The sequence below is a fragment of the Protomyctophum bolini genome (genome assembly GCF_963924005.1).
Source record: "Protomyctophum bolini genome assembly, chromosome: 15".
In the NCBI taxonomy this organism is placed as follows: domain Eukaryota; kingdom Metazoa; phylum Chordata; class Actinopteri; order Myctophiformes; family Myctophidae; genus Protomyctophum; species Protomyctophum bolini.
The window spans coordinates 38,992,719-39,114,614 of NC_137876.1; the positions used below are offsets into that span (position 1 = coordinate 38,992,719).

Below are 121,896 nucleotides of genomic sequence, written 5' to 3' on the forward strand. Positions count from 1 at the left end.
GCTGAAGAGACATGTGGAATAAATATTTGTAAAAACAAAAAAAAGGTTCTTACCGGACACCACTGCAGCAGGTTCTAGACTCGGACAACCAGTCCCTTTGAATAGTTTTAGTAGTCCTTGGGTCCTTGAAGGTCCCCAGGAGCCCTCTTCAGGGCCTCAAACCATACCACACAAGCAGTTTCCTTGAAGGGCCCCTGGGACACAGTCCCACCGGCCCAATGGCTGCTGTGAAGCTTTATGAAGCTGAATTTCAGCTTCACGTCATATGGGTAGCTCCATACATGGAGCCAGCAGAGATCTGATGTCATGCTAATATAGAACTCCATATAAGGATATAGCTGACTCATTGTGACATCACCTCAGTGAGTATCCAGCCAAGCACTATAAAGGATGGCCTTTGAAATGTATTGCACTTCCTTGACCAACTGTCACCAAGAGAGATCTCCATCACATTCCGTAAAGCCAGGATATTTGGCTATACAATCCAGATCTCGGCATTATACAGCGATCTTCAGGGCAATTATTCCTATTTCCTAGCCAACAGGGATCTAGACATCTCGGTTAAATCCTCACCACTGCGGCGGGTTCTAGACTCGGAGAACCAGTCCCTTAATAGTATTTTACATGATCCTTACTTGGGTCCTTTCTACTAAATTAGGATGTATTGCACGAGACCGTGTATACATATACGTCCGGACCGCAGTGCGGATCTCAGCATATCTACTCCGGCAGGACCTTCAGAGGCAGACGCCAGCACTGTGTGCTTTTAGGTTATTCGAGACCAATTCTGCCATCGCCACCCCTCCACTAGATGGAGCACCCAAACAATATCTGCCCAAAATTCAACAGCTGGCCAATGACATAGCCAACCTCACTTTATTAGAGGTGTCAGACCTCAATGAGCTTCTCAAGAAAACCTTCAATATTCAAGATGTTGGAATGATGCCAATGGGAGCTTTGACAGCGGCAACCCCTGCTCAGGCCCCAGAAGAGGCGGTCCCGGTCAAGAAGGAGAAGACGTTTTTTACTGTCAAATTGACAAAACTGAAAGCAGCGGAGAAAGTCAAACTTATAAAAGAAGTGAAGAACTGCATCCTGGGCTTGAATCTAGTGCAAGCTAAGAAACTGGTAGAAGCCCTTCCGCAGGAGATCCGAGCCAATGTTTCCAAAGAGGAGGCAGAGAAACTTAAAGCAGCCCTAGAGGCAGCGGGTGGCACCGTGGTGCTGGATTAGATCTGCACATCTGCCTGTCCACTGTTTGGCTGTAGTCTTTATTTCAGTTTGTCCTTTTTTATACGCTGAAGAAAGGAAGCTGGGGGGACGAAGAAAATGCCTTTGACATTTCCACTTGCTTTATCAGAGGTGAGGCGGTAAAGAACTCGGACTTGAACTTTGTAGGCTGCAGTGAGCCCTGAGCACAGTGACTGCTACTCTGCTTGTCTATGTGTCAACTTGCATGATATGTTTAGTTGTTCATTTGGATTTGTTTGCTGTTGCAACCAAAATGTGTGGGTACAAATCTGCGTAAGGAGAAAATCCCTACATCTGTATGACCAAAAGTATGCGAAAGATGCACAAGTTATGCACTCGTCCGTACTCTGGCCGTTCAGCGTATTCTGTTGTTGTCCTGGAACTTGCATGCGTTTCAAGAAGACTGAGGTTTGCCAGACCTGCAGTAAGATGAAGATATGTCCGTCACAATGCATCGCATCACGACTGTTACGGCCCTATGTGGCGCCTTAGTGTTGTTGTGGTTTGTGTTTAATCCACTGTCAGTGTTTTTCAGTGCTGCATGGTGATTGGAGGGTGGAGTGGAGATTGGAGGAATGGCTTCTGGGCCTCATTTTCAATCAGCCAGCCACCAGCATAAAAGCCTGGGAGAAGCTCCTTGTCAGCCTCTTGCCATCTGTCACCTGTGCTCCTGAATCTAGTCTGTAGCTAGTGTAGTGTCTGTAGGCTGAATCCAGTCTGTAGCTAGTGTAGTGTCTGTAGGCTGAATCCAGTCTGTAGCTAGTGTAGTGTCTGTAGGCTGTGTGCCTTACCTGCTCAGTGCCAAAGGTTTCTTTATGTACTGTGTGCTTAAAGAACAGACCAACTTATAGTCACCTGTGCTGCTGAATCCAGTCTATAAGTGTAGTGTCTGTAGGCTGTGCCATACCTGCTCAGTGCCTTTTTGTACTGTGTTTAAAGAACAGACCAACCTATAGCGATCGTTGTACTCAAACCTATCACAGTATCCCAAACCATTTTCCTGTGTGCATTCTATCATAGAAGGGAAGCTGTACCTGATAAGGGTGTGCTGCCATTTTATTTTGTTGCCCAGTTTTGGCCCATTGTTTCTACTTATTGTTTTTATTTTGCTAGGTAGGGTTGGGGTTGTTGTTTTGGCCTTGGCCACCCTGACGACATACATGCACTTGCCCTATCTCCTAGCTACTGTGAGCTATTTTTCTCAATACATGTAACTCTTCTGTTTACCCTGGTTTGTGATCCTTGTGATAGCTACACATTACTCCTTTGGAGCCAAGACCCAACTTAAGGTCGTAATAGCGACGCATTGTGACCTTGTAGATAGACTATTTTCAAATGGCCGAAAAATATAGGTCTGCCTGAAGTGGTTTATGTATGTTTTGTAATAATAATCTAAATCTATAAAGTAACTAGTAAATAAGGTTTTCAAATAATTGTACAATATTTGCCTCTGAGATTTAGTGGAGTAGAAGTAAAAGTACTGGCAATTGGAAATACTCAAGTGAAGTACAAATACCTCAAAATATACTTAGTTACTTAACACCACTGCCCACTGAATATTGGTACTCCATATATGGAGCTATCTGACTACCGGTATCTAACTAACCTAAGTATGACCGTCAGGGTGTGGTTGATCCAGAGTGGTTGATCCAGAGCTCCAAACATGGAGCTAGCTATATCTGATCTAGTTCTGATGTCATGTTAATATAGAACTCCACATATGGATATACTGTAGCTGACTCATTTGTGACATCACTGAGCATCCAGCAAAGCACTATAAAGGGTGGCTGTTACCACTTGAGATATATTGCACTCAGCCTTCAAGTTCCTTGACCAGCTCCCCCCAAGAGACACTACATCACCTTCTCTTACAACCCTGATATCTATTTTACAGGGATCTTTAGATCCATTATTCCTAGTTAACAGGGATCTAGACATCCCGGTTAAGTTCTTACCACTACAGCGGGTTCTAGACTCAGACAACCAGTCTCTTTGAATAGTAGCCTATTAGTAGTCCTTGGGTCTATTTTACTAAATTAGGATGTGTTGCACGAAACGCTGTATACAGACCACGCTGGCACTGCGGATCTCTGCAGATCTACACCGGCAAGACCTTCAGTGGCAGATGCCGGCACTAGGCTTCCAGTCCGGTCCAGACGATTTTCACTGCTGCATGCACTGTCAGTGAGAAATGTCATGGCGTCCAGTTATATTGTAAATCATGGTGTGAGAATGTAGTAAATTAAATATGGATAATGCCATAATGGTGGAGACTATACCTTGCAGGTGTCAGTAGAACAGATTGAGAATCCAGGCACATCCCTTAGTTTCCAATTGCATAGTTTATTCAGATTAGCCGAATCATATGACATGCCAGGTGGGATACATCCTCGCAAGTGAGTTCTCACCACGATGCTCAGCTTATATATACATTCAATTGTCCAGTTCCACTTAGTGCATGTACGTGCATGTGAGTAGACTTTCATTGGTGTTATTGTGTGTTCAGAGGTATGTGTGCTCTTATTCCTAACGACTCTCATGCCCTGGTGCTGAACCCCAGTCCGGACATAAGGCTATGATATATGGGTCCAAACTGCCTGAGTCACCTCGCCCAAACTCAGCTTTGTCCTCATCTCCTCCGGCTCTCTGACCTGTATGACCCTGGCCATAATAGACCCTCTTATGTACAAGCCTCCTGGCTCATGTCCCTGAGTATCACTCAATGCTCATAAGAATATAACTCCATATATCTCAATGTAAAGTCTCTCACCTGTGCAGCACATACTCCATATGACATTGTGTTTGTGGATGCAAATACAGGTGTATTATTATGTGTCTTCATGACATGATGAAACCACCTTAACATAGTAGGCTACTAACTTCTGTTCTACCTCTGAGGGGGAAGGGTGGCTTGGTTTGTGGAATGATCCCTCTGCATGCCCACTTTGAGTTCCTCCAGCTGTTTTAGTTGGAGGCAGTCAGAGTACTGGGTCTCTTCACATATCTATCCCAGAGTGTGTCCCCACCTCTATCTATCTATATATCTATATGCCTACTGTATAATGCCTATATGTCTGGGCGCCAATACACAACAGAAACCCCCCTCCTGGCATCCTTATGCCAGGACTTACAGAGGTGCCCAGACAACCAATAATTAACATGACTGGCCCCTTAAATAATAAAATGATATTCAGAGTTCAGACCCCTGTCCGATAAACCACACAAACCATATTTCCACCTGACCCCCCTGGAAAGACAAACAGCCTATTATACAGTAAAATAATGAAAAACACACGCTCACCTAAGCACAAATGAACAAAATATAACAAAACATTACTCAAACAATACTATCATCGACCTTACTCATAAACTAAAGCAAACTTCTGACAGTATAAGCCGATAAAAACACTACATTAATATCATTAACCTTACATGATCTATTGACTAAATAAACTACAAAACAAATGTAAGTAAATCATTTTAAACATAAACAAATCCTAACTTGACCTATATCGCATAATTACCATTCAAAACAACATGAATCAATCATAACATGCACAGTGACGAAATGGCATATGTGACACACATCTAAAAACATATAAAAACCTATGCTTAACGCAAAATCTTCGCCGTCAGTGACTCTGACAACCACCCAATTTCAAAGATAAGCACCCGTGTTTTGAAAACGCTCCTAATCATTCAAAATAAATCATCAACCCATAATTTGACATGCTATGCACACCTGAATTTTCGACACCCCCCTTGACACAGGAGCGTCATATGAACTCCTTGAATTGTATCACATTTAGAACAGACAAACCCTTTGTAAATAGATTTGAAACTGAACCCTGTGCTAACACGAAATGGAACTCCTCATATAATTGAACTCCTATTTAAACCAAATCAAATTCCTATAGCCACTGATTAAATTCAAATACCTGCAAATGAAAAGTTGACACTCAAAACATATGACACAAATAATAAAACAAACAAATAAAACCCAAACAATAACTCCACACATACACGTCTCATTAACAACCCGTTCAAAAATAATAAATCATACTAAGTGACAAAACTGCCCATTACCGAATATTACATGTACTGAAACACACAAAATAAAAACAGAGATTCTCTAAGTTGAAATGTAATATCTCCAATGACAGCGGTCCTCTGCCATTCCTCCCCCACTGACCTTTGTTGAGGTCCCCTGAGTACACACCAAGTCCGTACACGCGACATGCGATAGACACACCTCTCTCACTTCAGCCAAGAGACGGTAGGTCTCACTAGCTCGCTCTGCAGCTAATTGTTGCACTGACAAAATGAGAACAAACATCCCTACAAGTAGCACTATTTCAGTACTTTGTTAAATCCAGTTGATCTGTATCAGCACAGAAAACAACAACCTGTTAGACATAACATCTTTCAACATTAATTAAAACCACGATTTCTCAACATTAATCACAATTCAGATGAATCACGATTTATTCTCTTTCTCCATGATGCAAATTGTTCAGATGTTCAGACACGCGGTAGGAAATGGCTCCCACATTTCTTTTTTCGCCTACAGAATAACAACGCTTAGAAGATCTTCTTGAATCTCAGAGCTGAAATAGCTCTCAGATCTGTAGGTACAGAGCAGACCGTCACCATATACTTCAGTACAAGTATACCACAACTGCCCTGTAGTTGGTCATAGCATCTCCTTCCCGAGCAATCACAAGGCTCTGACTGGCCGCTTATTGCTCGCTATTGCTGTCAATCACGACAGCAATAGCATTGAAACTCTCCTCTTCTCCATCGTGTCATGAACGTTGGAAGCTCCTCCCATGGGTCCTGGTCCAGAATAATGTTCGTTCCGACACCTCATGCAACGAACGCCGTAGTATCTGTGAAGGGTCACCTGCTGTTTTGATCTCCTGACGGTAGGAGCTGATTTAGGAGCTCCTCCGTGTTCCGTAGACAGCTGCCCTGAGGCCACACCCCCCTGGACTCTCCGTCCTCTCGGGATGACCCCATCTTCCTGGTGGTCCTGCCAGATGTCCCCTGTCGACACCCTCCAGAACCTGGAGATCACTAGTGCAGTTGGAATCCTATGAACGGACTCCTCTCCTTTCCACTCCTATTAAAGGAAGCATGCAGGCCCCTCTACAGAAATCTCTCACTGAACTACCTAACAATTCACTGATGTCAAATCAACAAGCTCATGTATGCTAGGGCAGGACTGGCGGTTAAACTGAAAGGCACATTGTTTTAACCCCGAAACCGTTCAACCTTGGTTGAAAACTCCACTTCCTGGAGACATGGGTCAGAAACCCCTCAGTCATGCTATTAGCTATAGTCAGCTGTCCCAACCACAGGGTTTACGACTCCCCATGATCAGTATGTAACATGTACGGTGATGTCAGCCGTCGCCTTCATCACCCCACACACACACCTTGACTAAGGCCAATAATTGTTCAAATTCACACCAAACCCTCTTCCCTGCACTCCACTTTGACATCAGACTCCAGTCACTTCTCACTCCTTAGAGCAGAGCTCAAACTCAAACTCTGCTCACATCTCACAATGAATCTTCTAAAACACAATAGTACTGAAGATAAGGACAGGACAGGAGGTCCTCGCTCGTATCTCATTTACGGTGAGAAGAGATGGCTCTCGCCTCTCCCCTCTTAGTCATACTTTACTGGATATAGCTTGGTGTTCATCCATACATTCATTCATTAATTTCGTTCGCTCATTCACACATACATTATTCTCAATCAAACACCGTGATTTCATTCACACATACTCACACTTTCAGGCTTGTGATCTTCTCATTTAAACCCCTGGCCAGTCTACCCATTTCAAGCTTCATATGACCTGGCAAACATTTCTGTTACTTCTGACACCGTAAGGTGTACCAAATCAAATTCCACCGCCAAAACAAAAAACGGTCAACAGTAGACAACATCTACCATCGCTATGCCTTTTTAAATGAGAAGATTCCATGCCTGCAGACATTTGCACCATACACTAGGACAGAGTAGAAGTGTTATGTTTCTTCCACTATAAGGAGAGGATGGCCCCCCCTTGACTCATGCCCTCACTCACGTGCTCCCACATTCCACACACTCATTTACACACAACCCTCTCATAAAATGAGTAGATGGAGATTTCTCACTTTAAACAACTTTCACACACTTTCTCATATGCACACGTACATACCGTACATGAATAGCCTAGTTCCCTTATCTAATTTAGTTCATTCATTCAGTTTATTTATTAACCTCCTATTAATTTCCAACCTTCATGTGAATATTTGACCGCCTGGAGGGATATTGTTCCCCCCTACTTACATCAGCATGCATATTGTCTTGTGGCATTAACATTTTGACTTGTGTATACCGTCAGTATGACCCCTGCAGCCCCTGCAGAGGTTGCAGTCGGTCGCCCCGGTTACACTGACGCCAGAAATGACTGAATTCTCCACATATGTAACAAACGCTCTGGTTCCTCTGATGGGAATTACTACCCGGTCCTTGACGTCTAGGTGGTCTAACCCCTGGCAGAGGAGAGTATGGGAGGTACCGGGGTTCAGCCTGGCCGGCCCGTGGCGGCTGCTGCTGACTATTTGAACTAACCACCCTCTGTCCTGCCAGTTGAGCAGAACTTACCAGTTGGGCACAAGTCAACGCCCTCTGCATCTCCGCATCTTGTTCTGTCTGAGTAGTTAACTTTCTTCGGTACAGGTCGACATAACGCGCAACATGGTCTATATACATCGCTTTAGTCATGCTGGTAAGACCCACAACCTCCCTTAACTTCCTCTGCACTGTCTCGGGCAACCCTTGTTCAGTCCTGTGGCATATAATCATTTGTTCTAGCATGCCCAATTCAGATTCTTTTGTCTTCGTCTCATCTAACCAAAGCCGTTGAATCCTTTTTACGTATTCTTCTGGATTCTCTTTCTCTCCCAGTGGAGCTAACACAATACTGTCATACAAGCTCATCAACTTCATCCCATCCATGGGTGTCTGAGTATATTTATTATTCATTATTAACCCTGTAAAATAAATACTAAACAAAATAATAAACAAACAACCCTCAAACAAAATAATAAAAACAACCTTCCTCAATCAAGACAAGGTCTCTTGTGTTTGTCTGAGTTCTTGCCCTGGCCTTTCTCTGTGGTGTGATGGGTTGACTAAAAACACAAAAATACAAAAGTAATGTCATTAGTATATTGTTCCCTTATATGTCCTATAGGTTATTACTATTATTATTATTAAGGGACCAAGAAGACACGCAGTCTTTGGTTTTTTTTTCTTCTCCTTCTCCTTCTTCTCCTTCTTCTTCTCCTTCCGCCAAAAATAGCTGTTCTGACTGAACCGTGCAGTCGCTTTTTACGAAACTTGGTAATCTGGTAGAGGGCCATGCCAAACAGTGACCATGTGAAGCCCATGACCATTGGCCAAATGGTGGCGCTATAGCACTGAAAATGTAAACATTGAATGTGCATATCTCATGAACCGTTTGACCGTTGGCAATTACACTTTGATACACATATTTGTCTCCTCATGGCGAACAACTTTCGTATTCTGACTTTTGACCTCTGACCTTTACATTACCCACCATTTTGAATGATATGAAAACCATTTAAAATCTATCTCCTCCCAGAATCTTTGATCAAAATGTACAAAAACGTCTACACTTGAACTTTGGACTTAAACGAACAAAAAATCGTAACAGATTTCTTTTAAGTGAAAAAATGAAGTTTTTATGAGCCAATGAAAGTTTCTGTTTTGTGAAACCTCTCATGCAACTAATACGTCTTCCAAATACGGTTGGCAGCTAATACCTATACTGCATGATGTTATTGTATAGAATCAGTCAACTGACAGTGTCTGCTTAGCTCAGTCGGTAGAGCTCTCGCCTTTGGACCACAGTGTCACTGGTTCAAATCTGGGTAGCGACAACTCAGCCTGTCATTCTTATTTGTGCATATCTATCTCTCTCTCTCTCTCTCTCTCTCTCTGTCTCCACCCCCCTCTCTCTATATTTCTCTCTCCCCCTCTCCAACCCCCCCTCTCTCTCTCCCCCTCTTTCTCTCTCTCTTTCTCTCTCCCTCTCCACCCCCCCTCTCTGTCTCTATCTCTCTCCACCCCCTCTCTCTCTCTCCACCCCCCTCTCTCTCTCTATCTATCTCTCCACCCGTCTCTCTCTCTCTCTCCACCCCTCTCTCCACCCCCCTCTCTCTCTCTCTCTCTCTCTCTCCACCCCCCTCTCTCTCTCTCTCCACCCTCCCCCCCTCTATCTCTCTCTCTCTCTGTCTCTCTCCACCCCCCACCTCTCTCTCTCTCTCCACCCCCCCCTCTCTCTTTCTCTCAAATAATCATCATCATCAAATAAGCATCATTCTTGCTAGTATTGGTCCTTTACAGTTTGCTTACTGTTCAAATAGATCTGTGGATAGATCTCTTGCTTTACACACTGGACTGGTACATCTAGAAAATAATAGCTCTTATGTCAGACTACTGTTCATAGACTATAGTTCCGCATTTAACACTATTGTACCATCTAAATTAGTGTTGAAACTCAGTGGCCTTGGTGTGGGCAGCTCCATCTGTAACTGGCTATTTGATTTTCTGACAGGCAGGCCCCAGTGTGTACGCATAGGAGAAAGATGCTCATCCACAATTCTCACCAGAACCGGTGCACCCCAAGTCTGCTGCCTCATTCCTCTGTTGTACTACAGCTTGTTTATGTTTGATTGTGTCGCCAGATATGAGAATAACATCATAATTAAATTTGCGGATGATACCACAGTGATCGGACTAATAACCGACGGTGATGAGAGGGCCTATAGGAGGGAGATAGAGGATCTAACTCTATGGTGCAATAACAACAACCTCTCACTTAACACCAATAAGACCAAAGAAATCATTGTCGACTTTAGGAAGTCCAAAAGTATCCACACCCCCATTTCCATCAAAGGGTCATCTGTCGACATAGTTGATAACTTTAAATTCCTGGGCATACACATCACAGACACATTCACATGGTCACTCAATAGGTTGCAGAGGACCATTAAAACAGCAGCTAAACTCATCGGCAGCACATAATTACCCAGTCTCCATAACATCTACACCACTCGCTGTATGAAAAAAGCAAAAAAACATGGATGTAAATCAACTACATCTTGAAATGCTCTGATGAAACTGTATAGTCCGCTTGATGAGGGGTGTTGAATGTCCTGTGGGCTATATCAGTGAGATCAATAACTTTAAAGACTGGTGTATACAAAGCCGATCTGTGATGTGACATGCTATGAACATGTAGATCTGCTAATTGTTTGAGTACTTATGCTTTGGTGCTCAAAGTATATGTTGATGCTCAAATCTACATTTCAATCACCATAACAGCTGCTCCCATCATCTGATGAACAAGAGGGAAGTCTACATCCACAGACTTTTTACAATGTTATTTTTTGGCTTGAAACAAGCTCACATTATTTCTTTATGAACATTGATAAATGAGCTTCCACATTAACGTGGTGATGTGGTGATCAGGAATTTAACCTGGGACCCTTTGTATATCCAGGTGGCCCCTCTATCCATTAAGCTATGACAATTCTGCTCATCTACAGAAGTAAGCATAGTTTCACACTACAAGTGATGTGATTTATACCAGCCACTAGATGGCAATGATGATGAATATGACACTATATCCTAGACCACAACTACAAATATTTCCAAGAATTAGATTTATGACCTAGATGCTGCCAAATCTACCAGTCCAAATAAAGTGACATTGCAAGAACCCAAGTTTCTTCATTAATAGATGAACATTACAATATTTTTTTACTGACACTAACTTAAGTTACTCTTTTTTGGATACCATTCACATCAGCAGCATACAGCATGAATTGTTCATTCTGTTCAGGCATTGCTAAGGGTAGCTACATGGGTCTTTCATGGGTCTTTCACATAACCACCAAATAGCCATTTAGCTTACAGTGAAGGCACCACAACAGTAGGGGTATTCATTGCATGAATAGGTAAGTTTGCTGAATTTTTGGTTCCTACTAACAATATAGTGATATGTTTGGTAGAAACAAATGTGTGTAAACTATCACCTATGAATTATGGAATTAACTACTTTCAAGCTATAATGTAAAATGTGTTTTGTCGTGTCTTGTTGATAGCCACCCCAATGCTTTTCCAATGGAAGTCACATGGCTTTACCAAACATTTTTGTTTTGCTTGATGGCTGTGTCCTGCCCCCCCTCCCCCATCAAACAAATGTTTGGTCAAACCACACCTTCCTTTGAAATAAATTAATGTGGCCATCAAACAGCCTGAGTGCAGCCTGAATTTGAAGATGGAATTGATCATATTTGGATAAAAGGGTGGTTCAGTCTCAGAAGCTGCTTGTATTGAATGAAAGATGAGATACACTGAGTATAGACCGATTCACAGAGGGGTGCCCTGGGCGCGGCCATTACTGAGGTGTAATCCATGGAGCAGGTGCTCTGTAGGCCAGGTGTAGCTAATCAGTGCTGTTGCGCTTAATGGTACACCTCAGTAATGGCCGCACCCAGGAAACCCTCTGTGAATCGGTCAATAGACAAATTCACAGAGGGGTGCCATGGGCGCGGCCATTACTGTGGTCAGGTGTAGCTAATCAGTGCTGCTGCACTCAATGGTACACCTCAAAATGGCTGCACCCAGACAAGCCTCTGTGAATTTGTATATACACAGAAGGCATGCTTAGTGGGTCAGTTTTGGCACAAATTCTACCCATCAGGCACTAGGACATGACATCACAAAAATAGAGATGGTAGTAACTGTAATAGTGAAATAGTGTAATGAGACTAATAATGTAATAGTGCAATAGTGTAATAAGTGTAATACGTGTATGTAGTGTAATAAGTGTAATAGTGTAATAGTAGTGAAATAGTGTAATAAGTGTAATAGTGTAATACGTGACTGTATGTAGTGTAATAAGTGTAATAGTGTAATAGTGTAATAGTAGTGAAATAGTGTAATAAGTGTAATAGTTTAATAGTAGTGTAATAAGTGTAATAGTGTAATAGTAGTGAAATAGTGTAATAAGTGTAATAGTGTAATAAGTGTAATAGTTTAATAGTAGTGTAATAGTGTAATAAGTGTATTTAGTGTAATAGTGTAAGTGTAATCCTGTAATAAGTGTAATTTTGTAATCCTGTAATTAGTGTAATAGTGTAATAGTAGTGTAATAGTGGAATACATGTAAGTGTAATAGTGTAATAGTGTAATAATGTAATAGCAGTGTAATGGTGTAATAAGTAATAGTGTAATAGTAGTGTAATAAGTGTAATAGTAGTGTAGTAGTGTAATATTGTAATTAGTGTAATAGTAGTGTAATAAGTGTATTCTGTCTTCTCTCTCTCTCTCCACCCTCCCTCTCTCTCTCTCTCTCTCTCTCTCTATCTGTCTCTCCACCCCCCTCTCTCTCTCTCTCTCTCTCTCTGTCTCTCTCTCCACCCCCCCCCCCTCTCTCTCTCTCTCTCTCCACCCCCCCTCTTTCTCTCTTTCTCTCTCCCTCTCTTTCTCTCTCCTCTCTCTATCTGTCTCTCTCTCTCCACCCCCCCTCTCTCTCTGTCTCTCTCTCTCTCCACCCCCTCTCTCTCTCTCCCTCTCCTTGGTCCCGCCTTATCGCTGCTTGCAGCTATATTTTTGATTGTATTGTTCCACTTTTTTTGTTATCTCGTGCCAATAAGCCAGATTCTAATTGAATTGAAAAGTAGTACATTCTATAACCGACTCCTAACTTTTTAGGTTGGTGACGCGAGGTTACCTCCCTCCTAGTCCTAGGAAAACTGACTGCTCAGATCATTACGTAGTGTGGTATACATGCTGTTCTTTTTTGCTGGCCTATGTCAGCAAAGGGTTGTGCAATAAGTGGGTTTACGAGGCCAAATCTACTGTAGGCTATACCTATATATGAACATGTTTCTCAAAACAAAATATAAACATTGATTGGTTGATTTATTAACAGCTGCAGAATGGGTACATTTCAAACGAAAGCACAACTCAATACATTTTTTTTATTGTGGACTACACCATAAGGATGCATTACACTTGTTTACAACAGGGTCCACCATTTCCAATTCATCAGAACATTTATATTATATAATATTCTTCTATATAAAAAAAAAACAGGAAATCATCATGAGGCAGATAGAACATTTTTGTTCTGTCTTTAGATTTGATTGCTTAAAACCAATTGTGTAACTTTGTTTCCATAAGTGCCCTATAAATAAAGTGTATTATTATTATTATTTAATAGCATATTATTATTTCTCAATCAATCAATGGACGAGGTTGGCTAAAAGATGTCACTTGCGGAAAATAACATTTCTAAAATAAAACTAAAGGCTCCGCGACGCTTGTGGAACTGGTTCTTTCCGAGTCCCGACAACTTGCGACAAGCGACGTCCGTCGTACTACGGTAAATCAATGCTCCGGGTATAGCATCTATTTTTAGGACGTTGGTGTGATGTCTTGTGATGCCTTTGCGTGTCTTTACTTGTCTCTTGGTGCATTAATCCATACGGGTCATTATGGGTCATTATAACAGAAGTAAACAACAGCAGCAGACAGACTCACACACACACACACACACACACACACACACACACACAGATTAAAGTATTAACTTCAATAGGTGTTACTTTCCAGAGCCATCTAATTCTCTAAGGCTCTGAGTGTTTCCGAAAATCCTCTCCTACCGTGATCCACCCACTGACCAGGTAGCTTTAGCACAGTCAGAAAGAAAGTCTACTCTAAACCTTCTGATATAGGCTGTAAGCGCCATTTTGAGTCTCCTAATTGTGGCCAATGAGGGGTGTGGTCAAGTTCAGGTTGCCATAGTTACAGGGAGGGTATTTAACCCCGTCCCTAATGAATTGCAGGTGTTGTTGATAGGAGGCAAACTGTTTTCACTGTGCAGACAGGGACTGTTGCAAAGTGTTGCATTCACCACGTTTGACTGTTTGTTACTTATGTTATTTGCCTTCAAAGTATAGGATTTTGTAAGGAAAATAGATATAATTTAATATCCACTCTACGAACTTTCTGGACCTCAGCACACGTCTAAACTTCCTCATCCGTCAGCAGCCAGTAGCACCTAATACAGGGATTTAGGCGCTACATTAATGCTATATATATATATATATATATATATATTAGGGCTGCGAATCTTTAGGTGTCCCACGATTCGATTCGATTCCGATTCTTGGGGTGACGATTCGATTCAAAAACGATCTTTTCAATTTTTCCGATTCTCGATTCAAAAAAGATTTTTTTCGATTCTAAAGCAGTTTATTTTATTTTATTAAAAACAATTAAATAGAATTTTAGCATGATCTACTCCAGTCTTCTGGCATGAAAGCAGAGTACATTTAGTAAAAAGCTTGTATAATTGTAAAGGTTTTATCAACTGAATGATTTAAACACACAAAGGTTAAATCCAAGAGTAAGAACATGTCTCATGTATTTAGCTTGCACAAATTTGAACCAGTACAAAAGTTACAAAATCTCTTCTCACTCAATACCAGAACAATACATTAGTATTAAAACAGGTGTAAAATAAATACAATTGGCAGGCTTAGCTTAGCTGGTAGTAAATGCACTATGCAGAAACCCAGGCCATAATGCATTGCATGCACAGGTACATTTGTGAAAGAAAATAAAATTAAAAAAAAAAAAAAACTTTTTTTTTTTTTTTTTGAAAAATCGATTTTTGGAAAATGAGAATCGATTCTGAATCGGACAGCATTAGAATCGCGATTCTAACTCGAATCGATTTTTTTTGACAGGCCTAATATATATATATATAGGCTATGTTCCAAAGTGTATACCCATACAAACATTTATTTATTGGGTACAGAGAACAAAACAATGTAATGTCAACCACTTTATAACTACTGTAGAATGTTGCATGAAGCATGTCTGGGGAAGAGGGAGGGAGGGAGGGGTGCATGGATCAAAGTATGTTAGATTGTTATTGGTTGAAGAGAGTACAATACGTCAAAGCAATCATTGTCTTCACCCCAGACTGTTTAGTATAAGACGACTTGCTTTGTGTCATTTCTCCACAACTCCTCCAGGATCTCAATCATTCCTGATCAGATCGGACTGTTGACTCCAGACTTCAGGTGAAGATTTACTCGGTCTGCCCCACCAGGGTCTGCTGAACAGGAGGATCCCAGAAGACCTTGGTATGTTACTTAACCCATTCTGACCTGAGATCAGATTCATACGAGGTTTCCACTGGACACACACTGGTCTGATGATTAACCCATTCTGACCTGAGATCAGATTTAAAAAAATGTCAGTCGTTCTTCGATTTTTCAAAAATAGCAGACCTACAAGCTCGTAGCGCCCCTCACTTCACACAGGTGTGATTTTTCCCCTCCTCGATATTCTCAGTTGTCATTTTATTCTGAATCTTACATTGTGTTTAATTGTAATTTGACCTGTAGCTTTGCTGTAGGTCATTTTTGTTTTGCATCAGAGCAACAACTAATATCAACTATGGAATGCAAATGATTCTAGTAAATGGCATCCACTTACTGTGATTACTTCTCTGCCTGTTTTCTCTGAAAAATAGTCTGTCTTTTTGCCAAATCCGTCCGGCGTTCAGATGTGAATAGTGATTTTTGATCGCATGGCGACCGACATATTACTGTTTCTGGCGAAAGATAAACAAAATCGCCAGCTGCTAAGACTACAATGTGCTTTAAAGATAAACAATATCGCCAGCTGCTAAGACTACAATGTGCTTTAAAGATAAACAACATCGCCAGCTGCTAAGACTACAATGTGCTTTAAAGATAAACAACATCGCCAGCTGCTAAGACTACAATGTGCTTTAAAGATAAACAACATCGCCAGCTGCTAAGACTACAATGTGCTTTAAAGATAAACATCATCGCCAGCTGCTAAGACTACAATGTGCTTTAAAGATAAACAACATCGCCAGCTGCTAAGACTACAATGTGCTTTAAAGATAAACATCATCGCCAGCTGCTAAGACTACAATGTGCTTTAAAGATAAACATCATCGCCAGCTGCTAAGACTACAATGTGCTTTAAAGATAAACAACATCGCCAGCTGCTAAGACTACAATGTGCTTTAAAGATAAACAACATCGCCAGCTGCTAAGACTACAATGTGCTTTAAAGATAAACATCATCGCCAGCTGCTAAGACTACAATGTGCTTTAAAGATAAACAACATCGCCAGCTGCTAAGACTACAATGTGCTTTAAAGATAAACAATATCGCCAGCTGCTAAGACTACAATGTGCTTTAAAGATAAACAATATCGCCAGCTGCTAAGACTACAATGTGCTTTAAAGATAAACATCATCGCCAGCTGCTAAGACTACAATGTGCTTTAAAGATAAACATCATCGCCAGCTGCTAAGACTACAATGTGCTTTAAAGATAAACAACATCGCCAGCTGCTAAGACTACAATGTGCTTTAAAGATAAACATCATCGCCAGCTGCTAAGACTACAATGTGCTTTAAAGATAAACAATATCGCCAGCTGCTAAGACTACAATGTGCTTTAAAGATAAACAATATCGCCAGCTGCTAAGACTACAATGTGCTTTAAAGATAAACATCATCGCCAGCTGCTAAGACTACAATGTGCTTTAAAGATAAACATCATCGCCAGCTGCTAAGACTACAATGTGCTTTAAAGATAAACAACATCGCCAGCTGCTAAGACTACAATGTGCCAGCTGCTAAGCAGTGTTTTTGGCAGGCATTTTTTAGATTTAGTGAGTCTTATTCTTTTGGACGAATGCTTATTAGTTTTAGTCACTCTTAGGGTCGATTCATACTCCTATTTTAGAGCCGAATAAAAGTTGGTTCGGCGCTGTAGAGCCTACAATTTGACGTCATTTGAGGTTCGGGGGGGGCGGGTACCGTCCTAAAGTCGGCTCTTCGGTGCTACTGAAATTTTCTGACGAGCCGAAATCATTTCGGCACTACAGCGCCGAAACAGGAGTATGAATCGGCCCTTAGTCATTTGGAAAAATGCTTAATTAGTCTTAGTCAGTCTTAGTCATTTCTATCCTTGATAGTTTTAGTCGACGGAAACTCCTAAGGGTTTTATTCAGTTTTAGTCATTTTAGTAAAAGGTTTTAGTCCAGCTTTAGTCAATTTTTTTTAAATGTCGCAGTCCCTCCCCCTTTCAGAACAACGAGTGGCCCAGGAAATGAATCGCAATGCATTTTGACCATAGGCATTTCTTAAATTATTAATTTAAAGACCTTTTAAGCGTCGTACGAAGCCAACTCTTGTGACAAATCATGACAACACACACAATATTTTGGAGTGACCAAACAAATAATTAGAAAGTAGAAAAAAACGGCAGGTTACAACCCTTTTTTTGTTGTTTTTCTTCTTTGTAATTATTTGTTTGGTCCAAAATATTGTGTGTTGTCATGATTTGTCACGACAAGAGTTGGCTTCGTATGACGCTTAAAAGGTCTTTAAATTGCGACGCTCTATAGCGTACAGGTATTAATTAGGGCTGTCAGATGATTAAAAAATGTAATCGGATTAATCACAGCTTCAAAATGAATTTAATCATGATTAATCACCATTCGAACTATGTCCAAAATATGTCATGTTTTCCTGGTTATTGTTGTGGAAATGCAAATATAAATGACAGAAAGCGGATATACATAAGTTTTTTAATGTTTGTTGTTTTCTAATGCATTTAGTATAGCCATGATATGATGTGAGCATTTGTAGGCCTAGCCTACACTTTGAGTTAAATGATTCATCAATCCACTAACATTTTCTTGTCAGCGATCGTCTCGTCATCGTCGTCAAACAGAGCTATTTAGCTCGTCAGCGTCAGTCTTGTCCCGAATTATTTGAGTGTCGTTCGTTTTAGTCCGTCTTCGTCCTGGAAAAAGGGGCGTTGACGTCGTCATTTACGTTATCGTCATGCCTGACGAAAACAACACTGCTGCTAAGACTACAATGTGCTTTCGTTTCGTCTCTGAAGCGTGTGACACACGGAAGCAGGGCTCATGCATAGTTGATGTGAATCATGGCGCCGAAGTACCTAGACATGAACACTAGATGACAGCTCTCAAAGTGTTAATATCCAGGCTAGATTTGTAGTCATGTAATGTATTATGATTGTTAAGGTTATTGTTACAGTAGTTGGCTACATGACAGGGATTTGTCAGGGATTTTTGTCATTTTATCAAGTGCTGTCTCGACCTATGAATAATCTTTCCTTTGTATGTTTCCAATCCAGTGTCACGTCATCAGTCTGATTTCCCTGCACTGCCAGAGATGAATAAACAAAGAAGCTTGGCAAAAAAAACCCACCACTGCTGTGATCAGTGTGGAAAACACTTCTCTCACATGTCCAAACTTAAAATACACCAGAGAATTCACACTGGAGAGAAACCCTATGGATGTGATCAGTGTGGAGAACACTTCTCTCATATGTCCACCCTTAAAACACACCAGAGAATTCACACTGGAGAGAAACCCTATGGATGTGATCAGTGTGGAGAACACTTCTCGGTAATGTCCAAACTTAAAATACACCAGAGAATTCACACTGGAGAGAAACCCTATGGATGTGATCAGTGTGGAGAACACTTCTCTCATATGTCCACCCTTAAAACACACCAGAGAATTCACACTGGAGAGAAACCCTATGGATGTGATCAGTGTGGAGAACACTTCTCGGTAATGTCCAAACTTAAAATACACCAGAGAATTCACACTGGTGAGAAACCCTATGGATGTGTTCAGTGTGGAAAACACTTCTCTGACATGTCCAACCTTAAAATACACCAGAGAATTCACACTGGAGAGAAACCCTATGGATGTGATCAGTGTGGAGAACACTTCTCGGTAATGTCCACCCTTAAAAAACACCAGAGAATTCACACTGGTGAGAAACCCTATGGATGTGTTCAGTGTGGAAAACACTTCTCTGACATGTCCAACCTTAAAATACACCAGAGAATTCACACTGGAGAGAAACCCTATGGATGTGATCAGTGTGGAGAACACTTCTCTCATATGTCCACCCTTAAAACACACCAGAGAATTCACACTGGTGAGAAACCCTATGGATGTGATCAGTGTGGAGAACACTTCTCTCGCATGGACAGCCTTAAAACACACCAGAGAATTCACACTGGAGAGAAACCCTTTGGATGTGATCAGTGTGGAGAACACTTCTCGGTAATGTCCAACCTTAAAACACACCAGAGAATTCACACTGGAGAGAAACCCTATGGATGTGATCAGTGTGGACAACACTTCTCTCGCATGGACACCCTTAAAAAACACCAGAGAATTCACACTGGTGAGAAACCCTATGGATGTGATCAGTGTGATCAACATTTCTCTCGAATGTCCAGCCTTAAAAGACACCAGAGAATTCACACTGTGTGATGTGTGTAAAATATCTAAAACCACAAATTACACACATAAAGACCCCCAGGAAAGCTTCTAAACGTCATTAACATATATTTTTTTGCAAAAAGGGTGAAGTGTCCCTTTAAGGTTCCCCAATTAATTTTCCTCAAGAAATTCCTGCGTTTGTCGTTGGAAAAACGTGCTCATCATAAGCTGGACAATGAGTGGACAAATTGGCGTGGGAATCGCTTGGCCCGCTCGACCATTATTCTTTTATTTAGTATAAGTTGGCAACTCTTGCGTTGTATACAGTGTGAGTTATAGTTACTGGTATGTTTTTCATAGTGTCTTTGTTATGGCTGTACAGTTATCTTATTATGCTACAGTTATTGTTTTATAGCAGTCATTGTGTCCGTTATGTAACCGAGTATGAGAAGTTGAGAACAAATGAAATGGAAGCGTTATTGTTTTGTTTTATGTATGTATGTACAGTATGTAGTGTACGCATGCAAGCTCACAGCGTCTAGCCGACTGAACTGTATGTGATGGAGACCAGTATCTCTTAGTCTCTTAGTTTTAATTTAGTTTAGTCGACTAAATGTACAGTCGATTTAGTCGTCTTGATGCCGCCAGTCGTTGTAACGCGCGGCACAGAGCTGAGCGGGCCCTGAGCTGACCGGGCCCTGAGCTGACCGGGCCCTGAGCTGACCGGGCCCTGAGCTGAGTGGGCCCTAACCGGGCGATGAGCAGCTTACGGTTACACTTCACACTACTTTCAGATATGCTTCTGTGTTTTTCCACTGAACTTATTTCTGCTTGTGTCGTTTCATTCTCTGAGCATTAAATGTGTGACAAATGCACATAATGTTTTGGTATTTATTTGATTGACCTATGCATGTTATTATTACGTACGTGTGATGTATTTACATGTGGAGTTTTTTTGATTGATTGAAATATTTATTAACAGTCTGCAGAATGACAGTAGGCCTACATTTCAAGCACAAACGCAATACAAAGACTGTTAACTGTGAGTGGACGACCCAATGAAGCATTACACTTGTTTACAACAGGGTCCACCATGTTCAATTCATCAAAACATTTAGAGACGTACAAATAGACACTTCTTTATAGTCACATGGGCGTCAGTTCCCAATGGCAAAACAGACACGTGTGTCACGTGACACGGGCTTTCTGGGTATTGTAGTTGGAATATAACCTCAGGATTTTAACCAGGGTCCGGTAGATGATTAATCTACCGGTTTTAATAAAAAAACAATTTCACGAATTTTTTGCGTGAATGCCCTCGAACGGAATCTAATCACTTCACGCATTTTTTCGTGATTGCCCTTCTAAGGGTTTATACGATCTATACGATCTGCATCGTTTGATCTCGATCATGTACATCATGTACATACATTGTTAAGGGACCAAGAAGACACGCAGTGACTTTGGTCACTTCTTGTATTTGTGTTTTTTTTTCTTCTCCTTCTTCTTCTTCTCCTTCTTCTTCTCCTTCCGCCAAAAATAGCTGTTCTGACTGAACCGTGCAATCGCTTTTTACGAAACTTGGTAATCTGGTAGAGGGCCATGCCAAACAGTGACCATGTGAAGCCCATGACCATTGGCCAAATGGTGGCGCTATAGCACTGAAAATGTAAACTTTGAATGTGCATATCTCATGAACCGTTTGACCGTTGGCAATTACACTTTGATACACATATTTGTCTCCTCATGGCGAACAACTTTCGTATTCTGACTTTTGACCTCTGACCTTTACATTACCCACCATTTTGAATGATATGAAAACCATTTAAAATCTATCTCCTCCCAGAATCTTTGATCAAAATGTACAAAAACGTCTACACTTGAACTTTGGACTTAAACGAACAAAAAATCGTAACAGATTTCTTTTAAGTGAAAAAATGAAGTTTTTATGAGCCAATGAAAGTTTCTGTTTTGTGAAACCTCTCATGCAACTAATACGTCTTCCAAATACGGTTGGCAGCTAATACCTATACTGCATGATGTTATTGTATAGAATCAGTCAACTGACAGTGTCTGCTTAGCTCAGTCGGTAGAGCTCTCGCCTTTGGACCACAGTGTCACTGGTTCAAATCTGGGTAGCGACAACTCAGCCTGTCATTCTTATTTGTGCATATCTATCTCTCTCTCTCTCTCTCTCTCTCTCTGTCTCCACCCCCCTCTCTCTATCTTTCTCTCTCCCCCTCTCCAACCCCCCCTCTCTCTCTCCCCCTCTTTCTCTCTCTCTTTCTCTCTCCCTCTCCACCCCCCCTCTCTGTCTCTATCTCTCTCCACCCCCTCTCTCTCTCTCCACCCCCCTCTCTCTCTATCTATCTCTCCACCCGTCTCTCTCTCTCTCTCCACCCCTCTCTCCACCCCCCTCTCTCTCTCTCTCTCTCTCTCTCCACCCCCCTCTCTCTCTCTCTCTCCACCCTCCCCCCCTCTATCTCTCTCTCTCTCTGTCTCTCTCCACCCCCCACCTCTCTCTCTCTCTCCACCCCCCCCTCTCTCTTTCTCTCAAATAATCATCATCATCAAATAAGCATCATTCTTGCTAGTATTGGTCCTTTACAGTTTGCTTACTGTTCAAATAGATCTGTGGATAGATCTCTTGCTTTACACACTGGACTGGTACATCTAGAAAATAATAGCTCTTATGTCAGACTACTGTTCATAGACTATAGTTCCGCATTTAACACTATTGTACCATCTAAATTAGTGTTGAAACTCAGTGGCCTTGGTGTGGGCAGCTCCATCTGTAACTGGCTATTTGATTTTCTGACAGGCAGGCCCCAGTGTGTATGCATAGGAGAAAGATGCTCATCCACAATTCTCACCAGAACCGGTGCACCCCAAGTCTGCTGCCTCATTCCTCTGTTGTACTACAGCTTGTTTATGTTTGATTGTGTCGCCAGATATGAGAATAACATCATAATTAAATTTGCGGATGATACCACAGTGATCGGACTAATAACCGACGGTGATGAGAGGGCCTATAGGAGGGAGATAGAGGATCTAACTCTATGGTGCAATAACAACAACCTCTCACTTAACACCAATAAGACCAAAGAAATCATTGTCGACTTTAGGAAGTCCAAAAGTATCCACACCCCCATTTCCATCAAAGGGTCATCTGTCGACATAGTTGATAACTTTAAATTCCTGGGCATACACATCACAGACACATTCACATGGTCACTCAATAGGTTGCAGAGGACCATTAAAACAGCAGCTAAACTCATCGGCAGCACATAATTACCCAGTCTCCATAACATCTACACCACTCGCTGTATGAAAAAAGCAAAAAAACATGGATGTAAATCAACTACATCTTGAAATGCTCTGATGAAACTGTATAGTCCGCTTGATGAGGGGTGTTGAATGTCCTGTGGGCTATATCAGTGAGATCAATAACTTTAAAGACTGGTGTATACAAAGCCGATCTGTGATGTGACATGCTATGAACATGTAGATCTGCTAATTGTTTGAGTACTTATGCTTTGGTGCTCAAAGTATATGTTGTTAAGTATAAGTCTACATCCACAGACTTTTTACAATGTTATTTTTTGGCTTGAAACAAGCTCACATTATTTCTTTATGAACATTGATAAATGAGCTTCCACATTAACGTGGTGATGTGGTGATCAGGAATTTAACCTGGGACCCTTTGTATATCCAGGTGGCCCCTCTATCCATTAAGCTATGACAATTCTGCTCATCTACAGAAGTAAGCATAGTTTCACACTACAAGTGATGTGATTTATACCAGCCACTAGATGGCAATGATGATGAATATGACACTATATCCTAGACCACAACTACAAATATTTCCAAGAATTAGATTTATGACCTAGATGCTGCCAAATCTACCAGTCCAAATAAAGTGACATTGCAAGAACCCAAGTTTCTTCATTAATAGATGAACATTACAATATTTTTTTACTGACACTAACTTAAGTTACTCTTTTTTGGATACCATTCACATCAGCAGCATACAGCATGAATTGTTCATTCTGTTCAGGCATTGCTAAGGGTAGCTACATGGGTCTTTCATGGGTCTTTCACATAACCACCAAATAGCCATTTAGCTTACAGTGAAGGCACCACAACAGTAGGGGTATTCATTGCATGAATAGGTAAGTTTGCTGAATTTTTGGTTCCTACTAACAATATAGTGATATGTTTGGTAGAAACAAATGTGTGTAAACTATCACCTATGAATTATGGAATTAACTACTTTCAAGCTATAATGTAAAATGTGTTTTGTCGTGTCTTGTTGATAGCCACCCCAATGCTTTTCCAATGGAAGTCACATGGCTTTACCAAACATTTTTGTTTTGCTTGATGGCTGTGTCCTGCCCCCCCTCCCCCATCAAACAAATGTTTGGTCAAACCACACCTTCCTTTGAAATAAATTAATGTGGCCATCAAACAGCCTGAGTGCAGCCTGAAGTTGGTAATTGTATGAATCACTTAGTAACAGTAATTGTAACATTGATGTGTGGGCTCTTGTTTTGAAGCATTGAAATTGCCATAATGTGTCCTATATTTGAATTTTGAAGATGGAATTGATCATATTTGGATAAAAGGGTGGTTCAGTCTCAGAAGCTGCTTGTATTGAATGAAAGATGAGATACACTGAGTATAGACCGATTCACAGAGGGGTGCCCTGGGCGCGGCCATTACTGAGGTGTAATCCATGGAGCAGGTGCTCTGTAGGCCAGGTGTAGCTAATCAGTGCTGTTGCGCTTAATGGTACACCTCAGTAATGGCCGCACCCAGGAAACCCTCTGTGAATCGGTCAATAGACAAATTCACAGAGGGGTGCCATGGGCGCGGCCATTACTGTGGTCAGGTGTAGCTAATCAGTGCTGCTGCACTCAATGGTACACCTCAAAATGGCTGCACCCAGACAAGCCTCTGTGAATTTGTATATACACAGAAGGCATGCTTAGTGGGTCAGTTTTGGCACAAATTCTACCCATCAGGCACTAGGACATGACATCACAAAAATAGAGATGGTAGTAACTGTAATAGTGAAATAGTGTAATGAGACTAATAATGTAATAGTGCAATAGTGTAATAAGTGTAATACGTGTATGTAGTGTAATAAGTGTAATAGTGTAATAGTAGTGAAATAGTGTAATAAGTGTAATAGTGTAATACGTGACTGTATGTAGTGTAATAAGTGTAATAGTGTAATAGTGTATGTCGAATTATATATGGATGTGCGGGATATTATCAGAAATGGTGTGAAATGTATGAGGGGTCAAATGATGATCAAACTGTGTTCACATTATATGAAGTCTGAAAGAGAGAACAAACGGGTCTCTAAGCACATTCCTGTGAGCAGCCACCGGTGGTAGGGGGTTGCTTATCTGATTCTGCTGTGGGAAGAGGGTCATTTACGACTTCCACTAGCAGGCTGAAGTCAAGTCACTAATCAGTGACATGTCTAAAATAGGAAGAAAGAACTTCTTTAATTCCTTTCCATGGGATGATGTGTTCTAAGTAACCTATATTATACTGGGTTAGTAAAGCCTAGATAATAAATATATGTTAATGATCTAACATAACCTAGACAGTTGATCTAGAGTTAAGCAGCAGCTCACATGACAGGAAGTGATGAGAGCTGTTGCACAGGCAGGATGACCAGTGGCTTTTCATTGGCTGAAACAAGGCAATGAGATGCTGTCCTTACTTATGATTGGTTCGCGAAGGCAACTCTTTGCTTTAAGTGTACTGTTTGGCCTAGTGTTAATCAGATTCATCTTAACATCTTGACGTAGCAGGAGCGAGCAGAAGGCCAGCGGTAACTATAAAATGATATGATCTGTGCATTATTCATAACTATGTATTAATGTGATTTAGATTGTAACCAAATGTATTGTGTTTCTTTTCTCCAATTAATAATCTTGATTTGGTAGATTTAAAACCACAACGATTCAGTGGGTGGAATACCACGCAAAGTGGAGCCACACACACACATTCACTGCCACATACCTGGCAGACTTATTCAGTGGGTGACCACACAAAGTGGGCACACACACATTACAAAGTGGGCAAATAGTGGAACCACACAAATAGTGGAACACCGCACATGCACACATACTTAGTGGAACCACCCAAAGTGGAATACCGCATAATATGTTTCAATATAGCTATACTTCTACCAAATGAGAGCAGGTTAGATAATGGACTAAAAGGGCGTGCAAAGTCACGAATCCAGAGTACTATTGTCAGCTTGTGTGGGGAAGTTTGAATGTTGAATATGTTTTATGTTTTATGTTTATAATGGACTAATAAAAACCCTATAAAAAGCATGTTCGATTCGTAAAATAAGGCAATTATTGAAGCATTAAAATAACAACTGTGCGTATTAAACGTAGCTACATCTGCTTGCATTCCTGGGGAATTCGGATCCCGGCATATCTCACCGAAAACCGGACAGTTTTAAATCGCTGCGCTATTAAAGCGCACCGTTTACTTCAAATCGCAGAGCGAATAGTTTAATTCGTTGCGTAGCCGTGCACTGGGACCAGTGCACAGTCTTAAATCGTAGTGCAGCTAAAGTGCATAGGTTTAAAAGCGCTGCCGCAGCAGCGACTCGAATTGAAACAGTCAAACAGAATAAACATATTCCAGTTTCAATCCGAAGCCGTGCGCTGAGACAGCGCACAGTTTTATAGTTGGTGGGGCTGCTAAAGCGCCCAATTAATACCAGTTTAAATCAGGCTGTAACAGTCTGAATCACGGCCGGTTAAAAGAACCGCCCGTTCAAATAGTTTGAACTCGCCGCCGTGCGAAAGTATATCTCGCCGCCGTGCGAACAGTGTGGTGCCGTGCGCGAGTTGAGCGCACAGTCGGGTCAGGCCCGGGCAATTTGGGACGTAATATGGTCTACACAAATGGACATATTACAGTTTAAATTGCTACCGTGTTGAAAAGAGCTTTAAATTAGTGTTCACTAAAGTGAACGCAATTTAAACAACAGTTTAGATTGTGGCCGGGCTGTTTTAACTATAAACAAGCATCGGTGGAGTCACTATAGTGACCACAATCTAAGCAAATGTGCCGTGTGTTTAGCCGGCATACATATTTGAATCGTGCCCCACAACAAGCCACAATTCAGATAGAATCGCTGCCGCGACGACACTGATTGTGGTTTCTTTGATGTGACTAAATTCAGATAAATGTGAGCCGTGCGTAAACAGCGCATGGCGATCGGTGCGCAAGGTTTAGTGTCCACATATTAAACTGCAAAGTGCGTTTGATTTGGGCTACTAAATGCGACACCGCAAAAAAACGTTCTCATATAGATATGGGTCTGTGTGAAACGGAGTTAAGCAGAGCCACCCCGAAGGAGGTGACTGTGGTTTAACAAAAGTTTGGCATTAGTCATTTGATCGATTAGAGCAAAAGTTCTCTGTATCGGCGTTCGGTTTAGGAAACTGATTGTTTAGACTATTAGAACCAAACATAACGTTTTAATTGTGCCGGATTAAAAGCCGACCGTTTAAAATAATTATAGTGCTTTTATCTGTGAACAACACAGTAAAGTACTTTTATGCTGCGTGCTGGGTCAGCACAGAGGAGCAGCAGGTGAGAGGAAACATCTCCATTTCTCACTGCACCAGAAGAGTGCATGGGGGGGGGAGGATTCCTTTTCTCACAGCAGTGTGACTTTTGTCATGCGAATGACCCTGTACTGAAGACAGTGCAAGGGACTTAAGTCAGTCTGTCAGTCACTAAAGTGACAGCTGGGACTGATGTAAAGAGAAGGTTTAAGACAGAATAGTTTTAAACCCAGTGTTAAACGTGATGTAATTGACTAGTTACAATCAAATAATGTTTTAACACTGCAAAAGCGTGCTTTTAAAGTAGGTAAATCGCATTTAAGGACGTGTCATATATAACTGGTGCCAGGAGCATTCACTGTAAGGAACAGTGCTTAGCAAGATCTGTGACAGATTTAAATAAAGCTATAGAGTTGACCGTCCACGGCCAATTTAAATCTAGTAGAGACTACTAAACTAAAGATTTATTGGCTAAAAGTATTGATGAAAAGGATTCATGGGGTCCTTCTAATTGATACAAATAGTTATGCATGTTAAATTAGCATAATGAATGTTAATCATAACTATAACGCAACACTAACACGGTAACTGGTGTAATTCATTGGACCCGTCAGAGCTGGTTGCCTTCGTTCAAGGCCAACGCGACCGCTCGGAAAGTTGCATGCTTATTCGCTCTTAGACTGCGCGCAGTCTCGGGGGGGGGTAAAGGACTGAGTGTAATCACGAAATACGTAATACGAATCGTGAAGCGCCCGGTAAAAAGACACAGTGTCTGTGTCTGGAGTCCAGATTAGAAATAACTGGGCAAAACTAACCATTTACAATTGTGTGAATGAGTGAAGTCAATTAACCACTAACCTGTCCTACTAATCCTATTAACAAAGTGTTAGCAAAGGGGGAGGAGGGGTAAAAATGTATTTTACAGAAAAAGAGCTTATAGAGCTACATCAGCTTGGCGAGTGGTACAAATCTAGATGCTGTGATTGGGCATGTACCATAAAAGAGACCCTTGAAACGGGCTCATTAAGCGATATACCAGATCAGCTGATTGAGCTGCAGATGGATAGAGAGAGAATGGAACTTCTGTCCGCAAGCTATACCGAAAAATTGGTAAGCGTGGGCAGGTTTGTTCTTGTTAAAAAAGAGAAACAGGACTTAGAATCTTGTTTAATAGAATGCTCTCAATTTAGCTTCATAAAAATTATGGAAGCTATCTCTGAAAGACAAGAGAGAGAGTCAAGAGGTGTTATAAACACAGCAGGGAGCCACAAGATGGAGCCCTGTGATAAGCCTGCAGAAAGCAGGGACACCCATACAACAGGTACCCTACCAAACTATTGGGACATCCGGGGATGTAAAGTAACGGAGTGGACCGAATGTGACCACCACACCACCACCCCAGAGGGGCGGGCAGACGAACCAGCTACCCACAGTCTGGCCGTCACAACGGAGGGACAGCCTGGTAACTGCGGTGATCATGCAGGACCAGAGCCCTCTACCGTGGGCGAAGAATCCACAACGAACCCAGCAGCAGAGCAGCTGGGGATCGAAGCCATGCCAGAGGCGGACGTCTCTGGCGAGAGGCCACTTCCTGTGCACAACACAGAAGGGACAGCAGCAGAGCAGTTGTTCGTCGAACCCACGTCAGTGCCAACCGTCGCAGGCGTGGGGCTTCCTGTGAACAACACAGAAGAGACAGCCGCTACAGCGCAGCTGACTACAACGACGAGACAGGTGAGCATTCCAGGGAACCAGACCCTGGAACCTGTCACCTCCTTGTCCATCGAAGTCCAGCCAGTGACGGATGTCGCGGGCGGAGGACAACAGGCAGCCGCCACAGAGCAGCTGTCAAAGAGAGGAGAGGTGAGAAACTTGCCAGGGATCCAGACCCTGGAGGCTGTCACCTCCTCATTTATCAAATCCACGTCAGTGACGACCGTCACGGGCGTGGGGCTTCCTGCGGACGACGCAGGAATAACAGCCGCCACAGAGCAGCTGTCAACAGGAGCAAAGGAGGTGAGCTTTTCAGGGACAAAGACCCTGGACTCAGAACCGACTGACACCACCTTGCTCATCAACGCCGTGCCAGCGATGCAGGACATCGAAGGCGGGGCCAAAACGTCAAAGCACCTCATCACAAAAACGCTGAGCGGTTCGGTGGGTGGCATTACCGGTGCCATCGACAGTCTACGCGTTCAGGCGGTGGGAGAGGGGCAGACATATACACACACACTGACAGCCCGGGGATCCACTGCCGTAGGGGGTGGCACGAGGCGAGAGGCCAGACCGGTCTTGAAGAAGTGTGATGATGAAGCCCGGAGGTTCACCACCGTAGGGGGTGGAACACCTCACACCAGGGGCAAACCAGGGTTGGCAAAGTCCAGTATGGTACAAGGAGTTCCATCTGGCCAACAGAAGCAAACCATAGTGCCGTCACAAAAAATGTGCCCCTGTGGTTTGATTTGCCATTGCCGCGCGTGCAGGGCAGCTGACAAGGCTAAGAAGAAAGCTTTGTTGTCAAATCCTGAGGTAAAGAAGATAAAAGTTAGGTGGAAGTGGAAAGACACTTTTGCCACTTTTGGGCTTGGGTCAGCGAGATCAGAAGCTGACACAAGGAGTAGCAAGTAATTGCTCTCCCACCCATTGTTCTGCACAGCATGCAGGAAATGGGGACTGCAGTGACAATCAGATGTCACAATCAGCAAACACACACACACACACACACTCACACAGACAAATGTGTGACTGAACTGTGCAAAAAAGATGTGATGTGTAATTGTGTTCATATATTTGTACTTTTTACAGAGTGCAGGTGGATGGATTTATTCTGTGCCAAAGTCCTTGGCACAGAACAAATAGCAAAGAATGCTGAATAATGATGTACTCCTCTTCATATGGGGGAGAGAAGTTTAGTTGTGTGGAAGTTAGTGCATGACAGCGCGCACGAGCGCACAAGCACACACACACACACAAACAACCGCATGTGTGGAAAAACACATAGTGTGGTGGAAAAATGTTGCAAACTTGCAATTTTCAATTGGATTGCTTTAAAAAGTTAAAATACACCAAGTTGATTGGAATGAAGAATCGTTCAATTACAATTTGGGATTCCCTAACAAAGTAACAAAAAGCTAAAGGTTTTGTGGTCATGTTAGTTAGGCAATAAACTGCATTTTGTTTTAAACTTTGTTTGTCCAGTGAGCAGGACCTGTCAGTTAAAGACAGATAAGGGCAGGAAGGGCATGTGTTCAAGTCAAGCTTGAACACACGCTACTCTTGTGAGAAAACATCCTTCCTCCAGCTTGATCAATTTAAGGGAGGAAGATGTTTAGTTAACCCTTGTCCAGGCAGAAAGCCATAAAAACGGACATAAGGTGAAGCCATGGCACACAGGGAGACCCCTGACTGACATGGCAAAAAACAGCTCCTTGGAGGAGTGAGATAAAAAGGGGGAGGGAACTAAACAACTAGTTTCACTTCCAGCCATCACATTACTACAAACATTAATTAGCATTGATGTCTAATGAGTTGATGTGTTGTGTTTGTCTTAGTGTGTTTTTAAAGTTGTATAACGTTATAACTTCAATATTTGGAAAAAACATTTAAACGCCCGAAAATAAAAAATTGCTCAGATATGGAAAATTTATCATAACCGGATTAATTTTTCATCTCTGGTAGGGGGTGTCGAATTATATATGGATGTGCGGGATATTATCAGAAATGGTGTGAAATGTATGAGGGGTCAAATGATGATCAAACTGTGTTCACATTATATGAAGTCTGAAAGAGAGAACAAACGGGTCTCTAAGCACATTCCTGTGAGCAGCCACCGGTGGTAGGGGGTTGCTTATCTGATTCTGCTGTGGGAAGAGGGTCATTTACGACTTCCACTAGCAGGCTGAAGTCAAGTCACTAATCAGTGACATGTCTAAAATAGGAAGAAAGAACTTCTTTAATTCCTTTCCATGGGATGATGTGTTCTAAGTAACCTATATTATACTGGGTTAGTAAAGCCTAGATAATAAATATATGTTAATGATCTAACATAACCTAGACAGTTGATCTAGAGTTAAGCAGCAGCTCACATGACAGGAAGTGATGAGAGCTGTTGCACAGGCAGGATGACCAGTGGCTTTTCATTGGCTGAAACAAGGCAATGAGATGCTGTCCTTACTTATGATTGGTTCGCGAAGGCAACTCTTTGCTTTAAGTGTACTGTTTGGCCTAGTGTTAATCAGATTCATCTTAACATCTTGACGTAGCAGGAGCGAGCAGAAGGCCAGCGGTAACTATAAAATGATATGATCTGTGCATTATTCATAAACTATGTATTAATGTGATTTAGATTGTAACCAAATGTATTGTGTTTCTTTTCTCCAATTAATAATCTTGATTTGGTAGATTTAAAACCACAACGATTCAGTGGGTGGAATACCACGCAAAGTGGAGCCACACACACACATTCACTGCCACATACCTGGCAGACTTATTCAGTGGGTGACCACACAAAGTGGGCACACACACATTACAAAGTGGGCAAATAGTGGAACCACACAAATAGTGGAACACCGCACATGCACACATACTTAGTGGAACCACCCAAAGTGGAATACCGCATAATATGTTTCAATATAGCTATACTTCTACCAAATGAGAGCAGGTTAGATAATGGACTAAAAGGGCGTGCAAAGTCACGAATCCAGAGTACTATTGTCAGCTTGTGTGGGGAAGTTTGAATGTTGAATATGTTTTATGTTTTATGTTTATAATGGACTAATAAAAACCCTATAAAAAGCATGTTCGATTCGTAAAATAAGGCAATTATTGAAGCATTAAAATAACAACTGTGCGTATTAAACGTAGCTACATCTGCTTGCATTCCTGGGGAATTCGGATCCCGGCATATCTCACCGAAAACCGGACAGTGTAATAGTAGTGAAATAGTGTAATAAGTGTAATAGCTTAATAGTAGTGTAATAAGTGTAATGGTGTAATAGTAGTGAAATAGTGTAATAAGTGTAATAGTGTAATAAGTGTAATAGTTTAATAGTAGTGTAATAGTGTAATAAGTGTATTTAGTGTAATAGTGTAAGTGTAATCCTGTAATAAGTGTAATTTTGTAATCCTGAAATTAGTGTAATAGTGTAATAGTAGTGTAATAGTGGAATACATGTAAGTGTAATAGTGTAATAGTGTAATAATGTAATAGCAGTGTAATGGTGTAATAAGTAATAGTGTAATAGTAGTGTAATAAGTGTCATAGTAGTGTAGTAGTGTAATATTGTAATTAGTGTAATAGTAGTGTAATAAGTGTATTCTGTCTTCTCTCTCTCTCCACCCTCCCTCTCTCTCTCTCTCTCTCTCTCTCTCTCTCTATCTGTCTCTCCACCCCCCTCTCTTTCTCTCTCTCTCTCTCTCTGTCTCTCTCTCCACCCCCCCTCTCTCTCTCTCTCTCTCTCTCTCCACCCCCCCTCTTTCTCTCTTTCTCTCTCCCTCTCTTTCTCTCTCCTCTCTCTATCTGTCTCTCTCTCTCCACCCCCCTCTCTCTCTGTCTCTCTCTCTCTCCACCCCCTCTCTCTCTCTCCCTCTCCTTGGTCCCGCCTTATCGCTGCTTGCAGCTATATTTCTTATTGTTACTGTCCTATTTCCTATTATTATTATTATTTTCCTAAATGTTCCAACCCAAATCAATATATATATATCATCCCCCCTTTAAAACATGTAGAACATGTTTTAACCATAGTCCACCACAGGCCAAGGCATAACGGACCACGCACAGCACCCTCAATCCACGGGAGCAGTTACAACAAAATCCCTTCTTATTCCATCAATTTTCACATCATTAACTTGTATTATCTCGGCACAAGAAACTTCATCAACCTACACCCATCCGGTGTCGAATCTAAACATGTAATACAACTGTCTACCCTTCTAGACATGGAAATGTAAGCCCCCAAAATAAACTATTCATTCACAGATTAGTCATTCATCCAATTAACCCGACTCCGCACAACAATTCTAAACTTAGGACCTTGTTTCTGCAATAATCAAATACTGTAGGGTGCATGATTCCGAAATATGACACCCCAAATATTATTGACACCTAGCCGTGTCGCCAGATCCACTTTGTCGACATGTTTTCTTTTCCCAAAATGACTCTTCCCATTAAAATGGAACTGCAAGAAAACACACTGACAAAACCATTAACTCCTACTCTACCTCGTCACATTACTACTACTTGTCGATGGTGGATTCAATACTTTGTAATATGACGGGATACGCCAGGTCCATGTACCTCACCATTTCCACTACTTTGGATGTGGTGAACCCAATACTTCACTAAGTAATACCTTACATCATACACAGTCGGTCCCTGAATGCCCTCAGGAAAAGTAAGCTGCTCATCAACTCATCATAGGCCTCTCTAGAGCCTTCTGTTGGGGTACAATTAAATCCTAGGGGTCCGCGTGAACTTCTCCACATAGCACCTTCGCTGTATCTTATTTACTGCCAGTCCATCTTTCCTGACCCAACTTGTCTACCCACTGACCTCAGCTAACATTCCCACGTCCCCATATGGCCTCATTCAAACAATTGTTGTTACCTATGAAGGTAATGTAATCCAGGTCCCATTCCATACTACTTCCATAATATTTTCCCATTCCGTCTTATCTTAAACCTTAAACAGTTTACATTCTGCTTTTCTCTGAATGTGTCTACAATTTAAATAACTTGCCATCGCGTATATTTCAGAGAACAGGAGATCTGGTGCATTTGGCTCTTAACTAACTTACAACATTAATCAGGGCACGGCCTGTCTGGGGACTTTAGACTACATTTTTAAACCACGTCAGGGGAGAACAACCGCTCCATTTTTACTGCTTAGGGAATTCACATGCAATTTTCCCAATTAACAACAACGTCAGACCATGAGCTGATCAGAACGAGGCAATACACTATTTTAACAGTGATTATAGCTACCATCTTTCATAAAGGCTTAACCCCACACCATCAATTATATAGTGAAGTTAATAGACGAGGCTATCGCGGTTACTATCTCACCTAAATTACTTCTTAACTCCACGTTCTGACACAGCTTGTCCACAATGCATTTAATTATTAAAAGAACAATGTCCACTACATGTGCTACGAATATGGCCTAAGGAAATCTGTAGATTTCTGCTCTTACTACAGCCATCTGCCTAAACATGTCGTACCATGGTGTCCCAAAACATTCCAGCAAGCCCTGTGCTGTGATAAACGGGCAATCATGGCTCCATGAACAACAGCTGGGTTTATGTCACAATGTGGTCAGATATTTTCACTCTAAAGCAACACAAATACCTATAGTATTAATTAATCTTTTTATTCTCATCATACACATTTGATCACTCATATTACACCATTCAACAATGTCCCCCATTATCCCACATCTGGTTAGTGGTCCCATATGGTCACTCTGTGACCTTATGTGTGCTCCTCCCTGCACACACGGAGACTTTTTGTCTCACCCTAAAGCTGTTTTGCCTCATAATTCAATTACTCATGCGTCTTACTAACAAGACAACTCTGTAGGGTTAAACATTCCAATATCAACCTATTGCCTACTTATTCTTTATTATCTCAGTGTAATCATTTCAATGAGAGGGATGCAGTCTCATACCTTCTTAATTTTGCTTAAACCCCCAAATCAAAAACCCACATTTCTTTAAATCTCTGAGTATTGGAACACCAGAAAAACACAACATATAGTCATTTGTCAAATTAAATGAGCATCCCCGCCATAATATCTATATTTAGTCATGTTATGAAAAAAATCAATCCACCTTTTAAACCATCACTGATCAAAAATGAGGTTTGTAATGCTACTCTTTCACCAAAAGGCTACTTTTAATCCCACGCTCAGTTAGAATAACTGAGTGAAGTAATAGATTCAACTATTTTGACTACCATTTTCACCTCTGATTACTTTTAGCCCACATTTTACATTAAATTTTATCGGCATTCACTGATCAGTGACAGGTTAAAAGTCAGCAAACCATTCAAAACTCGCTTTCAAACGTCTCTAAATAGGTTGTCACTGTATTAAACAGCATAACGCTCGTGCGTCATCATCAGTCATAAATGCATAAAAAACCACAGCGTACTGTGCATGGAGCAGTTCTGTGTATGCATGCCCTGCACCTCTCTTCATGGGTGCAAGCGTCTGTGTTACAATTGACGTAGTACGGTGCCGCGCGATCACCAGCCACCAGGCACAAAATGGCGGATCCTGGTGGATCCTTCGGAACAGAATGGAGGATCGTGATCACGTGATCATTTGTAAACCAACCAAGATCGTTGGCGTGAACGTGAAGGCGTGATGACGTAGTTTGTTGATATCCCGTTATAATGTGTACTGTGTAATAGCCAATATTAACACACAGCCACAAACTTTTAGTTTATATCGCCCGAGCTGCCAATATGCATTGTTCACGGAATTTAGATAACCCGAATCACACACAACGTGGCACCAATAAATGACTCATTGTCGTTCGCTCAGAAAGACAGCAGTCAATCGCCACAATTTAGCTTCCAACTATAGTATTGTAGTCGGCTCTTTTTCAAGTTTTCCAATCATATTAATTTGACTACCAGACCGCAGCGCGCAATCGATATGCAAATAATGTAACACCGCCAGTGTTGAAATAACAATGACTCCTATAACACAGACAGTCCCCAGTTTTGTATCGAGCACTATTAAACAGGCTCGCAATTAATTAAACAACCCCACGATCATTATAACATATTACACATTTTTAGTGCTTTCTATAATAACCGTAAATGTATTTCTCTTACCTAAGTTTAGGTATTTTTCCAATTTATTTCTTAATCCATTAATTCCAGTCCTTCATTCAGCCTATTTCCGAATTATTAAACTCCTAATAACTAGTCCCAAAATTCAATTAGCAACGGGACCCACAAGGCGACTGGCGAGGATTATAACCTCCCTTATTAGTAGCTACGAATTTAGGCAAGACAATTTGTCTCCCTTTTAGGTCAAACCCTCACGGACATACACTTCATTTAAGACAAACACACACACGCACAGCTAGCTCAAACAAACAGACACATGCATGCAGCAACAAGTAATCGAGTATTTCTACTCTCCCCTGCAGCGCGCATGCGGAGTCTGTGGACCATACTCCTCTATACACTCCTCTCCCAACTAACATAGGCCAATTATTCAATACACCAGCCCACAACCATACAACAACCGATCAACAGTCGCAGTATAAACAAAACAAAACTTAAAAAATCGCATCCAAGAGAGATAGATTGAGTGCAGCGAAACAAAAAAGGAAAAATAAAAATAAGACACTTAGGGTCGGATCATCATTAGATAAATCCACGCAGGGCCGTGTGACCCACTTGTTGAGCATAGCCTATACACACAAGGATCCAGACATTGAGACACTCGGTCTAGATACGAGTATCCCAAATAAGAAAACAAATAAATAATTAAATGACGGAGGCTGACAGGAATTGTCGTCACCGTTCCACACTTACGCACACACACAGCCAAAATAGACAGAGACACAGCCCACAGAAAGGCAGACAGATCGACCACACTTTTGACAACATACAACAAAAACAACCTACCCTATCGTTGCAAATTCAATTTTAATCCAACCATTTTCATCACATCCATCATAATTAACTGGTACCAATCTGTACCTGGTGTCTCTATACACCTCCCAAGGCTCTCACGTTACCTGCCTACATAGTTATATAATGGGATGATTTTTTCACATGGGGTGAGATCAAAGCCTTAATTCTATGTAACCCGCTTCTGTTTACATATTCAGTTTTAACATTCGAATATTCTTTGCCACCCTCATGCGCTGCCCCACAGGTATATAGTCGCGAATTATTACTCCGTTTAATAGGACAGTCTCCCCGCGATCATACTCCAGAATGATCGTTACCAACCAAGACGCAATCCCACGTCCCTAATTATTCCCAAAACGTAATAATTAAGCTTGTGGCCGCCACTGCAGACATACCATCAATCATGTCAAACCAGTTCATTGTACAGTATAAATGAAACAAATAAAAATACATCTCAAAATTAACAAATAACAGCCTCACGCACCATTCATTCCGTGTCAACTCGGTGTAGGCTACCCACCGATATTATCCAGTGAGCCCCCGCTCCCGTCACCCAAAGCTGACGTTCATGTCACATAAACACATAAACACACCCCAGAACGATGCGGCCCTTACAAATAATCCAAATACACTGTACAATGAACGTATATAAAAGTCGTATAAACATGATCGCATTCAACACGTTCCTAGCAAGTCTTTTTTGGACAACATGGGGTATTTCCCAGATAAGCCTGTATAACCAAAACAGGTTTGCAGTAGATTATTCACCGCTCGACTTAATATGGACTTAAATGACTCCAGCGCAGTCGGCACAACATCGCACAGATCCGGGAAACCCCGTGTCATCACATTTCAGTTTTCACTTTTTATTTTAGTTTTATATTTTATATCATTCCATTTAATTTAATTCAATTTCACTTTCAATTAGTTTTACAATTTTATATCAATCTACTTTATCTCTGGCAACTGCGATTCCCAGAAATAGAGTAGGTAATCATTATTATTAATAATAATAATTAATAATTATTATTATTATTATTAATCATGGACTCTCACTGCCCGCAGTTTAGTAATACTCTCACCATTATGCAACCGACGCCAAATCAACGTAGGTTCTTTCCGTTAACCTGTTCCTGGAAACGCAGTGAGTCAACTCACCAGGTCTCCCCCCCAAAAAAAATTAAAAAAACAGGCTGAAATCGTCCGCAGCTAGCTCGCCAGATTTGTAGTAAATTAAATATGGATAATGCCATAATGGTGGAGACTATACCTTGCAGGTGTCAGTAGAACAGATTGAGAATCCAGGCACATCCCTTAGTTTCCAATTGCATAGTTTATTCAGATTAGCCGAATCATATGACATGCCAGGTGGGATACATCCTCGCAAGTGAGTTCTCACCACGATGCTCAGCTTATATATACATTCAATTGTCCAGTTCCACTTAGTGCATGTACGTGCATGTGAGTAGACTTTCATTGGTGTTATTGTGTGTTCAGAGGTATGTGTGCTCTTATTCCTAACGACTCTCATGCCCTGGTGCTGAACCCCAGTCCGGACATAAGGCTATGATATATGGGTCCAAACTGCCTGAGTCACCTCGCCCAAACTCAGCTTTGTCCTCATCTCCTCCGGCTCTCTGACCTGTATGACCCTGGCCATAATAGACCCTCTTATGTACAAGCCTCCTGGCTCATGTCCCTGAGTATCACTCAATGCTCATAAGAATATAACTCCATATATCTCAATGTAAAGTCTCTCACCTGTGCAGCACATACTCCATATGACATTGTGTTTGTGGATGCAAATACAGGTGTATTATTATGTGTCTTCATGACATGATGAAACCACCTTAACATAGTAGGCTACTAACTTCTGTTCTACCTCTGAGGGGGAAGGGTGGCTTGGTTTGTGGAATGATCCCTCTGCATGCCCACTTTGAGTTCCTCCAGCTGTTTTAGTTGGAGGCAGTCAGAGTACTGGGTCTCTTCACATATCTATCCCAGAGTGTGTCCCCACCTCTATCTATCTATATATCTATATGCCTACTGTATAATGCCTATATGTCTGGGCGCCAATACACAACAGAACATTAGGTATTCATTACCAACATGTTTGTAGAAAGGTTTCATTCACGCAGATCAGAGAAAAGAAGCGATGGATGAAGGCATATACCAGCATCATGGCAAGAAAGTTAAAGCTTGAAGGACCTCCACCTCCCAAACCACGCTTTCAGCAGCCTAACTGGGATTACCATGCAGAGGTCCAAGCTTTCAGCATCCGTCTTCACGAAAGATTCTCTTTGGAGCTTCTGAAGGCGGCCTTTGTCAGTCCGTGCTATGTGCAGTCGGAGCAACAGAGAAGACAAGCCTTAGGCATGGAGTTGGACACAGAAACAACCGCTCTCGTCCTCGAGGACAATGTTCAGTTGAGTGGACAGGGTCTAGGTTTCACTCAAAGCTTCCTGAGTGACTGGAGCAAGGCCAGCTTCCCAAGCCTGCCAAATGAGGGTTTGACTGCTATTGTAAGTCATCTGACCGGTTCTGCAGTCATATGCCATGTGGCGAGGAACCTGGGCATTGAAGAGCTCACCATGAGTGCAGAGTTTCCTGTCCCTGATGTCGTGCTATATTCAACCTTCATGGCTGTAATTGGAGCACTCCAGCAGAGCAGTGGAGCAGAGCAAGCCGGATTTTTCCTCCGGGATTTCCTGGCCACCCAGCTGATAGGGAAGGACGTGTTTGATATGTGGATGGTGGTTGACCCAATGGCCTTGCTGGTGGAGGAACTTGCACGGCAGAACCTTCCTCTTCCAGAGCCCCGTCTCATCAGGTCTGCTGGAGCCAGCACAGTTCTCCCACTCTACTTTGTGGGACTGTATAGTGATAAGAAGCTTCTGGGTCAGGGTCCAGGAGAGACTGTTCTGGTTGCGGAAGAAGAAGCAGCTCGTGTGGCCTTGAGGAAATTCTACGGCTTCACTGAGAACCGTAGGCCGTCTGACTTCACTCCACCACAGAACTTTCAACAGCAAGCCATCCAATCTAGCAGCACCTAAACACTAGTATGCACACTGTGAAATCTGTGTTAACTCTGAGAATGTACAAAATCTAACCAAATGTACTCATAATCCAGAGCGATTTACTGTAAGCAAGAACAACACAAGGTAATACATCAAATAGAAAAGAACCTAACATCCGTCTAACAGTAGAACATATGTACAATGAAACACTATAGAATGCTATGTCTACATAATTGCGAACGCAGTGATTGCGAATCAATGAGCACTTACTATGAGACCTAGCAGATCATGTCTGTGTGTCCGTCCGTGTGTCTGTGTGTCACGCTTTTGTGCCCATATATGGAGCTGCTTTGGGGACTCCTTATATGGTTATGGCTGAGTCATGGTGACATGAGTGTGATGGCGTGGTCCAACTTGTGCCCATATATGGAGCTGCTTTGGGGACTCACACTTCTCACTAATTCGTCATTTGTTCTAATTGTTATTGCAATTCACGATCTGCGTTCGCTTCCCGCGTTTGCGCGTCTTACTCGTATGTAGACATAGTATGGTCAATGACATAGCCAGCCTCACTATATTAGAGGTGTCGGCTGCCACATGACTTCACGTTTAGTGCTCTAAACAAACATTAAAAGTCCATAGACTTGGCTGCCACATGACGTCACGTTTAGTGCTCTAAACAAACATTAAAAGTCCAACTCACCAAAGTGTGGCTTTGAGTGTACCGTATATGTCTACCCTCCCTGTGATGTCACATTGTTATAGCTGAGCTTCTCCAGTGAGAGGAAGCTTCTGCTGCATCTTCCTGCCCACACATGTTCAACAATCAGCATTCTAATGAGCTAATGGCATTCCACATTGACATGATGCTAGATAACATGTCTATTTTCTCGAAAGAAAATCACACCCGAGTGAAGTGAGGGGCGTTCTTATCATTGTACAACATGACATAGATAACTATAAATGCACCAAGTCTCTGTGTGTCTGTAATCCACATAAGAGAACCGTTAGCCCCATTGACTTCAAACTTGACAAACGCGTTCCACAGTGAGTGCAGTGCCCGGTGTCGAGTTGGTTGGAACCACGGTTGTTCAGAACCGCCCCAAAAAGGGATCTGCCCGGGCTCTCGACCGGGCCCCTGCCCAGGGTCCATATATGGAGTTGCATGGCCTGAGCTGGCCTGTTCTGACCTCATAATGCTCCATATTTGGGCATGCCTGACACAGAACTGCATAAGCTGGCCTGATCTGACCTCACAACGCTCCATATTTGGGCATGCCTGACAGAACTCCATAAGCTGGCCTGTTCTGACATCCCAACACTCCATATACGTAGCATGCCTAACACTCCATAGGAATAAAGGGACACAGAGAGACACATACAGAAATCTGACTCATTCTGATGTCGGGCATAAAAATATGTCATTTGCTTCATTGTTAATGGAATTAATTTGTGTAGGACATGTAACTGTCCCAGCAATGGGTATTTTGTATTTTCTATTTCTATTTTTCTATTTCTAGTTTCTATTCTATTTTATTGCTCACATTTCTGAAAATGTATATGTGAACATTTTGTAGGTTTATTTGGGTACATAATGGTAAATGCATGGTGATATGGTGCCATCTACTGTGCTCTGTTTTGTGGTCTGTCTGGTTCCTGGGCAGGTTGAATTGGGCTCACCTGCTCTGATTACCTATTTAAAGCACCTGTGGGTCTTGGGCATGTCAGATCAGAACAAAAAGAGCAGAGCTGCAGAGAGGAGCTCTCTCATGTCAGAGAGTCTGACATGACAAGATAAGATAAAAGAAAATAATAGAATATGAAAGAACTTAACTGAACTCCTGAATAATCGGTGCAGAAGGCGCATACGGTACGTTCCCAATTGTTTTGTTTGTCTGTAAAAGTTATAGTGCCATTGTTTGTGTTTGTTTGTGTACATTTTATTGTTTGTTTGGCTGACAAGGACGTTCATATTTCACTGTTTCATTGTATTTAAAGGTATATTATGTTTTTGTTACAGTTTTTCACGGTTGTCACTTTGGAGAAATAAAAAGCCCTCAGTGAAATCAGTTGGAGCGTTGTCATATTTCTGCCACGGATAAAGATGGTTTGGGAGCAGTTATAGGACAGAAATATCCCATTTGCTCGTCCACATATCCTGTAACACCCAAAGTTGCAATAATACAACATATTTTAATTAATTATTTTTTCACCGAAACGCCATTATTGATGTTCATTGCAATGCAATTATATATATAATTTATATATAGACATAATTCAGATGTTTCAATAACTTCACCCATTTGCCAAAGAAGCTTGCAATTTACAATGGGAAAGAGAACATACATAATCAAGACATCCTTGCACGTTGGGTGGTCTAGAATAGACCAGTGGTGTCAAACTATGGTGGCAGAATGGGCCCACAGAGTGATTACAGAGATCTTTATTTGTTATATTTTGATTATGACAACATTGACATTCAGGACTTTCCCATATTTCTAAAAGACCTTGAACACAGGGCGTCTTGTCCACATTGTGAGGGATGCTTCTCACAACACTTCTCTCCCCCTTCTTGCCACACTGACCCGGGGTCCAGGTCTCTGTGCTGTAGACTTCACACAGGTGGAGAGCCTCTGTGTGTGTTGTGTGACATTCATTTGCTCCACAACAGGGCGATGGCTTTGCAAATGCCCACGTCATTGTAGTTGAAGTAGCAGAGGCCGGTGAAGGTGATGGAGGACAGGAGAAAGAGACCGATGTTGGCCATCCTGATCTTTGTGGATCCATGAACATAATCTGTTAAAACCTGGCTGATACCCCAGTGTCCATGCAGAGTGAGAGCAGCAGATAATGCGTAGTCCATCACGGGTGTGGGGTAAAGGTAAGCGACAGGCCCCATAGCCAGCAACAAGATGCTAACACCTCGCTCTGCTGTCCAGTGCAATGAGGCGGCTTTGGAGCTGTCATGTTTCAGGGCTACTTCGGAATCAGAGTCTGCATAGACAGGGTGTGAAGCATGGATCCTTGCTGTGAGAAGATATGACGGTTTCTGTTGATATTGATGTGTTACAGCAGCTAGTGGTCTGGTCAGGATACTGACAGGTTTAAGACCTCTTTGGCAGAGTGAGGATAACTTTATTATTCCTATCATGATGACGAAATATTACCATTGTGTTCTTTGCTGTGAATGTTACTTTTATAAGCCAAATTTGTCAACATCAACAAAAATCATGAACAAGGCGTTACCATGGTAACAACCCATCATAATCAGTGACAATGCGAGACAACGCGCAGATAGGCCACAATCCCAACCATGGTACTGACGTCATCGCTATCATGCAATTCCAGATGGCATATTCGTCACACCATGGGAGCCAAACTACACCCAGAAGTTCGGTGGAATGCATTGGACTCAGTGAGAGCCCAGTACACCAGCTCATGAACAAACACTATTTCTGATAAATTCTGAATGACAGACCTTTTGTAAAGTAATCGCTTCTGGAAAATAACAATCTCAATTAATTGATTAGACAGAACCACAATGGAAACAAGTTTTTGTCTTATCCATCATGCACCATTGTATAATCGTACCATTTGCAAACTGTTAGATATTCAATCAATCAATCTCAAACTTTTTCAAAAAAAATTATATAGCGCCTTTATCCAAGGCGCTTTACATAGATTGGGTGAATGCCATTCACACACACATTCATACACCGATGGCAGTGGAAACCTGCTCCAGGACACTTGAGGGTATACAGTGGGTCAGCCAGCAGACTGAACTGCTTTGTGTCGGACCTCAGAACCTCATCTATCGCTGTAGTATCCCTCTATATACAGTATGTAGGGCTGTCACATTACACAAGTTGACCATTCATATAGAAACATACTTATTTAACCCATTTTTACCTGGGAACGATTCTACAAAATAAATGTCTTCTAAATCCTGACACTAACTCTGGGGAGCCCGGGTTCGAACTGGCAACCTTGCGCTTGCGGTTACCATCCAGCCATCCTACCCCTGACCCTGAGGCACCGCCGCCCCTAACTTAAACTTAACAGCAGTGATGTCAGTCGTCTCCATATGTGGGCAAGGTTACAGGCCAATTCAACGGCCATTATTTAAATTTTAGCAGGTCAATCAGCTAATATTTTCTTGCCAATATTAGAAGTAATTTCATATTTACTAAAAGTGAACAAAGACTTCAAACAATTATACAGAAAAACATAACTGAATACTTCATAACATAACTGTACAGACTACAGAATGTGTCTAGGATATGTCTATTCATTGTAGTCGTAGTATTGATATTCCTGTCCTGATCCTTTTTGTAACTGGAATAATTTGACACTCGACTTTGTAATAGGACGAAATGTGTTGGCTCGTTGATGATGGTCCAATATCACCTATTTTCTGTGTATTGGGTGAAAGTCACAATGGCTAAAAAAGCAACCACATGTGCTCTTTAATCGGAAGCCCATATGGTGCATTGTAATACCGGTAAGTAATCACTTTGATGTTCAAATGTACTAATTGGAGAGTTGGATACTGTATTGGTCCCAGCATAAAATGAAATAAGAACACTTAATGGAAACATTTACAGTCAATTTAATTTGACACATTAATTAGTGTTTCCGGCAATAAGTGTACATTTGTGTAATGGTTAGCTCTATGTACTGTACATGGAATTCAATCTGAGAAACCATCGGCAAATCAAGTTAAAACAGCGCCATCTTTGAGTCAACATTGCCACATTGGTATTGTCATTGCTACTGACCAGAAGATAAAACTTAACAGTCGACATTCTATAACAGGCTAGAAGTTCAACGCCCTGGGGGTCATGAACTGCTTGACCATTTCATCTGTCACTTCTTTCCTTTTCAGTTGGTGTTCGGTAATTATTGGCTGCAGAGTGTCAATCAAAAGTTTTTTCAACTCCCCTGTTAGCAGGGCTCCACTGGTATAGTCCTATGAGAAGGTGGGGAGAGACAGGAAAGTTATAGGCCCAGGGCAATGAATTATGAAAGCACCAATTCTTAAGTATGTACAAGAAGTAGGCTCTGACACAGTGAAAGCATCATTGATGCGAGTGTTCCTGATATTCACGTTGGAAGCGTCAAGCGTCTCTCGATTTGGCTACGTTCTGCATTGAGCCCTTGTACCTGCCGTCTGTTTTATCCCTCCTTGCTCCCTGTAGCAAAATATGCACACGCAAATGCACGCAGCCACGCACGCATGCTGGGTGTCTGCACTGTGCTTTGTCATTCCATTTACTCTCTTCTCCTTCTCACTCTCTGGTCTGTGCTGAGCATTGACACTAAAAATTAAGAGCCATGCTAAAAAAGATCTATGCTTCCACTTGTTGCCTCCATTGTGGCTACCGCCGTCATGAACAATGGGTACATTTGATGACGCTTGCAGTGTGTCAGTTCCTTATAGTTCCCCTTTTTCTCACCTGTCTGATCTTCTCCAGCTGTTCATCGTCTTCCAGGAAGAAGGTCAGGTACATGAAGGACACGTCTACATCTGGGTTACCGCCATGCTTCCGGTGTTCCTCCAGTGTGTCCTTTCCTCCGGAGAACGCATGCTTGTTTACCTATGAGCCATAGCAACATAGCCAGGTCATTATTCAGTTAGAAATGTTAACCCACTGTTGATGTAGCAATATACTGTATTGTAGGCATTGTTCATTCCCATGTTGATCCATTTAATTTTCATTCATGTTCAAATACATGCTTTAACGTAACCCATTTTAGAATGGCTACCTTGGCCATATTACTTCTGTTACACTGTCACAGTGCCGCGGCATCATTACTTTATCTCTGAAGCCGGTAATGCGTGCATGTCTCCTTGTAGTTTAGTCTTTTTCTGTACTTTTCCAGATTTCCGGATTTAATTCTGTGAAGTTTCTCAGAAAGACCTCAGGTTTTAGGGTGTCTTTCATAAAACTGCCTTAGGTTTTAGGTCAATGAGTCAAGTTAAAAATGACCAAATCTGTAGTGTTCAATAAACACACAAATTCAATGAATGTCTCCTGATGTCTCCATGCATCACCCATGCTGGGCAAGACCTATGTTGTGTAGAGTGTATCGGTGTAAGTACCACTCAAGGAAATGACTTTGACGCTTTACAAATCTGTTTACATTCACTGTGAATATTGTAATTAGTCGAAAAATCTCGTATCCCGATTCCCGGGAAATACATCTGACACTTCCGCCACTACACTGCTTTAGGTCGTGACCAGGCTTTTCTCTTCGCAGATGAGTAAGGCTGGGACCGAGGCTATGCATCACCTTGTTCTTGATCTGCTTGGGTGTGTCAGTGAGGAAAATGGAGGAGTTGGGGTCACTGGCGCTCATCTTTGTCTGAGCCCCCTGCAGGGCAGGAAAGAAGGTGGAGTGCAGCAAGGCTGGTTTTGTATAGCCGATCCTGGGGGCTACATCACGGGTCATTCTGAAGTAGGGGTCCTGGAAACATGGAAAGACAGGTTGTTTCAAGTTTAACTTAACTTCATCAGTAATAAATATATCTATTTTTACATTCCAGAAATCTCTGTCTTTCGCAGATCTTGAGAACCGATCATCTGATCAACTTCACACTTGGTGGGTGTATTGATGAAGACAGATGTAGAGTGTGAATAAGCATGGTGCTCCACAACAGTCCTGCTCCAAAATAGCTCGTGTTCCAAACGGGCGGCTATACCCCAAACGGTCATTGCACTAGTGGAGTTATTATATTGCTAGTGTAATGCGAATGATTCAATCATATTCAATTCCTTACTGACCAGGGACAGCAGATGAACATTTTCATCACAGAGTGATGTCATAATACGCAAACATTATGCAAGTTTAAGCAAAGACATTTGGTGAAGGGGGCCAAGTAGACACCAATGGGACCCCCGTCAATTCATTATATATAGGGTTTAAGTTTAAGTGGTTAATTATTGCTGTATATTGTGCCCACTAAATAAACAAATTTTATTACTGACCTGGTCTATGGCACAAGGGATAAGACAAGGAACATCCTTTTTGCCTTTGAAGATATGAGGGAAAGAGCTACTGAAGGATGGAGCTGCCTGAATTGCTGGGAAACTGATCTTTCCTGGATAGAAAGGTGAGACACAAAAATAATAATACTGTATGTAATATTAAGGATCGCATAAGACAGGCATACCATAGCAATGGGTATAGACTCAGTGCCTATCAATTAAAGAAGAACAAGTACATGACACATGTACTGATGTGATAAATGATCACTTCAGTCTTTTATTTAACCTGTGGTTGCCTGAACTAAAACTCCACCAAAGTATTAAAATAATGCAATTCCTTCCTCTCTACAAACTAAAGTATCTCTTCTCAGGTCATAATGTTACCTATGCAGTCACTTTCCGTGAAGCCAAAGATCCCTTTGACCTGGTTGAAAGTGACATGTTTCTGGATCTTCACCACATTGCGGTAAAATTCTGGTGACGAACTGGGGAGAAGAATATGAGTGAGATATTAACAGACATGCAAACGGCGTGAAAAAGATGAGAAGGATGCATGAGCAGGGATAACACAGGGGGGTCTAGTCCTGTCTGTCTGGGTAGAAGGCGGCTAACCCCCCCAAACACAGGAAAGAGCTTGCCTTTACCCCATATAGTCCAGGTCGGAGAAGATGAATGTCTTGTTGACATCAAAGCCACAGGCAATGATGTCTTTTGCATTCTCCATTGCGTAGTGGTGACATTCCTCCAGTGTCAGGTCCTTCCACAGGTACTTCTCATCGTCGGTTAGTTGGATAACCAGGGGGATGTCGAACACATCCTGCAGCCACCTAGAACAAGACAGGAGGGGGGGTTGCAGTATCTCAAGAGATAAGTGGCTCTGCACTTTAAGCAGGCAGGCCACAGCATTAGCCAATTCCGTTATGTAGGCATCGAAAAGGTCAGGAGCGCCGCCTGCTACAACGAGAAATGTTCCACATTCATCCTTTGAACACTTTGGCCCCACATAACGAGGAGTGTATTATCAAACCATTCCTGTAATAAGTTTTAATCTATTATTGGTCTTGTCTTGTGTATGGGCTTTGGATACTATTTTCGTGATGATTATTTTCCCCTGGTGGCCACACAGGGATACTTTATTTGTTTTGACTGCCATTGCCAAAATCAAACCAATAGGGGCGATGTCCCCGGGTGTGTTCACTTAGTGTTGATGTGTATCTGCCCACTTTGCTACCTTTATATATACCTGTCTTATGCACTGCTAGTATTCAGGCCACAGTGTATGTTGTATGTTTTTCCACTCTGGTAATTAACGTTTTTTTTGGGAGCTATTAAAACGGTGTGCATACTTCTTCCTCCTTTTTCAGTTTATTTCTTTTGTTCGAGCACCCGTTGAATTTACTGGGATGTGCGTGTACCTCCTGACCACTATAACGTGGTTATATGATTTCCAACATCTCTGTACAAAAGTTCATGAACTTTGAGTTTAGGCTCACTTGGTGAAGATGAAGGGGATGAGGTGACCAACATGCATGGCTCCTGATGAGGGTCCTCTGCCGGTGTATAGATAGAAGGACTTGTTCTTCTCGTATGCATCCAGCACCAGGTTCATATCTCTGCGAGACAAAACAGAGATCTGTGCATTACTATTGCTATTTACTATTTACGGACTCATGATGAAGGGTCTGAGTCAGAATGATGAAATCTTTATTAGTATTGGCTCTGTTGCTGACCTGTGAGAGAAAAAGATTCCTCTTCTCAGAAAGCGGTGTGCTTTCTGGCCGGCCACCTCCTCCAGTCTGTCCACCAACTCCTTCTCTATTTTGCTGCTACCAAACCTGACTAAGGAAAGATATAGTACTAGAATATCAGACACATATTGTAACTAGTAATAATTCTACATACAGCAGCACTGTATGTTCCTATTTTGTAAAAATACATTACACACACACACACACACACACACACACACACACACACACACACACACACTGCAGCATTAACAATCCTAGTACCTATCAGTTTGTCATAGTCCACTCCCTTGGCATTGTTGGTGGACACATTCCACGGGTCAACTGTATCAGCACCATCTTCTGTTGGCCCATTGTCATGAGCAACAGCATCTTCTGAGGGCGGACATCCTGCTTTGTAATCCTGACCTGTTATCCGTTTGTAGTCGAGTTTGAACTTCAACAGACTTTGGACGGCAGCATCGATATCAGCCTGAAAACAAAAATACTGCTGTCAAATAAGTGGGACACTGAGACATGTTTTTGGTGACTATTTTTGGAGGAACATGCAAATGTCATGGATTTAGGGATTTTGTCAATATGATCAGAATTACTTACTTTATCAGCCTTAGCTGTTTTTAAGGTTCTGACTTGGTCTCCTTGTTCTGTCAGTCTATCATACAATTCGGTTGGGCTCAGAGTCAAGCCTCCTGCATCATCGCATTGACAATCTGCCATCTTCACACTGACCAAGACAGAAGAAGTAAATGTTTTTAGAAATCTCATTCTGTGCACCTCATAAACCTATAGATAGCTTTCTTGGGATGACTTGGGGAGACCGAGACCCCATATGGTAACATACGCAAGCCATATAGCTAGCTATAGCTAGAATCATCATAGTTAAGTTTATTGTATTGTTATTACACATTACACTGCTAATCAACACTGTTGAGGTAACTCTAATTCTAAATACAGGAATTGTACTGCCTAAAACAATGCTGCTACCTTTACCGCATTTTGTGACAAATGTATACACTTTGTGTACACATATGTTGTCTAGTACTATAGGTAAGCAAGTCGTCTATGATTAATTGATTGACAGTAGGTTGCATACGTTAAATACACTTTAATGAAATAAACTGAATAGTCAAAAGTATATACATAAGAACGTTGCTACTTGCTGGTCAGCATACCGTTTTATTCTTTAGTTGACAGCTCACTCATTCAACTGCTTGCATCAGCCTGCGTGATGATGCGCTGCAACGGTCAAATGCTTCCCCGGCAAACAAGTTCGTTCTACAGTTCCGCCATTGGTGCCTCCTAAATTCTTCCTCGTCCTCGTATCTCAATTATGTATGTATTTATTTATGTATCTAATTCCCCCTCCCCCAAAAAATGATGTTAATCGATGGCTATTTATTTTCACAGCCAAATACAATGTTAAATCCACTGGTTTGAATGAGAAATTGAGAATGCGAATAGCATAATAAAGATTGGAGGACCGGATATTCTCCCTTTACCTGTTCAGGCTCCGTCTTATGAGCTAATTTAGAACTTCCTGTCTGAGAGCTAGCTAATTTAAGACATCCGGTTGCCTTCAGAATAAGATAAGGTTATTTAATTCGTTAATTAAATAATTATTACATTACATTATTAGTATGATTATTACATTACAGTTATTGTAAAGACACACATTATGTTTCTGTGTAAAAATAAGTAATTAAATAACATAAAAAAGTTATCTAAATGGATAAATGCTATTCAATTCAATTCAATTCAATTCAATGCTATTCACTGGAGTGCATGGACTTTATAAAGTGGACACTGGACAAAAGACGGCTCCGCGAGGCAACTATCTGGACATACCCACGCGTTCGGGAAAATGTCCTCTACCACCCCACAGTCTCCGCTAAGCGGGAGGGGTGTAAAATTCACAGCAGCAGAGCTTCTACTGGGGTCAATGCAAAAAAATGTACCGTTTCCGGACCCAGAATGGACACTGGACAAAGAGGCCTCCGCGAGGCAACTATCTGGACATACCCACGCGTCCGGGGAGATGTCCTCTACCACCCCACAGTCTCCGCTAAGCGGGAGAGGTGTAAAATTCAGAGCAGCAGACCTTCTATTGGGGTCAACACTCAAAAAAGTGCCGTTTCCAGACCCAGAATGGACACTGGACAAAGAGGCCTCCGCGAGGCAACTATCTGGACATACCCACGCGTCCGGGGAGATGTCCTCTACCACCCCACAGTCTCCGCTAAGCGGGAGAGGTGTAAAATTCACAGCAGCAGAGCTTCTACTGGGGTCAATGCAAAAAAATGTACCGTTTCCGGACCCAGACTGGACACTGGACAAAAGACGGCTCGGCGAGGCAACTATCTGGACATACCCACGCGTCCGGGGAGTTGTCCTCTACCACACCCCACTCTCCGCTAAGTGGGAGAGGTGTAAAATTCACAGCAGCAGAGCTTCTACTGGGGTCAATGCAAAAAAAATTACCGTTTCCGGACCCAGAATGGACACTGGACAAAGAGGCCTCCGCGAGGCAACTATCTGGACATACCCACGCGTCCGGGGAGATGTCCTCTACCACCCCACAGTCTCCGCTAAGCGGGAGAGGTGTAAAATTCACAGCAGCAGAGCTTCTACTGGGGTCAATGCAAAAAAATGTACCGTTTCCGGACCCAGACTGGACACTGGACAAAAGACGGCTCGGCGAGGCAACTATCTGGACATACCCACGCGTCCGGGGAGATGTCCTCTACCACACCCCACTCTCCGCTAAGCGGGAGAGGTGTAAAATTCACAGCAGCAGAGCTTCTACTGGGGTCAATGCAAAAAAATGTACCGTTTCCGGACCCAGAATGGACACTGGACAAAGAGGCCTCCGCGAGGCAACTATCTGGACATACCCACGCGTCCGGGGAGATGTCCTCTACCACCCCACAGTCTCCGCTAAGCGGGAGAGGTGTAAAATTCAGAGCAGCAGACCTTCTATTGGGGTCAACACTCAAAAAAGTGCCGTTTCCAGACCCAGAATGGACACTGGACAAAGAGGCCTCCGCGAGGCAACTATCTGGACATACCCACGCGTCCGGGGAGATGTCCTCTACCACACCCCACTCTCCGCTAAGCGGGAGAGGTGTAAAATTCACAGCAGCAGAGCTTCTACTGGGGTCAATGCAAAAAAATGTACCGTTTCCGGACCCAGAATGGACACTGGACAAAGAGGCCTCCGCGAGGCAACTATCTGGACATACCCACGCGTCCGGGGAGATGTCCTCTACCACCCCACAGTCTCCGCTAAGCGGGAGAGGTGTAAAATTCAGAGCAGCAGACCTTCTATTGGGGTCAACACTCAAAAAAGTGCCGTTTCCAGACCCAGAATGGACACTGGACAAAGAGGCCTCCGCGAGGCAACTATCTGGACATACCCACGCGTCCGGGGAGATGTCCTCTACCACCCCACAGTCTCCGCTAAGCGGGAGAGGTGTAAAATTCAGAGCAGCAGACCTTCTATTGGGGTCAACACTCAAAAAAGTGCCGTTTCCAGACCCAGAATGGACACTGGACAAAGAGGCCTCCGCGAGGCAACTATCTGGACATACCCACGCGTCCGGGGAGATGTCCTCTACCACCCCACAGTCTTTACTTTGAAGTCTTCAGAATGGGACACTGTAAACTCCTTAAGAGTCAAAGGAAATAAATATTTTAAGATGTATGAATGGCAAGAGCTGTTTGCCAGCAAAGTCAAGGAATCGAATCCATACTGTATAATCCGTTTTGTTAATCACTACTTTTCTACCGCTGTCGTTAGAAAATCAAGCAAGCCATGTCTGACAATCATTGGCGCCTGTCGGCATACTTCATGTGAGATGACCTTTAAAATACATCTCTATTCATTCGAAGACGGCATATTTCATATAGCTTACACTGGCAACATACATCACACAAAGGACAAATTGAGAGGTAGATATATTAGAAGCACAGAGCGTGCAAACTTGGGTAGAAAAATGAAGAACCGATTTGCACATAATGCTTACATTGAGGCAGTGAACAATGCAGACCCAAGGTCTTTAATAGCTGGAAATCGTAGTGGAGTTGGCAAAGACACTTCTTTGTACAGGCAGGTCAAATATGAACAGCGGAAACTAGGATGGAAGGATAACAGTGAGATCAAAGCTTTGATGGACCTTAAAAAAGAATGGGAGGATAAAGACACAGACAGTGTTGTTGTAAAAGGATTCATTCAAGTTATTAAAGTTAGTCCCCTTAAGGTTATATGTTTTAGTGAAGCAGGAGTGAAACTGTGGCACAATGCGACCGCACAATGTGCCGCGTCATGGGATGCCACAGGGGGGATCATTAAGACTAAACTAACAGAGAAAAGGATTTTGTATTATGAAATTATAGTAAGTTCATTTAATTCATCAACTCCTGTTGCATTCATGATCTCTGAAGAACATACTCAATCGGCTATAGAGGAACTACTCACACAATTGAGATGCAAAGAGAAGGAGATATTTGGTACAAACACAACACCGATTCAGATTAATAGTGACAGGTCCATAGTGCTTTTAAAAGCCAGTATGCGTATCTTCAATCAAGATAGCATGAGTATGTACTTGTTACGCTGCTGGAGAATAGTGGTAGGAAAGGCAGATAACAAAGATTTAGATTTCTGTACCATAAGGGCATGTAAAAGTCATTTGATGAAACAGGCAAGTCACATTTGCAAACAACAATACATACACAGAGATAAGAGGTATAATTTGGCTATGTACATCTTCAGCACTTTAGTTAATGCCAAAACACTACAACAAACAAGTACAATAGTACAAGCTGCTTGTATTGTACTTGGTAGTAAAAGGAACTCTAGCGTGGTGTAAGCCAGTATTGACACCATCATGTCTGAGACACAGAAACTAGCGCCACAGAAAGAAATTGTTGATACAAAGCATGATCGACAGTTTTAGTTTTAGTTTAGTTTATTTCGCACAATAAAAACAGTACAAAAAGGTAACATCAATAAAAGAAGTGTGTGCAGGTGAGAAAAGAAACCCAGGGAGGGCTTATAAGTGGTTCTCACCAAAGTTAATATACAATTTAAACAAATAGTAATATACAAATATTAAGACAAAGTAATCAAACATAGGTATGGAAAATAACAAAAACAAAAACAAGAAATACATTATTTACACTTGTGAAGTGTGTGTGCCTGTGTGTGCGTGCGTGTATGCGCTACATTATGTTAAATTGGAGAGGGTAACTTCAAGAGGCTGGCCCTCAATCTATGTTTAAAGTTACAGAGTGAAGATGCGGAGTTGGCAATAAGTATGTGTGAATTCCAGAGTAAAGAACCTCTGACTTTTATGGAGAACTGGCTAAGAGTGGTACGGCTGAAGGGAGGATGAATATTGTCAGATTGTCTAGTATTATAATCATGAACCTGAGAGTTGGTCTTAAAATATTCTTTGAAAGTTGTAGGAAGCATATTTGGAAGGTAAGTGCATTTATATATGAAAGAACAGGATTGTACAATGTTAATGTCATAGATAGACAGTACATTTAGGTGTCCATTCTGGGTCCGGAAACGGTATTTTTTTTGCATTGACCCCAGTAGAAGGGCTCCAGCTGTGAATTTTACACCTCTCCCGCTTAGCGGAGACTGGGGTGTGGTACAGGACATCTCCCCGAACGCGTGGGTATGTCCAGATAGTTGCCTCGCGGAGCCGTCTTTTGTCCAGTGTCCATTCTGGGTCCGGAAACGGTATTGTTTTTGCATTGACCCCAGTAGAAGGGCTCCAGCTGTGAATTTTACACCTCTCCCGCTTAGCGGAGACTGGGGTGTGGTACAGGACATCTCCCTGAACACGTGGGTATGTCCAGATAGTTGCCTCGCGGAGCCGTCTTTTGTCCAGTGTCCATTCTGGGTCCGGAAACGGTATTTTTTTTGCATTGACCCCAGTAGAAGGGCTCCAGCTGTGAATTTTACACCTCTCCCGCTTAGCGGAGACTGGGGTGTGGTACAGGACATCTCCCCGAACGCGTGGGTATGTCCAGATAGTTGCCTCGCGGAGCCGTCTTTTGTCCAGTGTCCATTCTGGGTCCGGAAACGGTATTTTTTTTGCATTGACCCCAGTAGAAGGGCTCCAGCTGTGAATTTTACACCTCTCCCGCTTAGCGGAGACTGGGGTGTGGTACAGGACATCTCCCCGAACGCGTGGGTATGTCCAGATAGTTGCCTCGCGGAGCCGTCTTTTGTCCAGTGTCCATTCTGGGTCCGGAAACGGTATTTTTTTTGCATTGACCCCAGTAGAAGGGCTCCAGCTGTGAATTTTACACCTCTCCCGCTTAGCGGAGACTGGGGTGTGGTACAGGACATCTCCCCGAACGCGTGGGTATGTCCAGATAGTTGCCTCGCGGAGCCGTCTTTTGTCCAGTGTCCATTCTGGGTCCGGAAACGGTACATTTTTTTGCATTGACCACAGTAGAAGCTCTGCTGCTGTGAATTTTACACCTCTCCCGCTTAGCGGAGACTGGGGTGTGGTAGAGGACATCTCCCTGAACACGTGGGTATGTCCAGATAGTTGCCTCGCGGAGCCGTCTTTTGTCCAGTGTCCATTCTGGGTCCGGAAACGGTATTTTTTTTGCATTGACCCCAGTAGAAGGGCTCCAGCTGTGAATTTTACACCTCTCCCGCTTAGCGGAGACTGGGGTGTGGTACAGGACATCTCCCTGAACACGTGGGTATGTCCAGATAGTTGCCTCGCGGAGCCGTCTTTTGTCCAGTGTCCATTCTGGGTCCGGAAACGGTATTTTTTTTGCATTGACCCCAGTAGAAGGGCTCCAGCTGTGAATTTTACACCTCTCCCGCTTAGCGGAGACTGGGGTGTGGTACAGGACATCTCCCTGAACACGTGGGTATGTCCAGATAGTTGCCTCGCGGAGCCGTCTTTTGTCCAGTGTCCATTCTGGGTCCGGAAACGGTAATTTTTTTGCATTGACCCCAGTAGAAGGGCTCCAGCTGTGAATTTTACACCTCTCCCGCTTAGCGGAGACTGGGGTGTGGTACAGGACATCTCCCTGAACACGTGGGTATGTCCAGATAGTTGCCTCGCGGAGCCGTCTTTTGTCCAGTGTCCATTCTGGGTCCGGAAACGGTACATTTTTTTGCATTGACCACAGTAGAAGCTCTGCTGCTGTGAATTTTACACCTCTCCCGCTTAGCGGAGACTGTGGGGTGGTAGAGGACATCTCCCCGGACGCGTGGGTATGTCCAGATAGTTGCCTCGCGGAGCCGTCTTTTGTCCAGTGTCCATTCTGGGTCCGGAAACGGTAATTTTTTTGCATTGACCCCAGTAGAAGCTCTGCTGCTGTGAATTTTACACCTCTCCCGCTTAGCGGAGAGTGGGTTGTGGTAGAGGACATCTCCCCGGACGCGTGGGTATGTCCAGATAGTTGCCTCGCGGAGCCGTCTTTTGTCCAGTGTCCACTTTATGAAGTCCATGCACTCCAGTGAATAGCATTTATCCATTTAGATAACTTTATTATTATTATTATTATTATTTAATTACTTGTTTTTACACAGAAACATAATGTGTGTCTTATAGCATCATTTAAATGCTTAATTTGTAGTTTTAATGTGCAAATTAAACTTTTTTTCAATACTCTAGAGATACTCTTATTTTGAAGAGATCGTCCACCGGAAGCCTTAAATTAGCTCACTAGATTAGCTCACTAGACAGTGCCTTCATTTCAGAATCAAAGTTGTTTATACGCACGCATGGACACCGGACCACATCTATGCACTGGGCAGACAGCTAGCAAGACGAAACTTACATTTTATTTTGAAAGTAGCTGGTTCGAACTTCGCAACTAGCTTTCATCGTTGCTACTTGTTCATGTTATGCTGCCGCTGGTCGCTTGCAGTTGCAGGGCATTGAGGGCAGGTCTAAACACTGAGGTATATTTGTTGAACATCTTCCCTAACTATTCATGTGCACAGCCACAGATATGCATATAGTGCAGCTTTTATAACAATTGCCGCAACAATTTTAAACATGTGAAACGTGAAAGTACCTTTCTCTCAGGCTGTTATTTATTTAGCCATGCTGATTTTTGCGTTGCGTTTTTGCGATGTTTCCGTTGGACTGTCGCTCAGGGCATGCGGCTAGTGATTGGTTAGCCCATACAACACCATAGTAATTTCGGTTTTGTATTTGGTGTATATATGCCTACTTCTATTATAAATAATGTACAGTAGAAATCAGCCCCCGAGTGTTAACCATGTGTAACACACCAAGCAACCATCAGATGGCACTATTGGGTATCTAATGAAGTAACATCTCACCTGTTGTGTCTCCTGTCCTTTTCCCCTAGGGTTTCCACAAACAGGATAATATGGCATCTTTAGTGGCTTATGATGATTCAGATTCAGAAGATGACTCTTTAAATCAGGAAGTTGGGTTCTCCTATGGACTACTGCCCAGTCCTTTCACCATTCCACTTGAAAAGGGCCAATTTGACAATGACAATGCAGTGGAACATCACAAACATAATGACATTCCTAAGGCTACCTCATATGTAGAAAAAAGTCTTTCTTCATTAACGAGTATACATTTACAGCAGCAGGGCCATTTTGACAGAGAAAAACAATACTTTGTAAGCAAGAAAGTACCACGTGCGTCAGACACCCTAGAAAAGTTCTCGTCACAACAAATCTGTCCTCAAGCACCACAACTGTCCAGCTACGTGGGAACGAGCGCAACAAAAAGACATCACACCATCCCACCAGGGTTTAGACCATACATTCCAAAGAAACAGAGACTTGCAACTCTTGCACAAAACGTGAACCCAAAGCCCCCAGAAGATAATGTTCCAATGGCTCAATCTGTTCGAATGTGGTCTGACGCATCTGAGACGGTGAAACCATACCTGGTTGGCACACCTGGCAGAGCAGAGATTCCCAGAAGACTTTTGATGAGCCTGGCAGGGCACCAGGGGCCCGTCAACACGGTGCAGTGGTGTCCAGTTCCTCCTCTGAGCCACCTACTACTGTCTGCCTCCATGGACAAGACTGCCAAGGTAATGACGTCTATCAGTACCCTATATCAGTAGTGCTTCCAAACTCCAAAACTTAGAAAAAGAATCACCTGCACAGAATTTCTTGACAGAAATTAGCTCCTGTCTACGGTGGATTTTTATGAAACAAAAGCTTGGCAGATTGAAAGAAGATAATTCAAGCTTGGCCTAGAGCTGCAATATTTGTGAGTTTAACGTCGTTTAATACAAGCAGATCGCAAAAGCAAATTGGTTGAATGTGGAGTCAATGGAGGGTATTTTAACTCTAGATTCATTTAGAGTTGACCTTTAGAGTTGCAAACTGCGGCTACTAGAGACCATAGCCGCAATTTGCAGCACTAGATTTTATTTTATAATGGGTTGAATCTAGAGTTGCAACACCAGCCATTGACATCCCATTCATTCAAACAGAAAACTCAGATCTGCTTGTATTAACGCTAAACTCACAGCTGTAAGGAAAGCTTGAATTATTATTATTAAGTCCACCATAAATGGTAAATGGTGCATTTATCTGAAGTGCTTCACATAGATTGTGAAACCATGCAAGGCAGCAACTTGCACATCGGATGCAATTTGGGGTTCAGTGTCTTGCTCACAGACACTTTGACACTAACTCTGAGGGAGCCCTATATACCGGCCACGCTACCCCCCTGAGCCACTCCTGTCCCCACCGTAGACATGTTGAGCTAATTTCTGCCAAAACATTCTTTGCAGTTGATAATCTTTGAGTGCTGCCTTCGCTCCATTAAGCAGCTATGTGTGTGTATGTACTGTATGACTCTCTCTGTGTCTGTATGTCCGAGCACGGTAAGTCTAACACTTAGAAACAAATATCACATCACAGAAATTCTTAGCAGAAAGTAGCTCATCATAATACTGTCTACGGTGGATTTTTTGGAAACAAACGCTTTGCAGATTTTTCCGTACACCTGCAATGTTGGTGAGTTTACCGTTGTTTAATACAAGCAGATCTGATTTTTCTGTTTGGATGAATGGGCTGTCAAGTGTCGCAACTTTAGATTCAACCCTTTATAAAAGAAAATCGAAATTGTGGCTGTAGAGATCAGTACACAATACACATGCAAGAATAAGAAATGTGATCGATTCATCACCCAGATGTGTGCATCAAGGAGGTGAAAGTGGTTGGTCACTATGACTGCCATTCAGTATAAGTGGCCCATGTTCAAAATTCTAAATTTGGACACATTGATTCATCACTCACATGGGGTTGGAAATATCACGTAATTTCCAGTTTGTTCGACACTGCAACCACAGCGAAGTCACTCTGGGTGACAGTTCAGCGTGTGGTCTGTGGTGTGCCAAATGTATAGCCTATACTTGTCTTGCACCGATTGGTCAGCTCCAGTATGAACCCTTGGGAGTACATGTTATCAACCCAAAAGGTTATCAGATATTACCCTCTCTACTTTTTTTTTGTCTGCTGACCCAGGGGAAATAAAGACTGGATATATGTGATAAACAGCTGATATCTGCTCTGCTGCCTTACCGTATATAAATGTACCACCAGTGACTTTCTTTAGAACCTTATCTATCACTGTCAGTTGAATGTATGTCAAGACCCATGGGGCTTTCCATCTCTCCTATATGTCTCTGCTTTACCTCCCCCTCTTTTATCCTACCTCACACTACTGTAGGTACAAACAAGCCTTAATTTCCCTACTGTAAAGGTCAAGTGATGCAGATGCCTGCAGACAACTAAATATTTCTACTCCGGATCGGAAATTGCACAACACCACCTCCGAGTGCCAAGTATTCATAGGCTCATTATTCAGGTGTCTGAATAATTAATCATTTAAATATTCATGAGGTGATTTGCATAAACATTCAGGAATTTTGGTGTAGCAGCAAGACAGCCATCTCCTCTGGCACCTGAAAAGCTCTCTCAGCAGATGGCAGAGACTGGGGAGAGTGTATCTGTCATGAATTTCTATGTTGGATATTCACTTCGTCTCAAGCACCCTACCAGGTGTTTTTTTCCTGACCAATTAAAAAATGCAAAAAGAAAATGTCCACCTATATTTTGAAATGCATCCATCTCTTCTCAATAAAGAATGCATTGGTCCTTTAGCTTATGCAGTGCCTTTGAATGAGTGACGTCTTCATGTCGAGGCCGCCTGGATAATGGCGACTTCACTAAAAACAGTATTTAGAGAAGCGGAATGGTTATCGAGAACATTATACCAGTGAAAGATTATGTGAATTTTTTGTTTAATTGAAAAAGTAGATTTTTAACCTAAACTTAAAACGCACAGAGAGTCATAGCAGTTTGGTATGTATGTTTTTTCTCTTTCTACCTGAACAGACTCCCACATCCCCTGAGCATTCTGTCAGTTCCTCCCTCACATGAAGTTAAGGCTATTATTATTCCAGCCTGTTTGCTGCTGTTGTCACCATGGCTACAGCAGGTGTACTGCACCGGTTTTAAGTTGATAACATGAATACCAATTTAGTTTTAATTACCATGAGTCATTAAGAAGCAGATTACCCATAGAGTCATCAGCAGGGACATGCTCTGCATGTGTGTTAAGTGGCCGGTGAAATTAAAAGGGACGCAAGAAAACAAGCACTCATTTTCTTCAGTGCATTGTTTATGTATTGTATGGGATTAGCGTGATTGCGCGCGCCTTTAATGAGGTGCCTACGCTGCGCACCATTAACTGTTTCACTCAATACAGCCTATGGACATAGCTCAAACAGCATGCCTATTTGTCGTCTAGTAGCCTATGTTTTGTCCAATATTTTGTGAGGCTTATACTTTTTTTTAACTCAACAAAGTAAAGACTCACGCACATCCGCTTCAATGCATTTTACTTTACTGCCTACCATGTTTTCCTGCTACCTTGAGATGGCAGTGTTTCCCTATGCGAGACATCATATGTCTCATAAATATGCTATTCCTGTTACGTTGACTGAGCAGCATGCATGTTGCTGTTTTTCAGCAACACCTTGCTTCACACCCTCACACAATTATCAATCCATACACTTGGGAGCAGTCCAAAAATAACTACACTGTGCTGCTCTACTGGAGCTACTGCAGGTGTGCCTTGCTCAAGAGCAGATTAACAGCAGCTTAAAAAGCGAGGGCGACAGAGTGTTTCCCATATATCCAATACATAATTTATAGATTTTTCAATTTTTCCACCGACAACATAAGACACTAATCAGATAGCAGGACAGATCACCTCTAGACATACGGTAGGCACCTAAACATGAGAAGTCATAATGTATTTAATCATCGTCGTCATATTTTAATTGAAAGTGTTCCTCTAAAATATGCTCAGTCTGTCAGTTACTTCCCCCTCTCCGTGAAGGCATCTCTGGGATTCCGTTTTGTAAAAAGCTGCAGATTGATAGGTCTCTCTCCCCCTCCCTCCCTTTCTGCTGCAGGGTTCCCAAATGCTGTTTCACTCTGAGTTGTCCTCAGTAATATGAGAGAGAGATTTTTTTACAAATGTATTTATAGATAGTATAGTATATGTATAGTTAGATACAATATTGCATATTACATCCACAATGTTCTTATGTGGGTCATCATGTGACACTGGGCAAACAAAGAAACCTTTCATCACTAGTGTAAAAGTGTAGCTAAATGGGTACTAAACTGACCCCCTCTGTTTGGTCTTGTCTTCCATAGAATCTCCTGGTTAGTTAGCCCTACAATAACTGTTTAATTCAAGTCCATACTCCATACTGGTGGTCTGGTATGTTTATCACATTGACTACAAGTCACAGTGTACTTGACATGACTGTTCATGTTCAAAACTATTCCGTAATTTGTTTGATTTTGGAGGTCGTCACTGGTTCCCATTCATTTCAGCACAGTATGAAATTCAATTTACAGACACTTGAAACTTAATCCCAACACAATCCAGAGAAGTCTAAACTAAAATAGCCCATAAAAAAAAGGTATACATTTACAAATTAAATTAAAACATAGGTGTAATGATGTGCTTAGCCAACATTGACTCAATTATTCAGGTAACTTCAATAATGTTTTTATGACTTTGGGGGGAATGTAAACAAAGGCAAAGTCTAAACACTATGCTGTTAAGAAAATGTCATATTTTATGTATGATATGCATGTATGATATGGCCAAAGCTGTAAATTGACAATTGGTTAATTTAACAACAGTGGCTGAAGTGGAAGTACAGTGTAGGTCAATTTCAGGCTCGGATAAAATGAAGCTTAAATTTCTGAATTCTGATTAGGTTTGACCTACTGTAGTTCTATATTGTTATTACAGTAACATCATGCTTGTCAACAGCAGTTTACAACTTTCTTACAAATTTAAGTACAAATACACTACTGCTGATTTATTCAAATCCTGTTTTCCATCCATATTTATGTCATTATTTCAATGGGGGGGAAACAATGGAAAATATAATTAGTATAAACTCTGTCAGCTTTCTTCTCATCATAAAAACACATTTTCAATTTGGGTTGGTGTAACTGGATAGCCAGGTTATGTTATTGTTATTAACAGAGAACCAGGGGCTTTTCTGACACTTCATGTCATAGATCAGAGAAATCCATTTCAAAATCAGTATGCTATTCCTCTCATCTTGAAATTGATTTATGGGGATCCACAAAGGTAATTAGCTTGAGGAAGTAAATTAGAAAGGGCTTTTTGTCATTTTATTTTTAATGAAAAAGAAATGTCCAGTTCACAGAGTCATTTAATTTCATTACAATATAAAACCTAGATTGTATATTCTCATATACAGCTCCTTCTCAAAAATTTGAATATTGTGCAATATATTATCTTCTGTAATATAATTCAAAAAGTGAAACTTTCATATATTCTCAATGAATTGTGCATACAGTGAATTCTTTAAAACCATTTTTTTGTTTTTATCTTGATGATGATGGCATACAGCTCATGAAAATCTCAAAATATTAGAATATTTTTATGAGACCACAAAGAAAATCATAGCTTCCTTAACACCTCAACAGTGCCACAGGCTGATCACCTCCATGCCACGCTCAATTGATGAAATAATTAGTTCAAAAGTAGCCCAGGCCAAGTATTGACTGCATACTACATTAATATACTTTTCAGATGGTCGGCATTTCTGGATAATAATTTTTTATAAGGATAATACGTTTTTTGGTCTCGTAACATATTATAATATTTTGAGATATGATTATTTGCTGTATACCATAATCTTCAAGATTAAAACAAAAACTGATTTTAAATACTGTATGCGTTAATTGAGAATATATGAAAGTTTCACTTTTTGAATTACGGAAGAAAAAAAACTTTTGCACAATATTCAATTTCTTTGAGAAGGAGCTGTATATAGTATCTTCCTATTAAAAAGTAAAGACTGAGACAGACAGACAGACAAACAGCGAGATCAGTAACCTTCTGGCATTGAGAATAGAAAGAGATTGTCAGTGCTGGAGGATAGAGCAGCAGAGACAGCATTGCACAGCATAACAGAAAAAGTATGTACTGTAACCGTGGGTAGATTATTGCTGCCGTGCATTGCTTATGGCAGCCGTAGGTTGCTTATTGTATCTGTAGGTTGTTTATTACAGCCGTAGGTTGCTTATTGTATCCGTAGGTTGCTTATTACAGCCGTAGATTACAGCCGTAGGTTTCTTATTACAGCCGTAGCTTGCTTATTACCGCCGTCGGTTGCTTATTACAGCCGTAGGTAGCTTATTGTAGCCCTGTGTTGCTTATTGAAGCCATTGGTTGCTTATTACAACCGTAAGTTGCTTATGGCAGTCGTAGGTTATTTATTGCAGCCGTAGGTTACTTATTGCAGCCGTAGGTTGCTTATTGCAGCCGTGGGTTACTTATTGCAACCGTGGGTTGCTTATTGCAGCCGTAAGTTGCTTATTATATCCGTAGGTTGTTTATTGCAACCGTAGGTTGCTTATTACAGCCGTAGGTTGCTTCTTGTAGCCGTACTGTAACTTCCTTAATGGTTTTCAGGTGTTTTTTCCCCCTCCCCCCACCTGTGTAGACAGGAATGCAGTGTTAGAATAGTCTGACATCTTCTCTTTGCATCCTCCTGTGTTTTTTTATCGTCCAGGGCAGTAGTGGACAAACTGTGGGTCATAGGCCGAATGTGTACAGCAACCGTAGAATGGCAGGGAGCCAAGTAATGTAAAAAATTAAATAAATAAATACAAAATATAACTTTTATACATACTATATTGCATAAAGTAATTTCTATGTTCTAATGTGAATCTATTGATAATGTTATATGTTGTTGAGAATACAGTTTGTATTACATGCATTTGTTTATGTACTTTGGAGTGCATGCTTGTATGGTGTGCGTGCACTAGATTTTACTGTGTATTGCCCTATGCCTTGAACTTAAATATGGCCTGATGCACACATATACTTGATTGTTGCAGGTGTGGGATGGAGTGGAGAGTGGCCAGTGCCTGAAGGTTTACACCTGCCATGCAGGAGCAATTCGCGATGCCTGTTGGACCCCCTGCGGGAGACGCATCCTCACTGGCTCCTTCGACAACACCGCCATGATTATAGATGTGGAGACAGGTGAGTGCTGTTTGCAGATCTGTTTACTAGGCAAGGTTGTCACAATTAGGAGTAGGACATAATCGCTTGATGGCAATTATTTAAGATACCGGTAATCACATTTTCTTTTCTTTGCCTTGATCGTCATAATCTTTTCCATTCATCTGTATGAATTTGTCTGGAAAATGTTCATGTTCTGAAATAGTGGAAATGGTAGATCTGGAGAGGATATGATGGCTTCCTGTCATCATGTAAACTGTAAAGTTAGTTGATCTGCTATAATCTGCTAATCTGGAGGTGTAATATCAAAAGTCGGCCTCCTGGTGGTGCTATAACAGGCCGTTCTGGGACATTTGGGGCAGAGGTTCATCGTTGGCATCTAGGGAGTGTGTGTGCAAAATTTGGCATCGACCGGGTTAACGACGCACGCACACACACACGGACGGACGGACGGACGGACGGACGGACGGACGGACGGACGGACGGACGGACGGAGTGCAAAACATACTCTCTCCCCCTGGTGGTGACAATAAATGATTATCTTACAGTATAACGACATGCCCAAAATAGGGATGCAAGTGATTACAACACCTTATAAATATGCTTTCTCCCCAGTAAATTGCTGCTGTCCTAGGAGGAAACCATTTAGAAACATTTTGTGTAACTCTAAAAGATATCAACAAGAAAAAACTTCCTGAAAACACTTTTATTTTGACAGTAATGAAGTGTATCCAGCAGCTCATTGTGTTTTGTTGGCCCTTCTTGACTGAGCATACAAGGCTTTGTGTAACATTTTCAAGAAATCAATGAATTCACCTTGACACCAGAATGAAACAGACAATCTGTCTATAATATCAATGCAATCTGTCAACTGACCTTGAATTTTAATCGAAATTAACTTATTTCCTATTCCTATATACTTTGGCTATTCAAAAATAACAGATCTACTATTATAAATGTTGAACATTTGTGCAAATCTTTATTTTCTTAAAGCGAAAAACCTTAACTCAAATCCTTGCTTCTTGGGGTCCCTGGAAAAAAATATTTGGAGATGGGGGTCCTCGGCCAAATACATTGGGGCTTCTTGATGTACGTTTTCCAGAAAACTGTTAGGATAGAAGAAATTTGTAGAATTGGCTGATATCAAGATGATTGAAATATTGAGAATTAGTATTCACAACAATTCAATAGACCATGCCTGAATGGTACAAATATAAGAGGCAGGTTTAGCTGTTTCCTACTCTCCACTTGCAGAATATCGCCTCAGTCTTTTATTACAATATGTTTTATATGAATCACCTTTTATGTCACTGTGTATGATCTCTATTAGGCTATAGCAAATGGCAAACAGAATTATCCAGCATTCATAGACTTTGTTTTGCATCGCCCATGGTGTCCACCCCATCTCTTTGCTCACCGTATTCCCATGATGACTTGCTGCAGTTTGCACTTCCCCTCTCGGCACGCCTGTCGATTCTGCCAATAAAGCCTTACGGATAATAGCTTGGGCGACCTATTAAACACATAGGCAGCTCTGCGAAGGGGATCAATACTAGATATATCACCACAGGAGCACTCAGCATGACCTTAGACCAGGTCACAAACCACAAACAAACAAATGTTTAGTTTGGTCTTGGTCCACATTCTGCAACGAGTCATTTTCTTTTGAATCCAACTTTAATTTACGAGCATTCATTTACTGAATGTAATAATTTAGACAGTGTGCAGATAAAGATCACACCTGTGTGAAGTGAGTACCGTGTGGGGGTCCCCGGAACATCCAGACCCCCAGGAACGCGGCCAGGTGGGCAGCTCGGTTCCGACGAGCCTTCCCGCGTCCGAAACGGTGGAGAAGTGACAGAGTTACCGTGTTGCAGCGTTCCGTGCTTGGACACCTACGTACACACACATACATACACGTACGCATACAGACACACAATTCAATTAAATTCAATTCAAAGGGCTTTATTGGCATGAGAAAACATACGTTTACATTGCCAAAGCAGAATACATAGCTGACACACATAGCTGAGTAATGGAGTAATGGAGTGGAGGCACCGCTCAAAAAGAAATTCATTGTATGTGCTACGAACACATCTGTCATAAATCTACAGCCCGGTGTGCAAAATGTTTTTGATTAACCTGTATGTCAATAGCGAAATTAGCACGTCAACAACCTCGTAGATTGTAAATCGTCCGTCTGTCTGTGAGCAGCTAATCTCAGCACAAACTCTGCCCCGAGTTTTTCAGATCGGTGGGTTATAGTGCCACAAGGAGTGGCAAATCATGGGAGATTTTTGTGAAACTTTGCATGCATATTCCCACTAGGCCGAGGAAGAAATGCCACCCTTTTCACATTGGCCTGTTATGGCTACAACAGCAGGGTGATTTTTGCAAAACATAGGCTATTCTTTGCACAAAATGCACAAAATCATGCCGTGAAAGGCAGAAGAAGATGCCACCCTTTTTCACAATTGGCCTATTATACCACCACCAGGAGGCCACAATAACCTAGCGGAAACCTGTGCTCACTGTGAGTGTCTCGTTTTGAAAAATCTGAAACGCAGCGTCCGATTGCCGTGAAACTTTCCACGCACATTCCCACTAGGCCACCGAGCTGCCATTATTTGCAAAACAACTTTTTTGGTATTACTCCTGTCCAAACATCATGCAAAAATAGCAAATCTAAAAGCTCTGCCATTGCATGACAAAGTAATTAAAAAAAAGGCATGAGTGGTTAATAATCAGTAAGAGCTGATTGCGTTCTGTTAACCCTGTTACGCCGGACCCTGGCCCTTGACCCCTTCTTCCACCGCAGAATACATAAGGGGAAATTATTTTACAGGGAAGCCCAAGCATGCCATCATCTCCCTTTTCACCCGGCCATCTTAAGTGTTTTCTCCATCTACAGTAGTTCATGTGTCCAGTTTAATTTGTAGAGTCCTTTATCCAGTTGCATTGTCCTGCAGACAGGCTGTCACTGCTGAATAGCAATCTGTAGTGAGAGAAAGGATATGCTGATAGAGAACGGGGCAAGGAAAGGTAGATGATGAGAAAGATTGCAAGTGAGAGAAATTGATAGAGAGAGGCAGAATGCATGCAGAGAGAGGGAGCAAGAGAGCTGGGGAGTGGAATAAATGAATTTGATCTGAAGGGCATTAGTTTGAAGTGGCATCTGTTGCACAGGTTTCTAAGCCAGCCGTAGCCAAAATGATTGTCAGAAGTTGGCATACAAAAACATGGCCCCATCCCCCCAGGCTGGTGTGTGTGTGTGTGTGTGTGTGTGTGTGTGTGTGTGTGTGTGTGTGTGTGTGTGTGTGTGTGTGTGTGTGTGTGTGTGTGTGTGTGTGTGTGTGTGTGTGTGTGTGTGTGTGTGTGTGTGTGTGTGTGTGTGTGTGTGTGTGTGTGTGTGTGTGTGTGTGTGTGTGTGTGTGTGTGTGTGTGTTTGTTTTCGTTTTCTCTGTGCATCATGTGTAGATGACAGGCCTTGAGTCTCCTACCCTGGTCCCTGCAGGCTACAGCACCCTCCTCCATGTGTACGATGTTGGATGTTGGAGTCAGACCAAAATCCAGTAGTAAACAAGGAAGGTGCCAGTATGAGAAAAGGCTTGCGTGTTAACATTTTCATTGGAGACAGATCTTTAAAAATTATATAGAGAGGATTTACCTTTTTGCTGTCCCACACTGTTTTTCAGCAAATATCCAAAAACAAAATTAATTTGCCAATAAAAGTCAATTACATCATCCAAAAACAAAGCAGCACTGACATCTTTTGGGCAGTCCTATAGAGTAGATGAATTGGCAGAGAGCTGGCCTGGGAAGCAGAAGGAACCCGGTCCGACTCCGGGCCCTGGCAATGTGTTGAAGCATCCCTGAGCAAGACACTGCAGGATCAAATGGGTCTAGTTATTTATAATCTTTTCTGTTTAAACCATGTACCAAACCATGTACCAAACTACCAATACCAACTTGTGAAAGTTGCATTGTAGTTGGTAGTATGCATATAAGAAAATAGTCTTACAATTAATCTCTTTAACGCCAACATTGTGTAATAGTTTTGTACTACTGCCAAAGGAGATAACACTGGACGATAACTTCTGCACTACTGCTGCAACACTAGCAGCAACAACCACAATCGGATGGCGGCAGATTAACATGGGAGTGGATTGAAAGCGGATATGCTTCTTCTCAGCACCGCATGCACAATTGATGTGGCTGTGCTGTGATATTTATATTTAATATTTATATACAATATGTTTGAATAGAAACCTGCCAAACAAGTAGCCGGATATTCATGTATTCATGGCCAGCACACGATACAATGTGTGAGAGAATATACTGTATTAAAGGTCCCTCAAAACATATACATATATGTTTTTAGTTTTGATCAGCAGACCCACTACAAATCCTGAGTCTTCAGTTCACTCTCAGATTGTACTATTCGTGCATGCGTTTAATAGTTTCATAACATTTACCGAGTGGAAGGACACACCATAAGATTTGTCATTCCAGTTACATGCTTGAGGAAGTTCATATGTACTGTGCAAACTGCTAGTGTGTGGGTAATGTTGTAGTGTTGATGTCATTCCAGTTATACAAATGCTTGTGCCCAGGCTCCCAGCCAACACATGAAATCAAGAATGCAACAACAGTCAACAACACAAATCATAAGAACACTGGTGGGATTTGCATGCTGGTTTACCTGCCATTACTTTGGAGAACAAATGTACTGTATGTCCAACCTTAGCCTGTGTGCAGCCACAGTACCACATCCAGATCAAACTGCCTTGATTTTGATAGATTCTGTTAGGAAGCAGAATATGTATTTGATGAGCCCCATTTTCCACTGCTCTGGGGGTTGTCATCCATAATGTTCTACGCTTATCAATGCCAGTGGTACAAGAGGATCACTCAGTTATTTTACAGAAATACAGAGGGATCTATAGTAAGATTGCCAGGATTCCCTTTATCTGCCTTCTCAGGCAAGCTAATTAAAGTTGCTTAATTAAAACGTGCATCAGAAGGCCTCATTATTTTATGCTGAAGAATTTGATTTCTCATGTTCTTATCCAACCATGAGCTTTAAATCTAGAAGACAGCTCCTCATGTGGGTATCGCCACGGGTAAGCCAATTAAACGGGAGCGCTTCCTGCCAGACAATCACTGGCCAAAAGAAATATCCTGTTCAAACTTTGGATCAATGTGATTGAATTGAGGAGACAGCCAGCTTTACCATGAAATGAAATGAAAGAAAGTCCACTTTTCCTGCGGTTTATTGTCTCCACCAGGCCGAAGGCATGGGGAGAGAGTATGTTTTGCTGTTCGTCCGTCTGTCCGTCCGTGTGTCCATCCATCCGTCCGTCCGTCTGTGAACAGCTAATCTCCGCCGGCACCGTTAACCCGGTCGATGCCAAATTTGACACACGCACTCCCTGGATGCCAACGAACGGCCTTTTATAGCGCCACCAGGAGGCCAACTTTTGAAAAGCACATTTTTGGATATTATTCCTCCAGATTCTGTCCAAAAATCACTATATCTATAGTCCTGTGTTCAAGATGGATCTGTCCGATATTTCATATTCCATCCTAATTGGCTAACATTGGCTTTCAAAGTTGAACGAAGCATGCAATTTACGTGAGATCTTTCACAGACTTTCCTACTAGGCTGAGGAATATATCCCACCCTTTTCACATTGGCCTGTTATAGCGCCACCAACAGGTGGATGTTTGCAAAACATATTTTTGGAACAAAATGCCTCAAATCATCCAATTGCCATCAATGGTGTAAGAACAAATGGCACCCTTTTCACATTGGCCTATTATAGCGCCACCAGGAGGCCACAACCTGACCTGGCCTGGTGGAGACCTGTGCCCCGATGCACACTTTTTCTAGTTCGCTGGGATTCATTCTCCTTTCTAAAAGTTGACGTTGATTTCAACTCTTCTTTTTAGTTTTATTGCTTTACTATATACTACATAAATTGCACTAGCCTACCATATACAGTATATAAATTATAATTATTTTATAAAAAATCCCTTTTAGAAATCGCTTTTTCTTAGTTTTGTTGGCTAATCTGTTGTTTGTAGATTAACGAATGAGGAGCTACTGGACCTATAATGTATAGAGGGTGTATGCGCATGCATAAAGTGAATGGCAAATCGAGTGGCAAAGTGAGTTTAATGTTGTTTAATGCAATCAGAAAGTACTTTTCTGGTTGGATGTATAGGTTGTCAAATGTATAGGTTGTCAAGGCAAGAAAGTAGTTTTTTGCCACTCAGTAGGTGTTCCCGCATAACCGGGTATGATGATGATGTCACGTGCATACCCTCTATTGAGTCTATTCTATCCATTATAGCCATCAAAGCTGCTGTGTCAGAAGACACGTGAGAATGAATGTGACCCGACCAGGATGCTTTACCAGGCTACAGAGCTGCTGCTTTTTAGTCTGGTTTAGTGCCTAGCCAGACCCTTACGTAACCGCCTTCATCATTTCCCAGGGAACCAATTTTTTCTTGCACGCTTTCAGACATAATTATATTCAAGCCCCTCAATGTTTTTGTTTCATTTTTGAAGCACAACATTCTCTGCATTGATTTAGGTTAAGCTGACTCATGGCCCCTAGCCAAAACAATGAAGTTCACTTCACTTTTATTTTTCTTCATCTTTCATCAATGATATTTTCTAAAAAGTATCTCGTTTTGACAATGTGCCTGGGTATGTCCTATCAGTGTTTCCCAAACAGTGGGCCAGGACCCATTTGTGGGTCGCGGTCGCGGACCCATTTTTATGGGTCGCGACTAAATATCCCCCTTTTTTTGTTTACTGTGCTGCTTGGATTGCATGACCTGTACATCAATTGTGTAAATGACAGGCTTTTCCTTTTAGCCTCTCTTGATCATTTTCTTCATGTCAATGTATTTACTGTAAAATAAGAAATCCCTTATTTGCCGTTGACCCTGATATGTAGGCATTGGTTTTTGTGGCTGTAATTTAGCTCAGCTAAACAAATCTTTCATTTACAAATCACAAAATATGATGGCTCATTTGATTTAGAAACACAACTAATTAAATGTATTGATCATAGCCACACATTCTTGACACTAGTGGATTGGGTCATAGCAAAACACTCATATATTAGACTGAACGAATGGTTTCAGCAAAATCTGCTGAGGGGACAACATAATTTTAATTTTGAGCCCATTTAATCTTCTTGACTGTATAGACTATAGAGTATACACAACATATCTAAATTAATTAATTTCCAATAAATCTGGAACCAATTTAGTTCTTAATTGAATACCTTCCTTTAGCCATTTAATATTATTCTAATGTTACTCTCACACTAAAGGTTTATACTAGATGGCTAATACGTTTTGAAAACATAGTGAAGAAATTCAGCATTATTGCGACTGTAGGTCTCAGATTACTATGAAAATCTGCAAAACCTGTCAGTCACGCTAAAACTAGTCAGTCTAGTCCATCCGTCCGTCCGTCCGTCCGTCCGTCCGTCCGTCCGTCACACCTTGTGACACGCTCCTTATATGGCCGTCTCCATATATAAAGATCACGACACTGACCTCATCAAACCCTGCCATACATGGAGACGACTGGATCATCACCTAGACCTGCATATGGAGCCGGCCAGCAACTCTACATCTGACCTCAAACCCTTAGATCTCCATATATGGAGCTGACTTGTTCTGACATTCCATATGTTGATCCTCCCCACCCGTCCTTCCTCTTCGATGTCCATTTCAGCTCTGACATTTATTTCAGACATGCTCTAGTATGTGAAGAGTCTGCCTGTGCTATTAACTCATTTTGGCTAAAACATGAAAAGATCAGTTTTTCTCCTCTCCTGAACAGTTTGTCTTGCTGCCATGACTGTCTCTGTATCAAAAAGAGTCACATATGAGTTTGAAAACTCATATATGTGAAGTGACTTAAATGATGACACAGAATTGGCTTTTTTGATTGCCATGGGTACGGCGTTCCATAGCCTGGATGCTTGGATGGCAAAAGCCTGGTCAGCCCAAAACACTGAAAACATCAAGTCAAATAACAGGAAGGTACAATCAAATCAAATGTACAAAGACTATACATACCGTAAGTTGCATGATCAACATTTGTAATGGATAGATGGCACTACAGAGGGTAGAAACGCTTCTTCTGCAGGTGGAAAACATATCCACCATAACACAAATAGCAGCATGTACCATATATAAAAATCAGTTTCATGTGCATCATACACACACAATGCACAGACTCATACATATAGAGTGCATATGATATGGCCTCCTGGTTTGTTTCAGGTTGATGTGTTTAACAGCAGTATCAACAGCAGTGATATTCCCCAGGCAGCGATGGAACAGTGGTAGGGTAATTGCTTAGCTGCCTGTGGGGGCTCAAGGGGATGTTGGAAATCAGAGATGGCATAGTTGAGCTGGGTATTGCAGCTGAACTGGTGGGGAGGGAAATCATCACGCGAGCAGTGGGGGTGGATGGAAGGAGTGTCCGTCTGGGAACGGCTATGCGTCAAAGTGTCCTTGTCTCTAACTGCTCCTGATGAGCAGGTTGGTGCCTTGCATGGTTGCCTCCATGTGGTGTGTGAATGTGTGTTTGAATGGGTGAATGCACATTGTAGGTGCATGGATAAAGGCATTATAGAAATGGGACACACGACACACCCACCTGAACTTTGGTGAGCGTTGCACATGATAGGAGTTCTTTGTATCACAGTGCTGACTGGTTTGGGTTATACTATACATTGCCCACACTCAAAAGATTGTAGAGCTACTACCACTGTTATTGCAATACAGAGCAAGATATCAAGGATTTGATTAAGATCTAGAAAAGTTGTATGAATGATCTCTCTCTCTCTCTCTGTCATGTTTGTCTTTTGTACGTGGATACACAGGGCAGTATACAGCCAAGGCGGACAACCAGTTCAAGGTGATGTGTGTTGCCATCCAGCCCAGTGACCCAGACGTGTTCCTGTGCGGAGGCTACAGTTCAGTGGTCAAAGCGTGGGACTCTCGGATTTCCAAGGTCAAACATATAATGTATATTTAGACATTCATGCTTTTTCATTGAAGTACTTTGAGTAGAGGGGGTGACATGTGGCACAGGTCCTGAGGTCAAACCTTCGACAATGTGGTTGTGGCCAGTGCCTGTAGGTCTGTTGAGCCACCGGGGTCGAGCTAATTAACCTCTTTGCTGGCGGGGTCCTATTATCATTGACTTTATGTCATTGGTTTTCCTTAATAGACTCAACTTCTACAGCTATAACTGATGACACAAGCATGATATGTTATTAAAATTATAATTGAGCCACAGACAATGCAGAATTCATCTAAGTCTGTTCATTTTGAATTAATTTAAGAATTGTGTTGCTCTGAATCCGAATCGTTAATCCGAATCCAATTTAAAAGCTTTAACAAACTTTATATTGTTAAACCCATTCACTACCTTTGAATTAGAATGCTCTCACCTGAAGTGTCCCAAGAGTGTACCCTGTTGCTCCAGGGGGCGCTAGGTTTAAATCACCAGGGATTGGTTCTGTCAGTAGGTGTCAATGTGGGTTTCGGAGAGAGAATGAACCAGGCCACAGCAAATAGGTTGTTAAATGCATCCTGCAGCCCTGTCAGTCTTAGCTGTGGGTTTTATGCTTTATTTCTTTCTTTATTATTTTTAACTCTGGGGTGAAATGACCCCTCTCGGAAATGAGGGCTAAGAGGACCCTCACCCTCCTTCAAACACAAGCTTAGACCATTAGTGTGAAGTCATGCCAGACAGATTCCTGAGATTGTGCCTCTATATAGGATGCAGGGGTTCGTTACCCTGTGTTATGTTAAGGCCAGAGTTAAGCTTTGGCCTACATTAAAGAGAGAAGAGATTTGGGGGCTTTTAGTAGGGGCAGGCCATCAACATCGTTTTACCTCTATGGAAAATAGAGTTTAAAGAGCCTGAAAGAATTTGGACACGGAAACAAAGGACTTAAAGTATATCCAAGTTACTTTTATCTTAAGTTCAGATTCAGAGCGTTACAGTTGCAAAGAGATAGAAGAGAGATATTCTCCACAAAGTTTCAAGATACTCTGAATAATATCACATCAATTGCACAAACATTTATACCAAGAAGATGTCCAACGTATCAGTCCACTGTTGTCACATTTCAATAGGTTGAAATGTCATAACATAGAGAGGTGTCATAGTGCTGTCATGAGGAGACGCATATGTGTATCGAAGATTCATTGCAGACGGTCAAACAGTTCATGAGGTATGCATGGTCAAAGTTTGCATTTTCAATTGAGTGCTATAGCGCCACCCTTTGGCCAATGGTTGTACAGTAAGCTTCACATCCTCACCGTTTGGCATGGCCCTCTACCAATTTTTTAAAATAATAATCATAATATCTGGGATTTATATGTGTGCATGTTGTGGGCTTCGCATCCTCACCGTTTGGCATGACCCTCTACCATATTTTTGTAATAACAATAATAATCATAATATCTGGGATTTATATGTGTGCATATTCAGTTACATTTAGTTTATTTTGAGTGGTAGGAACAGCAATGGGACTATGTTACTATGTTAATATGTTGCTATGTTACTACTGTATGTTACTATGTTTAGAGTACCAGTAGGGGGAAAAGTGGCGCTGTTGTGCCAGAAACGGAGAGAGAGAATGAAATTGGAACGATAACAGAGAAGAAATTGGAACGATACAAATTGGAACGATACAGAGAACCAATAGGAACTGAAATTGAAACGATACAGAGAACCAATAGAGGGGAGTTGCACCACTCAGTTCACACGGGTGTGATTTTTGTATTACATTTGGACAACAAAATACATGTAATGTACATCAGTGCATTTAGAACATGGCACGATCTCAAAGGTCCAAGGCACAAGTCCATTTGACATAATACAGTGTCCATGCCGAAAAAGGGAACAGGGAGAAAGAAGCATTGTTTATCGAGCCCTACCCCTGGCTCAGTTTGCATAAATAAATTAAATTGTCAGTGTATCACAGTGTTTACAACACACTTCAAGAATTCATAATTAACATGGTGTTTTTGCACAAATACAGCATAGTATGCACGCACGCAGGCACGCACGCACACACACAGTCACACACACACAAACACACGCAGCTCTGACATACCAGGTCATGCATTTAGCATGTGTGTCCTGGTCCACCTACTGTATATCATGCAGAGATGTATCGTCTAAGACACCCTCGTGCAATCACTTAACACTATTGGCTCTTTTTTTGGTTGAGCAATTTATTGACCAGCTGTCATTGATCTGGATGCTTCAACATCTTCCTCTTTCACCTCCTGTCCGGTTAGATCTGCACTATTCTCTTTGGTTAAACAAGTAATGTGAATGTGTCTTTGGCGGCCACAGCTTGGCGGTCAGAGAGACCACCTGGTAAGCAAGCGCTCAACATGACTAACTGAGCAGCCATCAGCTGTGTGAAGTTGAAACGGAATTTCTCCCACGGGATTACTAAAGGTCTACTAAAGTGATTTAAAATTGCCCCCTCTCCATGACTCTAACATAACATAATGTAGCATTACCCAGTTTCATGTGTCAAATCTAGAAATGAATTGATGTTTTTGTTTCTAAATAAGAAATAAACTAACACAGAAGCTGAAAGCCTGAAGCCTACAACGAGCAGTTCTACAGTATGTCTTGTATTGCAAGGACTTTGTGTAGCTCATTGTTAATTTGCCTTGTATTTCCTATTTCCAGGTGGTGAAAGAGTACAAAGCAGGGATTCAGCAGACCTTGGACATTCTGTTCCTCAGAGGAGGTGCTGAGTTTATTACCAGTACTGATTCTGTCAGTAGAGACTCTGCTGAACGCACCCTCATCGGCTGGGACTACCAGACCACAGCAAAGGTCTCCAACCAGATTTACCATGTAAGGAACTCTGTATTAGGACTGGCCAATGTATGAATGGGTATTGTGTATCATCTCTCATTGTATAATTAACACTACAAATCAACCACCAATGTATTTGTGAAATATTTGAGAATACCAGCTGAAAATAACAGTTGTAGTTCTATTTCCTGTTACCATCCAGTGTAATGAGATGAACATCAACTGGGCAATTTGTCATTATTATTATTATTATTATCTATTCCAAATAATAATAATACATCAAATGTATATAGGAAAGGTCTTAATACCCTTTGCTTTACAAACAATTAACAAACAAAACAAATTAGGAGAGAAAGTTTCAAGGTATACCTAAACTGATATTGTGATTAATGTGATATGCAGGCATGTGCATATAATTGACATCCTCCATATTCACCTGCATATTGTATAGTGTATAGTACAAACCCATCCATTTAGCTGTCCATTCAGAAATTCTCTTGTCAGAATCACCTAAACAAAGCACCCCTAACAGAACTATAACATTCAGATGGTACAAACGGTTTTAACCTTTCTATATGTGTTAAACCAAGAGAATCAACTTAAAAACCAAAAAACGTATACCATGAAATGGCACGTACTGCATCTACAAAAAATTGTTCAGATTTATTTCTTTTTAGTTAGCTTGTTACATCAGTTAATATAGGCTACTCTTCTTCTCTTCCAATATAATAGTCTATGCACAATGCCTCATGTTGTGTCGCCTTTTGAGCTTGTGGATTGGGTAGTTTTGGCAAAGAGATTTGGGGCCCTATCTTGTGCCACTCTTATGCCTAAACGTATATGCCATGTTTTACTATTTTGAAAAACATTTTACAATAGTTCAACTAGCCGATCTACATCAACACGTGGTGAGCTTGTAGATCGGCTATTTGAACTATTTTAAAAGGTTTTTTTAAATAGTAAAAAATTGCAAATTCGTTTAGGGATAAGGGTTAAGGGGTGGAGCAAGATATAGCCCTTGGTGTAGATGGAAAAAAGCTGATACAGAGCCAACACTGGTCCAATTTAGAGAAAGATGTCTAGAGGGTTTAAGTGGTTGACACATTTTGACAGTGTGACTATGATGGTTTGGCCCCTAGGAGAGGTACACGTGTCCCAGCCTTGCCCTCCACCCAGCTGAGGAGTACTTTGTTGCTCAGACCAATGGCAACTACATGGCCATGTTCTCCTCCCAGCGGCCCTATAGGATGAACAAGAGACGGCGCTATGAAGGACACAAGGTCAGTGGAGAACGTCGTAGCCCAAGGCAAGCCGCATCTTGCTGTCGGGCAGAATCCTTTACACTACCTCCATTCACGCCTTGCTTTGTCGTATAAGATGGTTGCGCAAAAGTAGTGAAAAAAGCCTATCTACAGTATAAGCTCACAATGCATCGCATCCTGACGTGTCATGATGAGCTTGTACACTAGTATCTGCTTCTAAAAAATATGACCCACTGATTTAGAGCTCAGTGTTAATTCTGACAGGACACTGCAGTCAATGCTTGTGTCACCCGCTGATTCCTGCCAAGACCCTCTGACAGACTGACAGCAGTCAGTCTGCCATTGGCTTTTTGGAGCGTTCTTCATGAATGTTTCATCCTTCCTATTCCTGCTGCAGAATATGCATGTTTCGCTAAAGGTTCTCAACCTCTTCGGGCCGCTACCACACAAAATAATAATATTTGAACCGGGGACCCCCCCACCCTGACAAGCACTTGGATAGGAGTTGCATTTGGTTTGTCTCTAGATAAATATTGTGAAAATGACAATTTGGCCAATGTTTGACCCGTTTTTATAGTATAGTTTGTTGAGTACTTTTGATGCAGTAAAGGTCTTTTTTTTCTTTACATCATTTTTTATTGTCACTTCACTTTTATATGGGGTCTCCCCGAACATCATGTGGGGGTTGAGAACCACTGTACGAAACCACCTCCATCCCAGCTTCTCCTCTTTATGCTCCTCTGTTGCTGATGCTCTGTTTTGTAGTATGTGTCTGTCTGTGTGTATTGTGTAATCCACGTAACTCGAGAACCGTTCGCCCCACCGACTTCAAATTCGCATCGTGTGCACCGGTCGGTGTCGAGTCGGTCGGACCCACGGTTGTCCAGAACCACCCCAAAAAGCTCTCTGCTCGGGCTCTGGACAGGGCTCCTGCCCAGGGTCCATATATGGAGCTGGCCTGTTCTGACATAATTTTGACGTCTACATATACTTCATATAATATATATTTGGGCATGCCTGACAAAGAACTCCATATATGGGCATAAAAGGGACACAGACAATATCTGGGTGGGGCATTTCCAACTTGCATTGTTCCAAGTACGCCTGTGCCAAACGGGCACTGCTGTAGAGGCTCCGTGGAGTCCCCGGGCACTGCTCTAGTATCTATAAATGCACCAAGTCTCTGTACGTCTGTGTGGGTGTAATCCATGTAAATCGAGAACCCTTATTTTAATATCCATATAATATAACTTTGTATTTGGGCAGGGATATCCCAGAATAAAGCCATGTCACCAACCATAATAAATTCTTGAATTACGCCAGTAATATATATACCTTACGCAGATGTAAAATATTGCAAACATAGCCCACACACAGCATTGTGAACATACAGTATACTGTATGTTTATGCTGTATGTACAGAATGGGATCCATCCATAGCCCCTGCGGGGACTCTGTGAGACTGTGACGTCACGCCCAGCGCAAAACAAACATGCTAAATAAAATGCAATATTTCCAGAAAAAGGAAAAGACAGGGAATGCAGCGGATACTGGTTGGAAAAGCTATTGGTTTTCTTCTGTCATAAACAACTGTAACAACTATTTAGTGACAGGCTACATTGGGCACTGTAATCTGTAAATCAGCAAAATTAGGCTTTTAGCATCTAATGAAAAGAGGTTATTCTGTAGATCAAAGGACATGAACGTGCCAAAAACATCTGATCTACAAAAAAAAAAAATTGCAGACCCCTGCTGTACACAACAGGTTCTCACCAATATTGTCCAGATTGTTATGGAAATAGGCCAATGAGGTTAAGCACTTGCACTTTCTTTTAAACTACTTTAAATTTCACAGTTAATTTGGTTTTACAATACCCATGATTATGCTGATGGAAGTACTATTTTGGTCATAGGTGGGAGGTTGAGCTGTGTGGCATGACTAATGCATCGAGTCTTGTCTTACGTAGGTAGAGGGATATGCGGTGCAGTGCGAGTTTTCTCTGGACGGAACTTTACTGGCGTCAGGAAGCTCCACCGGCTCTGCCCACTTCTATGACTACCAAAGCGCACGCGTTCTGCACACTCTTCAAGCTCACAGCCAGCCGTGCCTGTGTGTGTCCCTGCATTCGGTGCTGCCTGCCACTGCAGCCACTTGTGATTGGGGTGGTGAGATCAAGGTCTGGCACTGACGACTGTAAATGGGCAATTCAACGAGAGCCAGAGAAGGCGGTTGAGGGACTAGGTGACTAAGAGAAGACGATGGACCATAATATTAGGCTCGAGCAGCTTGTGATTTCATCTCCCATAATTACTCGGCATAAGTTGATGGATAACTTGGTGGGAAAACTGTTGGCAATTGTGCACTTTGTGAATCCAGTGAAACATTGGGAGAGAACATAATTATGCTTTCGTTGTATATACTATAAATCGCTTTTTTGGTTTTACATTCAGATACTTTCCACACTTTCACTTCCTTTATATTTATACCTGAGTCAGACAATATCTCAGGAGGGAAGCATCTGGACAACGCAAACACATGATTGTGGGCATTTGACTGTACAAAACAGTCTGTTACTCATGCTACTGTAGGTGCATCTCATTGTCTTGTAATCTTGGCGGGTGGGCATACCAGGGCATACCACATTGCAAAGGAGATATCAAAATAAATTGTATTATAATTAACATTAACATCAAAGGCTAAAATGTTACAAGTTTTATTATCTGAAGAAAGCAGGCTTTCTTCAGCATCAAAGACATGCGCACACGCACACACATGCACACACACATGCACACACACACACACACACACACACACACACACACACACACACACACACACACACAAACACACACACAGAGACCTTATTCCATTTATATAATGACTGGTGCTTCACTCAAAGTATAGCTAGGGGCTTATACTTTGTTGTGTTCGCTTTGATATGGTCTCTTGACTCTCTTGTGTTGTTTGAATTTACTGTAAGAGTTTTTTTAAAGTCACAAGATAACTGCATTGTCAGATACAATTTGATTTTAAAATGATGTTTTGCATGCATATTTGTTTACTATTATTGAATGCATTTATTTTATTTTATTTTTGTCTTCCGTTTCAAACGACGTTTCCTGGCAGCTGAATTTGTGTCTCAACAAAAAGAATGTGTGAAATTTGCCATGTCACCTACAGTATGAGCACTGAAGGGCAGACAGGCAGAATGCACTACGTTATCATTAAGATGTTTTGAATATACTTAAGAATATATACACTGGCTGCTGAAAGGGATACTGTGTGTGTGTGTGTGTGTGTGTGTGTGTGTGTGTGTGTGTGTGTGTATGTGTGTGTGTGTGTGTGTGTGTGTGTGTGTGTGTGTGTGTGTGTGTGGGGGTGTGTGTGTGTGTGTGTGTGTGTGTGTGTGTGTGTGTGTCAGTGCATCTTCTTTCACTTCCAACATTTCAATCAGCCACAGTGTATTGGTAGTTTTAATTCAACCTTTCTTACCAACTTGTTGAAAATGTATAAGTCATGGAAAATAACATCATAGAAGCCTGTGAGGTATTGCCCAACACCCATATTTATTTTTAAGTAAATAAACATACAGCAAAAATATATAACCATGCATTGGACAGACATGTTGACAGACCTGGCCTGTTGCTCCTGGAATAAAGGCCAGAGGTAGAACAGGACAGAACAGCTTCAACTTCCTCAGTCAGGATCGGAACATTAGATCAATAGAACATCAATTGATTGAACTGAATAGAAAATAGTCTTATCAATCATGTAGGTATAGACTCTTATCTCCTCTTAAACATTACATCTATAACAAAAGTACTTTGTCAGTGGGCGACCATATTGTATATACAGTACTCTGTACAGCATTTCTCTTCAAGTCATCACTATACCCCCTTGATTTCTGTACATTTATATAATGCCTAAGTGTGTCACTGTTTCCTTCATAAGCATGTTCCTATGGAAGAGATGCAGGTTAAAGGACCATACCGTCTAAACATAATCGTTGTCTACAGCTTCGGTCATATATCGTACATAAACATACGGTACCTGAATAATTGAGTCAATGTTGGCTCAACATAACACTGTGGGTGAGATGTCATGGACTTTTCTCCAGGGAAAATCCATTAAAACACAATAACATGACAAATATATTGTTTGTTGGATTATCTATGTCAACCAAGTTTCAAGTCCCTGTAATTTTGATACATTACTGAAATGAATGGAAAACATTGGCCTCCTCGAAGACCAAACAAATGCTCGGCACTGAATATGATGAGTGGAATTCAAACATGCCAGACCCTGGTATGATCCTTTAAAATATTAGAAACAGCCCAGATCTGCCCAGATCTGCAGGAATGGGAAAGGTAGAAGCAAAATGTTCCAAACATCTAAGCGTGACTACTAGACTACTAGATTTCATTTGCCACCATTCCGCTCAGATCCGTAGAGCTAGCCAGGCAGCAAAGGAAAGAAAAAGTTCTACACTTTCGATCTACCCAGCAATTAATCATTGTCCCTTCGTCCTCTGTGCCAGCAACAGTAGCAGCCAGCAGGTGTCCCAGTCCCTCCAGATGGTCCATGTACTACAGTAACAATGAGCCTGAGGTCAGGGCAGCTGATCAAACCTCATTGCAGAGGCTAAACACAGTGAGAGGAGAGGAGCGCTTCATTTAGCACAGCGTGTGTGGGACCTTATTTTGTCTCACCCCCAGCGGGGATGGCGAGAATATGACTAATTTAAGCTCCGTCATACAACGATTTCATCATGGATTGAAAATAGCAGATCCACAAGCTCACACGGCGTCACATTCGCCAGTGTTTCCCAAATGGGGCTACGTATACCCCTAGAGGTATGCAGAGATAATTACTACACAGGACAGGGTACATGAGAAAGTGGAAAATGGAAACATTTATTTTACTGTTCTGTTTAAAGATAAAACAGTGACAAACTTTGTGTAAATCTACTGATCTGTACTGTTAAACCAAATGATGTGTAATGACTTCCATGAGCACTTGGTTACTAAGTGTGAGCAGTCCCCTTTGAATAACTTCCCCTTAACCTGAATGTGCATATGTTGTACTTCTCCTTGCTTGCACAGAATTGTCCAATTTAAGAACAAATCGATGCATTTGGTTTAATACAGCAGTGTCACCAAGTGAAATATCAATGTAGAAATCAAAGGGAAGAAATATAGTTTTTCCACTTTCTTTAACTAATTGGTTCCTAGATTGCACACCCGACCACAATAATAACATTATGTACTGTAGTGCTGTGTACTGTATGTTCATATAGTACAGTAACACTTACTGTAGATAATACAGTATGTACACACCATTATCAGATGTTCAACAGAATCCAGGTCCATTCAGAATTAAGGCAAATACACTAGTGTCCTGGTATGATTTAAGTATACAATATAGCCTCGTCTATTGAATTCAACACAAGAGAACGCCAAACAGTAATCTTTAACATCCACACACTGTGAATCATTTTGTCAATTGGCCATTGTCTGAATAAACATTTGAAGTTTGTACCATTAGAATATCTAATAAGAATTGGAATCGTATTGTCCACTTCAATGCATTTATTTCAACACTGAGAGTTTTTAATTGCCAGAATTCCCTGTGAGATCACTGCAATCAGAAACACATCTTGCCGTTATAGATATTCTATATCAATAAAATGTGCATTTTCTGACTTTTACTAATGTGGACATGTTTGGAAGCTGGAGGAATCAATACCCCAAGTTGAGAAACAATTTAGCTGGATATGTTTTTTTCCCCCCAGCTTATATATACTGTATATATGCATTACATGGCATGCATTTCTGTTCAAGAGAAAAGAGTGGAAATGAGTATTTAACAGCCTCTAGTCAGCAGGGCCCTCTACACATAATGTCCTCTGTACATCATGTTAATTAAGTCTAGATAGTGGGGTGTGTAGAAAAGTAACTTGCTTGGGAGGTTCTGTGCCACACCATTACACAGGTCCATACCTACTCCATTATCCATACTCTATCCATTAGAGCAGGAATTAACCACTTTCAACCTTGCATACTAATTTTGAGCACAGGCCAAATGTTCTAAAGTATTTTAATTAAATTATTCAAAAGTAACTGATCCACAAGCTCAAAACGCATCGTATCCAGAGCCTGAAGATCGGCGATTCAGCATTAGGTGGTTAATGGTCTTTTGCTGTTTTACCTGACAGATTACATTTACGTTGCTGTGTTTAATTAGCTGTTCATTAATTGTTTATTTAGATAAATGTAATGTAGGGTCATCCCAATGGCTCTAAACTGTATAAAGTAACATAAAAAATATATATAACAGCTGGTCTCTCAGATAGCTACAATTTCTCATGACATAAATACCTCAATAGAGAAACAAAACTACAGTGTTGCATTGCAGACTGTAACGAAAACGTGCCTTGGCTAGTATACATAAAACAAAAACATCTTGACACTCCATCATGTGTTTGCTTCAGGGGAACTTTGAAGACATACAGTACAGCACAATACAGTAGGGTAAGGAATCATTACCATGCAATGTGCATACAACTTAGAGCTCTGTTTTATCCACTTAGTTCAGCAGTGTGCCATACAGCTGTGCCTTGGTCAGACTGTCCTTCCTCGTCAGTCCCGTGCTGCCAAATTTTTGGTATCTTGGAGAGGTCTTCTTTGGGAGTGCGGGTCCGAGGCTGACTGCAGAACTGGAACTGGGGCGAGGACGGGAACTTGGCCTGGGACAGGGGTAGTGTTGGAGACTGGAGGCTTCTAGTGAGCTTTGGTGTAAGGACTCAGCGGAGCTGTCTGCACTCAGGTTGACATAGTCCTTCTTACTGCTCCCCCCCGCTGCTGCAGCCCCCCCAGTCTCCTTCTCTTTCGAACTTCCTGAGAGGAAAAGACTGCACTCCGAGTCCTGGCTGTCAGCCTTGGCCCTGTACAGCGCCAGGGTTTTCTCCTGCTTACGGAGCCCATGACCTGGGTGCTTGGGACTTGGGGTGAGATTAGGTGAAGAAGTGCCCATGGCGAAACACTGGTCGAGCACGCGGCTGTGGAAGACGTCATCTCCCTCCTGGAAGCTGCTGTAGAGGGGCCCCACTTTGGCCTTGCTGGAGGGGCCCATGGCGAAGTGCCGTTCCGAGATACTGTAGGGAGAAACGCATCCTCTGACGTTGCGGTAGGAAGACGAGAACGAGTTGATGTCTTCCACACTCAGCTGTCTCCAGCGGCCACTCAGCTCGTCCTCGGGGACCTGGACGCTGCCACCGCTGTTCGCAGCTCCGCCACACGCTTGGGATGACCCTGAGGTTGAGCCCATGCTGTGAGAAGAGGCCAAACGAGGGCTGCTGGAATGGTATGGCTCACTGAAGCAGGACGCCGTCCGTGTGTACGCTGGTGAGTTGCCCTTTTGTGGGCTCCTGGGAGCAACCATGTGCTGGATGCTGTGGGACTTGGGGAAGCACGGGCTGTCTTTATCATAAGAAGACATGCTTTTATGCTCATAGTCCCCGCTCCCACTGTCTCGCCAGTCCATATATAGAGCCTGATGGGAAGAGGATAAGGTACTGCTGGCAGTACGCCCACAACCTCCACTAACTCCCCCTTTCTCATCTGATGCCAGGCTGAAGCTGGAATAGGAACTGGAGGCAGGAAGGGACCCGGTGCCAAACTCATCTTGGTTGTGGAAGGAGGAGGCTGGCTCTTGGGGGGAGAAACTCCCCGAGTGGTAGGCCTCCTCATTGGGGTTGCTATCGGTGGAGTTCTGGGCATGGAGCTGGGCATGAAGGTCCACGCTTTGTCTGCGTTCGATGTCCTGCCACCGTTCGGGGCAGTAGAGGGCCGTGTCGCTGCTGTACAAGTCGGAGCTCTTGTATGAAATGCGGCGATTGAGGTGGTCAGTGCTTCCCGCTCCAGACCGAAAGTCCCCGTCCCGTGGCTGTGGGCTGGGAGTACGCGTCACCGGACTACTGCTTCCTGCTTCAGGCTTTTCCAGCACCTTAGCGATTACAGATGTGGGCACGGCATCTGCGTATGAGTGGCACATCGCCATGGTGGCCCCGCTGCCACAATTATGTTTCTCCATATGAGAACTGACACGTTCTTGGAAATCCACTGGCAGCTGAGAGGGTGAGAGATAGAAAGACAGGCAATCAGAAAGAGAGGTGAAATAATGAGATGATGATACAGATGAGTATGGTTTTAAAAGATTGAGGTGTACTGTGGAGTGGTAACTATTGTGAAAGGTCCAACAATGTTGCAAGTGCTGAGAGGAAAACAAAACAAAACAAAAAACATGCCCATCTCAAAATCAAATCAGATGGGTTATGGATCAAGAAATACCTAGTTGAAACACAAACACCTGCACACAAAACAGCTTCTGTTAAAAGGATTTTTAATCTGCTAGACAGACGTTTCGATCAGTAAGGCTCTTCCTCAGACTTCTACAATCTAGTCTGTTGAGAAATCTGTGGGAGAGCCTTGTTGCTCGAAATGTCACTCTAGCAGATTAAAAATCATTTTAACAGAAGCTATTTGGTGTTTCAGTGCAACTGCTGAGTGGGACATTCCTCAGCTTATGTACCAGTAGAGCCTTCTGTTTATAAGCTATAGAAGGATGCATGAAAAGTGTTGTATTCATTATTTCTACAATCAGCTACAGTCTCCTTCACACTTTTTTGTACCTTCTTCCTCTGCGTTGATGGTATTTTTAGTGCAATTCTTAACGTTACTGTTCTCCCACATTGTTAGTTTACTTATCTTGCAAAGAACATTGTCCTATATTCAGCTATTAGTGTAGATTTACATCTTACACAAACATTAAATTCCCATTGACAATGAATGGAGAATTTACGTCATGTTTCTGATGATGTACGATGATAAGAGTGCCCCTCACTTCACACGGGTGTGATTTTTAATACACACTTTGAAATCAACCTACCTGTACCTGCGGTATATGCATTATCATACAGTAGACATTCTGTATTCATCACACTCAAAATATTTGAAAGGCTACATGAACTAACATAATTGAAAATTGTACAAAGCTCACAGCTCAATGGAGCTCAGCAGCTGTTGAACTCATAATAACTTTGGCATGTATACATTTTCTCTCTGCCTACACAGTATGCACATATGCAAGCATAGTATGCACACACGGCTCGCATACACACGCGTGAAATATGTCCACTGATAAAACTAGTCTGAAAAAGTATTCTTGTCAATTAGATACTACTGGTCCCTCTTTGTCTAGGTCAGAGGTCACTCATTCACTCACTCTTTCTATCATTGGGTTACTGCAACAATAACACATCCCTCATTCAATCTTTCACCTCTCCTTATCTATCACGTGCTCTCTCTCTCTCTCTCTCTCTCTCTCTCTCTCTCTCTCTCTCTCTCTCTCTCTCTCTCTCTCTCTCTCTCTCTCTCTCTCTCTCTCTCTGTGTCTCTTTCTCTGTCTCTCTCTGCTTTCTTCTCTTTACCATCAAACACACATCATCTCCACGGGGAATGGCTTAGATTCAAATTAAACCAGGGCTCTGGGCCGCCAGCTGGGAATGGAAAAAGATGAAATACTGACTTAGCTTTGTTAAGAAATAGAAGCTTGCCTTGGCATAAAATAACCACCATGTTTGAAGTCAGAGCTATTTTTAGCATTGCCTCTCCCGGAGGGAATAGAGGAGGAAAGTAGGTGAGGCTGCAGGGTAAGAACACGTGACTCGATTCGCCATCTATGTGTTCCCAAACAAGCTAGCTCAGCAATGATTGATATCTAACATGCATCTTAATTAACCTACTATCACATATTCTGTAGCTCTGCTGTATTAATTCATGGAAAGCCATACAGCAATACTGCGTGCTTACTTTTGCCATTCATGCAAGGTTTGCCAACATTGATCAGGATATTGATAATTGTGTTTGCAGCACTTAATTCAAAGTGCTTGGTATTGCTACTACAATTTACTGTTTTTTATTGTATCTGAAAATATATAAAGGCACAATACTAACTTTTATGAGGCAGCATTAAATTAATTTCCTGAAAATGCTACAGTATATTCTTTTTGATTGATTGATTGTTTATTTATTTTCGTGTCCTGCACACAATGTGCCCAACCCTCATGGGTTTATAAGACACCATTTCACAATTTAATTTACAGCATGTTTACCTTACATAATTCATTACATTACAACTCAGATTTATACAGAGTACTCTGTCTTCTTTCCCAAGCTTGACAAATAAGATCTGCCACAACAAAAGTCCCTTTGGCAAAAAATATCTCCATTTTTACATAGTCATTTAAATCTAGAAAATCCCCACAGATAGAAGACATCTTATTAACCAAAATATCCCTTGTGTCATATTTAGAGCAGTAAAACAAAAAGTGAACTTTTGAACGTTTTCAATTTCATCAAGATCACAGAACAAGCAATATCTCTATATTTAGTTTGTTCTTTTCCTGAAATATTTTAATTTTGGAGTTAGCTGGTTTCTGCCCCACAGCAGAGATATCAAACTACAATTTACATAATTCCATTCATTATGGCCACACATTTTTGATTGAAACAAATGATATTGCTTTGTCCCTCATCTCCCGCATCTCATTTTGTGTCTTTTGTGTGTGTTCTCTAAAACCTAATTAGTCACTTTCATCCATTCAGAATGTGCAGTGTCAGGACTCCAGTCAGACAGTACTTGATACAGTCATTAGTCTGAAATAAGAGACACTGTGACTGACCCTCTAAGAACTCCCTCAGACAGTTAATGCTAATCTAACCTCTTTGCAATGAAGGGATAATATTGTTTCCAGAATAGGAACATAATTGTATTTAACTGTACAACCATAAGAACATTTATAATCATTGTCTGTTACTTGGCAAACAAATACATGTACAGTAATTTGCGACCCAAACCGTCTCCCAGACTTAGTCTGGGGTAGTGCTTAATTCATTCATTACTGTATCTGTACTAATATCATTACATTGATGCCTTCCAGTGGTGGAAAGTAACTACATTTTGAATTCTGGATTTTTACTTGTATTTCTACATTGCAGTATTAATACTTTTACTTAAGTAAGAAATGTGAGTACCTTTTCCACCATTGATGCCCCCAGTGCAGCAGTGTCATGCCTGATTCATACTTGGCTGCACACCGTGTCCTGCACTGAAAAGGTCTATTTCTGGTCCGTGACACCGGTGCACAACTAAGTACGAATCACCCATTATAAGAGAACTCACCTCAGACATTTTGTGCGCTCTGTGTTGAGACTTGGAGCATTGTAACAGCTGGGCTGCCAGGTTGCAGTCCTTCCTGTACAGGTCCTGGAAGAGCAAGAAAGATCATCCATCACCAAGTTCACGTCAAACTTGTATGTCAAAAAGTAGTACCCTTGCCATCAACAGCCAGCCACCCTCAAGGTGCCCTTGCACAAGGCACTCAGGCCCCTTTTCCACCGGTTGGGAACTGGTTCAGTTCTTTTTGGTTTTTAGTCCATGAGCCAGACCGTGGAACGTTAATTATGAATTGAGTTTACAAAACCATACCTAATATTAAATATAAGTCAATTCATATATGATAAGCCTTCCACAGTAGTAGCTTTTGAGTGGTGCAACCACTCCTATAGACAGCTATGTGTGTGGCTGTGTCCCTGGGTCTGTCCCTGATAGCCTAGTCTCTCAAGACAGACTGTTGCCTACAACAGCGGAGGCGCTGTTTTCCCGAATATTTGACGATGGGATTCTCAGATTGCTGATAGCCTAATACACAGACACACACAGGCCAGGAAGGAGGGTTTGTACAGTACAGTACAGTAGCCTACAGTACGTACAGCACAAGTACAGTACAGCACCACTCACTTCAGACGGGTCAGATTTTTTCATATTTATCACATTTTGTTATTTTCACCGTGATACATACGCGATAGGTGAATAGGTAAAAATGAAATTAATAGTTTTCACCATGAATATGAAAAAGCTACTACTGTGGAAGGGTTCTCATATATTAATTTACTTATATTGATCCTAGTATAAACAATTGAATATAGATATGGTTTTGCCCACTCAATTCATAATTAACGTTCACATTTTAGAAGTCGGCTCATGAACTAAGAATCAAAATGAACTAAACCGGTTCCCAACCGGTGGAAAAGGGGCCCCAGAGTATTAACCCCTTATCCTAGTTAGAGAGATAATAATTAGTTTGAACATCTCTAAGCGAATACGTTTAAATTAAGGAAAGAAGTTGGCGCTTTAGAATACAGTTAGGTAGAGACTAGAGCCCCCCCATGAAGTTACAGATGCTCCATGAAGCTACAGTAAGACCACTTAAGGACAGCATAGCTCCATAATCAATGGAACAAACTCATATATTGAAGGTGATATAAATCAATCAAACGGCTTGTTTTCACTCTTTAAGCTCCCCTGGGCCCTCTGGAGATGCAGTGTTATGCAGTGGTATGGTATGCAGTGTCTTATTAACTCCACACAACTTCTTCACTTGTACTGTATTTTGTCTCTAGTTCTATGCTAATGTCATTACAGTTGTCTGCAGCCTCCAGGCTAATTAGCCCATCTCTCTCTCTCTCTCTCTCTCTCTCTCTCTCTCTCTCTCTCTCTCTCTCTCTCTCTCTCTCTCTCTCTCTCTCTCTCTCTCTCTATTCTCAGGTGATTCAAGGTGTTTGTAGAAAGTAGAATCCATAGGAAGGAGCATAGTGCTCTGAGCCTGTGGCAGTGTATTGAGGTGCAGTGATGAGCGAGGCTCTACTATATGTAGCATGTGTTAAGGTCAAGCACATCAGGATATGGTGGAGAGTTTTGCGAGTGGATTTCCTTTTAATGTTTTGAAAGCTATTTGATAGACTGGACTGGAGAATGTTGCCTCTGTGGGGTGCAATACAGTACATTTCTGTAAAGGATGGTTTATCATTGTCATATGGTGCTTTATTGGTGTTTTTTCTCCTCCGTCTTCATATGTACCTTATTATGAATTTGCCTGGTCTGCCCTGCTCCCTCTCTTCTCTGCTAATTCAGTTACTGTTGACAAGACTTACAGAGACATCAAAGCCTTTCTCTTTGACGGGCTAATTTTCCCTGCTAGTTAACGGGGACATTTTTCATTTTCTTTCTCTTTTCTTATTTTTTGCCAGGGGACATCTGAGATAGCCTGGCTAATAAGCCAGACCGAATCAGCCGTTGGCAAAAAAAAATTGCCTGCCGCCAGGCTACATCTGAGACCCCTGAGGCCTTTTACAGTCAACACAAATAGAACTCCTGCCTCTCACTTTGTCATTGTCATGTCAGTTGTGCTGAGGGGGAAGCCTTCGGGAAAATCTGCTAAAGCCCTGTGGGTTTTTTCTGGTTGTGTCGGATGCGAGCTTGTCGGCTTTTAATCAAATATCTCTAGTGAAAGTGAAATGACAGGGAATTGAATGTGGCTGCCCCTTCTGCTGTCTAAATATCTACAGTACATGTAAATCGATGAGTTTCTTGTGGCCTGGCATCAAACAGGGGCTGTCGAGCATACTCGAACTAACACTTGTTACGTGCTGTCAACATTGTGTAGACTAGAGCAACACATTTAGCTTTCCTAGTTTAGTCTGAGACCTGTTCCTTATAGCCTCAGCCTATATTTGCTTTATTCCATGTTATAGACCACAATTCAATTCAAAGAGTGGGTAGCTTCCTGCTCAGAGGCCTGACCTCTCCTCCCGCTATGATTGAACTTTGACCTCAATCAATGGCTGCATTTGCACAAATTGCCATAATGCCCCATTGATCAGATAGGGTTATAGACGTGAAATCACATCAAGGAAAAGGGGGTGGCACTACAGGTTCCCATAGGCCCCTGAAATGAGGCCCCATCTAAATCTTGTGGTGGTCCCTGAGGATGCCCATTGATTGCAAGGTACTCAAGGTCAAACAGAAAAATCGAGTTTGCATCTTGGATAATTTACTGTATTACCATCAAGTTTTCATTTTGAGAATCTAGTACAAGTACAGTAGGTGCTCAAATGTCACCAAAGTGTGCATTGACATGGACTTGACTTTGACTTGTCTCAAGTGACATGAGACTTGATTTGGCTCATACTCACGTTGTCCTCTCTGAGTTTATCGATGGTGATCTTGGCCTCCATGAGGTGGTTGTTGAGGACAATGATCTCTCGGCTGAGGGCCCTCTTCTCCTCGTCATGGTGCTGCGACTGCCACACAGGCAGTGGTGGGGAATGGGAAAGAGAATCAATGAGGACAAGGCGGTGGGCGAGGGAGGAAGAGGAGAGCAGGCGATAAGAGCATTTGGAGGTACAGGGTGAGGAGAGGAAGTGTCGAGATAAAGAGAGAAGGATGAGGGAAGGAAAAGTTGGAGGAGCAATACAAGACAATTAGATGATAGGGAGGAGGAATAACAAGCAAGAGAGAGAGACACACACACACACACACACACACACACACACACACACACACACACACAGTCAATATCATTTTGAGGCCTTTGCTAGCAGCAGGTCTTAATTAAAAAAAGATTACAGTTGACAGAGCTCATATCAAATCAATTACTCTGGCAGACTGTGTGTGTGTGTGTGTGTGTGTGTGTGTGTGTGTGTGTGTGTGTGTGTGTGTGTGTGTGTGTGTGTGTGTGTGTGTGTGTGTAGAAATTCCAGTCATTTTTAAATGAAACAAATGAAAGATAACTAAGAAGATGAAGAGGCAACATAGATTTTAACTAATCTTATTTCTTCTCTGCATTCTCTCTCTCACACACACACACACGCACACGCACACACACACACACACACACACACACACACACACACACACTCCTCCCTTTCCAGCTCCGTATTAGTCACAAAGCACCACCAGCACCAGACGACTGATACAGCACAGAGTCCATGCTCAGCCACCCACCTCTCTTCTCTATAATCTTTCAATGGCGGTGATTGTTTTTGAAATACAGGAGGCGCAGGGCCAATATAATACGTGGCAATTAATGTCAGTTTAAGCAATAGGCCAACATTGATATTCAAATCTAATTCTGTGAGGGACTCATTAATCAGCTCTCAAGGCAAGCCAGTCCTTGGCAATCTTTCCCTGGCCCATTACTCTGAAACCTCTGCTCATATTGCAGTGTTGATGGTGGGTGTGACTGCAATATGATCCAGTCCAGTCAGTGCACCACACGTTTTGTTTGCTTCTTTGTCGAACGTACAGTAGTGTTTTCTTATACTATACCTGTAAACAATCATGTAAAATTGAACTTTACATGAAATTAATTTCCTATTTGTTATGATGAATTAACGGTATTTCGTTTTTGTTGTTTTTATTTCCCCCTTTTGTGCCAGGGAAACAAATACATCTTCAATACAAGAAATTAATGTTCAGAATCTTATCAACAACAGATAAATATCGGCTACTGCCATCGGTTAATGTCAATTTTATTAGCCGGTACCGATATTGACCGATAACAGTGATATCGTCCGATACCGATATGTGGATCGATACATTGGTGTATCACTAATTTTACCGATCAAACCTCTCCAGGACATAAATAAATGCCAAATTGGAAACACTGCGTCTTGAGCTCCTATAGATTAAAATGAGCATGGCCAATCTAGATAGGATTGTAATGATGACCATTATCATGCTATGTATTTAAAAAAGGGGGAGATATGGTTTTAATTAATGTGTTACGGAAAGGAGAGATGAGTCATTGCTAAGCACACAAATCTTTACTATTTCCTCACTCATACACAGTGCACAGGTTGTCATTAAGATATTGTTATCACTTAGGCCAGGCATAATGTCAAAGGCAGCAGGGGAAATTTATATGCAGGGATTTCATCATGCTATCAATTGTTCGTAGTTGGATCCAGTGAATGAGAAGGGCTATTGATTTCACAACCCAGAACTCATGTTTCTGTGTCCACCATTTATGTCCATTAGTGTCTCTCTGCCTGTTTATTCATCCAGCTATTACTCACAGAAACACTTGAAACTCAAGTTTACAAGAGAATCAGAAGTTGCTGAAATTGCCACGTGGTATGTACTAGTAACACTAGCATTAGTCATGGCCTAAGATCAAACCTTTGTATCTCGGTTCAACCAGCAAAGGCTTGATCCATCGGCTTGAATTATGCATTAGTGTATTAGTGTGTGAGAATATTTCTAAGAAAGGGCCAAACTGTTTAATTTAGGCTGCTGGAGGTGCTGCCTCTTCACTGGACAACAAATGGAGCCCAAATCCCATAAGATCCAATTACTGAGCGTTGGTTCACAGAGGGAAAAAAGCGGTAAACTCCAGATGTCTTCTAGTGTGGTAAAACAGCCCCAAAACATTGGATGTTGAACCTAGAACTCTGGAGATAGCCAGATAACCACCACAGTGTTGATTTCTAAATCTTGTGTAATCTATTACAGTCTTTAGAAAAAGCTGACCATATGCGGAACTGCGGATGCTTCTATCGCCTGAACCCATAGTGCACTGCACACGCTTGGTGCTCAAACCTTCCGCATTCGGGCACCAAATTCTGTTGCCCGTACACTGAAGTAATGTGCATTTCCGGTGGAGCATGCGCTGGGTGAGCAAGTTTCATTGAATTGAATAGGTGGTCTGAGATCCACGTTGAAGCCACGCTGTTCCTATGTGGATCCCGGGATAAAAAACTAAATCAAATGTGTGTGCCTATAATGTCGAGCCCAAAATAGGTATGCCAGGTTGAAAGTGGTTAGTATAATATTCACAGACTTCATCATCAAGTACGCATCATGGCCAAAGTAAATTAATCACAATGATGCTACTCTCCCACGTGTCCTTTGCACTTACCATTGAAGAGCTTTTTACTGATGAGCAAATCTAGTTGTGACAAAGAGACGCACGCACGCACGCACACACACACACACACACACACACACACACACACACACACACACACACACGAAACTCCTTTCCCAACACAGGTCCTGCATTCACTAGGGACATTATCCGTCTAACACCATTCACACCAGTGGGCAGTGGCCATGTATGAGGAAGTCATTATCTGCTATTTGGCTGTTAGTTTGGTCCTTGTGGGATGTATGTGACTTCAGAACCACAATAACAAATGCTGCAGGGCCTCAGGTCTCCGTAATTATTTCATTCACTGGTGTTGCTGGGAAACCATCCAACTTCTGCACTGAGCCATGCCAATTTATTCGCTAACTCCTTTGTTTTCTATTCTATTCTGATCCAGTGGTTCTCAAACATTTCAAAGACCCCCATAACTCTTAAGAGTAAGAAATGGACCTGTGGCTGCAAGGTCCATTTGGTTCCATTTGTACACTCCCAGAGTTATACAGACTGTAAGGGTCTATTTGGATGTGTAAGGGTCCATTTAGAACTTATTTTCTTTTCTTTGTTTTAGAGGTGGTATTTATGTGGAATTCAGTGTCCTTTCGGCTTGCTGAAAAAGGGCGTCTTGCCCAAAACATTTGTGCAACATTTCAATGATTATTGGGAGTGGAGTTAAACACAGTCAACCTGGTTGACTGTGTTTAACTCCATATCGTACAGTATGGAGTCAGAGCAGGTTCATATCACATCCATGGATAATTATTGTGACCGAAGGTTGCAGATTACTATGAAAACCTGCAAAACCAGTCGATCCGTCCGTCAAGCCTCCATATATGTCCGTCAGTCCGTGACGCCTCGTGACACGTCACGCCACATATGGCTGTCAGTCTGTCACGCCTTGTGGCATGCTCCATATATGGCCGTCTCCATATATGAAAATCACGACTTTCTAGTGTAGGTATCTTAGAACATTTAATTATACAAACGTGATTTGAATGGAGCTGCCTTTGTCACTGCCTGGTTGGCCCGAACTGTGCACTATAAAGGACCCATGAAATACCATTGCATGACATGACATCAAAAGGAATGGCAATCCCAATGAGGCCCGCCTCTAAAGAAATCCCATAACGTCATGTGCCATGAAAACCGATTAGCTGCATCAAGGCTCTGGTGCTAGACAGACAATTCCAACAGTTTTCAAAGTCATTCCACATGACACGAATATTTAGCGATGTGTGTGCATGTGTACGTGTATATGCTTTGAAAGGAATGATCCATGATGAGAAGGTATTTTATGCTTGCCGTCTATTCACCGCATGACATGGCGAGAAGGATTACATTTACAATACTACAAATAATGGGATGCAACAAGCGCTGCAAGACAACTATTGTTTTAAATGGCTGTCTCCTGAAGATATTTCATATACGGCTGTTGAATTATTCAACAGCCACAAAGGAAAGGAATAATCCACAAAGAAATACATTCACATTTTCTTGTACTTATGCATACAGTAGCAGTCATGTATATAGTCTAGGTTATTTTTTTACTATTAACTTTGATTGACACATTTGTTTCATGTATTTTGTATGCTGTTTTACCAACTTTGGATATGGTGTAGTCACTGTAGTGGAAAGGTACAGGAAAGTCATTTTGATGCCTTCCAAAGCCAGCAGTTGACTACTAGAGACATACACACATATAGCCTATACTGTAGCATTAGACTACAATGCTATGCTATGAGCCCTAAGCCACAAAATTACCGTGGGGCAATCACTTCTTGTCTGTAATGTTTGCAACTACTGCAGCTGCAGGTTGAGTTATATTTTCACATACAGTTCGATTAGTGTGGCTGGTGAGGAGCCGAACCACGTGGATCAAACTTGCGATGAGATTAGGGTCCAGTTCAATCAAGATAAATCCTAAATCTGGGCCTTTCTGCGCAGGCGGCTCATCTTCTGCTTTGATGATCGCCTAAAGCCACGGGTCAGGATAAAATGGGACCTCTCTACCAGAAGTGATTGGACTCGCTGCTGCTGAGGTTGTCAGTGTAGCAGTCTGCCTGTAATCGTTTTCTAATGCTTGATTTATGCTCCCGTCATACCATGGTGTCGCACATCGAAAATAGCCGATCTACAAGCTATTTTTGTTACGGGGCACCGTTGTGTAGTACGGCGAAGCATAAATCAGACATGGTAGGGCCAATCACTTTGGACATTGATTGCTCGTCCTTCTTTGATCATGTAATTGCTTTGAGAGTGTGAGAGAGGCTGTGCTGCTAGACAGGCATGTTCAAATGCTAGATTACTTCTTAGAGCATGATCACATGGAGTTAGAGATCAAAAGGAGAGACAAAGGGCTTTGTAATCGCACAATCACTGGTAAATGTTTTGTTGATATTATGATAATGACTACTACTGGAACACAATTAACACTGTTCACTGCATTTATGGAGAGCAAGCTTATACATAAAATATTGATATTTTGTCTCACAAGCTCTCCCACTCCAACCTGGCACGGGTCCAATTATGCTCCCTTTCAACAGAGGCCAAGGGTCACAGCATGCTTCCAAACACTTAATCAGATCAGCAGATTGTGTGTGTCTGAGTATTTATGTGTTAGCACAAAAGTGCGTGTGTGTGCACGCACGCGCAAGGCACGCAGTGGCGACACCTTTGAGCTTAATTTGTAGGCTATCTATGTCACAGTCTCTTTCAACCTTTTCCAAAATTTCAACCTAATCTGTACTTTTGTATATACCCTATTTCATTTCTGCCAGGAAGAGACCTTGCATTCAGTCGTGTGTGTGTGTGTGTGTGTGTGTGTGTGTGTGTGTGTGTGTGTGTGTGTGTGTGTGTGTGTGTGTGTGTGTGTGTGAGACTAAATGTATATCACTTGCTTAGTTGGTGTCACCAATGCACCAGTTGCATTGGTGTGGACTGGAGTGCAGTGATTGTGCGTGTTTGTGTACGAGGTGACAGTACTTCATTAGACCCCTTGGTGTGGTTCTTATGTGCATTGATGTCTTCCCTTTGTATTTAGGGTTTCTTCCTGGAGGCTGAAACCTTGACAGTCAAACGTACCAATGAAAAAAACTGTGATATGGTGACATCACAATAGCATCCCCTCTTTATCATATAACAACAACAGCTGTGGGTGCGACTTCACTTCAGGTGGATCACCACCCATTATCACGCACCAGGAAAACCAACCTACTTAATTAACTGGTGGGCGTGTCCACATAAAAACAACATTTTAACAAATACTGTACATTCTTCCTCCTTATATAATAATAATACCTGATGATAATGTTTTAGGGTGGAAAAAACCATGGCACTCCATCTTACTGTGAGAAGAAGTACAGTAATTTTATGTGCAGCAGCAAAGCTTTTAATTGGAATCTGCTTCACAGGCAATTCTGAAATAGTTCCCAATCAGAGAGATCAGCTGGAGATCCAAAATATACATTTAGTGTGTCCCAGGGACCCAAAATACGTTATGAATTAATCATCTATAGCCCTACTATAATAAATACTGAAAATTGCAAAAGTCCACAATGCATCGTGACAACACTCGAGTTTGTACTGCAAGTTTTGAAAAACACTGGTGCAGGTTTCTGCTCACCGTCCTTTGCATCTTGTCCTCCAAGTCCGTGTTGATCCTCTGCAGAGCTGAATAGCTGCTCTGTATCCTATAAGAAAGAACACATACAAGTTATTTCATTTTTATCACTCAAGGTGATTTGATTGTCTTTATTGTCCCCATCAGGAAATTTAGTTTGCATCACAACCAATAGGCCTACATATAAGTCATACAAATAAATAATAAAACACATAAATAGATGTCTTTATGTTTCAGTATAATATTTCATTTCTTTCTTTCTTTCTTTCTTTCTTCCTTCCGACTTGTAATTGTATGAGTGACAAATAAACCCTCTTGAATCTTTCTTTGTTTCTTTCTGTTCTCTCTCTGCCGCCCCACACCCACCATTTCTCTCTGGTTGGCTTCCAATGCATTAGCAAGCTTAATGGAATAAGCTGTTCCTGCACCTTGACTTTCTATTTAGTGGAATTATTACAGGCATTCTATCTTCTCCAGCTCTCTGTCCGATGTGGTATTATCACTTTTTACCAGGCCTCAGAGGGTGTGGATAAACTGGCCTTTATAGTCCCATTAACAAGACAGATATGGAAAGTAGCAGCAGAGACCTAAAACAAAGACATATCATAAAACAAAGACCTGAGGGAGATATGAGTCCGGAATGGGCTCCTTAAGGGGTTCCAGGGCGTTCCCACTCCCAGCTAAATAATTAATAGGTCATCTTTACCATTATTTCACCATTACTACTTACTTACATATTTCCTCATTATTACCAGTAAATACAACTAGATACTGATAGTGTATACTTTGAAAGAATGTCTATGTCTACTTTGATCAGAAGTTTGCTGTCACCTCTATACCAAATGACAGTCAGATATCAGACCAAATCACGTCTAACAATAGAATTACACAAACCTGAGTAGCTTATCTGTGAATTTTTCCAGCTCTTCCTGAGCTCGACGGAGCTCTGTTTCCAGGTACTGCCGGGTGGAATCGAACTCCGTCTCCACCATCTCTAGTTTGTGGGTAGTGTACTGCAGACGCTTGCGGAGGTCATCCTTGTGGTCATGGAGTGAACTGGACAGACAAAACGGTGGGAAGATATAGTACAGTACAGTGTCAGGGGGCAGAAGTTAAGAATGTTCAGGACAAAGACATGCTGTACTTTCAGCTTCACATGAATGGTTTGGAGAAGAAGAGACTTCGAGATGGAGAAAGGTAGAAATAAAATAATAGAGTGCAGAAGCTAGAGTGTAATTCAGTCCTGGGAAGGAAAGGGAGGAAAGGTCTTGTCACAGGTGCAAATAAGGTGGGCATGCAGGCCGCCATCCTGGAAGAGGAGATGAATGAAGGCGGAATACTAAAATGTTCCCATTGACATTGAGCAAGCAGAGCCAAGAAAGGAGCTCCCATCACCATAATGGTGAATTCCCCAACACTCCACTGTCAAATCTCAGAAGGACCGAAGAGGGATTCCTCAGCCCCAGACTCACGTACACGGATGATTCATGAATGCTAGAGAAATGTATGAATGGTAAAATTGGCTTTGGGAGTATTTTGGAGCATGCATTACACAGTGCTTTGTGTGTGTGTGTGTGTGTGTGTGTGTGTGTGTGTGTGTGTGTGTGTGTGTGTGTGTGTGTGTGTGTGTGTGTGTGTGTGTGTGCGTGTGTGCGCGTGTGCGCGCGTGCGTGCGTGCGTGTGTGTGCGTGCGCGCTAGAGTATTTAAGTAAGAATGTGAGAATGAAGCAAAAAGCCACAAATGAATGCAAGCATGTGAGTAGTTATGACTGTGTAGGTAGTAGTGTAGGTAGGAACACATGCTCAAAGAAACGATTTGTACTTGGTCATAAGGTCAAAAACTAATTATTTTCAACTGAGAATACAGTATCTGTACAGACATGAAAATACGTCATTATTTGTCATATGTCAGAGCTGTGTGACAAAGTGTATAAACTAGCCATGTTGGGATGGATGGTCTAATGATGGGGAAGTAATGAAATGTGCGGTCTGAGAGATTTAGCATTTTGCCAGACTGATGGATGTTGGCTCCTGGTGCAATTCAATACCATGTTGCTGCCAACTGACGGGTCTCAGAGTTCACCACAGCCAGTGCGCAACCTCAATTAGTGGACATGGAAGGAGAGGAGGTGAATATGATGTCCATAGAAAGACTTATTGACCTTGCTTTGTGAGAATATAGGACAATGAACAATGGCCTGCTGTCAGAGGACAAGACTCATTTAAGGTGTGTGTGTGTGTGTGTGTGTGTGTGTGTGTGTGTGTGTGTGTGTGTGTGTGTGTGTGTGTGTGTGTGTGTGTGTGTGTGTGTGTGTGTGTGTGTGAGAGAGAGAGAGAAGGGGTGGGTTCGCCGCTAATGAGCTGTCTAATAATATGGTGAATGTCTTATCACAATCAAAGCTGCCATACAAGGAAAAGTTCATTATTGCTTTGGTATCATTTGTCGCTATGAAAGCTCGCTCGCCCATGCATTGCTTATCGATCTGGAAAACTGAATTGATGTATCAAACCCACACGTTCCTGTCCTAGATTTTACAGTACCATTTTGTATTCAACAGACAGAATATTCTTGAAGAGGCTTGACTAGTTTATTGGATATATATATATATATATATATTTCGTAACATTTAACAGCCTCTCCTCTATCCAACAAGCTGCAAGTGATGTAAATTGCATGGCATTGCGCCAGACAACCAAAGCACATGGAAATGTGCTCTAGGCTCTTATCACACTTTAATGAAGTCTGAGCAGCCATTCCTTTTTAATGACATCAGATTATTATTATTGTTTTTTAAATCCTGATAAATACACTATTTAGAATCGTGGCTATATGCTGTGTGGCCTCCTTTCTTTGAATTAATCCTGATAAATAACAGCAAGATTGTTGCAAGACTGTAAAATGAACATCAGAGATGTGCAACACAAAAGGAAAAAGTGTCTCGAATGCAGAATGGATGCAGAATTTGGATTTGAGTCTGTTAATAAAATAATAAAGGTGTTTTAAGAGGAGTTATTACAGTAAAATAATGGGTGTCAAATGATTATCTTAATGGTTCATGGCAACATGCCCTCTCTGAGGATCTAGTTTGTGTTTTGGTGAAACTGAATGAAATAGATTCACCATTGAAAAGATGCAGTATGAATGACACTGGTGACATTCAGAATTTGAAGCCCACTCCACACAGCATCATCTTACCTTCTTTTCTGATGCTTGCAACCATTTCTTTGTGATTTCAGGGCAGTTTTTCCTATATATATCTTTTTCATATTTTTCTCTCTGCCCGGCTCTCATGGGTGTATTTAGCTGGTGCTGTTGAGCCTGTTGACTCTGGCTGCTGCTGGTTGTGAGAACTCTAACCACAAACCAACATAGAGAGCTCTAAGTCTTGCCTGGGGAGGCAGATAGGAGTTGGCTATCTGCGATGATCCTGACAAGAGAGCAGAGAAAAACAGCTTTGAAGTCCCACAGATTTAGTAGCACATTTCAGCACAGCTCTGATGACTCCAGAGGAAAACCCAGATTCTGCATTTGGAAAATGAGCCAGCATATGGGTCAATGGAGCTGAACAGCGGCGATCAATTAAATCAATTTGGAAGAACAAACTGAAATTGTAATGTATTACCCTGAATTTCTGCACTTGTAATTGATAAAGCCATGCACAAAGAGTTTCTAATCTGTTTTCACTTGCCCTTTTAATTTTCTAATTTCAAATAATAAACGCCTCCTAAATTCCCAAAAGGTAATCGATCCTGCTCCTGCTATGGAATCGACAATGTTTCTATCACTGTGCCCTGCAGTGATCGATGCTTCCACCACAGTCCCCATTGGGCCACTTCAGCCGGCCTTTCATTATCTGCTTCTGTTATTAACAATGGAATTCAGCTTCCACAAATAGCTGGACTCTATGCAATATTGAATTATTGACTTCCTGACCACTATAGTTATCCCTCAATAGATCAGTGTGTATGGTGTATATTTGTGTGTTTGAGTGCATGTGGAGTGCGTGTCTTTTCCGATTTTTAAGTGGTGAGGCCTACTATCCATGGCTACAAGTTACTTTGTGTCTATGTACAGTACCTGTATGTACAGTATGTAGCATGAACATCTGTAACTGATTAACAACTGATTACGACACTAACAGGACCACAGCACCACTTAAAAAGACAATAAGGGAAGATATTTGGGAGAATCAGAATACTTTTTTGGGTAAGGAAGTAACCTAACACATTCGTTTTGCTAGTACTCGGTTACTAGTTACCTTTTCCAAAATAATGGCGTTACTTTGTTACATTTAAGACCTACAGACTACAGTATATTTCCCTGTTCTTTCCATGATGCCACAAAGGAAAAGGAAAATCCATACTACGCATTTGCAGTTTCCTGATAAATGGACAAGCTGGTATCTGTCAACAGAGACTTGCACGGATGTTACATGAAAATCGGTGACTGATGCCTTGCTCCTTCTGTGGTTTGCGTAATCATGATATTCCATGGGTCACCACTTTTGGTGTGACACACGGCTGACAGTATTACTTGTTTTGTTTTTATTACATTAATTTGTCGCACCTGTGCAACTCGATTGAGATAAGACGGAGGTTGACCTTTAGTACGGTCGTGGACGTATTCACACTATTGGGATTTATTGGCGAAAGGCGGAGAACGTCAATGCAATTCCTTGGTGAAGCCCAGCACAGATCCACAACAATTACGTAAACAATGATGGTCACTCGGTAGGCTGCACTCTTTTTTTCTATGTTTTTTCTATGAGGGGGGGTCAAATCGTTGGTAACGCAACGAGTTACTTTTTAATAGCAGTAATCCTTACCCGACACTGCTAATGAAGGAGCATAAGGCAGTAGGGACTAGGGAGTCAGTAATAAGGGGTATAATAAGGCAGTAGGGACTGGAGTCAGTAGGCTAAAAAAATAAACACATAAAAGGCAGCGCAATACTTAGTACAATTGCCACTTATGTACTGTAGCTCTATATACCTCATAGTGCTCATACCTCAAATAGCAAAAATAGCCAATCTACAAACAATCAACATTGTTGTTATATACAAATTTCAAAACAAATTTGTAAATGTGTCCAAAATATGGATTTGAGGGTGAATTATGGTTCAGCTTAGAATTCCAGACAGATGCCGGGGTTAATTTGGTGAATGGGTTGCTGAGAGGTTAGACTTTAAAGACCCAAATAATTTCAGAAATGCCATACTGTAGGTATAGTAACTCTTTGATACTACTTGATAGGCCATGGAGATATCTACAGTATATTTAACCACATTCTCTAAAAGAAAAAAACGAAAGCAAGAAACAAAACATTAGGATGTATCTTTCACTCGGGATACATGTAGTGTCAAGCAATTTAGTCAACAAATGAATCTCTACCAACCATATTTTGCAATTATTAATCTCAAGCACAAACATTTCAAAACATCCATATAATCCCAATGCAAAGTGCTATCTCTTCTCCTAAAAAGCCATGTCAGTGCATACAATACGATGGGGGCTGCCACAAGCCTAACTTTATCGCTCCCTGCAGAGTGGCAGAGTAGAAGCTCAACAACAGACTGGAATGAATGTTTTGTCGGCTACTTCCATTTCTAATGGCTCTACTGGTTGTTATTATTTTTAATCTCACAGGAAACAATGGGAGATTCTGGAAACACTGTTAATGCTGTTGCCATAGTTATTTCCTTATCTGCAAGTCACAGAGGGAGAGGGAGAAAGCGCTCTGAATTTGCTGAATTGGGAGGAATGGTGCATGGCCTCATAAACATCCCTACATGCACGCACACTCACATGCGCGTGCACGTGCGCGCGCGCACACACACACACACACACACACACACACACACACACACACACACACACAATTCAGATTGTACAAATGCCTTCTGTATATCAGGAAGTTTTCAAAGTCTTTCAAGATAAAAAATAATCTAAAATAGCAGATGTACAGCTCGAAATGTGGCACAAAGTGAAACGCAGTGATCTTGTACATCTAGATTTGTTTTCTTTGAAAAAGCAGCTGTTCACAGATACACAAGCCCTGTTTCACCTGAAGACCTGTTACGATATAATCAAATCAAAGTACGTCAAATAATCAAAGTACTGCTCACAATGCAGAGACAGCAATAAACAAATGTTGCATTTCTAGCCTAATAGGAATCCTTAGTTTGACATCTCTACCACCACTCAAGTAATCTTAACTCTAGCTCGCTCTCTCTCTCTCTCTCTCTCTCTCTCTCTCTCTCTCTCTCTCTCTCTCTCTCTTCTGTATAGCGTCCGTAGCATGTATCTCTGATTTAATTCAAAATAAATGGTCTTTAAAGCAATTCGACACACACTAAAGGTCACTGCCAAGCGAAATCCATCTTGGATCTGCAACAGGAGCCGTTATGGCAGCAGCAGGTTGATTTAGTATCAATGAGTCATGGAAGTAAGGTAAAGAGCTGCTGCCTGGCAGATATACTATGCACAGTTAGTGGCCAAATGAGAGCATGCAATTTTAATAGCTATAGTGTCATCCTTCCTGACACTGCTATTAAGTTCAGAGCTAGCAGTAAGAGAATACCTACCAGCGAGGACTTAACGTGTGGTTAGTTACTATAGTTAGTATGAAGACTCTTCAATGTGAATTCGGGAATCAGTTTAACATCTCTATTACTGTATACGGTAACTATCTTATCAAGATTCAAGATTAAAACACTGAAAAATTAGCATGCTGATAATAGTAGAAACTATGTGTAATCGCATAGTGTGGCTGCATGTATTTGTTACTGAGTTACGATATTCTGTATTGCAGCTTTAGTGTCACCCAGACTAAATTAATTGCACAAAATAAATATGAATCTGTTGTACTGTGCAGTTCACCTGATGTGTGAAAATACACTTTCAGCAGCCCATGGGTGATTTATTTTCTTTTTAACACATTATTTGAACTCTCTAACTTTAGTTTTTTTGTTTTATCATCTGCCAGTGCCACAAAAACAAGACAAGAAAGAGTATGTGTGATATGTAGCAGCTTCTGATGCAAGACATGCAAAACACTGTCTCTTGTGTACTGTATGTTGTTCCTGTGTGGATGTACAGTAATAACTAGAGTAATGATGGTGAGCAGTCAACACATCAACACACTGTTCCGCCTTAAGACTGGAACTGCAACCCACACTCTTTATTTTGCCCCAAAGATTTTGTCATTTTCAAAGGAGACCAGCCTCCGGTGGGTAAAGGCTGTTATACTTATAGTTGCACGTGGGAGCTCACGTACAGCAAATGGCAGATCTAAAAGCTCACTCTCTGCACGACACTGGCGTGCAACCAAGTATAAATCATGCTTAACATGACGACAGCATGTCTCTGCGAGTTGCCCTGAGGTTAAACATTTTTGCCCAAACCATAAATGGCTTCAGATCTAACTTCCCTTTATCTACTAACTAAAACGTGGGGGAATTGTGTTGATAAGCTTATCAAAGAAGGCGTTTCAGCCAAGTTGTGGGGTAGAGGGGTTTGGTACTCAACAGTAAGATTACATAATAATTAAAATGACAGTAATTTATTTGGGTAATCTATTTTTAAGTGCCCATGTAACTTTCATTTTAATAGAGCTGAAAGTTTACTTAAATGCACACAGGGCAGCCCTGTGTTCATGAAAGTAAAGTTTTAATGAGCACATATTTGCTTCGGAGGTCATAATAGTTCATACCGGGTTCACAACTACAGTACCATCCTTGAATTCACTAAAGAAAAAACTACACTAACTGGCAATGAATAGTTGCCCCCTGCTGTGCTATGACTCACCAAACCCTCTCTAGCTTCCTCATGTGTCCTTGGCCCTGAAGCAGCATGTCAATCACAACAGTAATACTGTTGTGATTGAGTGTGAGTGTGAGTGTGTGTGTGCGTGCGTGTCGTGACTTGCATCTGATAGAGCACAATGTACAGTACAGTAATAATTCCACCTAACAATCGTATCCCTTTTCACCTTTTTATTTTTATGGACTGAAAATGGTAAAATTGGCCATTTGAAAATCTCTCAGGCCCCAATCAGATTATTATTGACACATAATTTGTTCAGATATCGGTTGGTTCAGAATTCCTGTATTGTCTACCGTACAGTCGTGTTGTTACTTTATAGTGTATAGAGATAACTGAAGCTCGGATCAAAATGGCCATTATTGTACAGTAGTCACTCTATATTTGTCTGCTGTAGGGTAGTCTCTCAAGACAGACTGTTGCAACAGGGGAGGCGCTGTTTTCCCGAATATTTGACGATGGGATTCTCAGATTGGCTGTAGGGCGACATGACTTCAAATCAATATTACCATCTCTTTTTCCCCGTTCAACACCAAATATCTTTGCATGAAAATAGCTAATCTACAGGCTCACCATGCCTTGCAACAATGTACACTGTGTGAGGATGTGGACCTGCTATTTCTGCTGAATGTTCACCTATGTTATGGTTCATTCATGTGGTTAAGTGACACTACTGTTGTCACTACAGTATGTTGTCCATACTGCCGCAAGTTATTCTCATATGTCATGAGTATTGTAGATTTGGTCCCTGATAAATTGCATTACTGCCATTCAAACACAGTGAGACTTGGAAGTTGCTAATCATACATAGGTCTTAATTCACCCTTGTGAAAACCAGTATTCAATTTCATTTTCATTTATGCAAAATATGTGAGCAATATCGTAAAAGTATGGTGCACATTACAATAAGCTTGTCAGTTACATCAATTCACGGCAGAGAAGTATCTGGAGCATAAGCTACTGTATATGACACCATTACCACCCGGCCTTGTGTTAGCTAGTCAATACAGAATGACAAGCTTTAGGCATTGTGCTGTAACTTTAAATGGGTGTAAATTGCAGGCGTGTCTGTAATTTGTTCCTGCCAAAGCACGGTCAGTATGGCATTGTGTTGTGAGACACTATGCTGTATTAGAAAGGCTTTGCAGAAGTTAAGATGTTTCCTTCAACTGCATAATGGACTTTAGCTTAAGCTTTTAAGTCATTTTGAGAGGAGTCGATGCATTCTTGGGGAGTAACGCAGTAACATAAAGTACACGTCACATCACTGATTTCAACTTGCATGTTTAGCTTAGTGTATAATTGTTAATGCATGTACGATATATGCACAGTAGGCTACTATACATAGTGTAAGCCAATGGGATTGCATGATTTTATTGTCAAGCTATCATAATAAAAATATATGATATGCCCTTTGTTTATCATTGGTTTGATTGACTAAATAACTTTCAAAACGCAACTAAATCCTTCTTTAGTCAGATATCTCAAGCATAGAACCTGTACAGAGCAACGGATTTCTTCTGATATTTTGCCCTAATTGTCACTCACTCAAAAAGTAAAGGTTTATTGTTCGGTTTGTACTGTGGAAGACTGCAACAACATGCAGTGAGGTATCTACAACATCCACATTGATTTGGATACATTGCATTGGCATTGCAGTGCAACAGGTCTGTGACTTCAAATTCCTCGGAATTTACATCTAGAAGGACCTCAAGTGGGTCACACACACACACACACACACACACACCGCACAAGTGGTGAAAAAGGCCCAACAACGACTCTACTGCATCCAATGCCTGAAGAAGTTCAGAGTGAGCTCCCGCATCCTCAAAGCGTTCTAGAGCAGCGCCATCGCCATAATTTTCCAAAAAGAATATTATGACATTAGAAATGAGACTTTAAACTAGTGACTGAGAGCAAAAAGTTTTCATGACCATGTTTATTAAGGTAATACAGTCTAGGTGAAGTTGGGCCAAAATACATGGACTTCTATGGGGCTATGGGTTTTTCTGGGTCCAGTGACAGCGCCACAACAGGCCATTATATGAACTTTCATTTCCTTAGTGGCTTCACAAAATATCTGTCTGACTGCCCCCCTGTGTACAACGTATAATTACTTAAAGCTCAGAAGTGCAACGCATAAATGTTTGACCTCTCATCAAGTCTGCAGTGTTGATTTGAGTTATCACATCTTAGAAGAACCTCAATTTTCCATGCTGATTACAGAATCGATCATCAGCTGTGTTTCTCTCACCACATCTCTCTCTCTCTTGCTCTTTCTCTCTCTCTCTCTCTCTCTCTCTCTCTCTCTCTCTCTCTCTCCCTTTCTTGCTCTCCTGACTCTTGCTCTTTCCTCACCTGAGTGCTACTCCTACATAAAAGTGCAGAATGTGTCTGCAGAGCAAAATTGTAACTCGGTAGTTCATTGAGTTCTGCCTTCCTTACCCCTTCAAATCATGTTCACTCAAGCAAGCTACACACACACACTCACACGTACACACACACACGCACAGTCGCACAAATGCTTGCGCAGAGAAAGAGACATTGACAGAAAGGATGATTCAGTCAATGTATACAATATGAACATTTAGGTTATAGAGTTTGTCCGTTTCTCGGCCACTGGAAATAAAATCACACTTGAGTGAAGTGAGGGGCGCTCCTATCATCATACATCATTACATTCCGTGTTCAGCCAATGAAATCATCACATTCCGTGGTACAAACACACAAAAGCTGTGCATAGGAGGGGTTAGTGCCCCTCAAAAAACTCCTCCTCACTTAGGTTGCCAAGACAACACAGTCGTGACATATCTGTTATAGGCCTACCCTTAGACATGGCTTCATAGTGTATAAATAAATATCTGTGACTTCCACCCAGTTATGCCATACCCGACCCGTTGTCAGAGTACCCGTTGTACCCGCCTATCTGACTGTATTATCCTTTTATGTCCATATGGGGCATTCTGTCTGTCTTTTTTCTGCTCATATATAGAGATCCCTAATGTTTCAGTATATGCCGATGTATGGACATGGACATGGATCGGTGGTTCTTGACAAGCACCTATCTGACCCACTTCTACACTCCCATCGGGTACTCGGCGACACCAAGCCCCCAGAACTGAGAGGGAAAAGTGAAGCTCAGCTTCTGGTGGCCAACTCTGGAAGTGCAGCTTATCACATCTTGGGCCAGATACAGTACATGATACACGATTGAAAACCGTTTCAATCGGGTCCAACTCTAGAGATTGTGCACGGCATATTGCACACAGGGTTGCGCACGGAGTGACGCTACTGCGCACGTGCGAGACATAACTCTATGAAGTATCACTGTCCCCAAACATAGAACTGTAGTTCTCTCATAATTCTACTATGGGCGAGACGCACTGCGAGTTTGGTCGTTTGGTCAGATGGTTCATCCCTGATATCATAAGTATATGCCCATTGCCCATATATGGACATACTCATAATACAGTAGTTATGTCAGACAGATCGGCCATTCTGGAAAACCAGATCGCCAGACAAACTGTATTTCCTATACCGACTTGACGACGGGCTCCGCACTCCCTCGGGTCCTCGACAGTCGGACGGTTCTCGGGATGCATGACCTTTATACTATGTATTTGTATACTACTGTATACTATATTATGTATACTAATACATGTATGTAATGTATATAGATATATATTGGACTCCCTGGCAGCCCCCTCTTTTAAAAAACTGCACACCACAGACAGACGCACTGTAGCAAAGCAGAAGATGGCATGCCAACCAGTTTGAGCCCCTGAAGAATGACTCCTCTCTTTTCACCTCCAAGCCTTTCCTCTTTATCATCGCAATCCAGATTGAACATCTGGAAATCCACCATGCATGAGCACACGCACAAGGGGATGGTTAATAAGGGTTGCAAGGAGTATTCAGTGAGGTATAATCGGTACTTAGGAGGATACAGTCTGTTTTGCCTATGGGGGTGTGTGTGTGTGTGTGTGTGTGTGTGTGTGTGTGTGTGCTCGCACTCGCGTGTGCGCTCAGTTTGCATACTGAATTCAAATGCAGTGTGTTTGCTGTCAGCAGCCTCAACAGCTTGTTTTTTCGTTTAGTTTAGTTTTATTCGCACAATAAAAAACAGTACAAAAAAATGAAAGAGAAATAATATGTGCAGGTGAGGGCCCATGTGGTTCTCACCAAAGATAATATTGTACAGAACAGAATCCAGTCCACAAACTATCAAACTTGATCTAATGGAAGCAGTTCCTGAACTTTGGTGGTGTTAGTGCTAAACAAACAAGAACGTCATCTAAACTATTGCAAAAACTACTAAAAGTGACGAGAGACAAAAAAAGAAAAGCTTTCTATTCAGCTCTGACAAAATAATCTCTGTTGTGAAGAATGTCTTCTCCTACGCTATATGTTGACTATGTTCATTTGTGACCTTCATTTACCCAGGGGAGATTTGCTGAGAACAACTTCTCTTTTTCATCTTCATGTTCATCTGTGACACATTGGTTGGAACGCCTCTTAGATGAATTTCAGGGGACTTTAACATTAGGGACTTTAAGCAATGACTGTTTTCAGGACGGCTCCGCTACGCGGAAGTACGGCGGCTATGACGCCCACGCCGTAGCTGTCAAAATCGTTAAGCAAACAGCCTCCGGCGACGGCGACATTGGTTTCCATGGTGACGCGTCCATGCAGCATGTGTCAAACATAAACACTAATATTATTATTATTTTTAAAACACCCCGTCGCGCGTCAGCTAACTTGCCGATATTGCTTAATTCTTACATGCGCTGGACATGATCAGCAGTGGAAAGAGTAAGGTCCTGGAGCAATCTGTGTTATTCTAAAACCGTTTTAATAAACATGGTTAATATGACATATGGTACTGTATTAGTGTTATTTCTTCATTCAGAGCATGCCAACACATTACACAGCATAAGAGTTGTGATGGAGCAATCGGTGTAAATGTAAGACAGCTATAATTTCAATAAACATGGTTATGACATGGCGTTGTAGACACTACGTGTAAGTGTAGGTTCTGCCGTAGTAGAAAGGGCTGCGACGGAGAGCAGGTTTATGTATCGAGCACTGATCCATTTCTGGTTGCCGGAGCCGACTGTCTGTCGTTGCTTAAAGTCGCTAATATCTCTGTGTGAACAGGGGCTTCCACTAACCAACATACTGTACTTGGAAGCACATGTCATGGAGGCAAATAAAACCTCTTGAATCTTGACTCTGGAACTGTTCAGCTGCCAGCTGTAGTCCAGCTGGACAGAGGCTGTAGTCCAGCAGTAATAGGCCCTGTGGCAGACATGTGGCATTTTTTCAATAGTCCAGGAACTGACCAAGGCATGAAGGGTTAATGAGGCTGAGGTGTGTGTGTGTGTGTGTGTGTGTGTGTGTGTGTGTGTGTGTGTGTGTGTGTGTGTGTGTGTGTGTGTGTGTGTGTGTGTGTGTGTGTGTGTGTGTGTGTGTGTGTGTGTGCGTGTGCGTGCGTGCACGCACACATATTGTATATGCACATAAGAACAGGCAAAGCCAAAACCCTTAGCATACAGTAATTTATGATAGTGATAATGTAACTGAGAGTGTAAAAATCGAACCATTCGTTTAGTTTGTTTTGAGTTGAATTAACAGCAGATTTTACTGTAAAGACCAGCAAATAGCCATACTGTAGCATCTGACTGCAGGCTCCCTATTGTGAAATGGCTTGTGGAGAAAACAACAACAATGCCAAAAAAATGCTAATAGCTTGTAGGAATATTTTGGGGAAGGTTTGAAGGCAATAATGTCCCCCCGTCCGTCCCCCCCGTCCCCTTCCCATGGCACCCCAGATGCTACAACCATTCGTCCATCCTTACAAGCATATATATATATTTTTTTCTTATCTCAAATCTTGATCTCACCCTCCTTGGAAGTAATTAAACAGAGAAGCGAGAGAGTGATGGTAAACTGCTACAGGCTAAAGTTGCTAAACTGAAGGGATCTTTCTACTATCTGCTTGTGGGATGCTATACCACACCAGCTTAGGGAGAAGATAAGACATGAACAAACAATGCCTCTTCGCGCATGTTCCTCAAAGACTGAATGAAGTATAGAGAGAGGAGTCTTTGTCTCACAGGGATTAATGCTGGAGGCAAAGAGGATCATGGCTAGATCTGCTGCTGATGAAGGTTAGTTGAAACATGGCTAGTAACCCAATTAAAAGTTAGAATAAGTAGAGTGGAGTAACTTGCAACTTTTTTCTATCGGTCGATTATTGTGCTGTAGCTTAATTCATACAATATATATATGTATCAGTTGATTCTTCAACTGTAATTGCAACTGCTTCTTTGTATCACATGGCGGCATTGTAAATACAGTATGTTGTTTTTGTCATTTTTGGTGTGATATAGGTTTCTATTAATATTTTACATTAACTGAGTATAATGTACACTTTGTACAGTATGACTGACACCTTTCTGCAACAGTTTCATTTTCTGATCCAACCAGTTCACCAAAGACATCAGTTGTTTTTATCATGGGGCCAAAGTCCCCAATCCCCATTGACATGTGGCAGCCAAGTATATGGACGTTTTATGTTTGTCTTATTCATGCGCCCCCAAAATCAGCGTGCCCTCAAAATCAGTATGCCCCCCGTGACATCATTTACGTGGCAGCTATGGACTTGGCTGCCACAAGTCTATGGACTTTAAGCATGCCCCCCTTTTTTAACTGCTAAATATCCTATATTCCGGAAGGATTTTGAATATAACAGATCATAAGATTATCATAAGACATCTCAGGAACGTCATACTATGATTTGAATTATCTAAATAATCACAATTTTGAATTACACTATGCGGCCAGAATCTTTATTATTATTTACAAACTATGTGCAGATTAAAATGTCTTAGTTGTATTGTCACAAAACTCGACAACTAAATAAGCTTTTACATTGCTTCATCAAGTTGAAATACTGTATGCATGTCTAAATAGCCAAGTATAGTGTCCCATTTCAATCAAGTCCTATTTTTGAGGGGCGATACCCCCTCCTATGTCCAGCTTTTGGTGTGTGCGTGTAACCCAAATTTTGTCCTAACATAAACATTAAATGCCATTGACAATGAATGGATCATTTTGAGTGTCTGTGTAAACACAAACATTGCGTAACACAAACATTGATGACGAAGGTGACGACGCAAATTGTGATTTGGCCAGAATGAGATGATGTATGTTGATGTACGATGATAAGAGCACCCCTCACTTCACCCGGATGTGATTTTTGAGGGGTGCTAGCCCCTCCTATATACAGCTTTGACCCCACCCCTCTCAATATTTGCTATTGACAATGAAAGGAGAAATTAGGTCAAATGTCCGCCAAATATGACGTACATTTGTGACAACAGGCATTCTGATTGGCCAGTGATGTTCATGATGATGTATGATGATAAGAGCGCCCCTCACTTCACACAAGTGTGATTTTTAATGACTATCTGTTTCCATTCATTTTGACCAGTACTGTAACCTACAGGAGGCCTACAGGTCTCATTTTCTCTATGTTTCTAGGCCAACAGGTTAGTTAAAACGCTTTTATACACTCAAAAAGTTTGAACCTCACGTACAGTCCATTATATTCCTCAGCTATAATGTTTCGCCCTGGACAGCACCTTATATTAGAGGTGCTGTTTGCTTTAATTTTGTAAAAGTAAATCATAATTTTCCTAAATAAATTTCTCCCCACCACCTGGACGTTAAGACTGTAGGTGAAAGCATACACCATAGCGTGTATTATAAAGCATTCTAAAATACATTTTAATTTATATTTACAAATGTGATGAATTCCTCTCTCAACTGTAATAAAAATGATGTCTTCTCTGGCTACAATATCATCATTATGGATTTTCACTCCTTTCTCTCTCCATATAAAGTGGAGAGTTTGTTTTAATGAGACAACTTTTGCTCTCATGGTGCACTTGTTCTGCCATAATTGCATCTCAGTGGTATCACCCTGAATGAATATGAGAGTTAATTGAAAGCTGTGAAAACAATTTGTGTCTCGTTATTCTCAAAACCTGCATCTGAGCTGCATTCGCCAAACAGTATAGTATATCCTTCTATTTAACTAAAATGGGATAGTCTTGAATATGCTTTCATTCACACTGAACCTCAACCCTGTGACACGATCACAGACCTCAATGAAGTATAGGCTACTTATTGTGTTAATGAAAACAAGTGCTGCAAACAATATTAAATTAATTCTGGTCTATCCATATCACTTAATGTGAGGCAGTTTGGCTTCCCTGTGTCATCGACACACAACTACACAACACATTGACTGAATGGCACAACAGATAAAGCTGTATGAGATCACTCACCAACAATCGTTAAAGGGTGATTATACTTAGTGGCGTGCCGGTGTCGCACATCGACAATAGCAGATTATTTTGGTGCGCTACACTGGTGCGTTACTAAGTGTAAATCAGGCTTTAGATCCTCAAGTGTGGTAAGGCATCTATCCACTCTTATCTCGGAACACGTAACAGCCAAACAAGCATGCGTCTCTCTCCACAGTCTCACTTGCCTTACCGTTTATGTGTTTTGCGCCTCATCTTCGGCAGATAAAATCACAATATTCATGTGCCTGTGCATCCCTTCAGAGCAGCATGCATTTAGGGGAAAAAAAGCCTTCACCGATTCTGTGTGGTGAGAGGCTGGTATAGGGAGAGAGAGAGAGAGAGACAGACAGAGCGAGAGAGAGGGAGAACGAGAGAGAGGCAGAGGGAGAGACCGAGAGAGAGATGGAGCTGAGAGCTGAATGAAACAGGAGGGGGCGTGTGGTAAAGGGGGAGAGAAAGTGATGGAGAGAGACTGTGTGTGTGTGTGTGTGTGTGTGTGTGTGTGTGTGTGTGTGTGTGTGTGTGTGTGTGTGTGTGTACCTGCGTGCTTGCCTGCGTGTGTGATAGTAAAGTGAGGCAGAACAGGAGAGAGAGAGAGTGGGGGGAGGTTGGGGGGTTATGGTGTCAATGCCAGGAGAAATGGAGGAAAAAGTGAAAGTGTCTAACCTTGTGTCATACTGCATCCCCCCATCAGCTTCCTGGTAAGAAGGGAAGAGAGAATCAAATTATTAGATTTATCAAGCAGATTCTTCAGGGCCGCCAGCCACCCGCCACCCGCATGCTGTTTACTGTCTCTTATCTGCGGTTTAACGAGCACTCAGAGTGGCTGTGTGGCTCGGCAAACAAATACCATCTCTGTCTCTCACTCTCACCCCAAATGACTATATCAGTATAGTGAGAGCATTAACAAGCAAGAAATGGAGAGAGTTGGTAAGTGGAGAGACATTTGGGGTGGGACGGGGACGGGAGGGTGAGAGATTAACAAAATAATGCTGTGCTGCAGAAATGGAGAGAAAGTGTGCCCTCGGGTGAGAGACAGACTCAGTATGGAAGGAGCACTAGAGCATGAGAGAGGAGGAGAGAATAGACAGGATGAATGAATGAAGAGAGTGGAAAGTTTGATGGGGTAAAGTATGAGAGCGAGATTTGAGACATCGCGGGGTAATTTAGGGCTAAACTATCACATTGCTGTCCAACCTCCACTTTATGATGTGTACAGTACTGCACTGTGCTGTGTATGTCTTTCTTTATGATGTGTACAGTACTGCACTGTGCTGTGTATGTCTTTATGATGTGTACAGTATACTGCACTGTGCTGTGTACAGTATGTCTTTATGATGTGTACAGTACTGCACTGTGCTGTGAATGTCCACTTTATGATGTGTACAGTACTGCACTGTGCTGTGTATGTCTTTATGATGTGTACAGTACTGCACTGTGCTGTGTATGTCTTTATGATGTGTACAGTACTGCACTGTGCTGTGTATGTCTTTATGATGTGTACAGTACTGCACTGTGCTGTGTATGTCTTTATGATGTGTACAGTACTGCACTGTGCTGTGTACAGTATGTCTTTATGATGTGTACAGTACTGCACTGTGCTGTGAATGTCCACTTTATGATGTGTACAGTACTGCACTGTGCTGTGTATGTCTTTATGATGTGTACAGTACTGCACTGTGCTGTGTATGTCTTTATGATGTGTACAGTACTGCACTGTGCTGTGTATGTCTTTATGATGTGTACAGTACTGCACTGTGCTGTGTATGTCCACTTTATGATGTGTACAGTACTGCACTGTGCTGTGTATGTCTTTATGATGTGTACCAAACTGTAACGGAGATGAATGTGAGAATGGTTCTGTTGCCATTGGCACGTCTGTCTTTTTTGCACATGCATTATGCATTACACAGATTACACGGTTCCTGGTGCAGTTCTTGGTGCAGAACCAATTACCCAATGGATCCCCTGGACCAGACTCTAGGCTTGTGTTACGCAGTTTAGGATCCTAGTGTTCCTACACTGGGGGAAACCAGCAGTCGACGTTGCGTACCACAACTTGTGCACAGCACCCCGGGGTTGTGTGGGGGTTAACGAGAAGCTTGAGGGGTAGCACGGCGGTGTACGTGGCTCCGGGGGGGTTCTAATCAAGGATTCAATGAGGTGTGATATGTGGCATAGGTATACACAGTCTGCTCAACATATGGTTCGTGCTTGTGTGGGCGTTGTAAACAGAGTGAGTGATACAGCAGGATGACTCACACCACAGCTACTGAATGAGACAATGCTCGCTCGGTAATCCCCTCTCCCACCCTCCGTTTGTCTAAACCCCTCCACCCATGTGTACGGAGGGAGAGCCTAGATGGAAAGGAGGAGTGTGAAGGCATTCCTGGCTGGCAGGCATGACTGAATGCTGATGTGCAACCTGACTTAACCAGCATGTCTATTCTGGGGGAGGACATTCGCCAAAATGAGCAGATCTACAAATGCAAGCTCACAACGTGACACATTGTTTTTTTTGGCGCAGAGATTTTGTGTAGAAAATACCGGTCCAAGTGCAGTTAGGTTAGTTTTACTAAGAATAGAGGGTTTAAGTGGTTAACCATGTTAACACTGGTGTGCCTATTTTGGGCATGTCATTGTATAGGCAAGACAAATTCAAACACTTCAAACACAGAATATTCCAAAAATAGCAGATCTACAAGGTCACAATGTGTGACTTATAGGTTAACACTTAACAGAGATATAGGTTCCTTCTGAAGAAGGAGAGTACTGGCTTTTCTTATTCAAAAAAGGAACCCCAACTCAATATCGCTATGGTTAATACTAATGCTGCATGACATTACATTCTCACATACATATGACATGCACAGTACTTCCTGTAACATCAGTTAGAATGTGTTCATGGTGTTCAGTCAGTGTTACAGGTCCATTTGGTCCATATCTGACTGTAGAGATTTATTTACCATGTTTCTATTCATACTGTGTTGTCCTTCCTTTCTTCTTTCCTTCGTTCCCTCCCTCCATTGCCCCCCCCCCGTCCCCGTCCCCCTCAATCATGTTTTCATTTATGCAGTAGAACGTCTTTTTAAATTCACTCATCCACTCTCAAGTCTTCAATTGTGTGAAAAGCTACAGTAAAGCAATTTTCTCCCTTGATACAGAATGTATTCCTTCATTGCGTACACCCACTCATGGACCGAACAGTTGCTAGGGAGCTGCCAGCCACTGAATGAATTCTAATCAGGAAGCTGCACCCCATGATTGCAGTGTTTCCTTACTGTTTGATATTGGCCAAGGTCTGCCTGACTCTATATTCAGCAACAATATATCGGTGCAACTGTGCTGTGCCCTTAAGCTGGATGTATATACACTTAGTTTCGTGTGCGTCCAACCTGCCGGAAATAGCAGGTTCCCAAGCTCACACCACGGCGGACATCATGTGTTGTGAGCTTGTAGATCTACTATTTTTGGTGCGTGACACCATTATGCAGCAAAGTATATAAAGCCTTTAGCAGGGAGGTACCATGGTAGGCGTCATGGTACAGAGAGGCATGTCTACGCCTGAAGCTCAAAAGCGAAAAAATGATGGAGGTATTTAAATTATTGATGTATAAGCTACCTTCACACGGGTAGGCAGGAAAGTGAAATGTATTTGAAACCCAGCCTATCATTCTCTCTTTTACTCTAGGCACTGGGTAAATAAGTAGTAAATAAGGGTGAATGTATTTTTAATGTCATGTGCCAAGGAGACCAATTCTTTCTTTCTTCTATCTCTCTGCTGGATGTTTAGAGGGCAAGAAATGCAAATGCATTTAAATGAGAGGGAATGAAGACTTTTAGTGTAGCATTCCTCTGAGAACGTGTAATTTCAGGCAGTAGAAATGCATACAAGAAAAGATTAATTCTGTACTGCCAGGCATGTAACTGTATATACGTTTGTTGGTGTGCAATCATCATGCATTTTTTTTGTTCATTCACTATTATTCCTGATTACAGCATCCTTATTAATCCACACATAAACATAATGAATAAGCATGTCTGCTTCCTTTGGATGTAGTTTTTCAAGTCTTAAGGGGGCAATCTGTCAGATGCAATTAAGCAACAGATCAACTATAAAGGCTTGTAATTTTAATAAATCCATAAAATATAATATTCTTGCTAACAGGGAAGCATATGATGCAATATATCTTGGTTTGGATAGGATCAAGTGAAGCTATTAGGCATGTGTGTTTCCAGCAATGTACTAACTGCTTGGTGATGAAATATGAAGGACTAGGCTGATGGCTTCTGTGCAGCTAATAGTACTGTGGTTCTTTTTGATAGGATTATAATTATGATCATAACAGTGATATTACGATCTACACAGGATGGTGGGCAGTTTGCCAAAGCCTGCTATAACGGCAGTATGTGAGAGAATAAGACAAGAAATTAAATCACAGTGCGGGTGCACACACACAGACAGACAGATAGACAGACAGACTGTTATGAACAACTCAATTAACAACATTTTAACCATGTAATCCCACATGAGGATGCAATGACCTGCCCCCAATCATTATAGATTGACCATCAAAGGAGGAAAGCTGCAGAGACATGCGGTAGTCTACTCACAGGGATTGTAAGAGGTCTGGGCACAGTGGGCAGTGATGTGGACCTGTAGGACATTCTAGGAAATCCGTCTGTGCAGCTCACAATGGGGCGGGGACTGATCCTCCCATTGGAAGTCCCTCTGGGATGGGGAGGCTCATGAATCCCACGCGCCGCTCTCTTTTCCTTCTCCCTCCCTCTTTCCATGCCTCTGTGTCTTCCGCTGGGCCTTTCTTTACCTTTGTCATTTGCCCTCCCTTTATCTGTCCCTCTGTCTCTCTCCCTGTGGCTTTCTTCTCTTTTCTCCTTCTCCTTTCTCCTCTCGTCCACCCCTGTTCCATGATCTCTCTCAAAAAGCATGCTCTCCCGTTGGTTCTCTCTCTCCTTTCCTCTCTCCATGTCCTTCTCTGGTGTTCTTTCCCTCTTATCATTCCCCAAAGTACTATTAGCTACCAGTTCATCCAGTCGTCCAACCCTGTCAATGTCTGTCTCCAGATAAAGCCTTCCGGTGGATGGCTGTGTCTGGATCTTTGTACATTGTTCCAGATTGTGCTCTGAGTAAGAATTGACCACTCCCTTCACCTTCCTTGAAAACTCACCAGCTTCCAGTACCTTACAACTGGGCATTGTCTCGCTCCACTGGTGCATGGAGCCGATAAAATCAGCAGAATTGTACTCCTTTATGGCCTTGAGAATCGATCTAGGTGGGCTGCTCCAGGAGCCTGGCTGTGCTGGACCAGGACCTGATGGAGGTGTAGATGCACCTACACCCCCTTGGTGGCACCTTGATGGTGCTTCTGGCGATGGGTAACGGAGGTGTCGGTTGGCAGACAATGCTTGAGTAGCACCTGGACTGGACTTCAGTACTCTACATGTCACCTCATCCAGAAACTTAGAGAACTTGAGCCTATTCTCTGCCCTCTGATCCCATGAATGGGATGGAGTTGTATTTATGGTCTGGCAAGATGAGGACACAGTCTTGGCCCCACTCTCCTTCATTGATATTGTGGAGGTACTGTGTGGACTACCATCTTCTTTAACACCAGCGTTAGTCAAAGATTGTGAAAAGATAAGATTTTGATAAATAACTTCAGGCTCAGCCTTGGTCGTAATAGTTTGAACAGTCTGATCAATTGTACAATTTTTTTCATCTGAATCAGACTGGACTGGCGATGCCTCATCATTGTGCTGTTTAATTGGTACCCTCAGGAGACAGGTGGCCCCTGAGCTCCAGCTACTGGTGTCCCAACTGTCATCTTCACTGGAGCTGCCACTCCGTAGGCTGGGGCTGGATCCGCCTCGCTCACTGGGGTTGGGTTTGTCCAAGCTGCACAGTGACCTCCGCTTTGAGCCTTTCAGGCTAAGTAAGGGGTATTGGAGGTTGGGCAGAGATCCTTGAAGGTTGGGCAGAGATCTGTGAAGACTGGGCTGACATCCTTGGAGACTAGACACAGATCCTTGGAGACTGGTTATAGATCCTTGGAGACTGGGAAAAGATCCTTGTGGACTGGACAGCGATCCTTTCGGAGTGGGTATAGATCCTTGTAGACTGGACAGTGATCCTTTCGGACTGGGTATAGAACCTTGTAGACTGGACAGTGATCCTTTCGGACTGGGTATAGAACCTTGGAGACTGGACAGCGATCCTTGGAGACTGGATAGAGATCCTTTCTGACTGGGTATAGATCCTTGGAGACTGGACAACGATCTTTGGAGACTAGGTACAGATCCTTGGGGACTGGGTATAGATTCTTGGAGACTGGGTATAGATCCTTGTAGACTGGACAGCGATCCGTTCTGACTGGGTATAGATCCTTGTAGACTGGACAGCGATCCTTTCTGACTGGGTATAGATCCTTGGAGACTGGACAACGATCTTTGGAGACTGGACAGAGATCCATTCGGACTGGGTATAGATCCTTGGAGACTGGACAGTGATCCTTGGAGACTTGACAGAAACTCTTGAAGGCTGGACAGAGATCCATAGAGACTGGGCTGACATCCTTGGATACTGGGTATAGATCCTTGGAAACTGGGCAGAGATCCTTGGAGACTGGATATATATCCTTGGCTGGGCAGAGATCCTTGGATTCTTGGAAGAAGGTCTTGGAGGTTGGGCAGTGATCCTTGAAGGCTGGACAGAGATCCTTTGAGACTGGGATGGCATCCTTGGAGACTGGGTATAGGTCCTCGGAGGCTGGGCGGATATCCTTGGAGACTAGTTATAGATCCTGGGATGCTGGGCAGAGATCCCTCAAGACTCTGGAGAGATCTCTGGAGGCAAGGGGCTGACGCTAGGAGACTGGGAAGAGATCCCCTGGTGCTGGAGGTGGTAGAATCTTGAAGACAAGAAAGTGAACAGTGGAGTGTAGGAGAAGACAGGCGTCGTGGAGGTGGAGGTGGAGGCTCATCTTCCTGGTCACTGCACGGGCAAGAAGCAGTGGAAGAGCAGGAGCCGCGGTCCTGCCGGGTTGCATTTCTGGAACTTGGCTGGCGTTGTAGATTTGCCATATCATTAGTCTTCTTTTTCTTTGCTCGTACTGGCTTTGGTGAATGTTTCTGTACAGACTCCAACGTGGGACCCTCATCAGAAATAGACACAAACAAGTGAACCATGGTAAGCTGACTGGAACAGATTTCAAATGGGTGGCTTTTTTTCCATCTCCTGGCTTTGCCCTCTCTCAGTCGTTCATTTGTTTACACCACCCACCCCAATGATTCCTGACTCTTGCAGTGGGCTTAGCTGCCAGTTTCAATGCTCTATCTCAGTGCAACAATGCGGTTGCAGAGATCAGAGTCTGATAGTCATCAACCTACTTTTACTGACATTCACTCAGTAACATTGTCAACTGATTTTACATTGACAATGACATTATAGATCAACTAGTGCATGACTTTGGGCGTTATTTGTAATGAATTTGTGTATTGACAGGGAGGTTGTTCAACATCAGCTGGATATCCAGGTCACAGATATTGACCAGAGATACCACGTGAAACATGCTTTGTGGAAATGTTTTCCACTAGGCAGAGTGGACAGCAGAGTGGTCACAAATCAATCCCTCAGTATATAGGGTATGCGCATGCTTAAAGTGAATGGCACATCGAGTGGCAAAGCAACATGCAAAGTGAGTTTAACATTGTTTAACGTTGTTTAATGCAATCAGATAGGACTTTTCTGTTTGGATGCATGGGCTGTCAAGGCCAGAAAGTAGTTTCTTGCCACTCAGTAG

At 42.0% G+C, this 121,896-nt stretch overlaps 5 protein-coding genes across 5 annotated transcripts in view; 3 read left to right on the top strand and 2 right to left on the bottom strand.

Moving 5' to 3' along the window:
- The window catches only part of LOC308329867 (large ribosomal subunit protein bL12m-like), a gene marked incomplete at both ends in the record, with an annotated part of 1,451 nt that extends 218 nt beyond the window's left edge, over nt 1-1,233 (top strand). The window contains one exon of the mRNA XM_080784369.1: nt 733-1,233. Within this exon, the coding sequence (XP_080640495.1) occupies nt 733-1,233 (501 nt within the window). The remainder of the gene's footprint in view (nt 1-732) is intronic.
- A 337-nt stretch (nt 1,234-1,570) lies between these two features.
- Nucleotides 1,571-39,995, top strand: LOC308329868 (large ribosomal subunit protein mL44-like; the record flags this gene model as incomplete). Its single annotated transcript, XM_080784370.1, has 3 exons — nt 1,571-1,578; nt 3,348-3,485; nt 39,029-39,995. 3 exons carry the CDS (start codon nt 1,571-1,573, stop codon nt 39,993-39,995), a joined length of 1,113 nt encoding a protein of 370 aa, XP_080640496.1.
- A 4,557-nt stretch (nt 39,996-44,552) lies between these two features.
- On the bottom strand, nt 44,553-49,999 carry wars1 (tryptophanyl-tRNA synthetase 1). Its single transcript, XM_080783878.1, has 11 exons — nt 49,869-49,999; nt 49,294-49,420; nt 48,961-49,168; nt 48,679-48,787; nt 48,442-48,561; nt 47,593-47,775; nt 47,333-47,433; nt 46,949-47,061; nt 46,254-46,427; nt 45,416-45,556; nt 44,553-44,928 (listed from the first exon to the last, which is right to left on the bottom strand). The coding sequence occupies exons 2-11, from the start codon at nt 49,411-49,413 to the stop codon at nt 44,776-44,778; spliced, it is 1,422 nt and encodes a 473-aa protein (XP_080640004.1). The 5' UTR covers nt 49,414-49,420; nt 49,869-49,999; the 3' UTR covers nt 44,553-44,775.
- A 6,599-nt stretch (nt 50,000-56,598) lies between these two features.
- On the top strand, nt 56,599-80,111 carry wdr25 (WD repeat domain 25). The gene is made up of 7 exons (XM_080783050.1): nt 56,599-56,641; nt 57,058-57,762; nt 64,154-64,301; nt 73,199-73,329; nt 76,042-76,212; nt 77,313-77,453; nt 79,403-80,111. Exons 2-7 carry the CDS (start codon nt 57,079-57,081, stop codon nt 79,622-79,624), a joined length of 1,497 nt encoding a protein of 498 aa, XP_080639176.1. The 5' UTR covers nt 56,599-56,641; nt 57,058-57,078; the 3' UTR covers nt 79,625-80,111.
- A 3,910-nt stretch (nt 80,112-84,021) lies between these two features.
- begain (brain-enriched guanylate kinase-associated) lies at nt 84,022-101,147 on the bottom strand (the record flags this gene model as incomplete). Its single annotated transcript, XM_080783315.1, has 6 exons — nt 84,022-85,563; nt 88,678-88,761; nt 91,530-91,637; nt 97,884-97,950; nt 98,775-98,936; nt 101,077-101,147. The coding sequence occupies 6 exons, from the start codon at nt 101,145-101,147 to the stop codon at nt 84,022-84,024; spliced, it is 2,034 nt and encodes a 677-aa protein (XP_080639441.1).
- Nucleotides 101,148-121,896: the final 20,749 nt, after the last annotated feature.

Coding starts and splice junctions, on each gene's coding strand:
- wars1 (XM_080783878.1), bottom strand. CDS start 49,413: ATGGCAGATTGTCAATGCGATGATGCAGGAGGCTTGACTCTGAGCCCA. Junction 47,434..47,592: donor TCCGACCTGGACTATATGGG/GTAAAGGCAAGC, acceptor TCTTCTCCCCAG/TTCGTCACCAGAATTTTACC. Junction 44,929..45,415: donor AGCTGGAGAAGATCAGACAG/GTGAGAAAAAGG, acceptor ACCTTCTCATAG/GACTATACCAGTGGAGCCCT.
- wdr25 (XM_080783050.1), top strand. CDS start 57,079: ATGGCATCTTTAGTGGCTTATGATGATTCAGATTCAGAAGATGACTCT. Junction 73,330..76,041: donor GGGACTCTCGGATTTCCAAG/GTCAAACATATA, acceptor TCCTATTTCCAG/GTGGTGAAAGAGTACAAAGC. Junction 76,213..77,312: donor TCTCCAACCAGATTTACCAT/GTAAGGAACTCT, acceptor TTTGGCCCCTAG/GAGAGGTACACGTGTCCCAG.